This window comes from Anastrepha obliqua, chromosome 5 (assembly GCF_027943255.1).
Source record: "Anastrepha obliqua isolate idAnaObli1 chromosome 5, idAnaObli1_1.0, whole genome shotgun sequence".
In the NCBI taxonomy this organism is placed as follows: domain Eukaryota; kingdom Metazoa; phylum Arthropoda; class Insecta; order Diptera; family Tephritidae; genus Anastrepha; species Anastrepha obliqua.
This window is the reverse complement of record NC_072896.1, coordinates 55,233,073-55,359,263: the sequence shown is the minus strand read 5'-3', so window position 1 is coordinate 55,359,263 and position 126,191 is coordinate 55,233,073. Positions and strand designations below refer to the sequence as shown.

The following is a 126,191-nucleotide window of genomic DNA, read 5'->3' as shown; positions in this document are numbered from 1 at the left end:
ACCATGCGGCCTGTCGGAGAGGCCGCCGCTGTTCTCTACGGCTTCGCTAAGCCTTTGCTTTATCAGTTTCTCAAAGGGTTTACCTGCGCTATCTAGCACACATAACATAAGAATATCCAATAATATGCATTGATGCGTCTAAACAAAATGAGGTAATTAAAGAGGCTGCTACTGATATTAAAATTGAATTTAAATGGAAAGAAAATTTTCCAGCAAATACAACTGTTCATTGTTTAATTACACTGGTCTGCGAAATCTCGCTTTTTTATAGTTTCAAAAATCGCTATGGGTGTTTCCTGAAGGTTTTTTATGCTGAAAACGAATATGACCTTGAAAATGCTCCCGCATGTCAGGATTTTTGGCAATTTGAGGTTAAATAGTCAAAAAATGCAGACTTTGGCCATTTTTAAAAATTTTTTTGAGCAAGGTAAAGTTTTTTTTTAATTTTCCACAACGGCATAGCAAAGTACTACTCTTCAGCTTTAAAATCCATTTTTAAAAATATTTTTGCGATTAATATAAAAAAGTTATTCTATTTTGAATTGGAGACTTTTAGATATGCAAATTCAACCTTTCTAACTCTCTAACGCCCCTGTAAAGGGCGAATTGAAAATAGTATAACTTTTTTATTTATATTAATCGCAGAAATATTTTTAAAAATGGATTTTAAAGCTGAAGAGTAGTACTTTGCGATGCCGTTGTGGAAAATTAAAAAAAAAATTTACCTTGCTCAAAAAAAATCATATAAATGGTCAAAATCTGAATTTTCTGACTATTTAGACACAAATCCTGACGTGCTGGATCATTTTCAAGGTCATATTCGTTTTCAGCACAAAAAACCTTGAAGAAACACCTATAGCCGTTTTAGAAACTGTACCTCGCAGGGCTGTGTTATTAGTGATGATAGTTATTCGTATAATCCATTAACAAATCAAGTAATACATGTTTGACTTGTTTTTTTAATGTTTTAATATTTTAATTAACTAAAAATTAATTGAAATAAATATGTAATATAATTAATTATATTAATAATTAAAAAATCTATCTAAAATTTACAAGTTTCTAAACGATTCGCAAAACAAATATATGGAAGGTCATTTAAAAGTTACCAAATTAGATCATAAAACTAAATTAACTATGAAAAACTTTGATAGTCATAAGCCAATAAAAAGATTAAATGAATTATTTCCAAATATTATAAGAGCAATTAATATATTATCAAAGATTTATTATTCTGATATAATAAATTGTTCAAAAACTTGCTATCAAGAAAAATATAAATTTTTAGAAGATATGATAATCCAATTTAATAAATTGAGTATTAAAAATGATTTAGAATCTAAAGACATAAAATGTTTATCAATTCAATCTCTACTAACGCCTGAAAATGTTAAACCATATTCTGTAATAATATTTGATGATATCTCTATAGAATTTTTCAAATTAAATGCCAAAATTAGCGAATAACGCAAGTTAAGTTGAATTTGGAGCATTTTTTCAATTATATATTACAAAGGAAGCAAGATAAAATAACTGTTTATTTGAAATAAGGATATCATCAGTTTAACAGTTGAAATCGGTATTATTCTGGAACTTCTGAAATGACTGTCAACCTGAGAAATTAGGCACTCGGTGAAGTCTTGAGTTAACTGGAATAGTTTTTGGAACTCCCCTGAAGTTAAATTAATGGCTTATCCACATCTCGAAGCAAACATCGATCCACTGTTTAAGGGCTTCTACCTCAACTCCACGCGATAAGTCATAAGCCAAAGACATATTCGCGTTTTTTAATAAGTTTTTGTTAATGTAATTTCAAAGTTTTAACTCAAACTATTAACTCTTATGTAACTCTCATTTAATGCGACAATCGACATGTAGTAGTAGTAGGGGAATTCTTTATTTAATTTATAAAAAAATATGGTTAACAATTGATTTGATTCATACATTAATTCATTTAATATATTAAAGTAAATAAAGAAATATATAAAAAATATTTTTGTGACAATAACGAAGTTGTCTGTCACAGCTCTTAAATTAATTAATAATTGAACTCTGCTGTAAGAAAATCTCTATAGTGACAGGCTGAGTATATGCAACCAGTTAGTGTTCCCAATTTTGGCCATTTAGTATATATGTATCAGAGAACTGCAAGCGGTTGTATTTTTCTGACTTGCGATCCACTCACAAAAAAAGCGGTATCAATATGTACGACCAACGCAAACTAAGCGGTATTTGCGCTGAGCAGAACCGCAACAGAGCAGTAAATGTTCTATGTATATCGTTTGTACATCCGAGTATTTCTTTGTTCAGTCTTTGCTTCGTTTATAACTACCGCTTGTGCGATCACTTCGGCTATGCGGTGCTGCATATGACCGCTACCGAATGACAAAAATACTGAAAACAGCGCCGGCACAAATAGATCATAACACACAAGCAAAAGAGTACCGCTAAAAAATATCTATGCCATCGCGCGTTCACTCAGTACATAAATGATTAGCACTCGAAGGAGTCTACTTTCTTATTTATGTTTTTTTATCTTTGTTTTCGTCGGCAGTGCATTAACAAGGGGCACGAATCACTCTACTTGCAGATATGTACATACATATATGTATTAATGTGTGCATGTGATTATATGTTTATTTTTAAAAGATTTATAATGGCGGAGAATTCAAATTTTATTGCTGAGAAAATTTCTTTATATCTTTATACATAAGTATCTTTAGAAGTTAGTTAAAAGAAAAATTATTATTTGTTTTTGTACGATAAGTAATTTGTAAAAGAATGAATTAGGTTTTCAATTTTTATTTTAAAGTTCATTTTATTTTCTGTCATAATTAATAGTAATATACAATATACAATAATATAATAAAATAATATCACTGCTTCAAAAAAAAAAACTTTTCATTTAAAAATACTGCTACATATGTATAAAAATCCTTTTTTTCCGTGCGCTGCTATGAATTATACTGCAGACAATCTCACTATTTGCAAGGGATGACGACGCGGTGTTTGCGGTGTTTTTCTCATTTGACAGATTTCACACGTCACACCGCTTAGCCGAAGTTGAATATACGATTGCTTTCAAATCTAACACCCGAATATACGAGATATTCATACACTCAACAATCGCGGTAATAGCGGTATTGATCAGCACACACACCGCTCTTTTGCTTTCCGCTCAAATGCGTGCATTTTTCTGAAAATGTACTGTGAAGATCGAACAAAAAGAGAGCAGGTTTTGCCTTTGACCGTCACGGAGATGACTGCTTGAGCTCAAATCACTTGGCGTTTGAGTATGAGTAGTGGTCTTGAAATTTTATTTGTGGAATTTTTGCGTTTCAGTTATAGAAAAACAGAGTATTGAAGCGGTGTGCAAGCAGTAACATTACACCGCTGCAGTTCTCTGATATGTATGTATATTACTTCAGCGTCGTTTAGCTTCTCTGCATTTAAGTATCTTTGTCTGATTTCCTTCAGCACAGGGCACCTTCCTAAGAAGTGATACATGTCTTCTTCTTCGTTTGAGTTACTTAGTCTGCAAATTTTTACCGCGTTTCCATAAGCTATTGCATTTTTTTTTTAGTTTTAACAAACCTAACCAAACCAAGCTAACCGCATATCTTCTCTAAAGTATAATTCTCCTTTTGAGTGCTCTACAGTTAGTAACAGAAGTAAGTATACACTGGATACGTTTTCAAATTTCCCTCAATCGATTCCTTCAAACAACCTAGGTTATAACAAAATTGTATTTTATTTACATTAATGAAATACAAAAATTTTTATAATAAACTTTATAAAAATTCATGTCTCAAAAGTAAGTATACAGTTCATCATATTATTAATTTGTGAAAACAAAAACATAATTAAAATCAAATCCTAGTATTTGGTAGGTTAACTATTAGACTTTACAATCGCTTTAAGTCGTGATGGCATTGATTTCACCAAATTTTCAGTTACAGCTGGTGGTATTTTCTTCCATTCCTCTTGAAGGACGCTTTTCAGTTGTTCCTTATTTCTAATCGGATGTTTACGTATTTGTTGCTTTAAATGTTCCCATAAATGTTCGATTGGGTCGGTGTCGGGGGGCGTGGCAGTGTTTTCGCACATTGTATAACAGCCACTCTCATACAATGTTGGATGTGTGCTTGGGGTCATTATCCTGCTGGAAGATAAACATTCCTCCAAGGCCCAATTTCGTAGCGCTTTCTTTTAAAATATTTTTCAAAACATTTAAATAACCATATCGGTCCATAATATTTTCGATAAATACCAAGTTTCCAACCCTGTTTGCAGCCATACATCCCCAAACCATCGCAGAGCCCCCTGCATGCTTCACAGTGCCGGTCATATTGTTTGGATCCAATTTCGCGTTAACTTTTCTCCAAACTTTTTCACGGCCATCAGATCCACAGATACTGAACTTACACTCATCAGAAAATATGACTTGGTTCCAAAACGTTTGGCCATATTTTTCATGATCTTTGGCAAATGAAATCCGTTTACTCCGATTGACACTACTCACGAAGGGTTTTTTCCCAACATTGCTCCCATGATAACTAGCACTATGAAAACCCGGCGAATAGTTTGGGTGCTATATTGTTTTCTAGTCTCATTTTCAACTTCAGATTTGAATTTGGGGGCACTTATTTTGGGGTTTGTCCTGATTTTCCGTACGACTAAGCTTTTTTCTCTGGGACTTAAGAGCGGCGGACGGCCACAACGCTCTTTATTAGTGGTGCTTCCGGCACTTTTATATTTATTCACAACCTTTTGAACTGTAGCAAAACTTCTATCTATCAAACGACGATTTATGTTCCTTGTGTTATAATCAGTTTTTTTAAATCATCAGAAAGCTCTTTTCCTCTTGGTGCCATTACTAAAAATGTCGCAAAAATTAATAGAAAACGTACTTCCCTAAATTTTTATACTCATTTTAATTATTTCCTTTTGATGGTTTTAACTTTTTTAATCAATGCGTAAAAATAAATGTTATGCTAACTGAACAATGTTTGCTGTATACTAACTTTTGTGACATAAATTTGGCTGGCCTCAAAGAGAAAGCAAAGCGTGGATAACGGTATCTAAAAGTTACAGCTAAATTAAGGCGCATATGAAAGCTTGCCCCAGTACACAATTACCATGTGTAAAATATTTTGATAACATATTAAGGAAAGCGTTAGCGTCAAACAATTCCATAAATCAGGCTCCTGTATACTTATTTATGTTACTAACTGTAAGTGCTTATATGTATATTCGTGTTTATATATTCAAAGAGCTGATAATATTGTACATTGTGCAGCGGCACCGCTGTCGTAGTCATATCGACTGAATGGATACAGAAGCTTCTGTTCCCAAAGTATTAGATGATGCAGTACCATCTGGTGATAACAGAGGAAGAGGAAGGCCTCCTCTGTGTTGGAAAGATCAGGTCGAGAAGGACTTGGTTTCATTTGATGTATGCAACTGGCGCCAGTTAGCACGAGAAAAAAAACGACTGAACGGAATCGACGAAACCAAAATTGCACATAATTAGCTGTTACAGCATTCACAATTTAGCGGCCTAACATTTGCTTTTTCGCCCTTTATCAAAGAAAAACTGTAAAATGTACCGAATTTTCTTTTTGACCTGAATGAAACGAACAAAAAAAAAGGTATTTTTTTATCAGTACATTGGCTTGTATGACACATGTTTTTGTTATACTTTGCACTTAATCGTTTTTTATTGTAAATTGCAATCACCAAATCGACGCAAGTCAGACTGCAAGCAATGGCGCAAAAAAGACCTTATTCCACAAAAACTCAGTTTGTTTTAGCCAAATGCACAAAATGAACGTCTCTTTTGCATCAAACCTTAACTTTGTTCTCAAAATTTGCATCTGATTGATAATTTTTGCTGACATTATCGAACGCCTACTTAATAAATTAGAAAGAACCATTACAATATTTTGTGTTATCGAACGCAATTATAATTTTAAATGTTTACATTTTTTTCACACTGCACGAATATGTTCGCTCATTAATGTCGCTGTTCTGAAAGCCTACTTTTAGGCGCTCAATGTTGTACAGTACACCTTTTTGTGCGGAAGGTGTAATTGTGACAATTCTTACAACAGCGAAAAGGCGGTTCCTTAAAATTGTAAGAATATTTAATATGACTTCGTATGGTATGAAAGCAGGTTTGTTTCTAGTTTAGTTTCATTGGCTGTCGAATGCGGAACTCAAAATGTTAGCAAAAAAATCAGCAGCAGTGCAACCGCAAAATAAAACTGATCCCATATATTATATAATTTTTGATGATTATTTAAAACCGAAAAAAACTCAAGAATTCTCACAATTTAATGGAGTGCATTCACAGGACGTCGACTTAAAGTCAAGTATACGTGAACGATGGCGTCTTCTGAAGGAGAAACAAACAATGAAACGAGTATTAAAAGTGAAGCCAGTGAATAGTGTAAAAGCAAGTGAAACGGAAGCTCAGCAAAAAACAGGAAGTACTAAGTCCCTTACGAGTAAAGTGAAGAATAAAGTAGTCAATTATTGGCATACAGACAATTGTAGGCCAAAGACTGATTTCGAAATCTACTGTGAGGTGACAAGTTTACACGGTTTTAGCAACTTCTTGGGCGCCTCAACATGGCAACGCATTTTTTGGTATTTCATTTTGTGCGTTATGATTGTGATGTCTATAACGCTTTTGATGCAGTCAGTAAATTTGAATGCCGATGATCCAACTATTTTATATGTGGAAACTACAACAGCCACTGTTTGGGGTTCATCCTTCCCAGCTGTTGCGCTATGTAATTTTAATCGCATTTCGGAGAAGAATCTTAATGAACTGCTAAATAAAGAGTGAGTATGAGATGCAAAGGAGATGACGAGTCGATGAGCAATGTTGAAGCTGATTTGTATAAAATAGCAGTTCGAAAAGAAATCTAAATTCAACTGAGATTTTATTTTTTTTATTAAGACTAAAATGTAGAGTAGAATGGGGTAAGATAGGTATGGGGGCACAATAGGTAGGTGGGGTTTTCGTCGCACTGTTTTTGCAGAGGTCACTCGTCTTATGTGAATTGAATACGTGGTGGGGAACAACGTTCGCGACTGTCATTTCGGCCGTCACCATTGATTAGTTATCCTAGTTCTGGCGTTGTTTAGTTTTTTGTGAGCTTTTCTCCGACATAGCATTTTTTTTTATTCTACGGTGCAGTGCATTTAATGTATGTAAATATTTGTCAGGTGAGTTTTATTTTACGTAGAAAATAATGCTGAACACGAATAATGTGTTAGTTTTTTGATATTTTTGTTTTTAAAAAATATATCGACACTAACATAAAACATGTGCTTGGGGGCACTATAGGTCAGCCGTCTGGGGGCATTATAGACCACTACTTTTAATTGAATAAAATAAATTTTAATTGTTTTTGCAGCAAAATGGTGCGTAATTATGTGCGAAAAACGCGGAAACGAAGTGAAGAGGACGTAAAAAACGTAATCGCGGCAGTTCGAGAATGGCTGAAGCACTTCAAAAATTATGCGATTCGATCCAGTACTGAAAAAACTTTGCTCATCATGGATAACCACGAATCTCACATGGCAATTGCTGGATTAGACTTTTGTAAGAATAATAATATTGAAGTATTAACTCTACCTCCGCACACCAGCGATCGTTTGCAGCCTCTCGATAGAGGAGTATTTGGGCCGCTCAAAACTTATTTTGACCATTCCTGCAAGGCGTGGATGTTAAATCATTCCGGCATTCCTATTACCATCGACCGAATAGCTGAACTGGTAGCTAAACCCTTGTTGAAAGGTGCTTCCAGCATGAATATCACCGCTGGATTCAGATCAACTGGCATTTGGCCATTTAATAGCGACATTTTTTCGGAAGATGATTTCACGCCAGCATTCGTAACTGATCGTCCGTACGAGGACGAACCAGATCAAGAGGCTGGTCCATCGAATGCCCATGAAGAGCCTGTTTTATCGAATGCCGATCAAGAGCCAGATCGATCGAATCTCGACCTATTAGTTCCAACTGAGGACATTCGGCCGTTTCCTAAAGCTCCACTGCGCAAACCATCAAATCGAGGCCGGAAGCGACGTAAAGCTGCACTTCTCACAGATGCAGTGATGCTAGAGTCATTACGCGCTGAGCAAGTAGCTGCAGCTCAGAAGAAATCGGACGCGGAAGCAAAAAAACAATTTGCCGCCGAAAGAAAAAAAGAAAGAGAGGCTGCAAAGAGGCAGAAGCTCATACAAAACCGCCAAAAATTTACCAAAGAAGAGAAGAAAAATGAATTAAAGAAAAATTCCTAACTTTTATAACATGTGTAGTGTTCATACTCTATAAATAAAAGTTAAAACGTTAATTTCCAAGCCATGTACATTGTTCTTTTCCCCTCACATATAGTGACCTATCGTGCCCCCCGATTTTGAAAATATCGAAAAAAAGTACCTTTGTCTTATTGAATGCAGCTTCCAAAATATTTAGCCAAACATAAGTCAGTATAACCAAAATGTTAGCAGATAAATAACCTTTCAAAATCTTGCTTATTTTTCAAAATCAATGCAAAAACACCGTAGCAGGACCGCTCCAAAAAAAAAGAACCTATCTTACCCCATTCTACTCTAATTAGGAATAGAAATACTTGAATTTAATCCTTTTGCATCACCGCTCGAAACGCGCGATGTACTCAAAATACCTTGCGTCGGCAAGACGTTTACTGTTTGTTCTAATGAAAAAGAATGTTACAGCACTACCAAAATTATTTATTTTCCAAATAACAAAAACATTTATTTATTATTATTCCGTTCTAGGTGATAAGAGAGAGTTTTTGATCGAGGATTATTCCGTCGAGTTATGCAAAAGGGTTAAATAAATATATATATTAAAAACCGGAACGGAAAATAATCATTATTTTTAAATTTCAATTTTTTCAATAAAAAAATAATCAAATGCTTTCAAATATTGTAGAACAGTTTCGAATATACATACGAGGGTCGCTTGAAAAGTCCGTGCAAAAATAAAAACTACTTAATTGTTTGTGGCAAACTTTTGTTCATTTTCGACATAATCTCCTTTTAGGCTTATATACTTCGTACAACGCTGTTCTAGTTAAGTGAACCCATCCAAATAATAGGATTTGTCCATGTCTGAAAAATAGCCACTCGTTTCTGCAATCATTTCCTCGTTTGAATAAAATCTTTTTTCCGCCAGTCATTGTTTCAAATTCGGGCACAAATAGTCGTTCGAGGTATCCCAGAGAGCCAAGTCTGAAGAAAAGAATGAATGTGAAACAGAGTTGGAATCCTATTTTCAGTAATTTTGCGCCCACAACTGCTGAGCTGGCACGTTGTCGCCTTGGAAAAGGAAAATCACTCGACTTTCTCTACTTAAAGGAATGTCTAACACCCAGCAATAGATCGTTCTCGCTGAAACTGGATGTGTGTTCTTCCAAGAGATGCTACTACTTAAACATAGCCTCGATACGCGCTAGTAGTGCCATCTCTCCGACTTTGCACGGACTTTTCAAACGATATTTAATACTCTTTGTGCATCTTTTACGTTTTGAAAATTGTTCTGCGATTTCTATAAATACTATTATTAAGCATGACATTTCGATTTTTTATTAATCGCTCACAGAATACAATCATACACCGAGTTATGTATATTTTTTTTAACAAAAATAAAATTTGAAAAAATAATTTTTTGCTCTGCGATTATGATTATTTTGTAAGTAGTATTTGTTTGATCAAAAATATTCATTATTTTTTTATGAAAAACGTATTTATTTCACAAAAAAATTATGACTATATTTTATAAAAATGATGCCTATTTTTTATAAAATATATTGATTATTTTTCGAGTTTATCGAAAATATAACTCATTTCTAAAGCGATATTTTTTGTTTTAGAAATGAAAATTATTTTTTGAGTTCAAAACTCCACACCTGACCTGTACCATGGTGAAAAGAGTTTTAGAGGTGTACTACCTAGCAGACCGTTATTCGGCCATCGGAGCGAATCTGACAGATATGCCGACGTCATGCGCTTTGTGTTGCACTAAGCTAAAGCAAAACTTTGTGAAATTCAAAGCGAATGAGGTAGAATCCAAAGTTCCCTTCAAAAATTAGTTTTTTTCATCATACCTAACGAGCAAACCTGGTATCTATCATCCTTGCACCTGATCTATACTCACCAGAATTGGCCTCAACTCACCTTACCTTAACTCATGGCATTTTATAAGGATGATAGAGCCAGCTTTGACCAAACTGCTGTCACGTCATCGTGTCACGTGGCAGCCGAATTCTCACTTCTCATTTCACACGTATTCACACACTCTTCCAATCAGTCGCCATTCAGGTGGAGTAACATGAAAGAACTATGTTGCTTTTTATTTTTCATATATTACCAATACAATCTCAATTTTTTCGTAAACAAACCACTGTCATGACCTCGCTGTCTGACAGTCGGTCTGATCTTGGCCACACCATCCGAATTCTTTTCCCCATGGCATCTTAGCTCAGCGAAGTAAATCCCAAATAAATTAAATACTTAAATTTATAACACATAGGCTTAAAAGTTCCGGGCCTAACAAAGAAAACGCGTTTTGTTTTGTTCAAAACTTGCTTTACTCATTAAAGTAATTTCCATCAAGAACAACGCAATCATTCCAGCGCCGCTCTAACATTTTAATACCACTTTTGTAGAACGATTTATCTTTTGTCTCAAAAAAAAAAAAAGGCTTCAGTTTCAGTGATAACCTCTTCATTCGGACGAAATTTCTTACCAGCCAGTAGTCGATGGTAGGCAAATCTGGCGGATACGGTGGATGTGGGAGCAATTTGTAGACACGGTGATTGGCCTTGAAAGTGAGCAAAGGCGGTACACACTTTGAACAGAGCTCTCTCATAGTCAAATGCTCATGCAATATAAAGTCACGACGTCCTTTTGATATTTTTACGATGTCAGTTAACTTACGCAACTTCACTTTTCGATCATTTAAAACGATTTAGTGGATTTTTTTTTATGTTTTCTGGTGTTACCGCTTCACTTGGCCGTCAACTGCGTTGATTATCGGATAATCGGTGCCTCTACGACTACGTTTGAAGTCAGCAAACCATCGTTTTGTTGTTGTTTCTGATGGAGCGGAGACTCCATAACACTTTTCAAGCCATTGCTTTGTTTGAACGGTATTTCTACCCATCAAGAAGCAGTGTAAAATTAAAGCACGAAATTCTTTTTGATCCAAAATAAAATTTGATGAAAGTAACAAAAGTAGCGTCACTCTTAGCACAATAACTCACGAACTAATGAATAGAATATCAGGAAATTTAAATAGCTGTTTTTTTTTCTTAAAGTTAGTACTAACTGGAAAAGAGGTGAATGCAATAAAACTAGTGCTTTCTATGTGTTGGGCCCGTGACTTTTCAGTCCATGTGCTATATTTCTTCTTCCCTATATCCAGTAATTTTAATTAATATTTTTTTAAGTATTCACATAAAATACCTAAACCATTTTAGGAAATATACCATTAAAAATTATAACTTACTAGTATCTAAAATATTAAATAAATTTCCCTTTTTCTCTCAGCTTTAGCCCTGAAGCAGCTGAGCAATTACGTCCGCATGTTCGATCCTTTCTATACAGCACATTGCCCGTAGATGCCAAGTCTACTGACCATCGTTTAATGCAAACGATTTTGAACAACGAAAACTATACAGTCTACGAATTTTTAAGAAAAATTTCTCCAGATTGTGAGAGTCAACTACTGAGGTGCAAATTACATGGTCAGATCCGTCGGTGTAATCGTCTTTTTCAACGCGTACCTACTCAGCATGGCTTTTGCTGTTTATTCAATTATGAGGCGGTCATCAACAAATATAAATCAAAGGAAAATTTGAAAAAACACACGAATATGTATGGCCAAAAATGGGGTCTAACAGTGCTGATCGATCCGCAGGCAGACGACTACTACGCCTCAGAACATAAATTGGCTGGCTATGAGATATTTGCTCTAGCGCCTTTCGAATATGTTGCGCTGAATTCGCAACATCAGAAGGCATTCGTTCGCGATAATATCCATATCCATCTCACACCATTGGTCACTTATGCCACAAAATATGTCGGAGGGTACGCTTTGAAGCAGCGTCGTTGCTATATGCCTGATGAATATAAATTGATCACATTTTCGAAATACACACAAACAAATTGCTTTGCCGAGTGTCGCAGCAAAAAAATGTTGCAGCTTTGTGGATGTGTGCCACCATTATGGCCACGTGCGGCCAATTGGGCCATTTGCACATTGACGAACGCGAGCTGTGTCGTCGCTAATGCTGGTAAGTATGGGAAGGAAATATTGCAGTAGGTTCTTAAATTATATCTTATAAATATTTCCAAGCTCATTTCAAAACTCACAATCGTTTCTGCAGATAAATTCACGGAAATGTTATTAAATAGCAGTATGGACTATAAAACCAATCCCAATGCCGAAGAATACATTTGCGACTGTTATCCGAGGTGTAGCTTCACGAGATACAAAACACAATTCGATACAATTACTTTGGATAGGAATTATTCTATGAATGAACTGGAGTTCTAGTAAGTCCAAAACTTATTAAAAATTCATTATTATTTTTGTTATTGGAGGATTGGAATTAGTAGCAACAAAATAGTTTGTTATTAGACCAACTTGAAATCGAAATAAAACAATCAGAGAATCGAAAGAAAATATCTTTTTTGCCATAAGTGAAACTAGACGGCCGCCGTAGCCGAATTGGTTGGTGCAAGATTAATATTCGCAGGTGCACAGATCCCAAGCCACGGGCACAAAACATTAATTGATAGAAAAAGTTTTTTCTAATGGCGGTCGGTCCTCTGCAGACAATGGCAAACATCTGAGTGTATTTTCTATGAAAAAAGCGTAATGATTTCCTTCTTGCATCACCTGCCTTACAGAGGCGATGTAAAACTGTATTTATGGAAAAAAAATCAAGATCACAAATTGGAGGAGGAGCATCACCAAACATCCAAAAAGGGTGTAAGCGCCAAACACTTATATTTTTAATGATTTCAGACCTCAGATTCTCTAAGGCTGAACCAAATTGACTGATCAATAGTGATGACACATAGGCCCGTAACTAATTCCAGAATAACTAACATACAAAGGTTCTGGTCCACCTCTGAGCTTCATGAATAATTTTTTAATTTTTTTTCCAAACTTTGTTGATTATAAATTTAGACTTCCACTTTACTTAACCCGACTCGCTTTAAGTTTCAAATTAAGTACGAGGGCGGGGCAATAAGTACCCGTGTTTGATGACAGAGAACGTTTCTGAGGGAAGTTGGCTTAGCATCGTGTGCGGACATCTATCAAACGGCGGCAAAACAAATTTCAGACTGATTGATAGGTTAGTTTGAATTTGTCAGCTATTCGAGTAAGCAGTAGAAGAGTAGTATCGTTCGGTAATTCGCTTTTTGTTTTTGGATGGGGAAAAATGCGAGAAAATAAAAGCAAAGTTGGATGCTGTATATGGGGCCCCTTTGCAGTCTGTACAGTTAGGTATTGGTTCAATAAATTTAATCGTGGGCGAACATCTGTTTTTGGCGAGGGGTGAACAGGACTTCCGACAGACGTAGTTACCGAAGAAATCATTCAAAAAGTACACGACATGATTCGCGCTGGTCGACGAACGAAAGTGCGCGAAATAACAGAGGCCATAGGTGTGTCGACCGGAACGGTAATTAATATCTTACATGATAATATGGCGATGAAAAAATTGTCGGCCCGATGGGTGCACAAACAACAACAAGCGGAAGCGGCTGTTAATTTCGAAGGAGTGTTTGGAGGTCCAATGGAATTTTTTCAAGTTGTCACCGTTGATGAAAGCTGAACTCAGCATTGCACACCAGAAGCTAAGCAACAATCCAACCAATGGATTTCTCCCGTTGAGTCTGCTCCAAAGAATACGTAGGCACTTCCATCGGCAGAAAGGCCATAGCGACGATTTATTTGGGTGCGAACGGCGTCGTCCTCATTGGTTTTTCAGAAAAAGGAAGAACGATCACTGGACAATACTACAGTGAGTTATTGGACCGCTTTCACAAAAATTTAAGAAGACACTGCCTCATTTGGCGAAAAGGAGGTACTGTTCCACCACGATAACGCACCGGCACTTGCATTCGGAGTTGTCTCCACCAATCTACATGAATCGCGTTATGAATTGCTGCCGCACCCCCTGTATTACCCTGCGACTTTTTTTTGTTCCTTACATGAAGAAATGACTCGCGGGAAAAAAAATTAGTTCAAACGAGGAAGCCATCGCCGAGACAGAGGCGTATTTCGGAAAGTCCGACAAATCCTAGTTTTGGGTGAAGTGTGTCTTTCTAAAATTAAAAAAAAAAAAATGAGGTTCTCATTTCTAACACAGATACTTATTGAACCCCTCTCATAATATTATGTTTGAGACATAAATTTATTATTCTAAATAGTAGTGAATTTACTATCAATTAAATGACTGTGGCGGCTATGCTGAACAGCTCTCATCAAAATGAGGTTCCGCGATCTAAGCACGGTAATATCGCAGACTTTGGTCGGGTTTGGCGTGGTCCACACGTGGAGCTTTCCTCATGGTGGTGGGTGAATTTGACTGTAAACGCCCCCGCTTCTCCTCCTCCTCCTAGGGTTATCCTATTTTCTCTGCTTCTCCAAATACACAATTGCGATCGCGACTAAAGTACGGAGCGGCTACAAAAATCAAGTCGCTAACCACTAACGGTTGGGATAAATACCTACAAAGCACAAATACAAAAAAGACCGAACGATGACTATTTACGGTTGTGTTAACCGCTATGTGTGCAATACCTGAACCTGCTATCCCTGTAGCAAAACATTGAGAAGAAAGTGCAGATACATATGATTCACCTCATTCAGCACTGCAATAATAACTTGAATTGATGTCAAGTTGCACCGCGCGGATGCCTAATGGACTATGTATGTCCAGAAAGGGCACCTACACAATTCAAGAGTTGAGAGAAAACAAAATTTGTTGGCGACCTTGCAAGTTGGTATGTTTTCCCAGTACTCGCTGAATTGACACGAAGTGCCCCACTCTAGGAGCAAACCATAGTTAGTCAAAGAAATCCTAATCTACTCATTTTGCATGGAAATCGGTCCTGGCTAACTAACTCATTCGCCATTCCAGGAGCAAACTGCAGTCAAGGGAACTCCAATGCGCTCATTTTGCGGGGAAATCAGCCCTGGCTAACTAAGCCAGAGTTTTTCAACAATGCATTCGGATGCTGTCGGAAAAGGAGGCAGGCATTCTCCGACTAATTTTGATTGCACCTTAATTGCCTGCGGGCTGTTGGAGTAAAAGTTTACTTCCTTGACAGTTGTTACACAAGTGATCAAACAATTAACTACTTCTTTGATTGCGGTTATATCTGCTTGGAATATATAGCAACTTCTACATTCCGCGTCGAGCCATCCCAGTTAAAACTCACCAGGTCCTAGCAAATGCTACAAGCCGCCCACTTTTCCGTTGAGGGGGTATGAATAGCGAATATCCCGCTGCGGCCAGCGTGGCTGTTCATCGGGTGATCTCAAAATTTTGCTACTAATATGCTTTTAGCCCAGTCTGATTGTGGCTCTTGCAATGTCCACAGCTACTTATTTAGGATTGCGTTAAGCGTTATAGGAGGAGTGGTCCAAAGCACTCCAATTATTCCCATGATTGTAGATTCAAGATTTTTTCCACCTTCTTAACTGACATTATTTTCTTCAGCGAGTTGCGCCAGATGAGGACGCCATACAACATAATTGGTTCCGGAATAGTATTTTAGAATCAAAAGAAGACCCTAGGTAAGAGGATTCATCTTTCACAGATGGCGCCTCTACAGCCATATAAGACAGGATTGATCTCAGTTGCATCAACCAAACAGGCGGCACTAATGGAGCACCCAATATTGACGATGGTTGACCCGTCAATGTGGCAGTTATATTCATACGTGGGTGCAATCGCCTGACATCCACTTCAGAGTGGATTCAGAGATTTATTGATTAACTCCTGGACGACATTATTAAAAGCACCCACTATGTCGAGGAAGGCGCCCACTGGGAACTCTTTCCGAGATAGCGATGACTCTATTTCTTTAAAAAGGTTGTAAAAGGCCGATTTTATTGATTTGCGTCTACAATAAGCGCATTGGACATGCGACAATTGCCCCCGAGAAATTTCAAGCAGAATAATCAGCCTTTCAAACGCCGTCAACAAGAAAACACAAGGCGTTAGGAATCTGCTTAAACATTTTATTATTCAATAGGTTAGAAAGTACTGGCTCTCTCTTCGATAAATTTATGCCCCCTATTATGAGTTACATTCGATCTTCGATATTCGCTGGTTGTCGAAGATCGAAAATCGAATGTCAATTTGGTATTATGAGCGGTGCAACCCTATCGAAATTTTCGTTGTTTACCGAATTTAGAGTCGAATGCAATTTTGCTTTCGATTGTGTTGCGTATTGAGGGAAAACTTGTTAAAGTGTAAGTTGTTTGCGATTATTTATGGTTTTATAGTAACCAAATAATAAATATATACTAATTTTGTTAATTTTATGCAGGTCGAAAGTCGTGAGTACCAAACAACAATTAGAAAGGCGAATCCACAATTCGCAAAAGGGATTTGCACCAAAGTTCAGGCAGCAAAAAAATGAGAGGAATTTACAACGGAGCTGAATTGCTTGGGACCACCAGTGAGAACGGCAGCAAAATGGATTAAGCTTAATAATGATTTTTTTTGTGATGTTTATAGAAATACATTTTTATTTTCCGTTGGCATGGGCTGAAATACGTAGGGGAACTGAAATACATATTTCTCGAATGACGAATAATTGAATAAAGAAAATTTATAACAAAAATAAAACAGAAACTGTGGCGTAAAGGTTTCTATTTAATACTTTTTAGATTTTTCTATAATATTCTCAAAATTTCATTTCTTATGTTTTCTACTTCTCCGTTATTTGACTCCACTTCAATATCTTCAGCATCATCGTACACAATGGGTTGAGCAAGTCTTAGTATACCTTCATACCAATACTCAATTGGTACGATCCCTGAGCACAAAATCGCAGAACTGTGGCTAGCTTTAACATATTTGGAATGGATTTGGCTCGGGTGCACTGCTTCAACTGGTTTTCTGTACTGGACAGTAGGTTCATAAACGCCTCTTTAGATAATCTAAAGTTCTTTAAAAATCTGTAAGGAAATTTCTGTAATATTAAGTACGTCAACACATTTTGAAAATTCTAAATTTACTCAGTGGAAGCCATTTCTAGGGGGTTGGATGCGCCCCTCAACTGTTTTCTACTTCAAGCTGGTTCCACTAATATTTCATCGTCCGATGAATCGTCGAACCACAACTCCGTTGTACTCATTTTCATAAAAAATACTTTTTTTAACTTTTAAAAATAATATTAGCAAAGAATTTCAACACAATCGGTTTTTCTTTTATTTTTGATTTGCTGTATCAGCTGAGAAAAACTTATCTATTGTAAATGCGTCGAGCGATCGAAATTCACAATAGTCCTATTCTTCAACGAATGAGCACCATAATACCAAATGAAAATTCGTTCGATCAGCACTTTCGACTACACTCGAAGATTGAATGTTGCTCATAATAGGGGCCTGTATTTCAATCCCTGCCTTTTCGAGAGTTTTTATGTTTAATAGAGTAGCACACTTAATTATAAAGTGAGTTCTACGGTCGCCACAGCCGAATGTGTACTATTCCTTTCGGAAATGCCTGCATTCAAATCTCCGGGCACGAAACGCCAAATGATCGAAAAGTTTTTTCTAATATCGATCACCCCTTGGCAGGAAATGGCTAACTTCCGAGTGTATTTTTACCATGAAAAAGTTCCTCATAAAAAACCATCTGCTGCTCTGTCCATTTGTGGAACAACATCAAAACGCACACCACCCGATAAAGGGTGTGACCGCATTTCTATATTTTTACATTAGCTTGATGTATGAGTATAGTACATGTATCTACTTCTATCTCCTAAATTTTGATATACTATTTATCTGCTATAAATTTTTCTATAGCCGCGGTATTGAATTGAAAGATCATATAGTGGTACATCTCTTCTACGCGAATATGTCTGGTGACCGCTTTCGACTGGATGTCTACAATAGTTGGCTTACGTATTTCGGTGAGTAAAAGTAATAAAAAACTTATATCAAGTTTCCCCATAAAGCAGCCTATTTTAGCACGCTTTTTATCACCCCTATAGCGGCAACTGTCGTGTGGGGAAAATAAGATTTAATTACGGCGGATTACATATGAAAACTGCGGAAATCCACTACGGAATCCACTACCTTAGCTCACCTTCTCGCCATAATATGATTAGTGAAACAATTTGGAGTGATTGAGACAGTTTCTAACTTAGAGGAGCGATCTATACTCACGCACCTTGGGCTTATCAAAAAATAACATTAACTACTGCGAGAGTGTTGACCAAAATTCTTTCACTTGTATTCGTATCCTCACCACTTGAAATTTTAATGACGCTAATGGCGCGCGTGGAGCTTGCTTAGCTGAAAAAGATATGGAATTCTACATCGATTTCCATATATACAAAGCTGCGTATTTTCCACTCAAATGTCCTTTTGATGGCCGAGAACAACAGATAGCTTTAGGCAAATTGTGAGCAGTTACCCATCCAGACTGGAATAAAGCAGAGGAAGTGGAGGTGGATTTGGAAGAAAACACTCGAACTGAGGAACTTAAGACTGTAGGGAAATCTTTCAAAGAAGTCAAAGTAGTAGGGGCTCTATCTCCCATCTCTGTTAAAACAAAAAAAAAAAACTGCTTACAAATGCAAGGCGAAGCAAAGTAATAAGTTATTGGATGATGAATTTTACGCCACCGTAGCCGAATGGATTGGTGTGTGACTACCATTCGGAATTCACAGAGAGAACGTAGGTTCGCAACTCGGCGAAACACCAAAATTAGGAAAAACATTTTTCTAATAGCGGTCGACCGTCGGCAGGCAATGGCAAACCTGCGAGTGTATTTCTGCCATGAAAAAGCTCCTCATAAAAATATCTGCCGTTCGGAGTCGGCTTGAAACTGTAGGTCCCTCCATTTGTGGAACAAAATCAATACCAAACGTCAAATAAGAGGAGGAGCTCGGTCGCGCAAATTATATATATATGTATATATGTATATAATAAGTGGATATTAATGTCAGCCTTGAAATCCAACAGAGAAATCTTTCTTGCCTATGGCGAAGAAGTTTGGACCATAACAATATCCTACGAGGCGTCCCTTGGAGTGTTTGAGAGAAAGTTTCTGCGGAAGTTTTTTGGACCTTACACGTTAGCAACTGCGAGTATCGCAAGGGATCGAACAATGAGCTGTATGAGCATTACGACAGCAAAGACATTGCGAATAAAGATGCAGCGGCTTCGTTGGCTGCGTCATGCCATCCGAACGGATACAAACGCTCCAACTCTGAAAGTATTCGATGCAGTACCACCTGGTTGCTGTAGAGGGAAAGGAAGGCCGCCTCTGCATTGGAAAGTTCGGGTGGAGAAGGACTTGGCTTCACTTGGTGTGTAAAGCTGGCACCGATTAGCACCAGAAAAAAACGACTGGCGCACTTTGTTAAACTCGGCCAAAATCGCTTATGCGGTTATCGCGCCAATCAAACAGAAGAAGAATAAGTAGTCTAGCTGTAAAAGTAAAATGTAGATGTATGACAATTGCCCTTTGAGGAATGCTGCGTTTAGCCGAATCATGACGCCAAATGCAGTTTTGAAATAAAAAATAGTCGCAGGATGCCAAACTAGGCGAATATGGCGAATGGCGCAACGAAATTAATCGCCAAAAAAAAAAAAAAAAAACACGCTAGCCGAAGGCCTTCCTTTGAGCTGCTAGTCCTAGATTATTAAAATTTAAAATTTGAAATTTGTATACTTTTTAAAAGAAATAATAGTTTGCTTATTGTCAGACATTCTCTCGCAACTCTTATGCGGTAAGTTGGCACATTATCAAATATTGGAATGAATTGACGAAGGTCTAAATACTCGATCAAAGTGCGACAATTAATGATTTTTACATACGATTTCTTATTAATAAAAAAAGCATGAACTTTTACTATGTTTTGTGAAGCCCTGGTATTTCAATGCTTGTGACACTCATCACTTTTGTTTTGAAACGACTAGCAATGAAAAAAAGGTTGAAGGGGAGATTCACCAATTCTTGTTTGGCACTACGCCTAAATATCATCCAATAGGACAAAGAGTGTTATAATAACATTTAGAGCAAAAAAAAATATTTTTTATAATTTTGCAATAGGCAGCCTTAGTGGAATACTCGTACTTGAACCTTAATTTTAATTCAGATACTTAAATTTGTATTTAACTTAATTACTCAATTAAAACTATTTATTTTAACAGGCATTTTTGGTGGAATAACCAGTTTGTACATGGGTTATAGCTTCATTTCCGGGTTTGAAATAATTTTCTTTATTTTCGTGCGGCCAATGTGCAATTGGCTCACGCGAAGGACAAATCAACATCAAACCGAACAGAAAAGGAATAACATTGGGCGGAGAAATAACAAAATATAAAAAATTGTACGAAGAAATGAAAGAAGTGACAGGAATATTTCTGCTTTCCCTGCACCGTTATTTCTTTGAAAATGAAGGCAATAGCACACTTAGACAAACCTCAATGCAGCCTATTTGGATCACTAACTGTCATCTTGCTATCAAAAAAATATACGTATATAGATATGTATGTGCTACATTAATTGGTGCTTGTAACAGTAATTGGCAGCCACACAAATTGCCACTGCTCATGACTGCAAACATACAAGACAGCTTACTTTTATGGTCTACAATTAAATTGACATGGCAAAATATGTACTCACTTTTTGAGGAATTAACGAGAAAATAAAAGATTTGTTATGCCGCCAATTCAGTTATCATTACACCGGCGCGCATTGCAGTCAAAATCTGTCTCATTCTATAAATATTTTATTAAATTGAAAAAAAATGTCCGCTTTCAAGCGTTCATTATTCAGTCAGCAGCATACTCGTATTTTTGATATACAACAACACTATTTAAAGCATAAAAAACTGGTTGAATCACGTGAAGCCACGCCCAAAAATAATCACACTAAGGAACGAAAACGCAAAGTGTCACGCCTCCGCCAGTTGGCCGTCTTTTCGGCCGTACGCCATTGGTTTGCAGAAAATCTCCGCAATTACTGCAATAGCACATCGCTGCATGGCTTCAATTATGTCACCCTCAAAGGTTCCACGGCGAATGAGCGTCGCTTTTGGATAGCCACTGTTATTGTATCGATTATCATCTCGATTGTTTTGGTGACTGTTTCATGGTTTTCGAATCGAGAGAACCCGACCGTGACGGTGATTGAGAGTGCGCATTATCCCACTTGGAATATACCATTTCCGGCAGTAACCATTTGCAATTTCAATAAGATATCCAAGATGAAAGCATTGATTTTGGCTAAAATACTGTAAGTGGAAAATTTAAGATGAAAATATGCATTTAATATTTTTTACATATTCCTTTATACATTTATTTATTTAGGACAAATTAGCTTATGAAAATTAATCCTAAAGCTACTTTAGATGAAGTTATATCAACTAGGCCTTAACTTTGTTATACGTATTCATATATTATACGTTATAATTACGTTATATATACAATACTTATAGTACCTCTAGCGGCCGCCGTAGCCGAATGGGTTGGTGCGTCACTATCATTCGGAATTCAGAGAGAGAACGTCGGTTCGAATCTCGGTGAAAGATCAAAATTAAGAAAAAGTTTTTTCTAATAGCGGCCCGCTTCGCTGGGAACACTAAAATAGAATAGTTATGGCTTAGAACAGAAAAGATATGGTTTTCATATTATTTATTTCTTTATTCTTTATTCAAGCGCTTTGGCATAAACAATATTTTTTGATTTTCTATTTGTTTTTGAGTAAATATAAAATATAAATTGAAAATCAGGAAAACAGAAGATTGTTTTTAAATTTCAAATCAACGCAAATGAATAACTAAGAAACAATCGTCTTTTTTCCTGATCATCCATGAATTTTTCATTTCAATTTATATGTTTTATTAAGCATTGGAGCTTTTTTAACCATTATCCATTTATATTTTTCAAAAAAAAAAAAAACGAAAAAAAATTTTTTTCCACGAACACATAATTTCATTTGAACGTTCGGATTTCACATTAAAATCTCAAATTTCGTAAGAAATTATTCACTGTTCCAAAATCCACTCCAAAAAAATTCACAAAAAATGTTTACACTTTGCTCTTACGTCTTCTCCTTATGGCATCCAAATCAGAAAGAAATATTAACACATTGTAACTCACACTGTCAATTTGACAGTTCAGTTCCGCCCCAAGCGTTAAAAAAGTAAACGACATTATGGCTGGTTCAAAAGAACGCTGTACGCGTTGCCAGTGTTCCGAATTACAACCAAACTTTGCGAAACCCATTTTCAATACTTACTTAACAATGTGTGTAAGTTTGGTTTACTTCGGTGCAAAGACACGGCGGGTTGACGTTTTGACATATATTTCGAGACCCTAGTCATCAAAAGGTATGAAAATTACCCCGTATTAAAGCACTTATCAACAGCTTTCATTTGATACCCATATTGCACATACACAACCAAAGGTTACCCGGGTCCACGTTTTGACCTACACCTCGAGACCCTAGTCACGGAGCGGCACTAAAGCATTTACCAACAGCTTCAATTTGATATCCATATTGTACAAACACATTCTAGGGTCCACGTTTTGGTATCTATCTCGAGACCCTAGTAACGGAGCGGCATGAAAAATACTCTGAACTAAAGCATTCACCAACAGCTTCCATTTGATACCCATATTGTACATACACATCCGACGGTTACCCGGGTCCACGTTTTGACCTATATCTCGAACCCTATCCACCAATAGGTATCCAAACTATACGGAAACCATCTTCAATACACGGCCGGTTAGCGAACACACACAAAAAGTTGACTTTATTTTATATATAAGATATATATTTCATAGTACCTCTGTATTAATATCTTCTTTTTTATTTGCAAATTCTTAATACAGAATACTGTGATCGCTTACATCACAGTAATAAATTGTTCATTAATTTTAATACAAAATATAAAATAAATAAAAATGATAAATAGTTCTATCTTCTTTTTTACATTTAACAAAACTATAAAATATTAGATTTTTTTCCTTGTTCATTCCTCTCGGGAGCATAGGACCTCGACAAGACTTGTCTTGGTTTCGTTAATCTATTTGATTTCTGACAGGGTACGTGCTCAGCCTGCCGCTATCAGTCCTAAGTAGTGGTAATGCCCACCTGTCGTTGCTTAGGCAAATTGCCTTCTTACTGCTTGGAGCGTCATCTGTGTGTCAAATTTTTCTGGTAGAAGGATCGTACAGATGGTTGAGGACTTCGCCAAAGTGGTGTGTCTCCGCTATTACTGCGGCTGCCTGCTTGCTGACGCCGCTTGATGCAATGTGTAACTGTGTGTTTTTCTTTGTTTTTGCTTCTTTTAGCAGCCACAATGCAAATAATGCGCTGACTATTGTGCGGGAGTAAGGATGTAAAGGATAAGGTTTTTTTTTTGGGGTTGAGGAATAAGTTTTTTTTTAGAAACAGAGAAAGTAGATAAATTTGGAAAAGTGCGAGGACCGTGGGACTCGAACCCACATCTTCTGTGATGGCAGGCTAGTGAACTTATGCTAGACTACCGAGGCCGCATATTAGATATATATTATGGTTGTTGTTGTTGTTGTAGCAGCATAAACATTCCCATTCTTACATACGGGGAATGCTGCTGGAGTGACAATACTTGGCCGGATATAAATCCGGGTCGTTTCGGTAACGTAGAACCGACTGCCGTGATATATTATGGTAATTGTCTCTGCTTCGGGCTGCTTCAACCAACTGCCCAATAGTCCTTAATCCTGTCCACTCTCTTTCTTTTACTTCCTTCCAATTCCTCTATCCCCATTCCCGGTTAGCCGATTCTGCCCTTCCGATTCCGAAGCCAAATAAGCCAACAGAACTTATTAATAGCTATAGACCTATTTTCCTTCTTTCATGTCTTGGAAAAATATTTGAAAAAATGCAAACACAACGTCTAATTTGGTTTATCTCTAAAAACACCCTTATTAGCTATAACCAAGTAGCCTTTAAAAGAAAACGTGGTGTTCTGGACTGTCTACTCCCTGTTCACATTTTATTACTGATGCACTTTCAAGCAAGAACCACATTACTATTTTATCCACCGATTTCGAAAAGGCTTTCGACGGTATCGGAGCTCCTGTTGTTTTAGAGCAATTTTCCACTTGGTGTATAGGACCAAAGCTATATAATTTTGTAAAATCTTTTTTATCTGGACGTAAATTTCAAGTCAAAGTTATTGGCGAATTTTTATACCCCTTTTCCCTTGAAAATGGACTTCCACAAGGCTCACCACTATCGGTTGCACTCTTTACAATACCTCTGAAAAGCTAAATAAAATATCAAGTAAATTCAAATCAATTAACTTCCGTATTTATGCTGAAATGCTATTTTTTATACTAAGTCCAAAGGTCCTTCAACAGTCGAAAGGAATTTCATCAACTTGCTAAATTATATGAATGTTTGGGGGAAATATACATATATACCGAAAGCATAATTGTCAACGTATAAATCTTAGCGTAAACAATTCGCCATTAGAGAACGTGGCCAATCTTAAAATACTTAGTGCAATTTTTGATGATAAGTACACTTTTAAACCCCACTGTTCCACATTAAGAACTAACCTTTTTACCAGGCTGAATATTATTAAATATTTGACATCAAGACATCTACATCAAAACACACTTATCACCATTACCCGATCCCTCGTATTATTTAAAATCGATTTCTGTCTACCCATTTACGGCTGGTGTGCCAAACAGCATCTAAGCCTTCTCAATGCCCCTTATCATTCAGCGGTCAGGCGTAGCCTTAACGCCTTCCCAACGTCTCCTATCAAGTGTATTTTAGCTGAAGCTGGTCTTCCATCTGAAAGATATCAAATAATCACTCTTAAAATTATAGCCAAATTTTCAAGTACAGTAGGTTCTGTTTTTATGCGGCTTTTTTTTATGCGGTTTTGAAATAGTGCGGTTTTTTTTAAATTACAAAATGCATGTCGACCTATCGGGAATTGTACATATAAACAAGATTCTAAGCCAGCTAAGCAAAAACTCATCACAGATTACATCAGAAATGCTAACCCTACAAGTATGGAACCGCCTGCATAACTATGTATCTAGATCAGAAGTGTACATTTCCTCAAGTGACGAAAGTGATTTTACGCCAAATCCTAAACGAACGCGCAACATGTGGGTATTGTCTGATTTTATTTCTGACTTAAATTTATTTTTCGATTCTGACGTTTCTTAAATAAAGATATAATTTTCAAAAATACAATATTTTGTTTATGCGATTTTATTTAATTATTTCAGATTCATGCGGTCTATGGAACGTATCTATAGTTATAATATGGGACTAGTGCCCTTTTTTATGCGATTTTATTACATTACTTCAGATTTATGCGGGTTTAGCACTTTTGAAACGTATTTATAGTTTTACTATAGAACTAGTAGCTTTTTTTATGCTGTTTCTTGCGGAACGTATCTACCGCATAAAAACAGAACCTACTGTACTACAAATAAACTTTTTTTCAACACATTTAAATCCGCTTCTCGGCATAATCGGTCTTTCAAAATTTGGTCGGTCATCCGTCGTTGCATCTACAACTGCAACAAACTCGGTATTTCTTTACCGGCATCTTGCTCGAAATTTAGTAGTCAGTGTCCCTGAAAACTCCTTCCTGCATCAATAAATGTAGACCTTTATGCTCTCCGTAAACTTAACACAAATGCGGTAGTTTTTATACAACGTTTTATGGAAATAATTCATTCGCAGTTCCTAATGGGTTGGGTAACGATTTTCACCGATGGTTCACGTACTAACCATAGTACAACTTTTAGCCTAATAACGATTGGCTGACTCCGAACAGCTATATTTTTTTCTGCCGAGGCATTGGCTATCCTCCAAGCGTTAGAGTATGCAACAAATAATAAGGTCAAATTCTTAATATGTACAGATAGCTTGTCAGTCTGTCTAGCGCTAAAAAATATATTTAATGGTAATCGCATCGTTTGTCGAATGAGGGCTAAATTAATAAAATATCCTCACAAAATAAAGCTTCTATAGACACCTAGCCACATAGGCATCTCTGGAAATGTAAAAGCTGATGCAGCAGCCAAATATACGTATTCCAACCCGTCCATCACTTTCGACACATTCTCCTCGAATGACATCTTTGAAACTATGTATCAACCTCCATTCTCCCCACTTGAAAAAGGTTGAATGGTCTCAATGTAATCATCCATACACCCTTATAAACCCTGATTGTAAAAATTCCTATTCCCTATATTTGACAATGTGATTAAAGTACATAATTATATGAAATGTATTAATATATCAGACCATATTGAAATTGTACAGTTAGAAATAAGTCATTTATGTACGAGTATGTATATGTTTGGCAGCTTGGTGGGAGATTTTTTTTTTCTGGAATCCACTACAATTTGAGTTTTAGGTATTTTGGTATAAGTTTATTTCTTACATCTGAGATATGCACGATATAGAGAATATAGAAGGTGGCGCTTTCCGAGCAACATCAATAAATGCCGTCTACTCACATTCGCTTATTCTTTCTCTTCTTTGTAGGCAGACTGTATGCATAAGTACTAGGCCGGGTCGATTGGTGGGGAGGCAAAAAAATCGCCCATTGCTCTGTGAAGATCCTATTCTAGGGATCAAAATAAGAAACTTTGCCGAAGGAACCACACCTCTAAAACGTATTCTGATGTCCTCCAATTTGGGTCGAACTTTTTAGTTTCTTTTCTCATGTAAAGGCCAAAAATGGTGATATTTTGAAATGATTGTATGGGGAACCCCCCAAGAGAGTTCTAGGGGGCTCGCCACTGGCATGGGTGGATCGGCCGTCCAAAGTTAGTGGGGGTCGGTCATACATTTGGACTCGATTGGAGTACTCTAAATGGGTCAAAGTGGGATTTTTCGTTCGACCCAAATTGGGGGACATCAGAATTCGTTTTAGAGGTATGGTTCCTTCGGCAAAGTTTCTTATTTTGATCCCTAGAATACGATTTTCACAGAGCAATGAGCGATTTTTCAAACGACCCACCTAATAAGTACACATATACTCTATGGATTTATCTTTTACACTCATTCCTTGCTCAATTTTCAGTAAACGTCCCTCAACCGTGTCTGAAGAGAAACTTTTAAGTCTTTTTCGCTTAACAATGTTCTTCAACTTTGCCTTAAATCACTCAAAAGAAGATCTGCGCATTTTCAAAGATATTCTTACCATTAACAATATCACTATGTCGCAATTAACTGAACAACTGAAACCCGATTGTATGGAAATGATGTCGAAATGTATATGGAAGGCCACTAGTATGCGTTGTGACAGTGTCTTTCAGCCCGTTAAAGCCATAGAGGGTGTCTGCTGCTCATTTAACTATTATGCGCGGGCAACCAATAACTTTCCAAGGTAAGTATTTCCTACTCATATAACGGCACACTTTTTTTCATCTTTCTCTATTTTTCATTTCAACATAATTTTCATTTTTCATTTTCATATTCGTATTTCGTTTCAGAAAAATCGCTTATCAAATTCCGAAGCGTCCATATCGTGTTACTGGCTGCGGCTATGCCACCGGCCTCTCTGTTGTACTCAATCCCATGGCAAGTGACTATTTCGGCACTTATCTGAGCAGTTATGGCTTTCGTCTGCTAATTCATGATGCGTACAATTTTCCCGACGAAAATTCTGATTCAAAAGTTGTTAGTTCCGGGCATGAAACTTTCGTGCGCATAAATCCCGAATCGACATATGCGACGAATGATATTAGAAAAATTGATGTCAAAATGCGTGGTTGTTTATTTTCCGACGAAAGGGAGTTGTCTTGGATGCAACGTTATTCATTCGTCAATTGCATGTCCGAGTGTCGTACAACTATTCTCTATAATCGTTGTGGATGCATACCTTTGGATTTGCCGAATAATGGCAGCTTTTCAACCTGTGACTTGAATGAAATGCAATGTGTTGTGAAGACGAGAGGTAAGAAGGAGTTAATGTAATAGAATTTTGAGTTGCGTATCTCAGTTAAATAGTTTTGAAAAGACCCTCCCCTCATTGGGATACCACTAATTTGGGGGCAAGTCTCGGATAAACGATCAAATACTGTGTATGGCTGACATTCCAAGTCTGCTAGCTATCCAATGAAGTAAGAGCTTAGACAGCGATATTACGTTCTGGCGAGAGCGGCCATCTGAAGGAAACTTCAAACGTTTCCCATGTGCTCCCATTAGCCAATTCCTGGTGATGATACCAACCCCGGTACTAAAATGGAAGGTGCGTCTAAATTTAAGAGAAACTTAGTTCTGTGCCCATGCCATCTCCATCTCCCTTTATAGTTATCTCACAAGTGGGCTCCGTGATTCACCTACAGTTGGTTTGCGCGATGTTGACCGACCTGATCTAGAACTTTTATTATTTATAATTGGCGCGTACACTCGTTTTGGGTGTTTGGCGGAGCTCCTCCTCCTATTTGTGGTGTGCGTCTTGATGTTCCACAAATGGAGAGACCTACAGTTTCAAGCCGACTCCGAACGGCAGATATTTTTATGAGGAGCTTTTTCATGGCAGAAATACTATCGGAGGTTTGTCATTGCCTGCCGAGGGGCGACCGCTATTAGAAAAATGTTTTTCTTAATTTTGGTGTTTCACCGAGATTCGAACCAACGTTCTCTTTGTGAATTCCGAATGGTAGTTACGTACCAATCCATTCGGCTACGGCGCCCGCATATTGGGTAGAATCGACTGATTTCAGATTAGTTTCTCTCCTAGCCAGCTCACCTACAATGAAATTTACAGAAACGTCTCTGTAACCAGAAACCCAAACAATTTTCGTGATGCTCTGTTTAGCCAGCTCATTAAGAAAAGCTATACATTCAATTGCTACTCTGAAATAAGTATTATTGCCCTGTAGAGATTTTATGGCATCTTGACCGTCAGAATAGATAGTGAACGGTTGTACTGCAACAGACGAGTGAGATACGAGTGAAATACGCTTCAGTGGTCAGGTAGCCGTAGACTTAAGTTCAGCTGCATCACTACTGAGTGGAACATATGTATTAGGCCGGGTCGATTTGTGGGGAGGCAAAAAAATCGCCCATTGTTCTGTGAAAATCATATTCTAGGGATCAAAATAAGAAACTTTGCCGAAGGAACCATACGTCTAAAACGAATTCTGATGTCCCCCAATTTGGGTCGAACTTTTTAGTTTCTTTTCTCATGTAAAGGCCAAAAATGGTGATATTTTGAAATGATTGTATGGGGAACCCCCCAGGGGAGTTCCAGGGGGTGTGCCACTGGCATGGGTGGATCGGCCGTCCAAAGTTAGTGGGGGTCGGTCATACATTTGGACTCGATTGGAGCACTCTAAATGGGTCAAAGTGGGATTTTTCGTTCGACCCAAATTGGGGGACATCAGAATTCGTTTTAGACGTATGGTTCCTTCGGCAAAGTTTCTTATTTTGATCCCTAGAATACGATTTTCACAGAGCAATGAGCGATTTTTAAATCGACCCGCCCTAATATGTATACTTCACATTTTTCCGAAGGTCATCCTAGGTTAAGATTTTTAACGCCAACTTGGATTTCCTTAGTGACTTTCATTTTTACATAACAACATAAAATTCGAGTTTTGCACCTCAATTACAGAAATTGGACCGAAATTAAATTTATTTTTTAAAGATAATCCCTTTCAAATGTTGTCCGCAACTGGGCCGTAATTCGGCCATCCGTAAACACTAATTTTGTATGACTCGCTGTAGGACTTCAGTCGGTATCTCGTGAATAACTTAAGTAATATTGGCTTCCAATGCCTCAATCGATTAAGCCAAAAATGAAACTCATCGCTAAGTACCATAAGTTGGTCTGAACACTTTGCACAAAGCGTCGATTTTCGAAATATATATAATTGCACGATTTTTAAAAGTTGCTGAGGCGTAAGTCTTTCCATGATGAAATGTCAACGAGTACTAAAAAAATTATATATTTAGTTTGACACTGGTCACGCGTGATCTGTCAGAAAAACCCTATTAGAAAGAGTACCTCCAATCTGATCACCCTTTACAACGAGAAAACTTTGAGCTGCAATACGAACAAATCAGAAAGGCCTTTATTTCAATTCATCATCAATTCCTAAGGTTTCAAGCTGGAGTATAGGGTCACACCTAACTTCTGCCATTCGGGTCTGTTTTGCTGCAATCCCTTAACTTCATTTCAGCTAAGGCGCAGAATCCGTTTGGTTTCTATTATGTGTTGTGGTTTCAGTAAACTAAAGAGTTTAAGGTAAACAGCTAATTAACCTACTTTACTCGATACCGGTGCAGATCCTCCAGTTTTCTGAATGGGGCAGCATTTCCTCTGTGTAGGTTATGCCGCCTGTGCTCAGTGGTTAGAGCCTCACTTGCTCAGCCAAGTAGTACCGCCTGAAGATGAGGTTGACAGTTAAGTGGGATAGGCTGTATATTCGTGTCAGCACCTCGTTGACCAATAATTAAAAAAATTAACAATTTTTTGCAGTACAAAATGTATTTAAATGCTCAATCGATAGAGTTTTTTTTTTGTTTTTGCAATTTTATTAGAATGCTCTAAGCAATAAAACATACATACGATTAAATTTCAGATATTTTCTCATTGGCTTTACCTACAAACAATAAAACACTAACGGTTATGCAAAAAACTGACGGATTTCCATGTGGCTGCTTGCCGGATTGTGAGTTTAATAACTATCCCTCAGAAATAACTATGGGACAACTAGATTCGAAATTGATTTCTGCTAGACGGCGTGAAAAGTAAGTAAAATTATGTTAAGAAATAATTTGAAATAAAAAAATAAATTTAACTAAGTAATGAAACCAGTTTGGGAAAGTTTATTTGAGTGTAAGAAAACTTTTGCGTTGTGTTAAGCGCGTAAAAAATGCGAAACGAATGAAGTGCTTCATTTAGAGGGCAATACGTATATTTTTAGCGGAAAGGGTGTTGAAGTTGGGATGTTCTCTTAACAACATACAGGGCACTTATCACTGCCAAGGGTATGAGAAAATAACGTCATACGAACGTATGTGAAGTTTCATCTCAATCTGTCAACTTATTCTATGTTTACAAGCCATTTAGTATCGACGTGTCACAGTATTTTCTACAATGGAAAAATCAAGTTCGTGGAGTGATTGAACTTTTATTTTTGCAAGGTTTAAAAGCAAAGGAAATTTATGAAGGATTGTTGAAAATTTATAAAGACTTCTTGCGATCAAATAGTGCAGTAAAAAGACGCTTTGTCAAGGACGTCCAATAACAGCAACAGCTACAAGAATCGTAGAAAAAATATAAGAAGTCGTGGAGTGACTGAAAGAGATTTAATAGAAGCTCTAGGCATCTCATGGGGTAGTATAAGCAATATTTTGGCTAAAGTATGGGGTTTCAGAAAGCTGGAATGGAACAAAAACACAATAGAATGTGACTTTCTTAGCAACATTTAGAGCGTTTTCGAAATAATAAAGTGGATTTTGTTCATCACTGCAGATGAGACTTGGGTCTATCGCCATGATCCTAAATTAAAACAAGGCACTAAAGAATGGTGTGAACTTGATTCTTTGACTCCGAAACGAATCGGGCAAGAAGGTGCTAGCACCCGTTTTTTGGGATACGAAAGAAATTTTGTTTGTCGATTACTTGCAAACTGGTAAAACTATAAATTCTGAATATTATTGTAACCTTTTAGACCAGCTGAGGGTTCTTGGCGCGGAGCTATTCAATCTGAATTCCAAGAAGTTGACAGCTCTCTAAACATGGAACCAGCCAAAGGCTTTAGAGAGGAATCGGCAGCAATGAAAATCTTTTGTTGTAGCGCTAAAAGTCCTCGATACGGCGTGAAAGTAATAAATAATAATAATAAAAACCGACATTTCTGGTACCTTTATTAGCTATTTCTGATATTTTATATTTATATTTATTTCACATCATAATCACAAAAATGTATATAAATATAGGAGGTTGAATTAGTTTTAAAGGTAACACACAGATGGCGCTATTTATCACTTTATCGCGTTGGCAATACTGAATATATATTCATGACAAAGCCTCATCCCTAGGCTTTGTTTATCAGTATCTGTCATTTCGCTGAAGTATAAACAACGCAGTGTTTTCGTGCTCCGAGTATGTCAACTTTCGTGCCGTCGAAACGCAATTTGCGGAAAGCTTTGCTTTTCTGCTTCAATTTGAAAAAAAAAAAATACAGCCCAAGCCCGTGAATTGCTGCAGGAGGCCTACCCAGACCATACTCCGTCGATTTCAACATGTGAGTACTGGTTTCGACTATTCAAAAGTGGTGATTTTCACACCGAAGACAAGGAGCGTCTTGGCCAGCCCAAAAAACGAGGACTCGTGCCAAACCCAAGAAGAGCTTGCTGAATCATTGGGCGTTGATAAATCAACCGTTTGCAAGCGTCTAAAAGCGATGGGAATGATCCAAAAGCAAGGACATTGAGTCCCGTACGAGTTGAAGCTGCGCGACGTCGAACGGCGATTTTTTACGTGCGAACTGCTGATCGAGCGACAAAATCGGAAGGGTTTTTTGCATCGGGTGGTGACTGGCGACGAAAAATGGATCCACTACGATAACCCAAAACGCAAAAAATCATGGAGTTTGCCCGGCCACGCATCAACGTCGACGGCTAAGCAGAATATTCACGGCAAGAAAATCATGCTCTGCATTTGGTGGGATCAGGTCGGCGTCGTATATTTTGAGCTGCTCCAACCGGGCGAAACAATCACGGGGGATCGTTACCGACTGCAATTGATGCGTTTAAGCCGGGCATTGAAAGAAAAACGGCCGGAAACGGTAAAAAGGCACGACAAGGTTATTTTGCAACATGACAACGCTCGGCCGCATGTTGCTCAACCTGTCAAAAAATACCTTGGAACGCTTGGTTGGGAAGTGTTACCCCACCCGCCGTATAGTCCAGACATAGCTCCCTCCGATTATCATTTGTTCCGGCATATGAGTCTCGATTTGGCGGACCAGCGGTTCTCCTCGTACGAGGCTACCAAAATATGGGTTGAGTCATGGATAGCCAAGCAGCGGCCAGAATTTTGGAGAAACGGCATCCGGAAATTGCCCGAAAGATGGGCGAAAGTTGTAGCTAGCGATGGTCAATACTTCGAATAAAATATTTTGTACCGTTTTTTCACAATAAAGCCCCAAATCTTCGAAAAAAACCTTTAAAACTAATTCAACCTCCATAATATTTTAGAATAGTAAGCACAATTCAACAGCTAAACATTTTTGATATTCTTCCGCAGCAAATCCGTCAGTGCTAATGAGCAAATAATCTTACACGTTTTCTTCAACGATTTGATGTCTAAACGCTATCGCAAGGATATATTCCAAGACTGGCTGTCATCCCTGGGTAAATATTTAATGATAATTTCTTAAAAGATTTGCGCAAGATATCGAGCATTCACAGAAAGGACTCAAAAGCCTTGAAAATCTGTTGATGTTCGAAAGTAGCTTTTATGCAACTCTGCAACTTATTTTAATAATTTTTACAATAATTAACTGAATTATGATTAATTAAATTTTTTATTTGTCTCCCATTTCAGCTTCTTTCGGTGGACTTTTAGGATTAATTATGGGTTTTAGCTTAGTGACTGCTTTCGAGTTTCTATACTTTCTTACATTCAGACCGAGCTTTAATTATTGTAATGATGGTTGAGAGTTAATTAAGAAATAAAAACTTGTAAAATATTAGCCTTCATATATTAGGGTGCTTCTTATTAACCAATAATTTTTCTTTTTTTTTTAATTTTTGCCACTTTTTATGCTTTATTCGATTCTAAGATAAAAATCAACGTTAAGCATTTTTTCGCATTTTCAAAGTAATATTTTGCAGTCACTACCAGAAAATGAAAAAATTGTAAACATTATTATTTTTAGGATTTTTCCGAGTATGAAATAAACACGAAGGTTAATATGACATAAAACAAACTTTTATTTTAAGGAAGGATAAGAAGTACTACTGCTAATAGCGGAGCTTTCTTTGTATCATATTAGCGACGTGAAACGCAATGCCCGGTAAAACCGAATTCAAGTGCGCTCTTTATCACAGCTGACAGGGGCGTGCCAATACTTGTGTGGACATACATACATGGATACACTTAGGGAAATTATGATGATGCCAGTCATGAAATACTATTTCCCGTCTATATGCAACAAAAAATCTTGGTTTTGCTACACTTTATTAAAACTTTTTGACAGTTGCTTCCGTATAACGGCAACCTATTAGAACTTTTAGCATATTTTATTCCTAGCACAAGCGATTAAGTGGCCCCGGTAGGGTATTTTCAATAATTTTTTTTTAAATAAAAAAATTAAAAAAGGTATTTAAGTTGTTTAGGCTTTTTATCTAACTTCTTTTACATACAAAAATGGAAAATTTTTTTTTTTTTATTTTAATAATTTAAAAAATGGCACTGAAGTTGACTCTCCCGAAAAATTGGACCTGAACGGTGTTGTCCATTTTTGCTCTTCTATTCATCAGACACACAAAAATATTAATCAGTATGACTGTAGCTATGTCCCGTACTAGAATAAAAATAAAAAATTGACAAAATGACACGGTTTTGAATTTGACACTTTAAAAATCGGGGGGGTTTTCAGTTTTTTAATAAAAAAATACGAAATCATTCAAATAATAATATGATTATAGTACGGGCGATAGCCATTGATGTTGTGAACAATACATTAAATTTTCAGACGATTCGGTGGAATAGTTTTTTTTTGACAACGCTTCGGCCTGGTAGTTTGAGATAGTTGAGTTTAAAGTTTTACATAGGAGTGGCCGCGTGACGAATCTGACTCTACCTGCTAAATCGGCTGTAGAATAGAGAATACTGAGAATATCCTTCCAAAAATTTGACAGTAAATTCTTAAAAGTCTATACTTTCGAAATATAAGAAAATATCTATTTTTTCTAAATTCTAGACCAACGGTACCCCTTAACAATGTTGCCGTGCGAAACAGTTGTAGAGTCATTTGTTGTTTTTAACACTCTAATACCCAAGACTGCGTTTTGGCGGGGTCCACAAAAATAAATAGACACAAAAATGCAGTGCTTCATTACTTAAAATTAGGTAAAATTTATGGAGAAAACTGGAGAAGAAAATTTGTGGCAGAAAATCAATACTTTCTCAACGAGACTTAAGAAAAATACGTCGGATTGCCGTGAATAAAATGCACAGCCTGCTCAAATGCAATTGAGCACTCACTTAACTTCAACGTTTCTGTGACACGTATTTAACTCATTTTAAAAGCAGACAGACCTTGAGTACATTAATCTCACTCCGAAAATGCGCCATTAAGAAGCATGGCTTAAATTAACAGAAAAATACCAGTTTTGGGACGAAGAGTGGCAAAGGGTAATATTTTTTGACGAGAAGTAGTTTTGTCTTGATGGTCCCGAAAATCATAAATAATATTGGCACGACAGCGGAAAGCTAAAGAAACGCGATGAATCGAAACTTCGGCGGCGATTCGCTAATGATTTGGGCTGCTATTGGGTATTGTGGGAACCCTCCATTTGCGTAAATTCTACAAAAATTAGTGCCAAAAAGTACATATGTAGAGCTGTTGGACGAGGTACTTATTGATTTCGGATATAAAGTAAGTGAATCCGAATGGATATTTCAACAGGATAACGCAGCAGTTCACAGCGCGAAAGAACTAGGGATTTTTTAAGTCTCATGGTTTCCTATTATTAGATTGGCCAGCTTGTAGTCCAAACCTTTATTCGGGATAAATAGAAATCTTTTGAGCATCCTATTAAAACAAGTTTTCAACAATGGACGAATTAAATACCATGACGACTGCAGCAAGTCATAACTAACATCCACAAAATATTAAAATTTTGGCGTTAATTTTAATCGGTTAATTTTTATAAAATTTATACATTTCTTGTTTTTGGTCCTATCATTATTTCGTTCCCCAAAATATTTAGGTCAATTGTTATTGTTTAAAAACACTCTAATTGGTTTTTAGCTACATCAAAAAACTAAGATAAGCTGTATTTTATGAGGAATAACCAAGATTTTTAACTCTAGAAAGAAATACAGTATAAAATTAGTATAGTTCCTTGCTGTGGTAGCTGAAAGTAGGCAAACGACCACAAGGAGTTAATATGTTTTTACTTTTACTTGTTCTAAGTATAAATATATGTCCTTTTGTTATTATTTAAACTTTAAATATTCAATTTTAAAATATACGCCTGCAAGGAAAATTTTTTGGGTTACACCTAAACCTAAAAAAAGAAATAAACGCAAAAATAAAAAAAATTAAATTTAAAAATTAAATAAATTTAAAAAATATAAAATTATACGTTCTTCATTTTAATAGCAGTTGTCACAGAGACGTTACCTTTGTGTGCTCTCTACATATTTACATATGTTTTTATTGCAAAAACCCAAGCTCTTTTTGTTCTCTAATTCGAGAACAAAATGTTGCTAACAGAAGGCTGAAAGTTACGTAAATGTTAATTATTAGTCGAATCGACTAACATGAGCTTCATAACTACAAAACAACAACACTCTCTGCAATGATGTTACTGCATACAACAAGATAACATCGGCAATTAAAATTACACGATGTTTGAAACCTTTCGGCAAAGTGAGCGGAACGGGTACTATGCTATACATATAAACTATGTTAGCCCAACAGCTAACAAAAGTACTCTAAAGTGAAATTAGCCCTATACCCGATGTGCGTTGAGTAGCTCGAAATTACTTTTTGTATTTAGAGTTTGCTCTAGCTCTAAAAAAATGGAAACAGCGCATTTTGTGAACAAATCTGTGAAAATATAAAAACTTTAAATTTTTGATGCTGCCTGCATATGTTCGTATAAACGCGCTCTTCATTTTAGCTTTACTACCTTCTCTCTCAAGGCATTGCTCACAACAACTTCTAACTCATTTTGCTCGTCGAACTAACGGAAATTTAGATTACATGCAAAATTAAAGTTTTGGTGTTGTTGTTATACTTAAACCGTCGCTTTTTAAATACCATACTAAAAATAAGAACACATTCATATAAACACACTTGAATAAGAAAGCCAAAACATTGAAGTGAATAAAAAAAATAACAATAAAAAAAATAACAATTGACAATTGATAAACTTTTTTAACAGTTCAAGTGCAAAATTATTTTATCAATATGCTTTTTAAGATTTTTATCAATATGCCAAAGGAATATTACCTGAATGATTCAGAAAAGGTTGAAATCAACCTGCACCAAGAGAAGGGCTAATCAAATCGATAGATTAGACGAAAAATCGGAAGATAAGAGGCAGTGGTGAGCTCTTTTAAAAAAGGCAAGAATTATGGCGTCAGAAAGAAGACGAAATGCAATAAAAAACTAACCAACCGCCAAGCAAACCAAATTAAAAAGGAAGCCCCGAAAAGTTTTTTAAATTCGAAACAAATAAAAGAGAAGCTGGATTTTTCAGTGACAACCCGACCCGTCGCAAAATTTTAGCAGCACAGAGTGTGTAAGATGAAAAAAAAAAACGGTGACAAGCCTGTGTTGAAAACGTATCACAGACAAGCGCGTTTAGACTTCACCCAAACTCAGTGGGAAAATGTCCATTGAAAAAAAAATGCAACCCATGGCCCAGACTCGTACAGTTGATTGGTACGATTCGCGTAACAACGGCGAACGTTTGTCAAAAATAATCTTTGGTGGGCGGCATTTTCATCATGAGGTAAAGCAAATATTTGCTTTGAGTCAAACAAAATGAGTTCTAAAATATACAGTAAATTGTTGGACGCTGCTCTTACCTCATTTTTGGATGATAAAATGGATGAAGACGTCATTTACCAACAAAATAATGCTGCCATTCACGTTTCCAAAGAATCGTTTAAATGGTTTGAAGAGCACACACCGCTTATGAATTGGTCTGCATGCAAACTCGATTTGAATCCTCTGCGAATGCATGAGGACACAAAAAGTGAAGGATGCCAGTATAAGACTGTACTAGAGCTCAAATTGATGATTGAGAAGCGTGGAAAGATTGGAACCGTACTTTGCTGCAAAATTTAGTGAAGTCAATGCCAAAACGTGTTTTTGAAGTTACTAATAAAAATGAAGAACCAATTAATTATTAAAAGTTCGGTAAATATGTCTATTTAAAAACTAAGTTGATCCGTTTATACGAATATTTTCTTATTTTTATGATAGTATGTTGTTTAAAATGCAACGATTTAAGTTTAACAACAAACATCCCATTCTTTGGGAGACACTTACACAACTTGGCGGCAGCTTTGCTGCATGTCAAATGTTCACACTGTTTTAATAATTCACACTGTTTTATACTATCGTACTTTAAATTAAAATAGAACTATTAGGTACAGGTGTAAACATTATAACAATAAATATGTATTACTAATTTACTGAAGGAAATTTCTTATGATGTGGCAAGAATTCTGCAGAGCCGCTTTTTGAAGGTCATAGATAGGTGCTTCCCCAATTTGTGCTTCTTGAGGTTTTCCGTCAGATTTATGTGAACGAGTCCGTGGGTCGATATGATCAGTGGCTATATAACAACCTTTCTGAGTTTCCACTGCCGCTTGATGTCAAACCTCAATTCGGAGGTTGATTTTCTCTGTGCACTGGGTATCTTTGTGCAAGTCGCAAGTTGCAACATCGTTGTGCCGTTTAAGGTAGGAAGAGTTTGTTAATAGAGTACACCCAGCGAATTGGTTTGGAGTTTCGCCGTGGCCGCCACATCTACGACATATGTCTTCCGGAGCATTGGGCTCTCTGATGACGTACTTTACATAATTTCACGTGGGTACTATTCCATCTTACATAGCAAATATAGCACTTTAATTTAGCCATAAGTGCGACAGTTTCGCGTCGGGGGCTTTCGTGGGCTGTATGCGAATTCGTGACCATTGTTCAACTTTGTCCATTTTTGTTGTAGTGTTCTTATAATTTATTATTTTTTATTTACATTTTTTTTATTTATATTTTTTTATTCATTATTCATTATTTTTTATTTATTATTTACCATATTTTATTTATTATCTATATGTTTTTATTTATTATTTTGTTATTTTTATTCATTATTTTTTATTTATATTTTTTATTGATTATTTTTTACTTTTTATTTATTCTTACTGAATAGAGAAATTCTAAATAAAAAGTAATTTTGAGAGACGGAAATCTCTATTTTAACCATTACGAGTGATGATTTCTTACAGTTTTTTTTCCTTGTGAAAGTATGTGAAAATTTTGCTTTTGAAGCAGACTACATCTCATTTAAAATATATAAATATTATATATATTATATATATTACATATATTATATATATATATATAACGCATAGGTATTAGGCAATTTAGTGGAATATTCGGCTCGCCTTTGTACTACAACAGCACTTTTGTGCACCCCCTGTGTAATTTGCTAATGAGAAGGAGCATACTACGACGGGCACATTAGGAAAGTGATATTAATTGAATATAAACAAGTAGTTGCATGACACCTAGAATTGAAAGTGTATCATTAAAAGCAATAATCTACTATTTCTCTTTTCCTACGCCATTACTTGTTTGGAAATAGCGACAGCAGCACGCCTAGTAAAGTCTGAATGCGTTCAAGCTCGATCATTAGCTGCCCCTTGAAGCCAAAAATATGTGAATACACTTTAATTTTAATTGATGGCGCACTTCCTTAACCTTTTCAGACACACACACACTCATTTGTGCTTTCATATAAAATCCATTTATTAATTTTTATTGTCTATAATTAAATTAACTCAGCAAAGTACTAAGTTTAATGAAATCCTATAGAAACACACTAATTATTATCCTATACGCTCAGTTATCATTACACCGGTGCGCATTGCGGTCAAAATTTGTCTTTTGCTACAAAAATTTTATTAAAGCGAAAAAAAATGCCCACCTTTAACAATTCACTATTCAGTCAGCGGCGTAATCGTGTTTTTGATGTGCAAAAACATCATTCAAAGCATAAAAAATTGGTTGAATCAACTAAAGCCACGCCCAACAATAATCACACTAAGGAACGGAAACGCAAAGTGTCACGCCTCCGCCAGTTGGCCGTATTTTCGGCAGTACGCTATTGGTTTGCAGAAAATCTCCGCAATTACTGCAATAGCACATCGCTGCATGGCTTCAATTATATCACCCTCAAAGGTTCCACGGTGAATGAGCGTCGCTTTTGGATACCCACTGTTATTGTATCGATTATCATCTCAATTGTTTTGGTGACTGTTTCATGGTTTTCGAATCGAGAGGACCTTACTGTGACGGTGATTGAGAGTGCGCATTACCCCACTTGGAATATACCATTTCCGGCAGTAACCATTTGCAGTTTAAATAAGATATCGAAAACAAGTGCAATGAATTTGGCTAAAACCTTGTAAGTGGAAAATTTGTGATCATCAAAATGCAAACAGTAGTTTTTTTTCGTGCAAACAAATATTTTCTAAAACTAACACTGCCAGCTATGAAATGCTAGTGCTTCCTCACAAAGTGAACTGTGCTTTACATAAAATTGGTTATTTTTGATTTATTGGATTTTTTTAATTTTTCAAAAAACAAAAAAACAAAATGTTAGTCTAAAATAATGAATGCACTTTTCCGAAAGAAAAATCGTTTTTCAAAAGTGCATTTTGATGAACTGAAAGTATTTCCGCGACAAACTATTAAAAAGCATTTTGCTGTGCTACATACGTTCATTTCTGTTCGTAAAACTCGAGAACGGCTGTATCGATTTTTGGAAATTTTGTTTTCGCATTGGCTTCCCATTGTCTTAGGCAAAAAATAAAAAAAATATTAAATTATTATGTTATAGAATCTAGCATACACATCCACCTAACAGCGTTGCTCACCTGCAAATCCCAAATGTGAGCGCTTTACTGCTGTTAATGCTTACGGCACACAGCAATAGCAGAGAATGTTAATGCAATGAGAAGGAGCAAATGTTAAAAGAGCTTTTTTCGAGTTCTAATTTATAGATTCATAATAAGGTCATTTCAAATTCAACTTTCCTGAAGAGGTCGGAATTGCAGATATTTACCACGCGAGTGACGCGAGTGGAGGGTTTCTATATTTACTTACCACGCTAGGCCAAGAATTCAGATATTTTCTGCGTTTACCATACTACTGAGGACGTTCATAAGATTTTTCGGCACACTACTAAGGAAATCGAAGCGAATAAATTTGCGATTAAGAAGGCCGCGCGGTAGTTAGTTTGTGGTGCAGAAGCTAAAGTCGGCGGAGTTATTCGTTTTGTGTTTTTGCACGTATTTAATTCAGGTTCAAGTCCTGAAGTCATATTTTTTTTCTTGCACATTTTTTTTTTTACAATTCAAACCAGGAAAGTTTGGTAAAATTTTTGAGTTTATTTTAATTAAAATTTCTTTAAAATACTGTTTTTTGTATTTTATAAATGGAAATTTCTTTTCGGTATAAAATAGTTCATACTGGATATGACCTGATTTTTATATAAATCAATCAAAACAGAAAATATGTACATATATCTATAATCTATTTCATCAAATCCAAATTATATTGATGAGAAAATATCATTCTAATATCCGTCCAGAAAGCCAAACGCGCATACACAGATGCATATGCATATACATAATTACGCATACAAACTTTCAACTAACGCAGAATATGTGCATATAAAACTGCGTATCGAATAAATGAGTGATTTAGAAGAGATCATTAATAATTGTAGATTAGCGCAATCGTGAAAGACGTGTTGTATATGCAATACATCGTCTCATGTTTGACTCAGGTTCAAATCCTGTGCACAGTTTTTTATTCGATATTTTTATTTCATTTTTTATATTTGGTTTAATTGAAATTGATTTAAAATAGTGTATTCAGGTTTTTCTAATACCAGTTATTTAGAAATTTATTTTCTATATAACATTATTCATTTGAATTGATTTATATGTAAAACAGCCATAAAGTCAATCATATGAATATGCATTCCTTTATTTAATTTCTTCAGTCAAATCTGAACTACTTACATACACATATTGATGAGAAAATATTCTAATATCCATCCAGGAAGCCTAACGCGCATACTCACATATGTGTTTAAATATATGTACAAACTACCACCATTCTAACAAACCCAGAACACAAGCTTCTGCGCACACTTGACACATGGGATATGTATACCCTATGAGCAAAAAGAACCGGGAAGGTGATGTTGACTGCTTCCTTCGATTGCCAAGGCATAGTCCTCCATCGGGCCAGACAGTCAATAGAGAATATTATTTATCCGTTTTGAAACCTTAGAGAGATGCTGTGTGTTGCAAACCGCCGGAAATGTGAGCAAACAATTCTCAGATTTTGCATGGTGATAACGCGCCATCGCACTGATCAAAGAGAATACAAATCGGCCTGCCGGGAGTGTTTGGAGGACTGGGTTAAGCGTTGGCACATGTGTGTTCCTTCAGACGGGTCATATTTTGAAGGAGATAATATAAATTTTCCTTAAATTTAACTCTGTTTTGTTTAATTTAAACATTCCCGGTACTTTCTGATCATAAGGTACATATATGCGGCTTTGCGGACAGCAATGTGTGATTCGCTGGAAGTCGCATTAACTCGCGACTGTCGCACAGTTAGAAGACATATTTACATACATATAAGGGTGCATACATACATACGGAGCCGCGGTCACTCGACATGACAAAAATTTAAGATTTATCAAATATTGGCAAATAATTCCACGCGAAATATTCCAATATTGACTATTTTCGAATGGTCGCGAAAATTGGCATATAGGCGGCTCGTTTTATGAATGAAATTGAAATATGAGCTCTAACTTATGAATGAACTTTTTGTTTTGTTCTAAATTGTTCAGCGCCGTCGCTGATAGAATCATGGCCGCTGCGACTGCGTCTACGAATGTATTTTGTTTTGTAGTCGCTATGCTTAGATTTTAGCTTTGGGTGACATGCGCATGTGAGGTATGTGTTTTTGTTGTGCTCTAGAACATTTTAGAATGTGCGGTGGCAAAGCGGCCATGGCGTTGCGCTTGCTGTTGCTTTTGCGTCTATCAAAGTACATATCGTGTTTTTGTAAGTACAATATTAGGAATATCGACTGGTGAAAGACAAAAGTACACGGAAGCAAGAAGGGAGCGCTGTGCTCGCGCATATATGTACATATGCATGAATGTATGAACGTGCATGGATGTAGTAACATATGAATACAATTATTTTGTAGGAAGTTTAGAAGGTAAGTAGGTATATATGTATGTATATATGCTAGGACATAATACATACATAGAGCAGAATTGTTTTTGCACTTGTTAGGAAGAAACTCGCTAGTGCGTATGTGTATTTGTCTTGTAAGAATGTGATGTGCTGTGACTTGTGTACATACAGAAGTCAAGGTTATTTAGGCATACATGCATATGTACATATGTATGAAAGGAAGATGATGTTCTTGCGCTTGTGCATTATTGTTTTTCATATACAAATGTACATACCTACATATGTATGTAAATGCTGTCGAATACATAAACTATAAATTGACATACAATATAAAATAAGTGTTGATTTATCTTAAACCGTTTTTTTTTCTTAATGCAAATACCTCCTATTGACATGTACATACATATTATGTATGTATATTGTCATATACCATCATTTATGTACATATAGAGTATACGTTCATTTATGAATGTATGTAATGAAAAACTTCATGAATTACTTTCAGAACTTTATTAAAATTAATTCGCGTCGCGCGCATGCACAAAACCTTGGTTCACAACGCAGGCGCAGAAATAAACGCACTGCGTATTTATCCTCCCCATGTGACTCGGCATCAATTCTCGGCGCCAATTTTGTTTTTTTTTTTAAATGTGTTTTTTTTAATGTAATCGTAAAAAATTTTTAATAAATTTTATGTATCCGCTTATCATTTCAAAAGTAACAAAATGGTCAAAAAATAAGCAGTCGAAGAAATAAATGCACCGACTATTTTTCCTCGCCACATGTTAGACTCGATTTCAATTCCCAGTGCAAACCTTTTTTTATTAATTTTTTTTTTTTTAATTCGTTTTTTTTTATGTACTTAAAAAAAATTATGTAATAAATTTTACGTATTCGCTTATTTTTTCAAAAAATACGAAAATAGTAAAAATTTAATTAGTTTAATGTATTTATCCTCCCCACGTGACTCGCCATCAATTCTCGGTGTAAATTTTGTTTTTTCGTTTTTAAATTTTTTTTTTAATGTAATCGTAAAAAAATTTGTAATAAATTTTATGTATCCGCTTATCATTTCAAAAGTAACAAAATGGTCAAAAAATAAGCAGTCGAAGAAATAAACGCACCGCCTATTTTTCCTCGCAACTTGTTAGACTCGAGTTCAATTCCCGGTGCAAACTTTTTTTTATAAATTTTATTTTTTAAAATCGTTTTTTTTTTTTTTTAATGTAATTGAAAAAAAAATTATGTAATAAATTTTACGTATTCGCTTATTATTTCAAAAATACGAAAATAGTACAAATTTAATTGGTTTAATGTCGAGGTGAGAAATGTGTTGTGTGTTGAGGTGAAAGATGTGTGGTGTTTCTAATTTTTGTGTGGGCAAAAGTCAGTGAGGTGTCTATAAACTCGGTGTGCTAAATGACCTTATTACAAATCTTTCAGATCTCAATTGTACTAAAAAAAGCTTACAGTAACATTTGCACCTTCTCATTGCATTAACATTCTCTGGCAATAGTTATGTACGTACACATTTAAATGCTAATCCCAATGTTAGTGTAAACTCTTATGTTAAATTACACTTACTTACATATATTATATGTATACGAGGAGTCAATTACGTAAAACGGTGAAATGAAGGGGTTGATTTATTTATATATATTGTATATAGATATATATGTATTTATTACAATAATAAAATCATGAACTGAACTTGTATACTATAACAAATAAAATAAGTAGAGAAAATTACAAGTTGTAGATGAATATCCATAAAACAACTGGAAAGAATAAGAAAACAGTAGTAATCAATACTTACAGTGTAATATCATGTATGAGTTACTGCAAAATGAATGCAACACACTCTTCTTGCTGCGAATTGAAACTGGAGCAGAGTTTCAGATACGCATACCATTCAAGAATAATAGAATAGAATGTTACGCCTTCAACGTTCGGTTATATTTTTTGGGCAAGTTAATTTATAGAAAGATTTATAATTTTCGCGAATAGCGTCGTACGTGAATCATATTTGGCACCTGTGAACTAGAAAGCTTCAGTATACAAACAACTAAGCAAAGAAGCAATGGAAGCAAATGGTCAAAGTAAATATTTCCATCACTCAAAATCATTTTTTTAATTAATAAAAATTGAATTTAACTGAATCAGTAAAAAGGGGAATCAAAATCAAAATACGATGATTAATTTTGCACCACCATTCCACTGCTGATAGCATTTATGTACATACAAACATTTATTTACTTATACTCACACGCGCATTCATTCTTCGATTTTCAGTAAACGCCCCTCAAATGTATCTGAAGAGAAACTTTTAAGCCTTTTTCGCATAACAATGCCCTTCAGCTTCGTCGTAGATTTCACAATTGAAGATTACCGCACTCTCGAAGAAGTTCTCACTGCTAACAATATAACTCTGTCTAAATTAACTCTACAACTCACACCCGATTGTAGGGAAATGATAACGAAATGTATGTGGCAGGGTAGTGGCACACGTTGCGATCTTTTCTTTCAGCCAATTCAGGCTATGGAGAGTGCCTGCTGCTCATTTAACTATTACGCACGTCCAACTACTAATTTTCGAAGGTGTGTATACTTTTCACTCGTTCTTACATACTTTTTTACTTCTTCCTCTATTTCCAACATTATTATTTTTCACTTCAGAAAAATCGCATATCAAATTCCGAAAGACCCCTATCGCGTTAGCGGCTGTGGTTATTCCACCGGACTCACACTTGAACTCAATCCCATGGTGAATGATTATTTCGGCACTTATCTAAGCAGTTACGGCTTTCGTTTGTTACTTCATAGACCGTACAGTTTACCGGATGAAAATTCCAGTAAAAAAGTAGTTAGTTCGGGGCATGAAACTTTCGTGCGCATAAGTCCCGAATCGACATATGCGTCGAATGACGTTAAGAAAGTGAATAGTAAATTGCGCAACTGTTTATTGCCCCACGAAAGAAAATTGTTGTTGATGAAACGTTATACATTTATCAATTGCATGGCCGAGTGTCGTCTAAGCATTCTCTATAATCGTTGTGGTTGCATACCTATGGGTTTACCGAATAATGGCAGCTTTCGGATTTGTGTCTTGAGTCAAATGCACTGCATTATGAAGACGAGAGGTAAGCAGAGTTGCAATAGAATTTTTATACAAGTTCACCAACCCCATTAAATAACTTTGCTATATACAATAAATAAATTGGACTCAAGCAATTTATTAGTTTTAATTATCTTGATTTTTAGATATTTTCACATTGGCTATACCAACAATCAATCGAACACTAATGAAGTTGCAGAAAACTCACGAATTTCCATGTGGCTGCTTACCGGACTGCGAATTTGCTTCGTACCCATCAGAATTAACTAGAGGACGATTAGATTCGAGATATGTTTCTACAAAGCGCTATGGAAAGTAAGTTTTGAAAGAGGAAATGTGAAAAAATATTTAAATAAAAAACGGTCTAACAAGTTTTGCCGAAACGATACTTTTAAGTTCTGAAATATAACTATTAATAAATTAGAAAATAGTTAGACCAAAGCCTCTTTCACATACATACATATATTAACGCTGCTATTTAAAGAAGGTCGAGGAGCGAGGAACGGTGCACGAGCGTGTGGCCATAAGTTGCATTAAATCAATATGCTATAACATTTCGTTTATCAGCGCCTAAGCATTAACGGAGGAGAAGAATGATGCAAAAATGTCAACCTTTGCATTACTTGAACTACTTGAACTGGAAAATATACGATTTTTTAGCTGAATATATATTATAGCATATATGTACCTATATGTAGAGTAGAATGGGGTAAGATAGGTATGGGGGCACAATAGGTAGGTGGGATTTTCGTCGCACTGTTTTTGCAGAGGTCACTCGTCTTATGTGAATTGAATACGTGGTGGGGAACAACGTTCGCGACTGTCATTTCGGCCGTCACCATTGATTAGTTATCCTAGTTCTGGCGTCGTTTAGTTTTTTGTGATCATTTCTCCGACATAGCACTTTTTTTATTCTACGTTGCAGTGCATTTAATGTATGTAAATATTTGTCAGGTGAGTTTTATTTTACGTAGAAAATAATTCTGAACACGAATAATGTGTTAGTTTTTTGATATTTTTGTTTTTAAAAAAAATATCGACACTAACATAAAACATGAGCTTGGGGGCACTATAGGTCAGCCGTCTAGGGGCATTATAGGTCACTACTTTTAATTGAATAAAATAAATTTTAATTGCTTTTGCAGCAAAATGGTGCGTAATTATGTGCGAAAAACGCCGAAACGAAGTGAAGAGGACGTAAAAAATGCAATCGCGGCAGTCCGAGATGGCGCTAGTGTTCGATCAGCCTCTAAACAATTTAAAATTCCGTTCGAAACATTACGTGCTCGCGTGATGAATTAAAGAAAAATTCCTAACTTTTATAACATGTGCAGTGTTCATACTCTATAAATAAAAGTTAAAACGTTAATTTCCAAGCCATGTACTCTCCTCACATATAGTGACCTATCGTGCCCCCCGATTTTGAAAATATCGAAAAAAAGTACCTTTGTCTTATTGAATGCAGCTTCCAAAATATTTAGCCAAACATAAGTCAGTATAACCAAAATGTTAGCAGATAAATAACCTTTCAAAATCTTGCTTATTTTTCAAAATCAATGCAAAAACACCGTAGCAAGAGCTCTCAAAAAAAAAAAATGACCTATCTTACCCCATTCTACTCTATATATTATAATAAAGAATTTGTATGTATTTTAGGGTTGCATGTACAATTCAAGAGCTAAACATTTTCAATACTTTTCCACAGCGAATTGGTCAATGCTAATGAACAGACAATCTTACACGTCTTCTTCAGCGATTTGATGTCTAAACGCTATCGCAAGGATGTATATCAAGATTGGTTGTCGTCACTTGGTAAATATTTAATGATCACATCTTAGGGGCATACAGCTTGGTTGAAAAGTATTTAATTAAAATAAATGTAATTTAGATAATTAAAAAAGTCTAAATCATTATAGCCTCCAATTATAAAAACAGAATCAGAATCAGAATCATGTTTTATTTTAAGTATATGAATATACAGAAAATAGCAGGAAAAAAGAACAGCACTAGCTCAAGGCCATCAGCTGGTTTTACAATAAACTAGGATTAATTACAATATTTGCTACTCTTATATTTAAAATAAGGAATATATGTGCAATACAAGTAAATAAAATATGTCTAAGTATAGATATATTAAATTAAATGAGCTATGTTACACAGTACAAGAAAGTTAGATATAGTATTTACATTTGATAATGTTGTATTAACTAGAAGAAGTGAAGGGAGAGCTGTGCCAAAAATCCTTCGCCTGGTATTGGTAAACTGGGTGCATTCGTCTAGGATATGCTTTACTGATGTTCTAGATGTCCCACCAAAACAGCAGGATGCATCTCCAGAGTTTAACGAGTAACTGTGAGTGATCTGCGTGTGACCTAAACGATGTCGTGAGAACAACAAATTGTCTGCATGTTTAGATGAATGTACTCATTCCATCCCAATAGAGCCTTGTTATGTAGGTACTGCTTTATTAGACGTTTTAAGTCAGTTTTTTCCAGAACGTCAAAATACATAGCCGGTTCCTTATGAACACTTTTCGCGACATAATCAGCGAACTCATTGCCTTTAATTCCGCTGTGACCTGGTATCCCCATCAATTTAATTTTGTTTGTTTGCTTGACAAGTAAATCTCGAACATGAGTTACTACAACACTGTTATTGTTGAAATTTCGTACGGCATCAATGGCAGATTGACTGTCGGTACAAATGCAAAATTTACCTTTCTTTTTGGAGGCTATTAGAACGGCTTGATATATAGCAAAGATTTCACTACTAAATGTCGACCAGTGATTGTGTAGCAAACCTTTTCTCAGAACTTGTAGATCCTCAGATATAACCGCGAAAGAGGTTGAGAAGTTCGTTTTGGAACCATCGGTAAATATGAATTTGAAAGATTTTTGATTTAACTCTCGTTTGTGCTGAAGGAATATTTGTTGGTAGATAAGACCACAAGTGTTTTCCTTTCGATAATCTTGAAATCAATTAACAAATGAGGAGTTCGAAAGAAGCCAAGGTGGGCACTTACTGCGGATTTGACGAGTAGGTTTAAAATGGATACTCATTTTTCTGGCCCAGACAACCACATGATATAACGCCGACAGCCTCTTTAGAAAACATTTTCCATTTGCTGCATTGATTGTGATTTTATAGAGGTGATCATTTTTGCAAAATAACACTTGTACATAAGGCCAGCAGTCATACATTCCACCCGCTCACTTAAACTAGGAAGTCCGGATTCAGCCAAGATGTTACAAATAGAAGTAGTGGGGAAGGCACGTAGGCTTCTACGCACAGCAGCATGATATGGAGCACACAGAAGGTTTAAGTTGCTTTTGGCACAGCTTCCCTAAATTGGTAAAGCATAGTCAATTACAGATAAAGGTAGCGAGTTAACAATGTAACAGAGTGTAGAAGTATGTACAAAGGATTTTTTGATGAAAAGTATTTTACAATGCTAAGACGATTAATTAATTTATTTCTAATGTAATTGCAATGAAATTTAAAAGTGTATTTACAATCAAAGAAAATTCCTAATATTTTTAAATGGCTCACGCTACTTATAGGTATATTATGGTGATATAGTTTTATACCCGAACAGCACTTCCTCCGACAAATATGTAGGATATTGGATTTTTCGCATGATATAATCGCTCCAGATTCGAGCGACCATGCAGCAATGTCCTCAAGGATTTTGTTAAAGATGGTTCTAACCGACACTATCGAGTTTAGTAAATATTAAAACATCATTCGCGTAAATACAATGGCCAATTTTGTGCTTATCTATGATTTAACCCATTTCGTCAAATGCGATAACAAATAAAACTACCGAAAGAGGCGAACCTTGAGGAATCCCGTTTTCTGAGCTGTATCTGTCGGAATAAGAGCCGTTTATCTTAACCATAAATCTTCGGTTTGTTAGGAAGCTTTTCACAAAGTTGTATGTTTTAGGACCAACCACCCATTTCCTGAGTTGCCTTTGAACAATGAGTATTCCGATGCCATCGAAGGCTTTTTCGAAGTCAAGGGAAAATGCTGTAATATGTTTCTTATTAGACAGGGCACATGAAGAGAAATGGTCGAAAGATAAAAGAGCATCGTTCTTTTTTAAAGGCAACCTGACTGGGGTTTAAAAATTTATGTTTGGACGCAAACCACATTAGTCGGTTAGCAACTATTTTCTCTAAAATCTTGCTGGTGCATGGCAATAAGGAAATTGGGCGAAAGTTGGACGGCTTATCTGCTGATTTGTTATGCTTAGGAATAGGTGATATACAAGCAAATTTCCAACTTTGAGGCATGATACCAGAAGTGAAAATGGAGTTGTATAGTTTTAATAACCTAGTTTTAATATAATCAGGTAGATTTTTAACCATAGAGTAAGTAATGCGGTTATAACCAGGAGCGGAGCCTCTGGCCTGGTTAACAAAATGGTCAAACTCTTGAATGGTGATGGGATTGTCAATCTCTCTTGCAGAGCGAGTGAGATTTTGTGGTTCACAATATATTTCATTTAAAATTCTGGATTTTTGTGCACCAAAGTCGAGAAAAAAATTTGTGTTATCTGAGTACTCAGACCAATGTTTAGCGAAAGAATTTCCAATTTCTTTGGGGCAAAAAATGAGCTTGTTATTTATAGTAAGTTGCTACAGGACCCTGACAGCTTTTTGATAATTTTCCATATTTGTTTTGGAGAGGATGACGGATTGATATTGCTAGAGATGCTAATAAAGCATTCTTTTTTTGCCCTTTTTGCAAAAAGTTTAAACTTCGCATTTGCTGGCTTATATAACATAAGGTTTTGGTTGGAGCGTATGCGTTTAAAATTATACCATGCATTTTGCTTTATTGTACGTAACTCGGCAAGATCCTTGCTCCACCAGGGGACACATTTTTTATGAAAGTAGGGACGGGATCGAGAAATGGATGACGTAGCTGCGCTGAAGATAATCTTTTTAATAGAACTAGCTTCCTTATTGACATTACTACTAAAAGGATGGATTTGACTTTGTTCGTGGCACTGAAACCTGTATTTTGCCCAATCCGGTTTTAAATCTTGATCCGGTTTTGGTCTTGGACCGGTCTTACTTCTCCTTTCACAATTTAAGTAGGAAAACAATTGGATAGTGGTCACTACCACAGACTATCTAGAATTCTCCAAGAAAGGAGTGGGTAAATGCTAGTGGAGGATATCGTAACATCAACATGCGTGAATGAATTATGTGTGGAAAAGTGTGTCGGGGATTTATCGTTTAAGACAATTAAATCTTGGGTGAAAATCTCCAATTGCTTTACCCCTCTTGTTTTGTATGGAAGAGCCCCAAAGTGGACTCCAGGCATTGACATCTATACAAAGAATTAGAGGATAAGGTAGTGAAGTCAAAATTGATTTAAACTCGCCAATATCGAAATCTTTACCAGGTGGAAAATAAACAGATATCACCGTTAAGGTTATATTGGTCATCTTTTATGCCAAATACCTTTTTTGATAAGGATACCAGTCTCGTGCTTATTCGTGTTATTTGTGTTATGGAAATAGACAGTGTAAGGAGAAGGAGGAGAGGGATTAATGGAGACTGCAAGGTGGGTTTCTTGTAAAGCTACAATATCGGGTTTAAAATCTGAGAGAAGTAGAAGAAGCTCATGGTAATTGTTAAAAAAGCCGTTTATATTCCATTGCAAGAAAGTTAACATAGTGATTGGTAAAAAATGAATTTATAGAGAGAATTATTTGTAACTAGAAATTTACTATTTTGAGCATCATTCATCAGAAGAATTATCCATATTAGATAACTGAGTAAGTAGCTGTTGTAATGAAGCTGTTGTCAGTTATAGCTTTGGCATTATTAAGAGAACAACTAGAACTACAATGATATATATCCGACAAGGCGGTGGTGTCATTACTCATTTTTGAATTTGCAAGAGAAGCATTATCTTCTTTATGTTGTTGATTAGCTAAGTTGTTGCTTGTACAAAAAGATTTTTGATCGTTGGTGACTTTTGAATTTGGAGAGTTATTTAATTTAGTAATATGTGATTTAATGTAGTTGTTGTCTTTGTTTTTTATTGTTTTAGAAGTAGAGTCACTTTGTGCAAGATGAGCACGCGAGGTTTCTGCTAATGAAAATGCAGTACTTTGAGAGTTCGTTTGTTTGTTATTCGATGATTGTAAGTGGTTGATTTCTTTATTTAATGTTGTTTTTGGAGTAGAGGTATTTTGGATAGTAGTGGCATTTGGAGTTTCTGTTACTGAGAGGACAGCGGCTTAGGATGTTGAAGAATTAAGTGGGGGTAAAGTAATTTGTGTAGGATAGATATTTCTATCCTCCATCATGGAGCATTTATTTTTTGTTTTTATAGCTAAGATGTCTTTAGCTTGTTTAAATTGTTTGCCTTCATTTGAGGATGAAGGATGTTGTTCCGAACAGTTTGCACACATAATACGAGTGCAATCGTCTGGTTGATGCGGAGGTAGTGCGCACCCAACACATATTGGTTGATTCTTGCACCATTTTGTGGTGTGACCAAGCAGTTGACACAGTTTGCACCACATGGGATTAGGAATGTACTCCCTAACTTTTACAGAATGCCATGACACATCAATTTTGGTAGGTAATTTATAGGAAGTGGGAGTTAGTTTTCCATTGAACATTTTATTGAATTTATAAATAGAAGTTACACCTTGGCTGCTAAGTTCATTTACAATTTCTTTATCAGACACTTTATTAAGATAAGGGGCATAGATTGTGCCCTTGGTGATGTTAAGTGAAGAATGAAATGAAAATGTGACACGACACACCCCTTGTAATTGCGTGGTAGACAAAAATTTTTGTGCTGTTTTCTTGTCCTTTACCAGTAGCAGAAGGCTACCCTCTCTGAGTTCGGAGATCGATATTACCTCTTTACTGATAAGTTGAATTGCCTTATAAACGACAAAACATGAGTAGTTTGAAATTTTTTTGTTTTTATCACTGCAGGATAAGACCAGAAACTTAGGATCTGCCACAGTAACACTTGGTAATTCAGGGAGAAGGTTAAGTGATGAACCATGACCTAATTTCTTTTTCTTGCGTGGGGTAGCGAGCAGAGCAAAGCGATTCTCTCGGTTATCAGTTGCCCCGGGAGGCATTATCGCAATTAGGAAAAGAGAAAACTCATCAAATCGGAATAAAACTAAGATTTATATTTTAATAGAAATAAATAACGCAATGCTTTTAGCTAATCAAAGAAGAGAAAAATATAACGGAACAACCCGCACTGAATAACACAACGATAGCGCACCTAAGACGACCAAACACCTTGAATGCTAGACGCTGACTTATAAAAACAAAACATAATAAAATCAAAGTCATCCTAACTTCATAAAAAATAGTTTGAGCTCGCAATCCTCCTAATAAAACATAATTAGAATAAGAAGATCACCCAGCCACTACAACTGCATATACACCCTATCTAGTACAGCATAAAGAAAATAAATTTCCCAAATGGAAAGAAAATGATTTAACAACAAAAAATAAAAAATACATAACCAAACAAGCAAAGAAACAAATCATGAAAAAATAAGAGAAAAATAATAAGAAATATAATTTGCTTAGTAAATAACTTAACTAAGTAATTAACAAAAAAGTTGAAGAATTCCTATACAACCAATTTTATTAGGACCTTTGTTGAAATGCAACGCTGAATCAATTCACATATTCATGCAACTCTGTACAATGCCAAATACTAAAATTTTAAATGTAGCATCAATTGAAATTTCTTTACTTGCGTTTTCTTCTTCAAAGAGTACAAATTTTCTTCTTCAAAGAGTACAGCAAATAAATTGAGTTACGCAGTTTTAACGAAACGTATGTGTGTGTGTTTTCTTATTTGGAACTGTACCGTCAGAGAGCAGGAATCTGTTAAGCAACCTTTACGAGTTGGAATATAACCCAAAACTTTACATTTCAAAAGAGGGAAAAAGGCTACTCTCACTAAAACAGAAATTACCAAAATAATCTATAAACAAAACGTTCTTAGTAAACTCTTAAACTCATCTATGCTTACTTGGAAATTTAGAAGGAATACACTTTAATCAATTTTATTTTTGAATTTAATGTGAACTCTATTATTTCGTTATATCCGGTTCTTTCTATTGAGAAAAAATACACTGACTCGTCAACTACAAAAGGCTTATAAAGAAAGAAGACCACTAATTCGAATCTACTCAGATCGAAATTAAATTTGTTGTGTTCAAATGAAAGAGGAGATATTAAATTGACATATAAATTTAGATTCTCCTATCGGTTAAAGGGTAGCGTTTCCAATACTTTTCAACCACTCTGTATTTTTATGGCAATACTCGAACGTATTATGTGATTCTGTAACATATTTTAAAATTATTTACAAGATTTAACAGAATTGGGATAAATTGAACTTATCTCTCTCTCTCTCTTTTCTCTTATTTCAGGCTCTTTTGGCGGTCTTTTAGGATTGATAATGGGTTTTAGCATAGTGGCTGCTTTCGAATTTATTTACTTTCTTACTTTTAGACCACTTTTGAATTTATTAAATTGAAAGTTGAAATTTAAATAAAAACAAAAATTAAATTTTAATTTAAAAAATCTAATTTTAGATTAACAAAAAATGTATTTAAATAAATTAAAAAAAATTGAATTTTTTAAAAACACACCTATGCATATATGCCATTCATGTAACTACATACAGGGTGCCCGGTAGCAGAAGTAGGTTTTAAATTTAAAGTTTCTCTCTAGTCGCTGACTATATGGGCGAGAAGGGGATTGTGCTGGCTTCGTTATTTAATTCTTAATTCTGCCACCGAACACATTTTACTTCCCAAATTACTAAATATAAAAAAATGCAAAAAAAAATATTTTCACTTGCTCTTTTATCATTTTATCATTACTAGGCATCTTGATCTTAAAAACCGAGGAACGAGAATTTTTTCCTGATTCGATTTTTAGAAAGCCAATGAATAATCGAAAAGATTTGCCCAATAGCAGTCGCCACTAGGGTGGTGGTGTCAGGCCTCTGAGTATACCTATTTTCGCCGAACAGCGGCGGAGGCGGCAAAAAAGGGTAGGCCTCTCAATTTGTGGAACAAGAGACCTTTTCATGACTGAAATACGCTTGAAGGTGTGCCATAGCCTGTGAAGCCCCTATTTATAAAAAATCTTTTTCTATTATTTGATGCTTCATGCCTTTAGTGAACTCTCGAAATCGCGCCAATTGAATGATAGTCACTCACAATCACAATATACCCATGATATGGAAGGTAGAAACTTCAACATATCGAATATTTGCTAGAAGCACGCCCACCAAAAAAATTAATATAATATATTAACAAAATCGACCTTAAAATTTTAAATAGGTATTTTACTTCTTCTCAAGTAAAAATACGATACTCGCCGTCGTTTTTGCAATTTCGTTAATCATTATAGTGGATTGGCCAAACCTTCCCCATATCGCGATTTCTCAGCTGAAGCAAAACATCAAAGTTATTTCTTATTGTTTGGTGTTATTTTTAGCTCCTCTTCTTCTTACATAAAACAGTTGTCTATTCAATTGACAGTTTTCACAAACTCACCCGAACCATTTTCCTGGGCGACTTGGGGCTAGTGAGCAACACAAATTATCTATCTCAACCCGAAAAACGACAAAAGAAGCAGAAAATGGGTAGTCTCGGACACTTGCGAACGACCTGGGGCGAGCTAAGAAACACACAGAATATTAGCAAATATGGCTGATGTCGAAATTTCGGAATATTTTGAATGTAATACCAGTATCGCGGGATTCATTTCGAAAAATAATTTGAAAATTAAAATAATTAAAAATTAAATATCCAGACGCATGTTTTGCTTCTTAAAGTAAGTTGACTAATACAGAAATGTTCTGGGAAGATAGTTCCCCAATCATATTGAATTTAAAAAAATAAACTTTAACTTTGAATGTCACAAAATATTTCATTTCATTTATTGCCCAAAATCATTTTAACATAGGAGTTTACAAAGTTATGATAAAATTAGATTGTTTAGCATTATCCTAACATGCATTTGAATTTGTATTTATCTAGGAGTTTAAAACTTATTTTTCTTTTGAATATACAATAGGTTATGATTATTAATATTTTTATTTATTTTATTAGGCTATAAAGGCTTAAAAAGGAGATAACGTATATTAAACTTCTATAATTTATTTGGCTATAAATTGATCAATGTTATAAACTAAATTTTCATTGTTGAAGTTGTAAGTATTGTATCGCCTATGATAATACATTGCTTTACTATTTTTATGTAACACATTATTATTTTTTAGTATTTTTAAATATATTGGTGATAAATGTTTTTCTGTTAGAGGTACTGATATTTCCCTTGCCTTTTATAGATATTTGTTTATCAGTTCATTTTCTATGAATGTCAGTTTACCAACAAATCTTACTGACGATTTCGTTAAGAAAAAGTCTATGCGTGATATTTTACATTTTTCATATAAACTTTTATTAGAAACTCTTTTCCGAAAAGTACCACTTCTGTAAGGTTGGCGGTTAAGACCGCTACAAATTCTTAAAACATATCGTTCAAATCGTTTTAGTCTCTCCATTTGGTTCGACGAAATGTTGAACCGTATCGGATGAGCATAAGATATGATTGGTCTAATTATTTGTTTGTAAATATTTATTTTAATGCAGTTCGATAGTCCACCCTGCCTTCTTACTAATATACAATAGTTAAAGAACATTTTTTGGCTTTTGTCAAAATGAGATCTACATGTCTTACGAAGGTGAATTTGCTATCCAAAATTATGCTCAAGTATTTAATTTGTTCTTTGTATTTTATGTTGAATCCATTTATTTTAATTTGAAGCTCATATTTACGAGCATTTAGATATAAGTTTTTAGGTATTCCTTTAACAATAGTTGTTTCGCTTTTATTGAAGTTTATTTTTAGCTTCCATTTGTGAAAGTATGTATTTAATAATGAATTAAGGTATGAGTTAGAGAAAGAATGGAAATTTTGTTCAACCTAAAATCCCAAACGCCTATCTAAAAAGCACTGCACGGGCTAAGACGTACTATAGAAAAATAAATTGCACACAACTGGCTCCATTTCTATATAATATATTAGAAGGAGCTTTCTAGTGCAGGCGCTAAAGGACATTGAGTATGCAAAATGTGAGGACCGGCAAAAATGCTGAAATTCTTCTACCTGAGACCCTACACAAGAAAACAAACATGTTGCCGGCAGCTGTGATGGTCCCTTCCCTTTCCCCGCCCTTCCCCTTGTCCAAGCGTTATTGCGTCATAGCACTCGTATTAGTCAGTAGAAAATATTTCGTGGCGCGTGACGGCTCATTTTTTCGTAATCACATAATTATATTAGTTACGTTTTCTTATAATTCAGTGTTTTATTAGTGTTTTGTTTAAATAAACACATGGACAATGTCTTTAGAAGTGATAAATATAAAGAAACGAAAACTATACGAAATTTCGTGTTTGTTTTGTGATAAAACGGTTAATTTAGTGATGAATCCAAAACCACAATCATTTATAAATATTCAGAGAGCAGCAGATCGGAGAAAAGATGACATTAGTGAGAAAATTAAAAATAATGCTACTTGGCATCGAACTTGTATGGCAAGTTACATTATCGAAGAGAAGATAAGACGTCGAGAATTGGCACTACAAAAGCAGGAGAATGTTTCTATTTCTATCTGCTCTGCAGAAGCTAGTGTGTCAGGTACTCAAGGCCCTCGAAGGTCATCAAGAACAAATTTAAAATTTAATAAAGATCTAAAATGTTTAATCTGTGGTAAACAAACAAGAAATAAAAACAAAACACTTTATTTGTGCTCCGAAATGTCAGCAGTGGAACAAATCTTAATTACTGCCCGAAAAAGACAAGATGATCTTTTTACACAAATTGACACTTGCGAACATCCAGCCGATTTATTTGCAATATTTACAATTCATTTACCGAGTAATTGGCAAATTTTTATGCAAGCTTTGTTCAGTGCTAAAAATAAGCAATTGAGTGAAAATTACAATCGACGAGCGTTATCAGTGTTTCATGATATATACTTCACGATTACTGACAAACCGACTCCAAAGCTTTAGCTCAATCTATTCAATCTATTCATCATCGAAAAATTTAATCAATATGAGGAATTAATTTTGTCATTGCATTAATTACGAAGCATTAAAAAACATCGATAAAGAAGTACTAACGTCAGTTGTGTGTGAAGATATCGACAGAAAATTACAATACTTATTCCTAAAAATATAGTTCGAGATTCGTCGTTATTTCTTCTAAGCTATAGATAATAATGATTTTAATGAAGAAACATTAAGCGGAAAAGACTCGACTCATGTTACAGCAATGGTGATCTATCAGCAAAAAAAACCTACGGAAAATGAAGTACATTTAATAAAAGTGAAGCCTACAGCAGAGTTGAACGAATTTGATTTAAATAGTATGCAGCCTGCAATACCGAATTATATGGACCGTAGCTATTTATTGAAAAATAGTCAAAATAATGTACAATTTGATAATTTGGGTCTTGTGTAGACTACAATATAAAAAAATATATTAGTTTAAAAGCTGCATCGTTGGATTTTGTGTAAAATGGTCTAAGGCATTTAGGAAATCCATACCTAACAGTCGAACAGTTAATGGAATTAGAAACAATTTCCACCTATCTTTTCTCAAAAAAAAACATTAACTGTTGATGAACTTCGCTATAAATTAATTTTTCAAAATATCGGCTTCGGCTTAAATTTATTAAAAGTAATTTGCACATCAGATGCTTTACATTTACATTTGTTAAGAGCTTCAGCACAAACATATATATGGATAAATTCTGACCAAACAGTACTACAGCCTATTGATTACACCTTATTAGGCTATGAAAAAAAAGATGAAGCGACCATTACCGGAATTGTTAATTCAACCCTGCAAATGTACATCTAATTGTCAAACAAAGGCGTGTTCTTGCAAAAAGTTACAACTAAATTGTATTCCGTTGTGCAAATGTATTAATAATAACTGCCAAAATAAAAAAGATTAATTATTTGTATTTTTTTGTATGACTTATGCTAAAATGTTCTTTTTCCTATTAAATCATTTTTTATCAAAAATATGTGTTTTATTTTTTACTTTTTTTTATTGACTAACTAAAATTATTTTCAATCATAAGAAATAATTGAATTTTATCACTAAATCAATCATTGAAATGGTTTCAAAGCACTTGTTCAGTCCATTTACTTGAATACTAAGGGGGTGGGTAAAAAAAAAATGGACCATCAAATCTCCCGGCAACATCCAGAATCATAATCTGCAAGCTTTTCTGAGTTCAAAACTATTTATAGAATGCGGTGCTCACATTTTGCACACTCAACTCCATACAGCCCTCGCTCTATTCAACAATATTAGCACTATTTCTATTCTGAGTGCCCTCACAAAGTTAGGCTCAGAAGCAGTCCTTAATAAATGGATTATTTCAATGCTAAAAACCACAAAAATTCTCACAGAAATTGATAGTAACACTACAAGAACACCTGTCAACCTTGCTATTCCTGTTAGTTGTCCAGGAAAGGGAATTAGAGCAGTAGCGTACCAGAAATTATGGAGGAAGCATTGGATTCGCTCAGTGATTGGACTTTAAGCTGTGGTCTGAATGTAAATCCCAGAAAAACTGAACTTTTATTCTTCACTACTTAGTCCAAGGTACCCAGCTACAATTTCCCCAACTTAATGATATTAGGCTGAAATTATCAGTACCAGTCAAATATCAATGCGTAATTCTCGACACTAAACGTAGTTGGAAAAATTAGTATCGACCATAGAGCTAAAAAAGCAAGCATAGCGCCATGTAGCTGCATAAGAATACTAGATTAGAAGTGAGGTCTTCAATCAAAAATCTCACACTGGTCTTACACTGCAATTGTGAGGTAATTTTTACATATGGAGGATTCGTTTTGTGGCCTTCACTATCTAAAATCTACAACCAAACCAAGCTCGGGAGGATACAAGGATCAACTTGTACTATAGTAATGAGAGCTTTATGTTTGAGTCTAGTTGATGCACTCAACTTACTCATCAATTTACTACCAATAAATAGACCTTCACTTTAAACACACATCAGCAAAGTGCAATCAGGCTCAAAGAAATAGTGAGAGCGACTATCCAATTCTTGTCTGCCTGAATATAATATAATATATCCCGTTGGTATCCAAGTTCAAGCCATTGCTGCTCAGAGCGCTATCACGTTGAAGGAGGTTGACCTCTGGCGGCAATTTTCTATAAGAAGTGGTAGTAATATGGGGTAGATATCTCCTTCCTTCTCTGTACTTTGACGTATTGGATATGTCGGTATGTTAGCGTATTCCCATCAATCAAATGTATGCTGAATACCGAATTTTTCTTTGAGAAATGCAAACCCAGCAATTTAAACGTCAATTTGTTAACGCTAATGAACTATTGGAAGTAATAATTGGACATTTACGTACATATTAAAAATTATACTCTGCAAAAATACATCTGGAGCTAAATTGATTCAAAGGACGTAAACTTTAGTGTCCAACATTCGTTAAAAAATGGATCGCTTTTCAATATATTTACGGCAAACATATCGCAATCTTTTAAAGGAATTTCTTAACGAAAGTGGAATGCATGGCTTAAAACTACTTCTATACACCTCGACCATACGCTATGCCAAGTGAGTGTTTTTGTTTGTGGTACATTAAAAAAATAAAAAAAAATTAAATAAAAAATAAAACAAAATTTAAAATAAAATTTAAAAAAATGCATGTATATATAAAAGGAACAAACAAAATTTTAAATTGTTCCTTGTTTATTGTTGTGGATAGTAAGTACCATTCTTAGCCCCAAACATAAATCTTCGAGGTTTATCGCGAGAATTCAGTTCAAGTGCACGATATATTCCGTACTTTTGCGGAGATGAAGAGAAATGTTGTAAGTGCGATCGTTGTAAAGGCCAAGATTTTGAAAGAGAGAATCTCGGGTTCCGCAGCTCTGTGAGCCAGAGAACAGTTCAGCCGTGGCACTAAGCGTTCTTCCTTATCTAGATCCTGGTTTTTTGCTTTGATTAAAGAGAGTTCCACTATCTGAGTCTCTGCTTCTGCTAACTGAAGCTGATGGGTAAATGAAGCTGATTCGTCGGGACCCAAAGTACGGTAGTTTATAGTATCGGGTGTTTTTTAAGAGATTAAGAACTTTAAATGATAATACAAATAGAAATATTGATGGAAAGTTTTTTCATTATAATTTGGTAGATAATTTTACGGCATTAGTTTTTGAATATGATATTCGGCATATGTTCGCCGCGACTACGATTGACATTGTCCATTCGATCAGTCCAATTTTCCTCTACTTTTTCCAATAAATCTGGCCATATGGCGTCAATGGTGGCATGAATATTGCCATAAATTAATTGTTAAGCGCGCTGTGTGGCAAGTTGCGCGGTCTTGTTGGAACCAAATGTCGTCGATGTTTAGCTGATTGATTTTTGGAAACGAAAACTACAGCTTCTTCCTCATTTCGAAAGAAATAAGAAACGATGATGGGGGCAGCTTGTGAACCGCATGTAAAATGTCCCTAAAAAAACACCCGACACTAGTGTCTATAAAAGTATTCATCATGCTACGTGAATGCCAATTAATTGAATAACTACTTGGTCATACCAGAAGCACTAACACTCGACTATAGGACACGTTGGGCTTATAGACAAGGTGGCGCCAAATTAATCATTCAATTTCGTTTTTACTTTTTTAGCCAAGATGCACTCAAGTCCATTTTATTCGAAAATCTAGAAAGTAAAAGGGTTGATAGTCAAGGAGAAAAGTAGAGAAGTGGTAGAGAGAAAAAGATAGAATAGAATAAAGACAGATACAGAGATAGCTAGTTCTGTGAAATAAAATATAAAATAAAAATAACGAAAATTGCTCTCAGCAAATTTTGAGGTCAAACGAGAGGCTCAAGTCCAGTTCCTCATCACACCTATCAAGACATTTCGTTCAAGCAGCTTAATTTTGACATTCCATTGCCGTTTCCATTCCATTTTAATTTTTATTTATTCGACCTGCCTTGAAATCTACACTAAGTTGCCGATCCATTTGGTAATATTTTTCGATTTTATTTGTCTGTAGGTTTTAATAAATAACTAATAATTACTTTATTTTTAAATAAGATAAACCGTATATACGTTTTTAACATTTAGCTAGATAATGAGTTATAATACCTATTATTTTTATTATATCTTTCAGGTACATCTGGCTTATTTTTCTCACCAGCATTATTGTCGGCACTTATGTAATAATTATTAATTTAATTATTCAATATTTGGATCAACCAACTGAAGTACTTTTGTCCACGAAGCTGGTGCATGTTTCCAATAGCCCATTTCCAGCGGTCGCTATTTGTAGTGCAAACAAGATAAGTCGACATAAGTTAATGCTATATGCGGCGAAGGTGTAAGTACATAAATTGAATTCTCAATATTGCCTACCTTGATTTTGTTCTCAACAAAGCGGCTGAGTATCAAATAAGTTCTTATATTGTCATTATCATTCAATACAAATGTGCTGAGCAAACTGCTCATTTTTATTCTAGCATCGGGAAAAATTGCCATTGTCCTGTTATATCTCTTTTACTCTTGTGAGAATTTCAAGTGAAAAATTTATTTGGATATTTGCGGAGGCTTGTCTCTGTCCTATAGAAAAAGAATTGTGTACGGTGCTTTAATGATGTGCGCAATTACCAAGCCTCTGGATAAGCTGGGGGTCGATACAGACCTGATCAGGTTCATCTACGGAGAACGGCAGAAACCCTCTCCGACGGCAGATGGGCTCCGGAATGTCATTGTCAATGACTTACTGGAGGAGCTGTTGAGAAGAAGCGGCAGGATGTTTGCTTACGCAGACGACATGACACTTGTTGTTAGAGGAAAGTTTTTGGATACTTTGTACAAGTTAATCCCGCTGGCAATTGACGCGACCCATCCGTAAATCCTCTCAAGACGAGGTAATATAAAATACTCAGAGCTAAATTCGCCTCAATAGCGAGCACTCCGTTGGTGGTTTCTCTCAATGTGAAATACATAGGTCTAACCATTAAGAATTTTTTCTAATAGTGGTCGCCCCTCGGCAGGCAATCGCAAAGCTCCGAGTGTATTTCTGCCATTAAAAAGCTCCTCATAAAAAAATATCTGCGGTTCTGAGTCGGCTTGAAACTGTACGTCCCTCCATTTGTGGTATACGCACCAATTATATATATATAACCATTGAGAGAAAGCTAATGTGGAACCCCAATTTCGAGGAGAGTATAAAAAAGTAGCAGTTTCCTTGTGTGGATGTAAAGAGACTATTAGCAAAAGATGGGATCTCTCGCCTAGAGTTTTATTTTTGCTTTATATAACTGCCCTTAACTCAATGATAAATGTGGGGTCTGTTGACATCATTATCAATTTCGGGTTAACGCATCACTGCAGTGTGTTCCAATCGGAGGTAACCGCAATCAAAGAAGCAGCTTACTGGCTGCTTGCTTGTTTAGAAGTGTAAGGGAAGTAAATATCTGCTCCGATAGTCGAGCAACAATTAGTGCCCTGAGCTCGTTGATGGCGCGCTCGAATCTGATTGTGAAATAGGAAACCTGTGGTTCGCTACTGGAAAGGTGGGCTTCGCTACACCGGTCTGGGAGTCTAAAAGAACAATTTAGGGAAACCCGTTCCAAGTACACTCCCGATCCAGTGCCATCAGTGTCCATCTTTGAGCCGTCATTATACTAAATATGGTGACCACTGGCATCAGATATGACCCTAGTCTGCCAATCCTTTCTGTCGGGTATTCGTACTTTATAGTCTTTGTTGAGATCTATCTTGGAAACCAGATAGTCTGATAGTTCCACAGATATTAGATCTGATACGCGAACGTGCGTGTTTTCCTTTAGCATGCCCGCTGCTTTAATCTTGGAAGCAGATTTGGCCGCTAACAATGGATGGAATATGTAAGATCACTTCCAGCGCCGCCTGAGGAGTCAATCGGAGCGCACCTGTTATTCCCACACAGGCTAGTCGTTGAACTTTTATGAGATTTTTTAGGTAAGATTGTGTCTGCTACACGAAAGCTCCATAACTCAAAATGGATCTGATGATCGTATTGTACGTCTAATGGATGCCATATAGTAAATACTAAAAAGAAACTACTTGCTTCTAGAAAAAAGTATCAAGTCTTTGCTTGTGCACAGTTACCGGGAAATCATTCGGCGCCGGCATGTTTTTATTGGACCAACTGGTTTGACAAAAAGTTTTGTGCATCTAAAGAAAACAACCCTTATTTCATATTTCGGATGTAATGAAGTGTTAAAGAGTGAGTCTAAGTACTGTAACGGATCCTTTTGTACAAATCTAGAGTAATTAGACTAGAAATATATGTACCTTCTATTAGCCTGGGGAAAAAGAAATCCTAATTTTTGCGCAATGGGCTAAGATGCTGGCCAACTTCGAATATTTGTGTGATTTTATCGACTTTATCGACATTATCGACATTTTCTAGGTTAGGTTAGGTTAGGTTCGATTAAAGGGCTGCCCTTGTGAGCGGCCCACTTAGTCAAAAAATTAAAATTTGTCCGTTGTGATACCATACAGGGGGACGGGAGGGGAACAGGAAAAGTGGAAGAACTAGACAGATTCCAGGGCTTGGATTAGAGGATATGACGACCACCTAGTGTCGATTTACGTTCGCTTCAAGCTGCTGATGAATTTCATCAGATGTGTGACATTTAAGCCCGCAAAATCCGCTGGTGTAGCGAAAAAGTGAGAACCCAGATGTTTAAACCTTGGCCCGACGAGAGCACGGCAGCTGAGAAGCCGGTGTTGAGATTGATGCAATGCCAGTCCGAGCCGCATGGACACATAACGGACAGCGTCCGGTGAGAATACCTATCAAATTCGATAGCTATGGCTTTGTTATCCTTAGAAGTTCTCTCGAGCGCCCCTGATCTACCCGCGGCCAAAAGGACCTCGCGACTTTGCCCGTTTGCGCACTAGCCCAGCGCTCGCTGAGTTGACGCGAGGCCAATCTTTCCAGTAGCAGACAACAGGTTCTTATGGGAACTCCAATCCCCTTATATTGTGATGAAGCCGTCTCAAGGGTTCCCTGTCTGGCCAACTCATCGGCCCAGCATTTTCACTCTATGCCGCTGTGATCGGGAACCCAAATGAGCCTAATATCGAAGTATTCCGATGTAATCGAGAGAGAAGTCAGGCATTCCCCGACTAATTTCGAATGCACAAGCAAGGCTGTAATCACTGTATTTCACTGTAATCACAGAAGCGAGCAGCAATCCACAGCTTTCTTAATTGCGGCTGTCTCTACTTGGAAAAAATTAAAGAGGTCCGGAAGCCTAAATTTGAGCTTGATGAGGAGCTCCTTTGCAGAGTACTCCCCCACCAACTCTTCCGTCCAACTTTGAGCCTTCCGTAAACATGTTTGCCATGCCCTGTTTTCAAATATTGCATACCGCCCACTCCTCCCTTGAAGAAATATGAATGGAAAAAGTTCCGCTCGGACACCATAAACACCATTCAAAATTTCAGTGGGCTGACTTGCATTTTCGCATATATCAAAGAAAAACAGTAAAATGTACCGAATTTTCTCTTTGTTGACTTCTATTATTAACACCCAAACAAAAAACAGCATAAGAATTTTTTAGTTCGAAATATCATCGTGATAACGAGTATAAACTTTAAATTGTTTGATCGATACTTTACGAGATATCGATCACTACAGCCATCTACCAGGAAAATAATGGATCTATTTTTCCCCAAATTAATATTTTCAAAATTTCTTATCTGGTTGCTGGAAAAATTGAAATAACGTAATAAAATTTATAAACCACTTTCAAAATCCACCTTCCCTTTACTCGTTTTACCACGTTTAATTTGCACTTTAAATATATTTTAATAATTCCGGTTTTGATTTCTTCATTTATTTGTATTTTTTGGATTTGATTTTACTTTTTTGTCGATTTTTTAAATAACATTTTTAACATATTTTTCTAATCAAAATAGCCTAAAGACTTGACTTCGTTCACCATAGCTACTATACCGTCCAATGTCTCCTCTGCGGTGGGTATTATCTGCTCAGCGGGCAGTTCCATGCCATTACCGTTGAAGGCTCCATTCGGACGCAGCTCAAAGCAAAAAGCCATACGGATACCCGCGTTAACATAGGCATAATCCACACTCGAACCGGCGGCCGGGTAGATAGCATCGTAAATATTACCGCCGGTATAGACAGTTCCATAACGGTTACCTATCGCCTTTGTGGTAGCATTGTACACTTGTTCATAGTCTTTGACGTTATCGGGCAGCGCAGAGGTGTTGCCATACGGATAAAGCAAATATTGCGAAAATGAATGGAATGAGATGTACAATTTGATTTTATTCTTTAACGAGTCAATATAATTGGAAAGTGATAGCACTTCGATTTCTGAATTTGCAGCACTGCCGGCAAATGTGTCCGAACAAGGATTACTGCTGGCGCCCACCGAATTCCAAGAAGCATTCCAATTACGATTAGGATCTGCACCAAAGCAGGTGTCATATGGCTGACGCGTCTTACGCCACATGCGATCTGTCGAATGCGTATACATATAACCATCGGGATTGGCATGCGGAAATATATACCAATCGTAATTCTCAGCCAACTCCTTAATTTGCTCATCTGTAGAGGTCAACAGTTCATTGATGATATAAGTGGCTGTAGCGGGTGCAATCCATTCACGCGCGTGTATACCAGCTTCCAAGAATATGCCAGGTTTCTGTTTTTTTCCATTCTGTATCGAGATCTTAATGCCCAATATGGAACGCTTCTCATAGCTCTTACCACCTTCAATCAAGGTGGCATTAGCAGCATGCGAATTAGCCAACGACACCAGCCATGAATAAGTGTTGCTCAATGTTTGATAGCTCGTCCAACGACGAGAGGTGGTGGCACGTGTTTCAATCTGTTCGTAATCCTTGTCCAAAGCTGTTTGTAAATTTTGTTCCACCAACTCGTACTCAATCTTATTTGTATCCAATATCAGCAGAAAATCGTGCAACTTATGTGGCGCAACCACAACCTTTACAGCTCTGTTTACTCTGTGAATGCCGTCTAAGAAGAGCAATGAATCGCTGGTGTCCTCCATGCGTTTCAGTAGCGCCAATTCTTCGTTATTGGATGCATTCAACTTGTAGACTCGGTAATTATCATAGCGTACACGTTCGCCACTGCTTAATGCCGTTAGGCACAGTGCAAAAATTATACCGATTTTCAGCAACATTTTATGCGACGGTTTGAAAGACCATTAGCAAATACTTTTGCCTTAATGAAGAAGGAAGCATTTATAGTCTTATTAGTGGTGAAATTAATTACTAAGATAAGGTCTAAATTTATATACTTGTACGTATTTGCAAACATAAATGTTTTCAGGTTACATATTGTATTGCAATGCTATATGAGCTAAAATATTTGTGTATGTTTGATAAGCCAAATTTATTGCACCGATAAAGCTTTAAGTACACGTTAATCAAATAGTATTTATTCTTCATACTGAAGTTGAAAATCGTCATAGCAATCAAATGCATTGCTAACTGAAACTATACATATGTACATAGATTCCAGCGATACCCAAGAAGCAATAATTCCTTTAATATTAGATTTGTTAGAAGCTAGCAGGCTATGGTGATTAGGTTTGATAGATCAGATAACTGCTTCAAAAAGGTCGAACACAGGCATTCGTGAATCATTTTTCATTCATCAGTTTCAATTTGAGATTAGAGCCAAACACCAGACTTTGCAGGCCTTGTGAGAGCACACGCACGACAGAGAACGTTAACGTTCTCTGCGCACGAACTCCTTTAAGTACTTGGCAGCACTGTCAACGCCTGGGCTGATGAGCAGCTGATAGTCGAAATGGCGAGCTGCCAGAAATAACTGACGAAAATAGTTTACGTTCATAGAAAAATATCGCGATTTAAATATTTATAATAATTTGCTTTGAAATAAATTCAGTTGAAACGTAGTAATTTTAATTAAAGTGGGTTTTTGGAATTTTTCAAAGCCTGTTTATCCGTTTTGGCTTCTACTTTTATTTCGTCTTGCTTACTTATACGAGGGGTGCCTTTTATATGTCGGGATTAGAGAACAAAAACAATTTTTAATCATCGAAAATCACTCTATTGTTTTTCGAAATATTCTCCATGAAGATCTATACACTTTTGCATGCGTTTGAACCAATTGTCGAAGCACTTTTGCCACTCTGAATGATGTACCTCCAAAATATGCATTTTGAATGCCGCAACCGCTTCTTCAGGTGTCGAAAAACGTTGACCTCTCAGTTTGTTTTTTACGTACGGGAATAAAAAGAAGTCATTCGGTGCCACGTCAGGACTATATGGCGGATGACGCATTAATTCGATGTTTTGGGTGCTCTAAACTGCAGTTGTTTGAGCCGATGTGTGAGAGGTCGCATTGTCCTGGTGAAAAGTGATCCGTCTTTGGCAATTGGTTTACCTAATTTCTTGGAAGACAACTGGCAAACAAATGGTTGTGTACCACTCAGAATTTACTGTTCTGCGTTGTTCTACGAGTAGTGGTACGGTTGCGACATGTCCAGTTTTTCCGAAAAAACAGGCGACCATTTGCTTGGAAGTGCTTCGTGCGCGAACAACTTTTGTTGGATTTGGCTCATCTTGAAACACCCATACAGTCGACTGCTGTTTACTTTCGGGTTCATACGCGTAAATCCATGAGTCATCACCTGTCACGATGTCATAGACGTGTTTCGAAGCCCCGTGATTGTATTTTTTGAGCATTTCCTTCGACCAATCGACACGAGCCTTTTTTTGAGTGGTTGACAAATTGTGTGGGATTCAGCGCGAACAAATTTTTTTGACAGTCAAATGTTTATGCAATATTGAATGTATGCTGGTCCCACTAATGCCTAAGATTGTCTCAATCTCACGATAGGTCACATGACGATCTTGCAATACGCGCACAGCATCAATGGTTTTCGTAACAACAACTGATTTTGGACGACATTCACGACATTTTGTTAAAAAATGCCCCATTCAAAGTTTATTCCATTGTCGCAATACTGACGAATGTTATAAAAAATGTACATTTTAACAGCGCTCTCACGAGAAAAAGAGTTACGGATCTAATTATCGATGTTTCTCACTTTCCAAGCTCTGGAAACTAGTAACTACACGCGATATTTTTCTATGCGCAGGTGGGTGGAAAAGAGTTGAAAGCATCACTTAGTAATATTGTACAAATCCATAAGTAACCAAGAATGATAGAAACAAGACTGCGCCCATCAGAGAGTGTGTGACGTCACGTTTGCCAAGTTGTGCAGTCTTGCCAACCATTTGCTCTTCACAATAAATTTAGTGAATTTTTATACCCAAAATACGAAAATTTTTAAGTTTGGTGTTTGTTTTTTTTTGTTTTGTTCTTAATTTAAAGCTATCGAAACTGTATGTTAAAAACATTGTATTATTAAACAAAAGAATGTTAAAAAAGGTCACTCCGAGAAGATTTTAGTGCTAATGCAAATTTGTTGATTCTTATAAAGTTTGATATTTTGAAAGTGCACATTTAATTTTTTGCTCCTTTTAAGTTAATGCAACCCAACTCTTCTTAACATAGAAAACCTTTTTACGCATTTTAAAATGTAATCATAGTAAAAATAAGCAAACAAATACCAGATAATACTGAAGAACCCATAACGACATTTTTACAAAAAGAGTACCTTATCTTAAAACTCTTATAAAAAACTCACATTTTAAAGACAAATTATCACGCATACAAAGTTCTTTAAGTAATTCAATAAAAATTTGGTATTTTATTTTCTTGAAATGGGCATTTCAGTGCGTTTTGATATCCAAAGTCAGGCAACACTGCAGTAGCGAGACAGAGATTTGACTGCTGAAAGCAGAAGAACACCAACAACAACTGCAATCGCGGGCAATACGACCAGATGTTAAAAAAAGTAAAGCTAAATAAAACTGAGTGAATTACTGAACTAATTTAAAAAAATGTAAATTTTACAAATTTATAAACATTACTTTTAATTAGAACAGGCTAGAAAAATGTCATGAAGAAAGAACTAAAACTCCGAGACTAAATAACAACAAAAAAATGCTAAATCAAGTTACGAAAATGGTAATCTAGACATACTGGTGCTAAAACGACGTAACTCATTGTCAAATGCGCTGAGAGCAAAGTAACGGAACCACGATAGGCGCCATCACTCTCAGCTGGTCGTCAAAAAATGCCCACAGCTGAGGTCACCTGATTCCAAACCGCTCTTTTATTTAGCATGGTTGCGTTAAAATGATTAAGGGGACAGATACCTGTAAACGGCCACATTTTCCCTGATTTTCATTAAAATTATTTAAAATGAAGAAGTCAATATATTTTTTCAAAATTGGCATACAGTTTATTTATACATTAAAATAATATACAATAATTTTTTTTTTTATTTTAATGATTTAAAACGGCGGATGTACACTCAATTCTTTCAGGCAGGTCGCAGCGGAGCTTCTCAATCGGCGGGCATTGTAGCATCGGCGTCAGTGACCTGAATAGAAAAAAAAGAAAGTGTGTGGTAGTTCACGGAACCCGCACGATTGAAGTGAAACTTCTTTTATCAACAAATCAATAATTTAACTATTATTTCAATATAATGCATGCAGAAGTCATGGAAAGCATGGAATAGAATTTTATTAAACAGAATTATTTATTTATTTTAATATAAAAAGAAATGAATTTATTGTACTCAATTACATTTGGTTCTCGGCATTGTCATTATCATTATTGGATTCGTTTTCCAAAAATGAAACAAGGGCTTTATGGTAACTGAAATACGTAAAAAATGATCTACATTCTAATCTATCAAGGTATCGATGAAATACTGCATCAATGGTAGTTCCGCATCTTGTTGTTGGTACTACAAATTATCACTTATCGTACAACCGGAGGATTCACTGTCACGGTGTTCAACAGTAGCTCTTAATTTTTTACGCTCCAAATACTCACGTTGCCGTTCAGCACCTGTTTTCGGTTTCCGTTTTTGTTGATTTGATGCCATATTTAACAGAAATCAATCAACAAAACAAAATATGTTTGTAAGATTTGCTCAAAACTACACACACACTCTATGACGCGTCTCGCGTTACTAATATAATATTGTGTTTGGGATAACTGTCAACTGTTTCCACCGAAATGCGTTCGCAAAGTGTATGGTCTTTGGTATGGTAAACAGATTTATGATACATTATTTTGCGGCGACAGCACAGCGCGATAGCCCAGCGGCTAGCAATGTGGGCTTCCGATCCGAAATCCTTGGTTCGAATCACAAGAAAATTTTTTTTTTTTTTTTTTATGCATTTATTTCATTTTGTTTTATGATATGTTTATGAGCAGATTTTTTTCATGGCAGAAATACACTCGGAGGTTTGCCATTGCCTGCCGAGGGGCGACCGCTATTAGAAAAATGTTTTCATTAATTTTGCTTTCACCGAGATTCGAACCAACGACCTCTCTGTGAATTCCGAATGGTGATCACGCACCAACCCACTCGGCTACGGCGGCCGTCAATCAAATGTCATATTTACAAATTACATTCGATAAGAATGCAATAATAAACGACCGCATTACATTCACGACGACACGCCACGCCAGTCTTTTAACAGATGGCGCTGGCATAGCGTGAGTTTTACGTAGTTTAGCGTAGTTTTACTCCTCACAGCGTTTCATCCACGCCACGCTTTTAACAGATGGCGCTGGCGTAGCGTCACATATCGATGAAACGCTATGGTTTTACTCCTCACAGCGTTTCATCCTTCGAGACAAAAGAAGTTTCACTTCAAAAAAAATTTGTTTGTTTATTAATGCCATAATTTCTATATGAATTAAACAAAAATGGAAAAAAATCGGGGAATAAAATGCTAAAAAAAGGCATTTTGGGGCAAATTTTCCTACTATTTTTTCTTCGAAAAAGATGTGTTCAAAATTTCAGAGAGATCGGTCAATAACTTTTCGAGTTATCGTGTAGCCAATTCGAAAAATATAGTTTTGAGAAAAACGCGTCTAAAGTCGGCAACTTAACTATACCTTTCTCAGCGCTCGAACGCAAAGAATAGAGTCGTCACGGTTGACGATCTATAATATAATAAATACTTAAATTTACGTTCTAGGATTATATTAACAGTTTATGAAAAAAACAAATTTTTTCGAAATTTTACTGGTAAATTTCATAGAAAATCATATCAAAAAGTTTAAAGAATTTCGTACAAATTTAGATATTTCTCAATAAAAAAGCATTATTTAAGTACCTGTCAAAAAATAGGAGGAGAAAGAATGTTTTTACTAGTCATTTTGTACAATGCTTAATTAACTGCAGACGAATCAAAATGAATATGTCATTTTAATGCTTCATCTTTCACTCGAACTCACTATAAACTTGTGTGGTGATCTCTCAACTCATTATTTCTTTACAACCAATGTGTGGCTGACGTGCCAGTGAATTTTTTCACAATGGAAAGAACCGTGTATCGTGCAATGAAATGCTACTTAATTTCCAACTGTGCATAAACGGGAGTTTACACGTTTGTATGATGAGCGTATGGTTGGTTAGTCAATTCCTACATCCTGTCGTTGGATATATGTATGTATAAGTAGTTTCTAGACAATTTATCTTTAGTATACGTCGAAGTCAATGATTTGTAAATATTGTATGCGTTGTATTAGTCGTGGTGCAGTAGTGTATAGTAAAATGGATATGACGTTGGAATTAAATATTCTGAATTTAATGCCACGCGACAGGAATGAGGAGCTCAAGGCAAGTAAACACTTAAAGAAATGTACGCAAGTTTCACATTCGCTGGAAGTTTCTCATCATGATTTAGAGCGTTTTAAGCAAAATGGAAAATATGTTGTGCACCGATTTATAACAATGGATAAGACGAGGATCTAGAACCATCCTAAACTGAAACAAGAACGTTTACAAACACACCGAAACAGGTGAAGTCAGCACGATCGGCATCAGTTCTTTTGGGACGCAAAGTGAATTTGGTTAATTGATTAACTCGAGAAAGGTAAAATTTGGGTCTTGGGTCAGGTGAATGAAAAAATTTATGAGAGAAAACCCTCATATAGAAAATAAACAATTTAAATTGAGTAAATTGAAGTATGAAATGTTTGAACACCCAACGTATTCACCGGATTGGTATCTCTTTCAGCAGAGATTGTTGTCTCTTCAGAAACTTCTTCTTCAATTACAGCGAGTCATTCAAAATTAATGTTTACGGATGGTCGAATTACGGCACAGTTGCGGCCAACATTTGAAAGGGATTACCTTTAAAAAATAAATGTCATGAACAGGTCTACACAAAAATATTAAAGATTGCACAATCAATTTGAGTTTTCGTTCTTTTACTTCATTCTAAAATCCGATACCTCTAAATTGATCACCCTATACTTGGCAATATTCATTTTTTTGGATATAAAACGCCCTTATGTTTTTGTTTGTTTTGCCTTTGACACTAATGGCTGCCCTCCGAAATTACGAACCTTTCTCCTCTACTTTTTCTTCCATTTATCTTGCCAATACATTTGGGAACACTCTGGTCTATCCAAATATATAATATATATTATACATTTTTGTTTTTGATCGGAAAAGAGTACTCTTCGCATTCCTTTTTCGGTAATTTTCTTCAAATGTCAATCTGGCCTGTTTGTGTATTGTGTCGACCTAGGTTTAGGTACTCGTTTTGCCTATTTAAGACAAGAATCAGCTTGCAAAATTTATTGCATACGCCGGGTATTAACTTCCAAATTAAGAGTGTGTTTAGTTTCAGCATTTATTTATTTATAGTTAAACGTTTGATCCGAACATCTCTAGCGCTAGGTTTTGGTTTTCTACCACTTCTCTTGGTAATCCCGTATTTTTTTTTTTCAAAGCGAAGCAATGAAAATGGAAAATCACAGTTTTGCTTCTTTTAAGGGGTTAGGGGTAGTCAGAGGCCCGAAAAATTGATGATTTTCAATAATGTTTTTTTGCTGGTTAATTGCTTTATTTTACAAAAATAAAATCAAAAAATAAATCAAGTCCTTGCGGTGATCATCACAAATCCTTGGAGATTCATCTAAAACACCGCGTTACACACATTCTGTCCTATGAACCATGTATACTTTTTCGGAAAGGGGATAAAAAATAAAAATACACGTGTATCGGCTATTTTCATGTACACGTCACAATTTTTTTTTTTTTGTATTTTATAACTTTATACGAGCAATTCTTGTATGCATATCTGTATAGCCACACGAACTCAGGATTAGCTTAACAGATTTGAATGATATTGGGCACACAGATAGTGTATCACATTTCTAGACTTTTCACCTGACAATGTTTCACAGGGTTGCTACCTGTTCGAAATTAAAAAAAAAAAATTGCATGAGATATGCCGATGTTGGTATCAAAAGAAAGGTATTTCACTCCGCATTACAATAGAGATATAAAGCCCCGAATTTTTTTATTAATTTTATTATACATATTAAAATTAAAAATTGTTACATTAAAAATTTTCCTTCAAGTTATGCCGAAAATTTAGAAAAAAAATTCTGACGTGTACATGAAAATCGCCGATACACGTGTATTTTTATTTTTTCTCCCCTTTTCGAAAAAGTATATTTGGTTCATAGGACAGAAAAAAAGTTCGTTTTTGTAACGCAATGAAATCAATCGGACAAGAGAAATTATTGTAGTTTTATTAATAGATAAACTTGTGCCTGATTGAAGCTTTTTTTTCAAAATTAACACTATGACGACCTCAGAAAATAATTTTCAGATTTTCTAGAAAAAAACCGACAATTAATTGTTAAAAAAATCGAAATTTTTGAATAAAATTCCTTCTATTAAGCACGAGTTTTTATGTTTTTCAAAAGCAGTATAAATTTTATTGAAATCTACCAAGTGGTTTTTAAGTTACAGTGATCACCAGTTCAAAAACACAGTTTTAAAAAAAATGCATTTAAAGTTTTGCTATCTGCTCCGGGGCGCCCGAGCGCTCTTTGTTAATTGTTGAATAACTTGAAAAGTATTTTTCGGATTCACTTCAAATTTTCACACAATGTTTTTACGATATTATGCTTTAAGAAAATGCAAAAAAAAAAATCCAATTTTTTGAAAATTCTGACTACCCCTAACCTCTTCATTTTGAAGCAATCTCTCGCATTGTACGGCCTCTATCCCCATGCTAATTGGGACATTTTTTATTATTGCTTTGGTTGATATCATCCTAATCTTCTTGGTCTTATACTTTTTTCGTGCGGTGTAGACTTCTTTGAGGTGTTCAAACTTATTATTACACAATCTTAGGATTGTTTACATAATTATCAGTACTGGAAACCTATAAACCAATAATAAAAGGTTACCGTATTGCTACTGTCAGATATTTTACACACTTTCTGGTGGCAAAAGTAGTGCAGTGATAAGGCTGAGTTACAGGTGCACATGTATATACGAGTAATACACACATCTGCTATGGTGCTAAATACTCATATGTATATGTAAGTCACAAGTAGCTGTTGGTGAACAGAAGTATGTGGATAGTTCAAATCAGTTAAACAAATTTTTTTAACATACTTTTGCACAACAACAAGTGGTTTCAAGTAGGAGGAAAGCGATATGCATACATACATATAAAGGCATCGCTACTCTATAAGCTCGGTAGTAAATTTAATCAAAGTTAAAACATTTTTTAAATTTTCTAAGAAACACCAATTTTACGCCATATTTCATTAATATAAATCATCGAAATTTTCTGAGCGAAAAACTGGATTAAGTGCATTTTGCAGGTTTCTATTGGTTTCATGAAAGATGAAAGATGTACAATTTGTCAAGAAAGTGTTTTAAAAATCAGACATATTTCTTGAGGAAATATATGTATATTTTTTCATGTTTTTCTTTGAATCTCTCAATACCGTTTAAAAATTACTAAAAAAAAAAAAACAAAAAAACACAATGTACCTTTCGAACATAGTTGTCAAGAAAGTCTTTTTACATTTACAGTTAATAGGTTAAAGATATATAGGGTTTTTCAGTAAGAGCGCTTCAACTTTTGAACTTTTTTGAATAAAACACAAACGGTTTGACTTTTTTAACTAATTTTTTTTTTATTATCGAGTTTGAACATATACATTTAAGTATGAAATTCGATTTCTTTTGCATGACCACCGCGTGCACGTTTTACGAAGTCCAATCGTTGAACCCAATTTTCGACCACTCTTTTGCATAAATCGGCCGAAATTCCAGCAATTTCGCGTTCAATATTGGCTCTGAGCTCACAAATCGTCGCCGGCTTGTTACTGTAGACCAATGACTTCACATAACCCCAAAGAAAATAGTCTAGAGGCGTCAAATCACACGAGCGCGGCGGCCATTCGACCGGTCCATTTCTGGAAATAATGCGCTCATCGAACTTACTCTTCAACAAATCAATTGTAGCGTGTGCTGTGTGGCTTGTGGCCCCGTCCTGTTGAAACCACATGTCGTCTAAGCCCATACCATTCAATCGCGGCCAAAAATAATCGTTTATCATGTCGCGGTTTCGATTTCCATTCACAGTAACGTGGCGATCGTTCTCGTCAACGAAAAAATATGGGCCAATTACGCCGCCGGCATGTAAACCGCACCAAACAATGATTTTTTCGGGATACAACGGTGCCTCATGGATCACGTGAGGATTGCTTTCTGCCCAGTAATGCATATTTTGCTTGTTGACAAAGCCATTGAGCCAAAAGTGAGCTTCATCACTGAAGATGATTTTTTGGGAAAACAGCAACAGCAACAGAACGATTATTTTCATAAAAAATTTGCACGATTTGTAATCGTTGCTCAAGTGTGTAGCGTTCCATGATGAAATACTAATGAAGTTTACAAATGACAAGCGAAAAATAAAAAATATTGCGTCGTTCGCCCTCCCTATCGGAAAAAAGTTGAAGCGCACCTATTGAATAACCCTATATGTTTTAAAAAACGAAATGTAAATGAGTACTTTGAATGTCTGAATTGGATATGCATCCCCAACTCATTAATGAAAGTTTGACATATTTCACTGATGGTACAGGGTGGGCCATATACCGTTTGCTTTTTGAACCACCTATTTTTTTGAGAATGGTAACACAAATGACATATCAAATGTGTTTATAATTTACTTAAAGGTTTGACATTTACGATATGGGACGCTATATGCTTGAACAAAATTCTGAAATATTGAAAACCTATTTCCAAAGTGGTGAGTTTCTTCTTCTTTTCTGATTTTCACATCGGTGGCTACGTCAATAAGCAAAATTGTCGGAATTGGGGCTCAGAAAATCCACACGTTACTGTAGAGAAGCAAATGCATCCACAACGAGTCGCTGTTTGGTGCGGTTTTTGGTCTGGCGGCGTCATCGGGCCATTTTTTTTCGAACATGAGCGAGGAGCCGCGGTTACAGTAAATGGCGAGCGTTACCGTGACATGCTCAACGAGTTGTTTCCAAAAATTAAAGAGGATGACATGGACGACATTTGGTATCAACAGGACGGTGCAATTTGTCACACTGCCAAAGTTACACTCGAACTTTTGGCTACCGTTTTTGAATTCCGATATCAATTGGCCGCCTCTGTGTGATTTAAGCCCGTTGGACTATTTTTTGTGGGAAGCCGTTAAGGGCGAATGCTATGCGAACCATCCAGAGACGATTGATGCTTTAAAACACGAAATCGAAGTTGCCATTCATGAAATTGGAGCCCAAACAATCGAAAATCTGCTTAAAAATTGGGTTGATCGAATGGCCTACTGTAAAGCCAGTCGTGGCAGTCATTTGAACGATATTATTTTTCATTCATAAATGACAATTCTCAATCTTCAAAATAAAAAAAAAGTTTGAAAAAATATTGATTAGTTTTTTTTTTTTTATTGCCGATTCAAAAGCAAATTTTACATGGCCCACCCTATATAATATTCCGCCTTTAAAGTGTTTTTAACTTTAAAGTACCTCCACACTCTATTGGGTCCGTCGACAGCATGAGTTTAGTGTCAGCGCAGAATAACATATCTGCCTAGTAGCTATCTGTCAGAGCTAGGTATGTGCTAGCAAAGTTTTGGTTGCAACCAGGTAATTGCGGATTTCACTCATAGATGACTTCAGTTGAATTTTTCTGTTTGCAGATGTAGTAAAAATGTAAAACACATTTTGTTATTTGATAGTTGGTAATTCAGCTGTCAAGCAGTAAAAACAGTTTTTGGATCGGTTGCGTAGTTTTCGTTTGGCGTTCGTTGAAAAATGGAAAATCAAAAGGAACATTTTCGTCATATTTTTCTTTTTTATTTATTTCCGCAAAGGAAAACTGCTTTGTAAGCTCATAAAAAGTTATGTGCTGTTTATGGCGACGAAGCCTTAAAAGAACGGCAGTGTCAAAATTGGTTTGCCAAATTTCTTTCTGGTGATTTTTCACTCAAAGATGAAAAACGCTCTGGTCGTCCAGTTGAAATTGATGATGCCCTAATCAAAGCAATAATCGATTAGGATCGTCACAGTACAACACGTGAGATTGCAGAGAAGTTTCATTTATCACGTTCATACATTGAAAATCACTTAAAACAACTTGGCTATGTTCACAAACTCTATACATGGGTTCCTCACGAACTGAAAGAAACGCATTTAACGCAACGCATTAACAGCTGCGATTTGCTAAAGAAACGTAATGAAAATGATCAATTTTTAAAACGACTGATAACTGGCGATGGAAAATGGGTTGTTTACAACAACATCAAGCGAAAAAGATCGTGAAGCTGTCCAAGTGAATCAACTCAAACAACATCAAAAGCTGATATTCCTCAAAAGAAGGTTTTGTTATCAGTTTGATGGGATTACAAAGGAATTGTGTACTTTGAACTCTTACCACTCAACCGAACGATCAATTTTGATGTCTACATTGAACAACTAATGAAATTAAACACTGCAGTTGAAGAAAAGCGGCCCGGAATGACAAATCGAAAAGGTATTGTTTTCCATCATGGCAATGAAAGGCCACACACATCTTTGGCCACTCGGCAAAAATTATGGGAGCTTGGTTGGGATGTTTTGCCACATCCGCCATATAGTCCTGACCTTGCAGCATGTGATTACTTTTTGTTTCGATCTTTACAAAACTCCTTGAATGGTAAAAATTTCAATAATGATGATGATGATGTCAAATCGTAACTGATTCAGTTTTTTGCTAATAAAAACCAGAAGTTTTATGAACATGAGATTTTGAATCTGCCTGAAAGATGGCAAAAGGTCATTGATCAAAATGGGCAATACATTACAGAATAAAGTTATTTAGTTCCATGAAAAAATTGTCTTTGATTTTCTAAAAAAGAAATCCGCAATTACTTAGTTGCCAACCCAATATAATCGCTGTGCAGAGAGCAAAGGCTTCTTTCGAGCAACTCGAGAAATATAATTGTGCTTTTGAAAAACTTGGTGTACTGCTTTATTGGAAATTTCAATGCCACACTCATCTTTTAACTCATTAGCAAGATTTCTAGTCGAAATTTGCGAGTTTGCGGCTACTTTAGTGAATAAAATTCGTTCGGCGCTTAGCCTTTTACTTGCAGATTTTGGCTGCAGCCAATTTTTATTTTTTGCACGATTTATTGTGTTACAAATATTTTGTCGCGTTAAATAACTGATTACTGTTGGACACGTTTTTCTATTGTGTAATTATAGCAGACCAAATGTGTCATCTCAAACCATGTACTTTTTCCAAGCATTTTAACGTTCTTTATGATTTACGAAGGGTTTGATACAATATTTTGATGAACAATTATCTCTTACGATAACTTTATGACTGATTAATGACCAATGTGTGTGTAACAACTCAGTGAGATAACGGTATATCAAACCATCTTTGCAAACGATGCCGAAAATAGATATGCAAAAACATTTCTTGACAGCTGAGCGTAGCATTTGTTTTGTTTTTGTATCGTTGTTTTTTTTTTTTGCTTTGGTATATAAAAAAAGTTTACCGTTACGAAGCAGTGGCAACTACGTTAGTCAATGAAATAATTTTTAAGTGCTCTCCAAATTCATCAAGAAGTAATGGTTTCAGTTAAATAAGTGCGAATAACTTGAATTTTAATGTCTCAAAACTTTTTCTTGACAAATTGTATGTAGTCGGGCGATGTCATGATAGAATACGCGACCCTTTCGGTTGATAATTTCTGACTACTTTCATTTAATTGAATTGCTGACCATTTTCTCATTATTTGTTGGTATTTGAAAAGCGTTTGCTCTCTTCGTCCTCAATCCCCAGCATAAGCTCCGGTAATAATAATATTCGCATACGCGATTGCTTACCAATCGTTATTGCCTGGTATTCTTTTACCCAAAATCTTGCAAGTAGGGGGAAATTGAGAACGCCTTTTCACTTGCCAGTAAGGAAAATAGCTGCTCACAAGCATTTGTTCATATAATAAAGAATTAAAAAGCGGTATTTTGAAAAGTAGGCAGCTACATCTAGATCGCTGTATAATTTCCAGTTTTCCATTTTTTACTCTTTTTGAATTGCGCGCTATAAGAAATTGCCAGTTATTACAAGTTTTGTCAAGAATGACAGATTTCATGATTTTAACATCCGTGAGAGTATTTCTAGTTTTGACATAACAATTGAAAAAGTTTGCGACGTTGTAGGGGAACTTTGCTCGTGAATACCAGCAAAATTGAAAAACAATACAACAATAAAATGAATACAAAAATTCAATTATTAAGACAGCAAATAAGCAGATTCCAAAAGTATAATATCATATATGTACACTGAAAATGGATTAGCGGTACGCAGATATCGCCACTACTGTATTCTCTCCACCAACAATTTTTGCGTACTTGTACTTTTTGTGAATTTGCCGCTCTCAGAGCATATTCTACGAATTTTCATGCGACAGCAACAACGATGTAATCGAGCGAGTTTTGCCACTAGCGAGTACGGTTATACCTCATTAAACTTGTATAACTCACTATCTTACACATACATGCCATTTAAGACAGCTCTATTTCCGCGTTACCAAGTTATGTTCGCTTATACCAGTTGTTTCATCTATTCGCCACTTGCCAAGGCCAATCTATTAAAGGTGGTATCGGTAAATAAGTTTGCGAACACTTGGCGAAAACAAGAGGCCTAATGTCAAATTTTAAATGGAATGGAGATTCTCGTTTGCCAAGCAGTCCTGTTTTGGACTGAGTAGGCGTAAAAAATCCTCTTATTGTACATGGCTTATTGTATGGCACGGAGGCTTCGTAGATGTCAAAATTCGATGAGACGACCTTTTCGCGAGTTTGAAGGAATTATTCTGCAAAAGTTTAATGAACTCAATAATCGCATACAAGGAAAGATGATATGCACGATGCTGAGACGTTAGTGTAGTGAATAAATTTCCGGTGACTGCACTTACTAGGCCATACAGTAAGAATCTATCTAAATTATCTAGTCATAAGAGGGTTCGATGTTGTACCAGTGGATGATGGCACAGGCAGTGAACAGTCTGCTCTAACTCACTAATTAAGAAGGAGAAGAAGCGAAGGTGTAGACTGTTCCGAATGCCTGTATCGAAATCCGTTGCAGACAAAGGCAGCGGCCTCCTGAGACTCGGGTAACTTTGGCTCAATTAAATAAATAAATAAATAATTGACGCATATACTTCTTTTAGGTGTTTGTCCGAGCTGCTTCTCTGATTTATGGCGTACGTCTTGATGTTGTTCCACAAACGGCTCAATTATGGTCTGAATATTGTAGTAGGTTAAACTCCTACTCATCTAGAATCGACCCCGATAACACATCCACTCACATAACACATCTCTTCCTCTGGACTCAACCTGTTGACACAGCACGTGTTCTGGGTCTACCGTTAGATGAGGTAGACGATGACGCTCGGTGAGTACACTACACTAGCAGGGTCTAGTAAGGTGCTATAACAACAACAATAACTACTGCTCAAGGCTAAGATTTTCAAATAAAATAGTCGAAAGATATCAGACTGGTCTAGCTGGACTAGCTTTCATACAAATTCAATGATTAATTTCTTAATCATATTCTATTGTTGTGACACCATAAAACATTCACTATAGGGGAAAATACATTCAGGTCGTTTCAATGTTTAAGAACCAGCTATCGTGAACAGATATGCAGTTTGAAAATCAGCGCAAACATAAACCCAAGGTAATGGAGTTCGATGTGAGTAGCGGTCGATTCTTGGCAGTAATGGTAGGCCTCTGAATTTGATTCTGCCTTGAAAAGCTTTTCATAACAAAGGTTAGATTGAAGCGGTTGTCCTGTGGGTCATACACAGATCCATATCCCATTGTGATGCCGCGTGGGGAACTTGTCCCAATCTCTTCATAACAAAAAACATATTTAAAATTGGTAGAGTTCAGCCTAAAGTACTTAAGGAATTCAGACATCTTAATGTAAAAATTTTTGCATATTTAAATTTTATTTTGTATAAAACAGTTAACACTTTGAAGTACATTTATTTTGGTATGTGGATTAAAAGTACTTTTTATTATAAGAAACTCGAAAAAATTATGAATTACAGAAATTTTTCAACCTCCATATTCTCCAAAAAAAATCATAATCCAAAGAAAACAGGCTTTCGCATGTCAGTGGGATCAACGCGACTTCCCGAACCAACTCAGCGGTATATTTTAAATAAATATATCAAAAACTAGAATGCATACGAATCAAAATATTGAAATATAGCGATTTGATTATTACAAATAATTTTTACGTATGATTGGGCTTTAGGCCGCAAAAATAATGATTGGATTTTTAAAATACAATTTTTGTTTTGTCTTACTTAGAACATCCATAAATGAATTAAATATTCGAATATTTTTAAATATTTTATTACAACATCGACAAAGTACCTATCTCCTTGATCATCGCCAACATGGAATCCATTATCTCCTCACCAGTGGGTATAATTTGTTCGGCTGGTAAACGGAATCCACTCCATAAATATGAACCCGAAGGACGCAGTTCAAAGCAATATGAGTAGGGTACCTCCAACTTGCCATAAGCCCAATCAAGGCTGGCGCCCGCAGCGGGATATATGGCATCATACACGTTACCGCCAGTATATCTTGTGCCATACCGTTTCGAAACAGCTGTCACTCCAACATCAAATACGCGCTTCAAGTCCTTATAATTGGGCGGCAGCTCACTGGTATGCCCATAAGGGAAGAGTAACAGTTGAGAATATGAATGGAATGACAAATACAAAACTAATTTTCCCCTCAATGTGCTAATGTATTCAGAGAGCGTGCGCGTTTCAATCTCTGAGAATGCCCTAGGTCCGGCATATGTATCTGAGCAAGCATTACTGCTTGCACCGACTTCATTCCAATGGAAACCCCAATTACGATTGGGATCTGCGCCAAAGCAGCCGTTGTATGGCGTACGCGTTTTACGCCACATGCGATTGGTGGTATGTGTATACACAAAGCCATCAGGGTTGGCATGGGGTACCACATACCAATCAAAACTCTCCGCTATTTTGCGTACATCCGCATTCGAGCTGGTGAGCAACTGATTAATGATGTAAGTTGTGGTAGCGGGACTAATCCACTCACGTGCATGCATGCCGCCCTCAATGAAAATACCACGTTTTGTTGCACCATCGACACTGCTGGCATACGAGATCTTTACGCCTAATATTTCACGTCCTTCATACGACCGACCCGCAACAAATACACTCACTTGCTCAGGATATTTTTCAGGTAGTGAACGCAACCAAGCGTATGTATCGTTCAGCTCATGATATTCCGTCCAAGTGTATTCACCGCGTCTTCGATTGGGATCAGCTACGAGCTCTTCCAAATCCAAACTTTTCTGTGCATTCTCGTCCACCAATTCATATGAAATATCGCTTTGCTGCAGTGTAGCTAAAAAATCGGTGACACGTTGTGGTGCAACGAGGACATTAATTTTAGTACCCAAATAATGTACTGGATCCACAAAGAGGTACGAGTCGCTAGAACCGTCAAGCGTCTTGACGGTGTCTAATTGAGCTGTCGTCTGCGGTTGCAGCTGATAGACCTGATAGTCGTCGTACCGTATGCGCTCTGCAGTCCCGTGTTGGATGGTGGCGGCCAAGCAGCTTAGAACTATCAGTACTAGTTGTTGCCACATGTTGCGTGTACCGAAGGTAAATGAACATGGAAGCCTGTAGTGAATGCTATTTTATAGGAGTATCTAAACGCCACAGGGTGTATTTGCGATGTGATAAGTACCGTGAGGCCAAAAAGTTGCTGGTTGCACGAAGCAATGAGAGTTAAAATTGTATTTTGAGCAAACACCTTTGGTGCCAATAGCGATTAGATTTGCTCACTCATGTGTAGGCAGCTGTGCAGTCGAACATTAGGGATGTTCTGATTTAGAGTTTAAAAATCTAAAATAATATAATCTCCTCCTTATGCCTTTGTGCTCAATATTTCAAGTGGATAACTTGACGTTTTATTAAAGCGGATTTACTACAAAGCAGAGCGTAATGAAATTAATGAAGTGTGTCACGTAGCTATAGCTTCTTTTTCAGTACACTGAGTTAAGCGGATTTTTCGACAAATTTTCTTCATAAATCCTAGAGAAGGCAAATATTGACCGATTTTAATAATGTTTTTCTTAAAATGCTCGTAAATGAGTTTGTGTAGCCCAAATTTCAAATTTTTGGTTTATTATAGGACTATGAATAAGTTCGTGCGGTTTTACAACAGATGGCGTAACTTGATTATTATTCCATCGATCCACATTTCCAAACATTCATTGGAGAGCTACTGTCGTAATGCACAAACGTCAGTATAAGTTTTTTATTTGAAGCGTAAACAACAATATTTTTACCACACTTGAAAATGTCGAATTTCGTGCCAAATAATGTGTTTTTGCGGGGAATTTTTTAATATGAAGAAAAAAGCAGCCGAAAGTCATCGTATCTTGGTGGAAGTTTATGGTGAGCATGCTCTAGCTGAGCGAACGTGCCAGAAGTGGTTTGCACGCTTTAAAAGTGGTGATTTTGGCTTGGAAGACGAAGAACGCGAGGGTGCGCCGCCAAAGTTCATGGATACCGAATTGGAGGAATTGCTCGATCAAGATCCGGCTCAAACGCAAGAAGAGGTTGCAAAAACTTTGGGAGTTGATCAATCAACCATTTCCAAACGTTTAAAAGCCATGGGAATGATCCGAAAGGTAGGCCATTGGGTGCCGTATGAATTGAAGCCAAGAGACGTTGAACGCCGTTTTATGGCATGCGAACAACTGCTTCAACGGCACAAAAGAAAGGGTTTTTTGCATCGAATTGTGACTGGCGATGAAAAGTGGGTCCATTACGACAATCCAAAACGTCGGGCAACGTATGGATACCCTGGCCATGCTTCAACATCGACGTCGGCGCAGAATATTCATGGCCTGAAGGTTATGCTGTGTATCTGGTGGGACCAGCTGGGTGTTGTGTATTATGAGCTACTGAAACCGAATGAAACGATTACGGGGGATGTCTACCGACGACAATTGATGCGTTTGAGCCGAGCACTGCGAGAAAAACGGCCGCAATACGCCGATAGACACGACAAAGTTATTTTGCAACATGACAATGCTCGGCCACATGTTGCACAAGTGGTCAAAACATACTTAGAAACGCTCAAATGGGATGTCCTACCCCACCCGCTGTATAGTCCAGACCTTGCGCCATCCGATTACTATCTCTTCCGATCGATGCAACATGGCCTGGCTGACCAGCACTTCCGTAATTACGATGAAGTCAAAAAATGGATCGATTCGTGGATTGCGGCAAAACCGACCGAATTTTTCACAAAGGGAATCCGTGAATTGCCAGAAAGATGGGAAAAAGTAGTAGTAAGCGATGGACAATACTTTGAATATTAAATTTGTAACCATTTTACGTCAATAAAGTTTCAAATTTCGAAAAAAAACGCACGAACTTATTCATAGTCCTACTATATCAAATCAAACCCTTGATATAATAAATCATATTTATAAAAAAAAATCAGAAATACTTCAAAAAAAAAAAAAATGTTTGTATTCAAATTCGATTCGATTTTTAAGAGAAAATGTGAATTTTGTCCAAACATTTGGCTGACTTTCGTGTTTAAAATAAGTTTCACCCTAACTCAGTCAATTTGACCCCGCAAGGACTCAGCAACCCCAAAAATGTATGTATCAATTTTTTTATAATTTTCCGCTGAATATTCTAGGTTTGCCCTTGAAAAAAATTAGTTTTTAAATTTTTAAGTAGTTGGGAGATGATTTCACCTCTTATATGGGCTGGAAATTTGCGTACTTGCCGGAACGAGTTGCCGTTGGCTACAATGCAACACCTAATTTGAATACATACAATTTTTTGTTTTTCAAGTTTTGCTGAATTTTTCATAAAGATTAAAAAAAAATGAAATTCGAGCCTAAACAATCCAAAATCATTTACGAGCATTTTAAGATAAAGATTATTAAAATTGGTCAAAAATTGAATCCTGAATCCATTTTTGAACAAAATTTGTCAAAAAATGCCCACTGTGCGTCTTAGCCGAATCGGTTGGTGTATGAATACCATTCGATGTGTCCGTCAAAAAAAAAGCTATTCATAAAAAGCGTCTGATCAGGTACTTCTTTGCTTGTTTTATATATAAAAAAATTCTATATAAATACGGACACCCCTAATACATATACAGACTTGAATAAACAGAGATAAATTTATTGCTTTACTATTCCGCTGCTGCTACAACTCCGAAATACAAAGTTTCTCGGCTATCTTTTGGTAAGCGTAATTGCACATGGTAGTTAAGGAATACGTTTAAAGAAACCGTTCATTCGTTTCATGCTACGAATAGATAATATACTTATATACTTACATATTTAAGGGGACAGATACCTGTAAAATTACGAAAAAAAACTGTTTTTTTTCATAAAATGTTAATATAATCCTTTAAGAATATGTCAAAAAAATTTTAGAACGTAAATTTAAGTATTTCTTATGTTATATTTAGATCGTCAACCGTGACGACTCTATTCTTTGCGTTCGAGCGCTGAGAAAGGTATAATTACGTTGTCGACTTTAGACGCGTTTTCTTCAAAACTATATTTTTCGAATTGGCGTGCACGACAACTCGAAAAATTATTGACCGATCTCCCTGAAATTTTGCACACATCTTTTTCAAAGCAAAAATAGTAGGAAAATTCGTCCCAAAATGCATTTTTTTAAACATTTTATTCCGCGAATTTTTTTTCCATTCATTTAGAAATTATGGTATTAAAAAAAAAAAAATTTGGTTTTTTGTATTCAGGCCACTGACGCCGATGAGAAGCCCCGCTGCGACCTTCCTGGAAGAATTGAGTGTGCATTCGCCATTTTAAATCATTTTAAATGCTTAAAATAAAATAAAAATTTATATTATTTTAATGTATAAATAAACTAAATTTTGAAGAAAATATATTGACTACTTCATTTTAAATAATTTTAATGAAAATCAGAGAAAATATGGCCGTTTACAGGTATCTGTCCCCTTAAAATACTTTCTAGATGGACAGAAAAGTGTGGTCTAGGAGTCAACCCAGGCAAAACACAACTCATCTTGTTCACTAGGAAACATAGAATCCCTCAGTTAAGTCCAATTATGCTCTTGTGATTTCGGAAGAAACCAAGTATATATATATATACAATATAATTGGCGCGTACACCCTTTTTGGGTGTTTGGCCGAGCTCCTCCTCCTATTTGTGGTGTGCGTCTTGACTTTGTTCCACAAATGGAGGGACTTACAGTTTCAAGCCGACTCCGAACGGCAGATATTTTTATGAGGAGCTTTTTCATGGCAGAAATACACTCGGAGGCTTGCCATTGCCTGCCGAGGGGCGACCGCTATTAGAAAAATGTTTTTCTTAATTTTGGTGTTTCACCGAGATTCAAACCAACGTTCTCTCTGTAAATTCCGAATGGTAATCACGCTTGGGACTAGATATAGATAGGAAATTGACTTGGAAGTCAAACATCTTAGAAAGAGTTAGGAAAGCGAACCTAGCCTTTTTTACCTATAAGACAGCCTGGGCAATAAAACCTAAGGTTGCTAATTGGCTTTATACTGCTGTCTTCAGACCCATTGTTCTATATGGAAATGTTGTCTGGTGGTGTGTTATGCAGAAAAAAACCGAATTATAATTTATTGAATAAGGTGCAGAATCAGCGGAACTAGCAATATATGACATGAAAACCACGCCATCCGTGGCTTTGGATATCATATTACATCTGTCACCCCTAGATCTCTTCTGCAAATACTCAGCGGCCTGTTCCGCTTTAAGGCTCAGAGCGAGCTCAACCATCTTAGACAGACGGATATACACAGTGATTGTGATTATCACCCTCCCATTCTCTGTTCGAAATGAATTTTTTAATGAAAATCCCTTCTAGATTGGAATGGCTTGAAGAAGATCCATCACCCAACAGCCCCGTTAAGATCTAAACGGACGCATCTAAAATGGACAACGGTGTAAAACCAGGGTTATATTGCAAAGTAAAAAGCTCAAGTGAATCCTTTAAACTACCGGATCACTGTAGTGTTTTTCAAGCAGAAACAAATGCTATTCGTCGCCTTAAAATCGTTAGAGATAAATAGAATATCATCAACAGATATCTGCATTCTATCAGACACCCAAGCTGCACTACGGGTCCTGGATGCATTCCAAATAACATCAAGGATTGTCTCACACTGTCGCCAATCTCTTAATGAGATTTCCAAACAATGTCATATTATCTTATGCGGGGTTCCAGGCCACAGAGATATACCAGGGAACTGTAGGGCTGTACCTGTATGCCAAACATAAATAATATTATGGGGGTACCTCTCACAACTTGTAAGCTTCTTGTTATGGAGACACTAATCAGTTCTGTAAATCAAATATGGATTAGTGCCAATACCTGTGAAATTGCTAGGCAAACATGGCCAATGCCAAATCTACGTCTGTCCAAGAATATTTTAAAATTGAGTAGGGAGTCTCACAGGACATTGTGTCATAAGAAATCATGCAAGGAGATTAGGCGTTTACATGCATGACTTTTTTCTTTGGGGCCACGTGAAAGAGAAGGTCTGCGCCAACAGCCCAGGGTCGATTCAAGACCTCAAACATGGAGTTCGTGATGCTATCGAGGGCATAGGGCAGCCACTTTGCAATTTGGTTATTGAAAATTTCATGAAAAGTATAATGTCCTGTAAGCATGGCCATGGTGGTCATTTGCTTGACATTATTTTCCACTGCTAACGGCATACCTCCCTCTTTATAATGAAATAAACATCCGATCATTTATATTAAAAAATAGCATTTTTCTTTGAATATCAAAATAACATCTCTTATTAATATAAAAAAACCGGTGGTCTAGAATTTTCAAAAAATCAATTTTTTTTCGATATTTCGAAAGTATAGTATCTTAAGAATATACTGTGCAATTTTCATGCGGAAATTCCCAATATTATAGCTTCTACAACCCATTAACCAGGTAGAGAGCGGTCCGCGCGCTCCTGTACCTCAAACTTTAAACTCATTTACAGTATAATTCCTCTTAACCGGCTTCGCATTAACCGGTCGACGGATTAACCGGCCTGTTTACAACAGCCGAGCGCAATGCAATATTTTCCAAGAAATTCACCGGCGAGGCGATGCGGCTGGGATTCCCCCGATATTACGGGGAGATCCCGGTGAAGTAAACTATAAACGATGTTAGATAGGATTTTGTCGTTTGCCGTTTTGATCAATTTGGTTTGTTTTTGCTGTGGGTACGGACATAACATAGTTCTTTCCTTAACAATGACTGCAAAGCGTAAACGAATTGTGGTTTCGATGGATACACGTTTAAAAGTGCTAAGGCGGATTGATAATGGTGAATCCGTAGCGAAAATATGTGCAGAATTTAATGTTGGAAAAAGCACTGTAAATGACTGGCGAAGAGATAGGCGTTCCATTGAGGAGTTTTGCTCGAAAATGGAATCTGATAGAAATCTGGGTAGCCGTTGTACGAGAAAAAAACCGATTTGCGAGGTCGTCGATGAAGCTTTGTGGATCTGGTTTCTTCAGGAACGTCGAAGAGGTACACCGATTGGCGGCCCAATTTTGAAAAAAAAAGCGTTGGCTATCCACAAGAAGATTAATATTGGAGGTGACTTTGTGGCAAGTGATGGTTGGCTTAATCGATGGAAGAAGCGACACGGAATTCATTTCGCACATGCAAGTGGAGAAAAAATGTCTGCTGTACTTCTGGTGCGACAGAATTCAAGACTAAGTTTGGTGAAATGGTTAAAACAGAGGAATTACCTCCAGAACAAGTCTATAATATGGACGAGACCGGGCTAAACATTAAAATGTTACCACAAACAACTTTTCTAGGCAGTCATGAACAGTCTGCCTCTGGTTTCAAAAAGAACAAAGAATACGTATTACAGTGGCCGTGTGTTCGAATGCAGCAGGGACTCATAAAATTCCTCTTTTCGTTATTGGCAAGTCTGCTAAACCACGGGCATTCAAAAACTTGAATCCATCTTCCCTTCCGGTTAATTATACGTCACAAAAATCAGCGTGGATGAATTCAGACTTGTTTAAAGAGTGGTTTAATTTGGAGTTTGTTCCAAAAGTTAAAAAACATTTAAAAAGTGTAAACTTGCCTATTAAAACAATTCTTGTGTTAGATAATGCTCCAACCCATCCTCATGACTGCGCTGTAGATGACATAAAATTAGTTTATATTTCTCCTAATGTGACAAGCTTAGTGCAACCAATGGACGATACAGGCGTAAACTTGTTTCTGAAATTCTGCAACATTCGGAGAGGTCTTTTAGAAGTCATCAAAAAGATCAATATCAAAGACGTTATCTATATGTTAGCTACAGCTTTTCAAGAAATGCCCTCTTCAACGTTTGTTTTGGAGTAAACTTTGGCCAAATGTTGAGCATCTAATTGTGATCTCGAATATTGCAGGGACTGAAGAAGAAGAAAACAAATCTACTTTACAAGACCTTCAAAAGTTATCGGGTAACGAATCATTACAGGCAGAAGATGTGGAAAATTGGATGATAAACTGTGGCGAACACCTTGAAAATGAATTTTTGAATGATGACAAAATCATAGATTTAGCAAACAAAGAACAAGAGGAAGATGATGAGAGTAGTGACGTTGAAGAGGAGAAAACAGTTTCTCATGAAGAAGCCAAAAATGTGATGGAAATTGCATTGAAATACATTGAGCAGCAACATGAGTCAACAGCATTAGACGTTTTGGTGATTAGAAAATGGAGCGATGTCGCATTCAGAAATTCACTGAAGGTTAAAAAACAGAAGAAAATCACAGACTTTTTCAAAAAATAATTATTACACTTATATTTTATTGATGTTATACGTTAACATACATATGTAAATATGAAATACATTATATTATATGTAAAAAATGCTTCTCCATTTTTTATATGTATGTATACAAGTACACTTCGGATTAACCGGCCAAAACGGCAACCGGCCAGGTATGCAGTCCGGAGGTGACCGGTTAAGAGGAATTGTACTGTACATCGAAACGACTTTTTTCGGCACGGCGGGGATGAAAACATAAAAACTATTCAACCGAGTCACTTGAAATTTGGATATGTTGTTCACAACATGTGTCGCTATCGTCGGAACTAGAATCATAATTTTATTTAAATAATTTCCTATTTTTTAAACTAAAAAACTAGTGAAAAAACCCGATTTTACGAACTTTTTTTTCAAAAGCGCGCCATTTTGTCAATTTTTCATTTTTTCTATTTGTTCTAGTTCCAACCATAACTGCACTCTTTCTGATTAAGAATCTTCTTGAATTTTGTGTTTCAGATGAGTTGAAGTCTCGAAATCATCTACGCCGTCCGGGTTCGATTTTTCGAGATTGTCATCTTCAGCGGCATTTTTATAATAATAAATATTGTTTCAAAAGTAAAAAAAAAATTTTTTGTATGCTCAATAAACGTACTAATAAGCGCGAGAAGTTGAAACATCGTTTTTTAAATTTTTAATGGCAAAAAAAAAAAATCGTGAAAATAGGTGAAATTTTCGTGATCTAGACCACCGGGTAATATATGTACATAAAAAATCGGCCTGATTTTTACTTGTTTTGAAATCTTACTGGGTCACACACAGGAAAAGAGAGTATTGCATAGGCTTTAAGTTTTCGCTCCTCTTGTTACACCGTACCTTATTAAAGAATTTGGTGCACAAAACTTTATCGAGATCAAAATAAAATTATTAGAAAGAGAGATAACAACTAAAGGCCACTAAGATTCCTATTTTCTTATACGTGCATGATGTACGATATGAAAAATTGCATCAATTTTTAAAATGAGAAATTTCCAAAATTAGGAGCAATTTCTTTAGAAATAAAGTATACTTTTCCTCCTAGTTATTATTTTTTCTTTCCAAAAACAAAAAAACAAAAAACAAACACTATACTTTCAGTTATAAGGCTCAGGAGGCACTCCATTCAGGACTACTCGCAAAAAATGTCAGTGAAATGGCTGAGCAACTTATGCTGCTCACTGGATTCTTCCTCTACCCCTTCGACACATACTCGAACGCAGATCCACGACTTCGTCAATTACACGACATACTCACGAGCATGTACAATGGCAGTGAATATTCAACACGAGAAATACTCTATAATTTAGCGCCGCACTGTGAAGACATCATCATACGTGGCATGGTATTCGGCAAGCCAATCAATACAACGCGTTATTTTCAGAAACGTTCAATATCAGCGGGTGCCTGTTGCCTATTCAATTATCGACGCGAGAGTTACGTAACCAATATGTGAGAGATTTTGAATTGAGTTTTTTTTTCAAAATTTAATATCTTTTTTAAACAATTCAATCTGTATTACAGCACAAGAGCCACTCTGGAAATGAATAATGTCACATTTGAATCCAATAGCATATTGAATTCGATACAATTCGTTTTGCAAAGCGATCCGAATGATTATACGCATTCCGAATTCGCTAGTTACGCATTTCAGGTAAGTACTTGGGCTTGCAAGCACCGTGCGAGTGAATACCCTCCTAACCTGCGCAGTTGCCTGTTAGCTTTATTTGTTTCCACAACAAGATTATCCCACCTCTATGACGAATACATTGGGTGAGATTTTGGTAAACCCTAGAAGCATAATGCAAATCCCAGTACAGCCAACTTTTTACGAGGCACCACGTTCTATAAGCAGCTTTTCGCCGGCGGTAAGGGAATGTTATTTCAAAGATGAGGGACAACAGTTGTTAAATAGGTAAGTGGGAAAATATGATGTCATTTTTTTGTACATATTTCTGAGTGCAGAGATAAACTTAGACAGAAATTTCCGTTGCCGAAATTGCCATTTCGACTAGAATTCAGCGCAATAGCGCAGATAATGTTGAGACATCTTGGCCAACAGCAGCCAGAAGAAAGGCACATACGCTCAATCCAACTCAGCTCTATCCTGAGTTTATTTTTATTTATTTATTCATCAATTAAAGTATAACTTAAATAGATTACTAATATTAAAGCTTAAATATAATTTATGGTAAACAATACTGTGAGATACATTAGGTACAATTCAAAAAGTGTATCTTCAGATTAAGTCTTGATTTGAAAGTCTCTCGTGAGTTAGAGAATATATCCAAATGTTTGCATAATTGGTTAGACTGTCTTATACAACGAGTGAGCGGTTCATTTCGACTAAATAATAAGGGAACTTGGTCTGGATGAGGTACTGTGATGAGTAAAGGGCACAAACGACTATCAGATCGAAGTGCAAGCCTCAGAAAGTATCCTATCCAACCTAATTGATTTAGAGGCCATTGAAGTAGTTGAAATCATATGATTTTTAGCGAAATCAGCAGCAATTTGTGTCTGTGATCGAAGGAAAGCATATTTCTTAGATTTTAATTTTAATTTTTTAGCAATTTGTCATTCAACCTAAGTGTGCCTCTAAGCTTCACACTCTACCGCATTGAACGGACTACGCTCTCTGCACAAAAATTTATTCAGAGCAAAACTAAAAAAAATTAACTTATATGCATACATATATTACATACACACATAGGTACATACGCATATGACTGTCCACCTTCCTTTCCAGATCCTATTACTCGCTTGATGAATGTCTACTCATTTGCCGCATGCGAAGTATGCAGCGATATTGTGGGTGCGTAAACCCAATGCTCGCACCGACGCTCATCAATGCAACTGCCTGCAGTTTGACACAATTGCCTTGTCTTACGCGCTGGATGCGTTTGTTCAATCAGTGGTCGTACTTCGAGTATGTCGACCAGCCGCATGGATTTGATAAATGTAAACTTTGTATGCCAACTTGTAACGGCATAAACTATAAATTTTACAACAATTACTTACCTTTGCGCGAAGCAACTGACGCTGATCCCTACACCAATGGCTTGTTGTGAGTGGCATAATTGATGGAGAATTTATCGGATTTATTTACGAGTTATTTTCACTTTTGTCATATTAATTTGTTTATAGAAAAGGCCTCAATAGCGTTAAAACAGTGGCTTTGGTTAAATTGTACTTCAAACAAAAGTATGCGGAATCGACGAGGAGAGATGTCATAGGCGATTGGGTGATGTTGTTAAGTGAGTTCATAGTCGTTTTTCATGTATATACACATACGAGGGCTGCCTTTTAAATTTTGCACCCAATAAAACATTAATGAAAATTAGTTTATTTTTTTTTTCAAAATATTTTTCTTGGAAGTCAGTACACTTCTGATTCGCTTGAACCGATTTTCAATGTACAAAAGAGAACGAAGGCTTCAACAGCTTCTTCAGGCGTTGCTCAAATATTGATCTCGCATTTTATTTTTGATGTTCGGGAACAAAAAGAAGTCATTAGGTACCAAATTAGGACTTTTGAGTGCTCAAAAACTCTCTTGATTGAGCCGATACGTGAATGCTCGTATCGTCTTGATGATTCGCATTGTTGGGGGTTGGTTTTCTTTAATACTCCGAAAGCTTCTGGCAAACCAATGGTTGCGTACCACTCAAAACTAACTGGTTTGAATTTGTCTAGTGGTACAGTTGATGTTGGAAAAAATGGTGCAACCGTCACGAGCCGATATTGACATCATCGGCCTTAACAATCGTGCAGAACTAACAGCCTCTTCCAAACTGGATAAAGCGGCAAAGCGAATGGGTCTGGTGGTGAACGAAGACAAAACGAAGTACCTCCTGTCATCAAACAAACAGACGGCGCACTCGCGTTTCGTCACCCACGTCACTGTTATGATTTCGAGGTTATAACAGACTCCGTTTATCTACGAACCAGCATTAACATCGATGTCTGCCTTGAAATCCAGCGAAAAATCTCTCTTGCCCACAAGTGCTACTTTGGACTAAGCGGCTACGTTGACTGGGTCACGTCGTCCGAATGGATACAAATGCTCCGGCTCTGAATGCGGTATCCAGTGCAGTACCAGCTGGTAGTAGTAGAGGAAGAGGAAGGCCCTTTCTAGTCTCGAGTCATTTTTAAGCAATAGTCAAATTATGCGGTCTCGAAGGAGAACAAATCTTCTTGACAACCGAATGTGCACTCAATATTAAATATATGCTGGTCCCACAAGTGCCCAAGGATGCCTCTACCTCGCTATATGTCACATGACGAACTTAGGTTATCAATTGATTGGCGCACAGCATCGATTGTTTCTGGCACAACAACCGTTCACGAAATTCATCCTGCAAGAGTCGACGGCCACATTGGAACCAGCTTTTCACACTGGCTTCAACGTCAAAAGTCGAAGTAAGTAATAGCACAAAAATTTTCACGAATTATTTCCATCTTTTAGGAGAGATGAATTTTTGAATTCACTGAGAAAATAACAAATAAAGCTTGTAAAAGAAAAGTCATATGTAAGTTTGTGCCAAAAAATGTCAATCTTTTCCATAAAAATATCTAATTATAGCTCATCATACGTGTGTTTCAAAGGCGCAAATTTAAAAGGCTACCCTCATACATATATCGCTCACTATCTAGAAGAACGTCATAACCCAAAAAAATTCTTTTAGATGTGCATAATTTTATGACGTATCTATGTCCTGCTAGGGTTTCAAGAAAACAATGATGATGATGATAAGAAATATGTCTTTATTTTTACTTAGCGAGACAAAATAAATTAAAAACTTCGAAGTAGTTTTTCTCCAAATTTTACTTTCTTTTGAGTTTTGACGTTCTTCGCACAAACGAACGATATTTATAAGTGTTTGACTTGAGTAAAAGTAAAACTAAAAGTTTCTTATTTATCTTCTAAAGGTAGGTTTGGCGGAATCTTATCGCTTTTTTACGGCTTTAGCATACTAAGTTTCATAGAAATTATATACTTCATAAGTGGAAAATGGTTTGTACTCATAAATAAGGCATGGCAGTTAGCGAAAATGCGGAAGCAACAACAAAGTGCGCTAGCTTCGGAGAAAAAACCGGTATATACGCTATATTGGAACGAGTTGCAGCCGCCATCAGTTAAGCTCAAAAAATATCCTAAGAATATAATATGGATCAACCAAACTCACGGCAGATTATAAAAAAATGACGGTAATTAATAAACTAAAATGTAAGAATTTATTCGCCATTATTTTGTTGTGTTTTCCATTTGGATTAAATTTAATTTACTTTTCGGAATTTAATTTTATAATCTTTTTTATCAGAAGACAGTTATCTAAAAATATTTGAAAAAAAAAATGTTTTGAATTGTATCCATAGACCGATTGTCGATATTCGCTTCTACGTTATCGAAACGTCCCGGATTTACATGTCACTCCGGCAGCTTTCCCCAAACAATTATGTGGAATGCCTGCCAACAATACCAGGTTTGCTGTTTAGCTACGGTGAAAAAGCAAATTGTGAGGAGAACTTTGGCTACCACGTCACTTGGTGACGAAAATTGAAAATTGAGTCGTTGCTCAGACGGCAACGAAGTGTCATTGGTTGGTTTTTTTTCGTATATCACCAACACAATCTCAGAGATGTCAGCTCATCAACCATGATGGAAAGAATAATGAGATGACGCCTATCGTGGTACCGTTACTTTGCTCTCAGCGAATTTGACAATGAGTTACCTCGTTTTAGCACCAGTATGGCCAGATTACCATTTTCGTAACTTGATTTAACATTTTTTCTTTTTTGTTATTTAGTCTCGGAGTTTTAGTTCTTTCTTCATGGCATTTTTCTACCCTGTTCTAATTAAAAGTAATGTTTATAATTTTGTAAAATATACATTTTTTAAAAACTATATTAGTTCAATAATTCACTCAGTTTCATTTAGCTTTACTTTTTTTAACATCTGGTAGCATTGCCCGCGATTGTAGTTGTTGTTGGTGTTCTTCTGCTTTCAGCAGTCAAATCTCTGTCTCGCTACTGCAGTCTTGCCTGACTTTGGATATAAAAATGCACTAAAATGCCCATTTCAAGAAAATAAAATACCAAATTTGTACTATGTCTTCAACATGCGCGTTTTTTTTTTAAATAAATGTATGGTTATGTACAATTTAATTTATGAGCTTTTGTTAAGAGAAACTGTTTTGTTAAGAGAACGACTTTTTTGCTATATTTGAGGTTATGTAACAAGATAAGGTACTCTTTTTGTAAAAATGCCGTTATAGTTTCTTCAGTAGTTTCTGGTATTTTGTTGCTTATTTTTACTATGATTACACCTCTTACTGCCCTATGTCCCACTAAGGATTGAGGACCGGAAGAAACGATTACACCAGCATGGCTTAAATTCGCATTCAGAAAAATTCAAATACTTTTTAAAATGTGTAAAAAAGTTTTCAGTGTTAAGAAGATTTGAGAGAAAACGATCTAATATTTTTTCGTAACCCCAAAAGGAGCAAAAAATTAAATTTGCACTTTCAAAATATCAAATTTTATAAGAATCAACAAATTTTCACTTTGATATATAAAAAAAGCACTAAATTTATTAACATTGCACAACTCATCCAATGTTACGTCGCGTACTCTCTGATGGGCGCAATCTTGTTTCTATCATTCTTGCTCATCAACTGATTCTGTAAAATTCGCTGAAAGCCGAATAACGGTCTGCTAAATAGCACACACCTGAAAATCTTTTCACCATGATTTTCCGATCACCAAATTCATAAAGTGAGCTCTACTGTTCATTTATCATATCTACATTTATCAGAGCTCATTTGAACGCATGCCTAAAAGACGATATGTAAAAAGCATAAGTTTACAAAGAAATAGAGTAACTTTAATGGGAATATAGACGCAACCCTATCCTTCCAAACACCGTATTTTGTAAACTTTGTGTTAAACCTCGTCCATGATCCTTAACATACTTCACTAAATTGACAGGTTCAAGTTAATTTTAGAGTGCCAAAATAAGTTTTAGAGGTCTTTAACTTCAGATTTTCCATTAAACTAATACAATGTGGCACAAAATAATCATCCTATCGGCAGATTTATACATTTTTCAAATGGCAATCATATCTGACACTTATGAACTGGACATTTTCAGTATAAAACAAACAAGCAATGGAGCGCATTAAAGTGAAAAAAAATTTCCATCACCTCAAAAGCATAAAAAAGTCATAGAAAAACAAAATTGGATGATTCATTTTGCGCCACCTTGCTTGTCGCTGAGGCAGAAATGAGCTCTTAATATAACTAAAAACATTTTACCATTCGAATAATTTTTACTTAGCACTGATTTTGGAAATAAATTTCAATGATTTTTTATCCTTGCTGGGATGGGACATTTACATGGAAGTTCATATAATGAACAGAAATGCAGCTCGTTTGAAAATATTTCGCTATTTCAAATTGTAACCATTTAAAAAATTCACTTTATACGTTATTACATATGCAAATTTTTCAATTGTTTCAGATATGAGAAATGTGATGTATGAGTGCTGCCCAAAAAAGTGCACCAAAAATTTATAAACGGAAGATAAAATTTTCAATGACACAAAAACAAAAAACATAAATCGTTAAAACACTTTTTCAATGCAAATGTCCAATTAAATAATTTTAGTATAAAAAAATCCTATATAATTATCGATATCTCGTAAAGTATCGACCAAACAATTTAAAGTTTATGCTCGGTCACATTTCACACTAAAAAGATTCTTTGCGGTTTTTTGATTGGTCCAATCAGTTGTGAGATACAGGGTGTTCACAATGGAAATCAACAAATAGAAAACTCCCTCGGTATATTTTACAGTTTTTCACCTTTGATAAAGGTGAAAATGCAAGCCAGGCCGCTAAAGTCTTGAATGGTGCTGGTGGTGCCGATAATGTAACAGCAAACTGCGAGCAATTTTGGTTTCGTCGACTCTGTTTAGGCATTTTTGATGTTAAAGAAAATGCCGATAATTTCGATGAAATCACAGAAATATTCGAAGTTAACCGGCATGTTAGTTGTCATAGCATCGCCCTGGAGCTAAAGGTCGACCATTCAACCATTTTCGAAAAAGTTTAAAGCAATAATAATGAACTCCTTAGAGAATGGAGCAATACGTTAAAAAAACGAATCGAGCAAAATCCGTACGTAAGCCCCTAAAAGAAAGTGGATTTTATAGAACGAAGCAGGTCTTCTAAAAATGGACCTCATTATCGGAGCTATATCCCTGTTAGCGGTATCGTTTTAAAGGCGGTGGCGAAAAATTCCATTCTAAATTTGACGAAGAAAATTTGTTTGCCAGCAGTCAAAGGTGTGCAGCCATTTATAAAGAAGCTAGAAGTACTACAAAGTAATAATCTTTTCAACGATGCAGTTTTCAATGCACTTTTATGTATTTATTTATTGGAAATAGCTTCCCGCACTGATCAGGCGAACCATATTAAACATATTTGGCTTCCAGCGATTGCTACCTCTTAACACAATTATTTCGTGGAAGGCGTTTTTCGTCATATGGAGAAACTATTGAAGCTGTAGAACAGTATTTCGCAGATTTCCCCGAAAATGATTACATAGATGGTATACAATTCTGGAGGATCATTGGAAAAAATGTAATATATTAAAGTTGCAGACTATTGTATTGAACAAAAATATTTATTTTTATTTAAAAATTTACATATTTTTATTTTTGCTTCACATACTTTTTGACCAACCTGCACCGGTTTGAAGTTTGCACTCCAAAAAATACAACACTGTGGATAGCTCAAATAAAAAAAAATGTTTTATCTACGGTCTGGCAGCGCGAGGTAGCGAATGTGGATAACCGTTATTTCAAAAATTGCCTTCATACAGTTAAGTACTTAGTTGAAAGAGATCAGAGAAAATAAATTTAAATTTAGTGCAAATATTCGTATTGACTTGTTTATTGTTGAAAATTAAAATACTCAGTGTTGTGTTGTTAACTATAAACTATAAATCAAAAACTATCAACTAAAAACGAAAATGAATTCATTAAGATTGGTCAACTATTTTGAAAAGCAAGCCAAGGTCAGCAGTAGATTGCGAGAGCTAATGGCGAAAGCTGCGCAATATTTATTACGAAAAGATGAGACACGCAATTTTGGTGCTGGTAAGCAACAATAATAATAGATTGTCTGCTCAGAAACAAATTCTCATATAACAAATTTTCTCATACTCAATCAACGACATACTCGAAAAACGACAACACAGCACTCTTTCAGGAGGGTTTAACTGCCACAATGGACGTGTATGAATTGGAAGGTATTTTAGAACAATTAAACTTACGATACCAACAAAAGTGTGCAACACAAGAACTTATGCACACAACTTACAAACATTCGATAGAACTTTGTGTTCAAGTGCGAAATCTCGATTGGAAAGCGCAACTGCATTGTAAGCTGGAGTTATTGCAATTGCAATGTCAAAATGAAATGCGCGAACTGAGTGAAGAGTATGAGGCCGAACGACAACGCAGAAGTGTATTAGAGCAACGACCAATAGGTGAGTGATAACGGGAATGCACGATGGAGAGAATATCATTTTTGCTAAGCACGAAGTGTATTTTTTTTCTTTTTGGTTTTGCTTATAGTTCAAAAAGCGCGGATGGTAGAGGATGAAGTGAGAAATATGCAGGCGAAAATAGAAGATGGGAGAGAACGTGCGGCTGCAGAACAAGCCATATTATTGGAGCAACTGAAAGAGTTGCAAAACGAGCGTAATGCTATAATTGTTTACTTAGTGGAAGCAAGCAAGCAAGTACCTGATTTAGAAACAGAGGTAAGAAACACATAAATATTTAAATTTTCTATATATTTTGTTGTTGCTTAAATTCTCTAGGCAACAAAAAAGTAAATGATAAAGTTTGACCATTTAATTTTTCGCATAAAATAATAAAAATTGAAAAAAATGAAAAAAATAAAACAGCTGTTCTGCTACTACCTTGTAGATAAGCCTTGGTTGAGAGTAGTTGTTTTGTTCTTTTTTTTTTGGAAGACGGTTAGATATACCCATAAATGAAATTTATTTATCATACCGCGTTCAAAATAATTATTCGATATACTTCTTTTAAAAATTATTTGTGGGTACTCCATTTGCGAACCGTATTCTCTTCGTTTTCGTCAAGATCTTCACTAAATTTTCATCGGTATTACGAAAAAATGCCTGTCGCATCGTCTTACATTTACAAGCAGTGCTCCCTACCTTTCACAGCAGTCTCGGATATCTTTTTCAAGTACTTCTGCTCCTTGAGTGAAAGTTTAAATCTTAGTCATTGATTTATGTTCCACTCTGTGCGGCTTCTTGGCGGTTCTTTTTTAACCCTCCTTTGCATATTAAAGCGGCACTTTAATCTGAGGCTGAATCCGACTAACAACAAATATAGATCAATGAACCACCTTAACAGTCCTAAATACATTTGGATAGGTATCCTAGTTCTTTATACACGCTTTCCATCAGGCGTCCTTACTGTTGTTCCGACACTAGAAACTACGTTTATCTTTTATGCAAATACTCAGGTGGGTATCTGGTACACGAGTACACGGCACAAGAATTTTTGAATATGCTGTAGTGGTTTGGCAATATTTGCACAACAAAGCTAAAAAAGTTGGGTTCCATAGTGGCATTGCTATAGCTACAACTTTTGATACTATATTCAAATGTTTTCCCTTCGCCAACCCCGTTACTTATTCTAATGCAGTGCAAAAGTGCAGTGCAGTGCGACGTCTTTTGATTTTTGAGAACCTCACCGAGGATAACCCAACAGAAGAAAGCGAAGGTACTTTCTTCTTCTTGATTGGCGCGATAACCGCTTACCCGATTTTGGCCGAGTTTAACAAAGCGCACCAGTCGTTTCTTTCTTGTGCTAACCGACACCAGTTGGACACACCACGTGAAGCCAAGTCCTTCTCCACCTGATCTTTCCAACGCAGAGGAGGCTTTCCTCTTCCTCTACTACCACCAGCTGGTACCGCATCGAATACTTTCGAACCCGGAGCATTTGTATCCATTCGGACGACATAACCCAGCCAACGTAGCCGCTGGATCTTTATTTGCCGCGATATGTCTGAGTGGTCTTAAAGCTCATACAGCTCATTGTTCCATTGCTTACTCACCAACGTGCGAAGGTCCGAAAATCTTTCGTAGAATCTTTCTTGGGAAGATTTTAAAGCCCATTTTCCACCTTTTAAATGTAATTCTGTGTGAATTTTAAAATGGAATCAATACGTGTAAGCATCAGGTACTTCTCTACGATACTTTTATAGCATCGATTTTTTTAACAAGTACAGTTATCGAGTACAACAGTATTGGGACAACGTAATGAGTTCCTAACCATAACTGAGTGCACTCGTATTTCCCACTTCTGCTTGCATTGAAAAAGGCTAATATCACCATGGAAAAAAGTTCCCGGAACATATTCAGTAAGTTCAAAATATGGTACTCTTAAGTTACAGGTTTTGAAGCTAGCTACTTTAAGCTTCTATGTGCTGGTATTGAGTTCAAGATTCCGCTTCGAAGCTAAGTGGAAGGAAATTGGGTCTCAAAGGGTATCAATGGCATCGCACTCAAGTCCGAAGTACTCCAACGATAACAGAGACAGACATTTTTAAAATGCCTTCGCACTTACTGTCGTCTGCTGCGCCGAGTGGTATGCCACTAAAGCAATTCCTCCTCTTCCTCTTCTGAATGTTTCCTCTGCCAACGAACTACAGTAGCATTTCATCGAAGACAGAGAAGATCCAAGTTCTAATAAAGACTGCCTCTCTTTTCTACTCTCCCTACGTCCAGGGTCGCCATTTTTGGAGCCAGTATCATGTTATCGACTCGTCTTCTAATTATTTTGGTAGGTTAAGGTTAGCTTGTCGGTTAACGATTTCTCTCCATGATAAGTTTTTTGGCACGCAGGACTCCATGCTTGTTTTGTTTTTTTGGTGGTTAAGTGCGTTCGCACTCACAGCGACCGTAGTCTACTGTGTCGTGTGGTGTAGCCACTAAAACACTCCCTCCTCCTCTTTTGGGGGGCCTCCCTTCCCGGAACTGAAATTGAAATTTGAAAAGGTCGAGCCAAGGAGCAACAGGAGATTTGGTGGCTCCTAAGACACTCAGGCTAACCGGAATCATAAAATGGACCAATTCTATTCACCCACGTTTGGGTCCACCATATTTGTTCAGGTTCAGGCTATAGGCTCGTCTTCTTATGTCTCTGTCTGTTAGGCTACGCTTTGTTGTACTGCGTCGAGGTCTATCTGTTTTCTAAGTAATACGCTTTCAACGACATTTAGTGATTTTCGTTTATCCTATTTTGTATAGATATTTACGAAAATACCCACGTCCAGATAGCATCTGATTAATGTAGAAGTTCACCACTCCGAACTGTCTGTGATACCATTTATCTATGTGTGGTATAAATATCGTCGTCGTCGTAGTGCGTCTGCTCTAATTCTATATTTTGCGCTATTAAACGCTCGCGTGTGCGGTTCTCTATACCGTTTGTCGTGCCTTCTCTAAGGATCTATATTTCTCTTCGTTCTCTCGGTAGACGATCTATAGTTGCCGTTGATGATCTGTACTACTGCTTCTGATACCGTGCGGTATGCTGAAGCAACACGGAGGACAGCAGTTCTTTGGGCTGTGGCAAAAATCTTGCGGCGACAATCAGTTTTCTGTCTTGACCATAAACCTTGCACTTTCGTAGTAATTAACGGATGGGTAGTAGTTTGCAGCTGATGGAATATACAAGAATACGAATATTTGTGTGCTGCCCGCTTCTTAGCTGTGTAGTTATTCGGCAGATGCTACGACTGGCTAAGATTGTTTCGCGGGTCTACCGTGAGATAATCCGTTTCTCTGGTTTACTATTATAGTATTATTAAAACATATGACCTCGAAGTTACTAAGGGCATAGCAGAGAGCAGAATTATGTGTAAAGGACGACAACCTATATAAACTAAGATACCCTGGTTAGGTATTCAATGAATATGTTTCTGTCCAATTGGCATTTAATGTGAAAGGGAAGACACACACCACCTCCTCTGCACGTTAAATAAAGGGCTCAAATGCTCAGCAGCCATTTTTTAGAATCTTCATCCATTTTTAGCGGTAATTGTTTATAGGAGAGCTATTTTAAGAGTACTCTGCAGTATCACAAAGTGCCCTGAGCGTAAGTGAGTTGCATAGAGTACGACCGTCTTAGCCCAACCTATTTAGAATGGATTTGTATTCTGAATTTCAGCTTGAAACCATGAAGGACACCGATAATCAACGTATGAAAGAATTGGTTACGCAAAAGCAGGAACTACTTGCAAAACTACATGGGAAGGTCAGTAAAAGATACGCCCGCACTCTGTTTTAATTGAAAAAAAAACTACTTTATTTTTAAATATTAGTTCCGCGATTCCACCACTCTAAGCGATGTGGAGTTGAGTCCAGAGCAACCACAATCAACCACAACAAAGCTTGAAGCACTTCCCAGCCTGGGAAATGTCAACAATGCTATTGTCTGTGATAAGCGTAAAGAAATAAGCTTCATAGAACTTTTCAAGGAATGGGAAACTGAGAGACAATTGCAGTTCCAGCAGCTTAGCTTAGTCGAAAACGCGTCAATCATTATGGATAAGATGTGGACCAGCTTGGAAGCAAACGAACTCAGCGTAGCAAACAATGATATTTCAAATATCACACCACGGTCTATATTACGACGTCCAAGCATTACAGAAGATGAGGATAACAGTGCCGTGATACCAAAGAAACGTGTACGTTTTGCAACACCAGAAATGGAGACTATGGAAGATGCATTTATGTCATCGACTACTTCACGGGCTATTGAAGGTGTGAATTGTGCCGATGAGGAGGAAAGGGAGAATCAAAATCATACCTTTGTGATCGAACAGAATAATTCTTTATTGAATGGTGCTACTGAGACCATCGAAATTTTCAGCACTGGTGAAATAGAAGAAGCGGAACAGATGCGCAAGGAAGAGCTGACGAAGCAAACGCCGAAAAAGTCAGAATTCACTAAAGCCACCAAACTTGTGAAGAAAGCGCGACTATTTGGCTCCCAAAGGTTAAATAAAACTCAAAATATCAAAACCACTGCCGGCGAAAAGCAAAAAATTGAAATTCAAGAATGTCGCATCATCAAGCCGGCAGGCACTAAATTGCCCACTGTAAGCGTTTTTTTCACATCTATGCGATATTCGTTTTTTTCCAAGCTACATTTATGTATTTCACAGAAATTACCCCTCACACTTACGCCAGAGCCAGAGCCAAAAGCACCACCTGCCAACCCGCTGATTTCATCGGCTGCCACTTTGCCAGTAACAACAAATCAGACGTTTAAGGTTCCACTCAAGCCTACAAAGCGTAAATCTCGCAAAATGCCTGATTGTCAAACATTTTTCCGGGAATATCTTGAACAATCATACGAAGAAAATTCTCAAAAGAGTACTGGTATAGATTCAATTCCAATCATTACTGCTGAGCCCTTGCAAGCGACTGCAAAGTATACACCTAAGCGTAAGAAGATAGACATGAATATTGATGCTTTTTGCTATGAGCCCCTTATGAGCCCCAATGAGAGCTGTGATGCTGCTGAAAATGATGATTTTCTACAGTTTGATATGAAATTCAAATTCGATGAAAATCAAGGATTGCTCGGCGATAGCGTTGATGACTTTTTTGGCGGACAAGTGAATGATGATAGAGATGATGATATGTTGTCATTTGACTTTAGTGATGAAAACGTTGAGGAGAACTCTAAAATGGATATGTTTTTCTAAATTTAATTGCAAATTCCAACGAATTTTTTCGTTATGTTTTTATCTTTTTTTTTCGTACAAATATGAATTTAATTTGCAGATTATAAAAAATTGCCTTTGTTCTAAAACATAATTTTTGTTTTTATCAATTTGTAAATCTTATCTTGTAAATATGAATTTTCTTAAGATTTTTTAAAACAAATAAACGAAAACATTTCGTTATATATTTCTTAGTCTGTTTCGTTGTACCCTATGATCAAAAAGTACCGGGAATGTTTAAATAAAACAAAACAGAGTTAAATTTCAGGCAAATTTATGTTATCTCCTTCAAAATATGACTCGATTCAAGCAACACACATGTGCCAACGTTGAACCCAGACCTCTCATGCACCCCTGGTAGGCCGACGAAGGGATGGCCTTCAGCTTCTTCGACGCATTCTCTTTGATCTCCTCTATCGACTGGAATCTTCTTCCACGAAGTGGTAACTTCAACTTGGGAAACAAAAAGAAGTCACACGGGACCATATCAGGTGAATACAGTGCTTGCACGATGGTATTTACTTGGTGTTTGGCCAAATAATCCAATACAATTTGGGCTCGGTGCGATGGCGCGTTATCATCATGCAAAATCCAAGAATTGTTTGCCCACATTTGCGACGTACAGCAAACGTTCAAACGCTTCAAAACAGATAAATAATATTCTTTATTGACTGCCTGGCCCGATTCGCCTTGGCAAGCGAAGAAAACAGTCAACAGTCAACATCACCTTCCCGGTACTTTTTGTAAGATTTGTGGGATGAACTTTAGCTCTTACGTCATATCAGACTTGAGAGCGCAACTGTCTATAGCTTTAATCAGCCATTGATCAGGCAGCCAATTCACACTTGATTTTTGTTTTTTTTTTTTGTATCTCACCAACACAATTTCAGTTTTTGTTAAACGAACTGCTGTCATATCCCTTATTACGTCAGCAAATCAGCTGATTCCTTCAAATTCGCTGGTCTCACTTTTGGATACTGTGCACCGCGGTGCAATACTATAAGCGATCAATTTCCGAACATTGTGTTTTCTGACGAGAAATTTTTTCAAATTGAGGAATTCGTAAACGATAGGGTTTATTTGACCGACCGTTCATACGAGAATTTGAGTCACTGATTGGCCACCAGGAGCCAGCAATCGCCACAGGTAATGGTTTGGGCCGCTCTAACCGCAGATGGGCGCTCTCCAATCGTTTTCATCGAGCCTGGCGTCAAGGTATATGCGAAATATTATCGGGAAAGTATTCTGGAGGTTGCTTTAAAGCCGTGGGCAGACACAAATTTCGGTAGCAGAGCGTGGGCGTTACAACAGGACTCGGCACCTTCTCACAAAGCTCGAGTGAACCAAGAATGGCTCAAAACCAACGTTTCAACTTCATAATGTCCACACAATAGCTTTCAAATTCACCAGACGCGAATCCGATGGAATAATATCTTTGATACATTTTGGAGTGCAAGTTCCGAACTAAAAGATTCACCAGTCTCGAGGCGTTGAAAGGAGCCATTGTCCGCGAGTGGGCCAAAATACCTGTAAATCAATTTCAGGCAGCTTGCGATTCGTTTCTGGACCGTTTCAAAGCCATAGTCAAGGCAAAAGGTGGTCATATCGAGCAAAAATAAATAAATTTTTAATTTTGTATTATTTTCACATATTTTTTACTTTGAATAGAATAAAAGTAATTTTCCAAAATAAATGTATGACCTTTTTAATTAGTTACACTTCGAGTGCCGGACCCTGTATATGTGACGGTTCGATTACCCATCAACATCTGAGACTCGCGATTCACTCCAAGCTGGAATACTAGCACGTTGCTCTTGGCATAGTGGTCTAAAAAGTTATTTTTCCCGCATGGAAATTATTTATTTGCTGATGGAAAGTACTCAACTCACCTTAACGCAATTGCCACAACGAGAAATAAAATCTTAACGAAAGCACTTGTCGCTCATAACTAGGCCTATTTATGAAAAGATATCCAGTAACTTAATTTCCGAGAATTCACTCTCAAAGTAGTAACACTTGCCAGTTTTAGGAACAGCTGATACAATTTTTGGCGGGAAAAATCATTAAAATTAAAATTATTTCCAGTTGAGCTAACTCGTATTAAATTAAATAAAAAAAAAAAAAACAAAAAGACAAATTAAGAAAATAAAATGCAAAACAACGAGCTTAGCAATTCTATTGTTGTGGCAATCACAGCTTTCATCATATTTTCTTTGCTTCCATTAATGCATGCACTCGTATATTTGTATATACATATGTACATACATTTATGTATATACAAATTAGTGAATAAACAAGAAGTACAAGCATAAAACACAAAATACCTTCAATGATTTAGATTTGTATTGCGCAAACTGCAGCAACGGTGACTAGAGGCTGTGATCCAGAAGTACATACCTCCATATCATTGGTCGATGCCTGTTTAGTAATATTAAATCCATAATCATAATAGTTAGAATCAAATGAACTTAATAAATTTTATCTTACATATATTACTTTCAATATCAAGACGCGCACCACAAATAGGAGGAGGAGCTTGGAAACATGAACACCAAAAATTGATCATTTGTAATAACAAATTATTTGCTTCATGACGAGATCTAGGTACTATTTGCTTCAAGAAAGTCAAATTTTGAGCGAACTCAAACGTAACGGGACTTGAAGCAAAAGACAACATAATTTAAAACTAAAGCTAGTTCGTGCACACATTCTTATGCATTATAAGGCAATTCAGAAAATGGCCCTTATTATGAGCAACATTCGATCTTCGACAGTAGTCGAAAGTGCTGATCGAACGAATTTTCACTTGGTATTATGGTGCTCATTCGTTGAAGAATAGGACTATTGTGAATTTCGATCGCTCGACGCATTTACAATAGATAATTTTTCTCAGCTGATACAGCAAATCAAAATAAAAGAAAAACCGATTGTGTTGAAATTCTTTGCTAACAACAATTTTAAAAGTTAAAAAAAGTATTTTTTGTGAAAATGAGTACAACGAAGTTGTGGTTCGACGATTCATCGCTCGATGAAAGATTAGTGGAACTAGCTAGAAGTAGAAAACAGTTGAGGGACGCATCCAACCCCCTTGAAATGGCTTCCACTGAGTAAGTTTAGTATTTTCAAAATGTGTTGACGTACTTAATATTACAGAAATTTCTTTACAGTTTTATCTAAAGAGGCGTTTATGAACCTACTATCCAGTACAAAAAACCAGTTGCAGCAGTGCACCCGAGCCAAATCCGTTCCAAATATGTTAAAGCTAGCCACAGTTCTGCGATTTAGTGCTCACGGATCGTACCAATTGAGTATTGGTAATGAAGGTATGCTAGGACTTGCTCAACCCACTGTGTACGATGATGCCGAAGATATTGAAGTGGAGTCAAATAACGGAGAAGTAGAAAACATAAGAAATGAAATTTTGAGAATATTATAGAAAAATCTAAAAAGTATTAAATAGAAACCTTTACGCCACAGTTTCTGTTTTATTTTTGTTATCAATTTTCTTTATTCAATTATTCGACATTCGAAAAAAATATGTATTTCAGTTCCTCTACGTATTTCAGCCCATACCTACCAAGGGAAAATAAAAATTTATTTCTATAAACATCACAAAAACAAAACCATTATTAACCTTAATCCAGCTCTGTTGTAAATTCCTCCCATTTTTTTGCTGCTTGAACTTTGGTGCAAATCCCTTCTGCGAATTGTGGATTCGCCTTTCTAATTATTGTTTGGTACTGACGACTTTCCACCTGCATAAAATTAACAAAATTAGTATATATTTATTATTTGGTTACTATAAAACCATAAATAATCGCAAACAACTTACACTTTAACAAGTTTTCCCACAATACACTACACGATCGAAAGCAAAATTGCATTCGACTCTAAATTCGGTAAACAACGAAAATTTCGATAGGGTTGCACCGCTCATAATACCAAATTGACATTCGATTTTCGATCTTCGACAACCAGCGAATATCGAAGATCGAATGTAACTCATAATAGAGGCCAATATTATGCAGCTATTTTAGAAGAAAAATTATGCGATATAGCTATTTCGCTCAGTAGTGCATTGCCCGTGAATAATCGTTATATCAATACCGAAAACTTATCTACGGCTTTTGCTATAATTTCTAAATTCGAGAAGCGCAAATTTGAAATTAAGAACTCATAGGTGATGGTTGAAATGGCAATAAAGCGCCGTTTTGATAGTAGATAAGAACCCATTCTACATGCCAACTTTTCATTTTGTCTCTTGATAAACATACTTTTATTTTACTTTTACATTAAATTCAGTATTTTATTATTATAAAACCGAATCCTAAGAAGCAGATATAAACCTTTTTTAAATCGAAATTACCAATTATTTCATGCAATTAATGTATTGATACACACATGTATACTTAATGAATTTTTCTTATAATAAATTTAAACAATTTTGTTATCTAGGCATTTCTTAATAGCCATTAATTTAATACGCCAATTCGCACTTACTGCACTTCAAGCGTCATTTACGATTAAGGAAATTATTTGAATTTTTTCTAGGCGAATCCATGTCAAAGCGATCTGGTTTATTATTGTTGTTTTATTTGTTTGTTTACATTCTGTTTGAATTTTTGCAAATTGCAAAAGCCAAATTCATATAAATTTAATTTTTATCCTACTTGCATCACCTTGTATGGACTCGCCGTGAGTATAACAGTATAGATTCGCCTGAAAATTATTGTTATGTTTCGAAGAGTAGTAATATTTCGTTTGCAACTAGATCCAATTAAATTATGAAAACAAATTAAGCTCTGCCACTTAATGATATAGCATTTGCGTATATGTATAATCGGACTTTCGACTTTGTTGATGCATAACTTCTTTTGTCATCTTCTTGTTCGCCCGTACTAATAATCATCGCCTCGGGATACAACCTCTTTGCAAGTGGGGCGCAACATAATTGTATGCTCGAATTGGGCTGTGTAACAGCCTTTGATGTCGCATAGTGGCGGGTAAGCTTCAACAACACCCTTGTCACAAAGATCCTTCAGAGCCATTTGATATTTGGTGGCGCCTGCGCGATCCAACCAACGTTTACAGAACGCCAAAGTACCGAAATGCTTGTTAATAGTGCCGAGCAGCTGTTTGGACGATTGCAAACGCAATGGCACAAATGGTGCATCGAAATTCTTCATATAATGCGAACAGTCCATGTCGTCATGCACGAGACCACGACCGGTAGAACCAAAAGTCTCAATGGCATAAAACTCATTCTCCTCCATACGTGTTGATTCCCCACCTTTCACAATAGGCACAGTCTTGCCCGCATGGATTCCTATTGATTTGTATTTATTTATTAGCAATAATATTTAGTGTCGAAGAAATATGCAATTTAGTTTCTTGTTACTTACGATATGGACTTATGGAATGTCCATTCAAATTCCGTATCGACTTTATTGGGTATGTTTTACCATCTAATTCCAATTCATACGATTCCATAACTTCCTGTATGGCGGCGCCCACATCGCATAGACGCACATCAATACCAGCCTCTTTAATACCTGTATTGGTGGCATCTTTGACCGCTTGCACAAGCTTATCGTACTTATTGTTAAAAGTCAATGTGAAGGCGCAATCGATGATGCGCCCTTTGATGTGTGTGCCAAAATCAATTTTACAAACATCATCGTACTGCAACACAGTCGTATCTCCAGCATTTGGTGTATAATGTGCGGCACAGTGATTCAAGGAACAGCCTGTAGGAAAAGCCAAACCGGCATCAAGACCATTCTCCCCAATCAAACGACGTGCTGTGTTTTCCAATTCCTCGCAAATCTGTATCATGGTCATGCCGGGTTTTATATAATTCTGCATGTACTGCCTAGTTTGCCTGTGTGCTTCAGCAGCCTGACGCAATTCCTGATATATATCCATATGCATACGATCCAAAGCGCGTTTCTCTTCCGATGTAAAGCGGTCTTTGGCAGTGCGATCATCGGGAAGATCTTTGGGTGTTGGGTGTTGTAAAATTTCACCCTCCGGAAATTGTCCATCGGGAAAGAGCTCAGCAATAGGTATGCTGGGTGGATCCGTCTGACCTTTCTTATTACCACCTTTATTTTTGTTTTTGTTCTTTTTCTTAGAAGCGGATTTTTTGTCACCATCAGCATTGTTAGCAGCTGTAACATCAGCGCTGTTAGATTCACCGTTAGTAATAACATTTACTGTCTCGGTGTCATCAGCTCCTTCGGTTGCCTTCTTCGCTGCGGCTTCAGCTATGGGTTACGAGAGTGTTAATTGCATTAATTTTAAGTGCTCTAGTTTGTAAATGTCAATGCACTTTGTTTCGATTGCCTTACCTTGTCGTAACTTTTTATTATTTGGCTTGGGCTTCTTTTGTTTTTTGACCTCTTCGCCATTATTGAGACTTGCTGGCTGCTCGATTGCTGCATTTTCAACGCCCTCCTCCGCATTCTCTACCGCCTCAACTTTTGTTACTTCCACCGACATTTTTTTGAAAAATCGTATTAATTAAATGATAATTTATATTATTTAAACGGATTTCACACAAAATCTCGTAAATTATCCCGTGCACGATGACTATTTCAGAAAAAGGAAGACAGAAACACGAGGCAGTTGTCAAAGCGACAATACAACACAGCGAGAAGAAAATGCTGGAAATAAATGAGCTGACAATTTGTTTGTACTGTCACTTAATTGATGTGAATTACACTTCGCTTTTAGGTTAGTTATAAAAATAATTTATATTTAACATAAATAAGAATGAAAAATTTTAACTTTAATAATACATTAAGTAATTAGTTTACTTCCATTATAATAGGTTCACATATAACTGGATTATGTCTTTTTTCGAGCTTAACTCTCAGTCCGTAATTAAAAAGCTAGATTACTCATACTATATTTTTCTCCCGAAATCCGAGATTATTAAATAATCTCAATTTATTTTTTAATACAATCCTGTTTTCTGTCTTATTGCTAATTATCATTGCGAATGTAACGAGAAACGTCAAAATAAAAACTAAACAAAAAGAACTCCGGTAAAGAAAAGAGATTTGTAGACACAATTCCAGTAATCTTATTGTTAGATATAATTAACTATGCATTCATATTACAGAAAAAAGGGGTTTGTCCGTAGTCGCTTATAATACCGTCACATAAAAGTAATTTACCTACTTTTGCGTGCTTAACACCCAATCCTTAATCAAAAAGCGCGATTACCTATACAAAATTTCCCTCCCGAAACCTGAGATTATAAAATAATCCTAGTTTATAACCATCCTTTTCTACATAAACCCTGCGTTATCTTTTTTTATGTCCGTTAGCATGTTCCTAGAGGTTTGCATTTTATTTAGTACTATGTCGTTTGATATTTTTTGATTCCAGCTTATTCTCAACATTTTTCTATAGCACCACATTTCGAAAGACTCTAGTCGGTGTATGCTTATGGTTTTCAATGTCCACGACTCGCATCCTTATAAGAGTTTTGACCATACATACATAGCATTTAAAAAATTTTGTCTTTAACCCGATTAGTATGCCCCGGCGTATCAGTATCTTTTTGATCTTAATGAAGGCCGCTCTAGCCATTTCTATTCTGCCTCTCATGTCATGATCATTGGTCATTCAATCATACTCCCAGATACCTGAAACTTTTTACTCTCTCTATTGTTTTGCCCCTATGGTTAGTCTCGCATAGGAATAGTCCCTGCTACTTTTATTTACAATAATAAATTTGGTTTTATCAATATTTATATTTAGCCAGAAGTCTTTGCTGTGTTTTTCCACTTTGTTTACAATAGTTTGGAGTTCCTAGAAATTGTTTGTTAGTAACGTTGTATCGTCTACGTAGCGAATGTTATTTATATATATCCCATTAACCTGAATACCTATAATATTTTCTTCATATCGTTAATAATAATTAAGCAAACCTCAAATTCTAAATATTCCACCAAAGCTTATTGTAGGAAGAAAAATCTTTGAAAGCAGTACTGACAGCTGATTGTCAATTTTGCAGGTAATCTGTTATATGTGAATGAGTAAATTAATTTTGTGGATTTATTGCTAATTAGTATAAGTGAACGTAATTTTAGGTCAGTTTTGCGTCGTATTAAATTCAATATCGAATTTCGTATGCGTATTGCTGCCATCATTTTTTGCTACCTGTGGTTTTCCTCCAACTGCCTATTAAAGTAAATGGAAAATAAATAATTGGCGCATATACTTCTGTTAGGTGTTTGGCCGAGATTCTCCTCCTATTTGTGGTGTGCTTCTGCTTATTGCTAGCAGCAAAATTCACTTCACTTTACCTTCTTTTCATATCTTTAATAATGATTAAACAAACCAAAACACTAAAATATTCGACGAATTTAATTTCCACGTTTCCACGACAGTCGGTTCTACGTTACCGAAACGACCCGGATTTATATCCGGGCAAGGACTGTCACCCCAGCAGCATTCCCCATATGTAAGTATGGGGAATGTTTATGCTGCTACAACAACAACAACAACCAATTTAATTTCTATGAAGGAAAACCTCAATTTTGGTGCAAATCTGCTTAAGTTAGAGTAATTTTGTAGATTTAGTGCTAATCACTACATATGTGAACATACTTTTAGACGATCATAATATGGACTCTCTGTAATTTTGTACTCCTCATTCTTAATGGAAAAATACAACCCTGTATTAAACATATTTAACCAGTGTGAAATGGAAGACAAAAAAACAGCTGAGTGTTTAATTTAAAATAAAGAGCAACTAAACAACTATAATATTTAACTCAGCTGTTAGATGGAAATAGATTAATCTTTTGCCAAGAAATATATTAGTTTAAGCATTTTCCTGTAAAAAAACAAGAGTTTTAGACGTCTATCACATACTCCAATATAGTACTGCAATCACAAGGAAGTTTAAATTAACACGAAATCACACAACATTAAAGGCTCTTGCTGAAAAATTTCATTCCGGTAAAGACAAATAAATTAACTGCAATGGACGAAATTTTGCTTCCAACAACTCCAGTGTCAACCACACCAACAACAACTTCAAATGCACTGAAAAACACCGAGCACGATGAAGTTGATTTAAAGTTATTCGACAAAGCCATAAACAGTAGTGAGACAGACAATCGCGCTGGTGATGGAGACAATAATGATAATAGTGATCATTCTGGCGATGAGGGTGTTACTAAAATATCCAGGCTGGACATGAAGGATGCCAAAATGGAGGGTGCAGATTTAAACGATGATACAAGATCCAAGAAACAGAAAACAAAAAAAGAAATGGAGGAAGAGGAGCGGGAGAAAATGCAGTACGAATCATAAACAATATATTGCCATATCAAGCATGCATACATCATGATTATTTTAATTTCAGAGTGCTTGTGTCCAACTTTACTGAAGAGCAGCTCGATCGCTACGAGATGTATCGGCGTGCAGCTTTCCCCAAAGCGGCTGTGAAACGTCTTATGCAAACAATAACCGGATGCTCGGTATCACAAAATGTGGTGATTGCAATGTCAGGTATTGCCAAAGTGTTCGTGGGTGAAATTGTGGAAGAAGGTAAGTAATGAAAATGTTTGAATTTTAAATCATATCAATAGATTCTGTTATTTTCGGCGTATGCAGCTCTCGATGTTATGGAAGCTGCTGGCGAGACGGGTGCTTTGCAACCGAAATACCTACGCGAAGCTGTGCGTCACTTACGACAACGTGGCCGTATGCCCATCGGGAAATTTCAAAAACCATATTTTCGCTTGAACTGAATGCTGCATTTATAACAAATAGTTATTAAGTACCTAATTTTAAAATTTAGTGGTAAGCGATAATATTAACATTTTGTAATTGCGTTTTATGAATATTTGAAAGTAATAATGAAAACTTAATTATTGGAAACGTTAGCATTTGTAGAATCGGTTCTTGTGGAATCTCTAATCTTGTTGGAATTTAGGTTCTAGCGCTCATTTTCATTTAAGGGGTTATATACTGTTAGAAGACCGAACACAAGCACATTTTCCACAATTTTTTTGAGAAATTTATTGATCTAAGAACTTGTACACATATTATGTTACCTTTTAACTGTATTTTAAGACATATAATATATATAATTGGCGCGTACACCCTTTTTGGGTGTTTGACCGACCTCCTCCTTCTGTGGTGTGCGTCTTGATGTTGTTCCACAAATGGTGGGATCTACAGTTTTAAGCCGATTCCGAACGGCAGATATTTTTATGAGGAGCTTTTTCATGGCAGAAATACACTCGGAGATTTGCCATTGCCTGCGACGCTATTCTTAATTTTGGTGTTTTCACCGAGATTCGAACTGACGTCCTCTCTGTGAATTCCGAATGGTAGTCATGCACCAACCCATTCGGCTACGGCGGCCGCCTTAGTATCAGTAAAAATATTTATTTGTAAAGAAGCTACAACTGATCTCCGGGAGCTCCTCTCATAAAAGACTTTTTGCGGTGACCACTATATCTCTGAGCTGGATCCTCTGAAATTAAAAAATCAAACAGACTTCTTTAAAGTAATTCTAAATCTAGCAATAAATCGAAGGATTAAGCAAAATAAATTTTTTTGACAAAATGTCGGTTTCTCATAAAAAAATATATATCGGTGAGAAAAAATCCTCAATTAATAACAAAATCCTCAATTAGCTACAAAATTTTTTGAATGCGGCTGACTGATTGAATGCGGAAGAATGATCAGACCGGACTAATTTGAAACAGCCAACCCACTGGCCATCTGAAATTAGCCAACTCGGATAATATTAACGCTTTCCGAAATTTTCAAATCTTAGCTGAACTAAATATATATAATTATTGCTACTTTCATCCGACATGTAATGTAAATTACCTTTAAAACATCCTTATAGGTAAAAATCTTAAGCCGAAGGTCACGACAGTCGGTTCTACGTAACCGGAACGACCCCGATTTAAATCCCGCCAAGGACTGTACTTCAGCTGCATTCCCCGTATATGCAACAAGCCGAAGTTATTTACTGGAAACTATCACTCTTACAATAAATAAATAAATAATTGATTTAAAACCAAATTTTAAATATATATATATTTTTAAATAATTTTGTGTCTTTATTTGCATATTATTGTATATAAAAATGTATTTCTATAGATAATTGTTTGCAAATCTTAATTTTTTAATCGTAAGCCTAATGTACAAAACTAAAAGCGCACCCTGTAAAACTTAAGAAATACACATCAAAATGAATCCAAATTTAAGTTTAACAGCAAAAAATTTAACTGCCCCTTAATTAACATAAAATAGTGGTTGTAACTTAGGCAACTAAATATTAACTTAACCTCACAAGTAAATCTAGTTAATGCACTCATTTGCTCAATCAAGGATACGCTGCAGTCGTAGACGGCACTACAACACCACCATCTATGAACTGGTTTACTACTTGGGGAAGTAGTAAATGTGGCGTCGGTGTTCGTGTGTAGTTGAGTGGCACAGTGGCTAGAGGCGCTGACGGTTCTGAGGGGTAGTTAATTTCCTGGGCCATCGGCCGATCACGATCAATCACTTCCTTGGCTATGAGCGTGTTGGTTTCCTTATAATCAACACCGGCTTCTGGTTTTGCGCCTAACAAAAGGTTACCCTTTTGTACGCCCATATACTGCGTCGCTTTTGCGTTGAGTGGCAGTTGGCCACATGTTTCCGAATGCACTTTACGATGCGCTTGCAAGTTAGAAACACAGGTGAAACGCTTGCCACAGCCATTGCATAGGAAACGTTTGATGCCCGTGTGCACAGTCATATGCGTGAGAAGAGACTCGCGGTAAGGATATGCTCGGGGACAAAGCTAAAAGGTGAAGTGAAAAAGTTATATGTTGGAAAAACTTAAAAACATTTCTTTAGAGTACTTACATGGCACTGGAATGGCTTGAAATCGGTGTGTCGCGTTTTTATATGCGTCTTGTATTGGGCTTTCACTTTGAATGTTTTGCCGCATTTGTCGCACTGATAGGGTGTATCATCTTTATGTAGCAGCAGATGGGTTTTTAATATACCCGCTGTGGTTAAATGCTTGCCACATATGTTGCACTGATAAAGTGGCTGGCGTCCGCAATCAGAGCGCACGTGATCGGTCAGAGAGGTGCGACCTGAGAACTTCTTACCACATTTGTCACAAACGAAATTTCGTTTCGCCGCCGATTTACTGTCTTTCTCCTGTTCATGCTTTTTCATGTGATTTTTGAGTGAATCATGACCAGTCATGTATTTTTCACAAATCGTGCAATATATCAAGTCTCGATGCTCTTTGCGCGCATGAGCAGTGGCTTCTTCTTTTGTAGCGAAAAATATGGAACAATAGCAGGGGCATTTGAAAATCAAGCTACCATCGGGACCTGTGTAAAAACGAACAAAATTATTTAGTCTGTTCGGGCTATTTTCAAAAAACAAATTCAATTCATACCATGCAGTTTAATATGATCGGTTAAACGCTTTTCCATCAAATAAATTTTTGAGCAGATGTGGCACTTGAAGACTTCACCATCATCAATGACGCCCTCTTCTGATTTGAAGGTTTCCTTAATCTCGTCCTCAGGCCTTTGATGATCGTCACGCAAATGTTTTTCAAACGGTTTGCGTATGTGATATACTTTTATGCAATACGGACATTGCCACGGCTTTTCTGCGCGTTTCAGTAACTTCAAGCGCGCTTTCAATTCCTTCTGTGACAATTTAGCCATGCGACCTGGCTTATTTCCTTCTTCGTGGGGTTCCTTGCTTAAGTTGGGCTCGTCTGTTGGCAGCGTATTTTCGTCAACATTACCTTCAATATAAACGTTTTCTCCATTTTCAACGGGAGAAATTGATGTTTTATTACTTTCAACAAGCTTGTGTGGTTTCCTTCCACGTTTAGCTTTCTTTACCGCATCATCAATAGCAGAAGGTTGAAGTTTTTTAATGCGTTTGTGCACTTTTCGTGATTCCATTAAATATTCCTGGGTGTCAGCGTTATTAGAAATTTCTTTACGTGTATGCGGCTGTTGACTTTTTATGGGACGCGGAAAAGAGAGTGCATTCCGCGATACTTTTACACTTGATTCATCCTTCAGAGAGGGATAGCGTTGGCAAACGTCTCGGAGCATTATTTTACACGCAGCAAAGGGGGAGGTTGAACGCTGTAACATTTAATAGGTTTTGATTTAAGATCGATATATTTGCTAATAAAAATACTCACATGATGCACATCTAGTATATCTTCCTCCTCTACATAATTTACTCTGTTTTCATCTTTAATCAATATCAGTTCGGTCTCGTGCAGCCCTTGATGCTCCGCTTTCATGATGCGACGCGCGACATTTCTATTGACATTATCGTTCAACAAACAGTCGAGCAGTTTATCTTTTTCATTAAAAATATTTCCTGCATCCTCTGATTTCACGCCAAGCTCAGCATCAACAAACTCGCGAGAAGCGATAAATTCAAGCTCATCATCATCAAATGCGAGCGTCTCTGTTTCGTTCTCATTATGCGTGCATTCTTCTTCTTCTTTTATGTTTGCCATTTTCATAACAGATAGCGGTACATCTTTATGCTCATCTTCGCTATCACTCTCAGCTGGATCAAAATCTGGATAATCCTCGTCCGAGGATTCCTCATCTAACTTTGTAATATCTAACCCATTTCTTAAACTTATTGCCTGCGGAATAGTAGTGATTTCGCTAGGCTCTATGGTAACTTTTATATCTATTGCCTTTTCTTTCCCTCTTTCACATTCAGCAAGTTTTTCGTAACTTTCCGCACACCCACCAGCATACCAAATGTCCTTGCCTAGCTCGTAGTCCTCCTCAGTGTCTGTAGTAGAAAGCATTCGTTTGCGATTGCTTGCACTGACCTCTGGCTTTTGACCTGGTCTGCCAGCAGTGCTTTTGCGTGCGGTTAACTTCGTTTGTCTTGGCTCACCACCTAAAATCTTTATTGGCGCTTTGCGCACTTGCTCTTTGTGGTCTGGTTTGATTATGCGATTGGAATTGCTAACCTTTATCTCCGAGGTTGGATTGAGAGTTGGCGGTACTGGAAATAAGTGTGAAATAAGCAATTGAATAATGCAAGTATATGTGGCTTTATTTATTATACTACTCTCCCTACACTTACTTCTCAGACGATGCGTACGCACTCTTTGCTTAGGAGGATCGAACTCGGGTAGTCCACATGTGTCCGGACGTGTCCGTCTATGCTTGATCAGGTTGGAATGACACGAGAAACGCGTAAGGCAACATTTACATTCCACTAGGCGGACGCCCGTGTGAATCGAGGAATGAGTAACAATACTTTCGCGATGTGCAAAACACTTGCCGCAAACCTAAAAGTAATTCTGTCGTGAGTAAATACTTTTTTAATATTAAATATTTTTGTATTTACATCACATTTGTGTGGTTTCTCGCCCGTGTGCGAACGTTCATGTTCAACTAGCCGCCCTTTCTGCAGGAAGTTTTTTCCACAATAGCTGCAGCAGAATTTTCGTTCTCCAGTATGCAACTCCTTGTGCTGTTTCAAATTGTATTTGGTCACAAAACTCATTGAACACTGATCACATTTGTACGGCTTGATGGTGCCACATTCCGTCTCCATATGACGCTTGAATGGATAGATGGTCTTATACTCGGCTCCACATTTATCGCACTTCAACATTTGCCTATCGACGCCATTGTGTACAGTGCGTATGTGCTCGCGATAGTCACTTTCGTTGGTGAATGTTACTCCTGCACAGAGCCGGCACATAATTGTTGTATGCACCTTATCGCGGTGCTTTTTCAATTCGTCCTCGGAGCAGAACCGTGCATCACAATAGCGACAAAGAAATCCACCAGGGGGCTCATGCTTTTTTACATGTTTCACGTATCCGCTTAGCGATACTAGTGCTTTATCACAAACGGGGCAGTGCAGCTTGGGTACACCGTCGGTGGTCAGTTGCACCAACATCGCCGACTTGGTTGTTGTGGCAGGTGGTTGTGCAGTAGGTGTTTCGGGATCTATCATATTGGTAAATGAGGTGATTTTTGTGCCCGCAGCACCTGCAAATACAAATTAATTTAATGTAAACAAAATTGTAAACAAAACGAGTTTGAGTGTATCAGATGTTGGCAACTCTGCTACGAGATAAAAAAAAAACAAATGCGATAAATGAATACAACATAAAAAAAGTAGTTGGTTCGTGTAAATATAGCTGGAAGAAATTAAAGCCGCTAAGGGTAAACATAAAATTCAAACCTTTTTTTATGAAAATACTAATGCACACTCATTAAATTGTATTGGCAAGATTTGCACTTACTCATACTGACTACGTTCACTAGGGCAACTGCTTTCCAAAAAAGGTGTCCCACCAGACGCCAGAATTTCACGCTTAACAAATATACTTTGAATTAATTACTCGCACAAATGCAAATCCACGCATATTCTGATTATTTGACAAATTGCAATTGCAGAGCCCTTTTATTACATCAAATTATTTTGTTCCCTGCAAAGCGAGTTCAATTCTGTTAAAAATGCGTGAACACGCAAACAAATGTAAACAGCTCCCGCACTGCAAAAAATAACATACAATTTTTCATAAGTTAATGTTTCATCGAGTGTACTACACTTTTAAAATTTTGGTATTCATTTGCTGAAAAATCTATGCTTATCAAATTTTGTACACTTAAAAAATCGACACGTCCGTCCACAGACTGTAAAAAATCAAAGATGGCAGACTGCACAAAGCAAACGTCAATTTCGTTGTGTGTATTTGTTGAGACTTGTTTTCCAATTGGGAGAGCGGTGAGAGCGCGATGATATTGCCAACCAAAATTTATGAAAGAATTCAATAGGTACATGGTGAAAATAAGCAATGATTTCGTAAATTCTGAAATTTTCAAATAATTATAATTGATTTTTTGAGACATATGCATACATATACACATGCCCCACAAAGTCTGCGTTCACCCTACAATAACTTTTTAGTGAACGAAACACACAACCTGATTTTATAATTTTTATAAATTTGTATATATTTATATGTTTAAGTTTCAAAAACAAAAATAAATTTGAAGATTCCTCACATAAGTTTTTAGATAACGGTGAATAATGGCTGTAACAAGTAAATAAAGCGACCATAAAGTCTGCGTTCAGTCTTAAAGTCTAATAAAAAAACATGATATGCTATATGCAAAAATTAAATCTTATATTTAGTTGGATATCCACGTTGCTTCAGGACTTCACTCAGCCTATTTGGCATTGACCTTACTAGTTTCTCTGTTTTCTCTGCTGTTATCATCCTCCATTCTGCCTGCATGACACTCCGCGCAAAACCTCTTTACTAGTAGTCGCTTGCGGACAAATTCTTTTTTCCAATAGATTCCATAGATACTCGATGGGGTTAAGATCTGGAGACTGTGGCGGTGTTTTAAGCTGTTTTGGGGCGTTGTACAAGAGCCAAAGCTTAACGATCTCGGCTGTGTGCTTCGGGTCGTTAATTTGTTGAAACCAAAATGTCCTTGATAAGCCGAGATTTTCTGCACTTTGCTTTAAATTCCGTTTTAGTATGTTCACGTATCCCCATTTATCCATCGTCGAATCAATAAATTCTAACTGACCCACCCCATTTGCCGCCATGCAGCCCCAAACCATAACCCCGCCACCTTCGTGCTTCACCGTGCCAACAAGATTTTGCTTTTCAAGAGCAGTTCCAGGTTTTCGCCAAACAATTTGACGGCCTTTTATTCCGAATATACAGAATTTACTTTCGTCAGAAAATATTACTTTTTTCCAGAACTCGGGAGGTTTAATTATGTACTCATTAGCAAACTGAATACGTTTACGTCTGTTCACAAGAGAAATGAAACGTTTTCTTCGGGCGACTCTACCATGGTATCCAGCTTGACGTATAGTAGATCTTTTCTGGCAGTTTCAGCGCAAATACTTTTGACGTGATAACGTCTTATAATTCGATTTAACAGGCTGCACGCACGAAAAAATGTGTCGTTACCTTGCTCATTAGTGTTACCTTGCTCATTTGTCGTTACCTTGCTCATTTGTCGTTACCTTGCTCATTGCCGTTACCTTGAATGAACTGCAAGCGAAAGCGCGGAACGAACGACAAAGCAAACAAAGCAAACGAACGGCAACGTTTGACATCTTGCTCTCTCCTACTTATATATGTATGCATATGCGCATATGTACATATATAAATTCACGTATTTGTATTTGCATATGCCTTCTTATTGATTATTATTCATTTGATTTACTTGAAGAATTTAAAATAAAACCAATTTTGTTAATAATACCTGTTGTTTTAATGTTATTATTATTTTTTGACGTGATAACGTCTTATAATTCTATGTAGCCGGCTGCACGCACCAAAAAACGCGTCGTTATCTTTTCATGCGTCGTTACCTTGCTTGAACAGCATGTTATGTTATGTTATGATATGTTATGTTATGTTGTGTTATGTTATGTTATGTTATGTTATGTTATGTTATGTTGTGTTATGTTATGTTATGTTATGTTATGTTATGTTATGTTATGTTATGTTATGTTATGTTATGTTATGTTATGTTATGTTATGTTATGTTATGTTATGTTATGTTATGTTATGTTATGTTATGTTATGTTATGTTATGTTATGTTATGTTATGTTATGTTATGTTATGTTATGTTATGTTATGTTATGTTATGTTATGTTATGTTATGTTATGTTATGTTATGTTATGTTATGTTATGTTATGTTATGTTATGTTATGTTATGTTATGTTATGTTATGTTATGTTATGTTATGTTATGTTATGTTATGTTATGTTATGTTATGTTATGTTATGTTATGTTATGTTATGTTATGTTATGTTATGTTATGTTAAAGTATATTATGTTATGTTAATGTTACCTCATTCTCTATATCCATACAAAATATCTATCAAACAAATAAAATTAAAATTTTCTTTTGAAAAATGCAACCATTCAATCAGTATTTTCTTATGACGTTATCACGTTAAACTATCGTCAGTAAACCGACTTTACAGACAACCTCTTTTTTTTTAAATGTTTGATTTATGTTTTCAACTAATTTTGAGGATGTAATCCGGGGGTAACCTTTGCCAAGTGGATTATAGAACGCTCTTCCCGGGTCGACAATTTTTTCGGACGACCTGACCTGGGCTTAGATGTAAAAATTCCAGTTTGCCGAAATATTGTTACAACTCGCTGAATAGAGGAATACGTTCTCCCAATAGATTTTCCAATATTTCGGAAACTTTTTCCGTCTTTCCACATTTTTATAATTATTTTCCTCTCAGAAACCCTTATTTCTTTTCCCTTTCCTTCCATGTTCTTTAATTATCTCCAGTTATAAATAAAATGTTCAACTAAGCTTTGTTAACATTCAGTCGAAGTAATGCGCAATCAAAAATTAATATAAACAAGGAAAAATATCTTCAAATTAACGGTATCATTAAAATAAACAGGCTAAACGCAGTCTTTTTGGTGCCAGATTTACATGCTGCTGAAATTATTTTCCCGTTATCTAAAAAGTGAAGTGAAGAAAAAATTTTGCCCTTAAAAGCTGGGAATGTAGTGAATAAACAAATTGTAAAGATTTCAATTTAACCATAATATTCTATTTTGTTTTTAATAAATTTAAGGAGGTTATTCGGGATTATTATAACGCAGACTTTGTGGGGCATGTGTATGTATATATTTGTTTAATATGTCGAACAATATCAACACGTACACCAAAAATTGGAGCTCGACCAAACACCTAAAAAGGATGTACTCGTTCGAGCTTATCATATTTACCTACACCGAATTCTCCTATTACACGAATTTGATTTAGCACAATAAAAACTATATCATTCATAAACCCAAGCATATACATACATACATACATATATCTCAAAACTAAGCTCGTTGATTTATAAAACGAGCCCACCACATCTTCCCTCATACGCCTGAGCCGTCCATAAACCTATTTTTCATGAAGAAGACAAAAATATTTGGTGGATCGTGAACTTTTGCATGCAGCTCCATATACAGGGTGGGCCATATAGCGTTTGCTTTTTGAACCACCTATTTTTTTGAGAATGGTAACACAAATGACATGCCAAATGTGTTCATAATTTACTTAAAGGTTTGACATTTACGAAATTGGACGCCATACGCTTGAACAAAATTGGAAAATATTGAAAACCTATTTTCAAAGTGGTGAG

The 126,191-nt window shown here is 36.3% G+C and overlaps 9 protein-coding genes and 1 long non-coding RNA gene across 10 annotated transcripts; 6 read left to right on the top strand and 4 right to left on the bottom strand.

Annotated features, from left to right (window-relative positions):
- The first annotated feature begins 6,223 nt into the window (after positions 1–6,223).
- LOC129248771 (pickpocket protein 11-like) lies at positions 6,224–20,634 on the top strand. The gene is made up of 6 exons (XM_054888387.1): positions 6,224–6,461; positions 6,549–6,849; positions 11,593–12,338; positions 12,432–12,600; positions 18,104–18,210; positions 20,462–20,634. The coding sequence occupies exons 1-6, from the start codon at positions 6,224–6,226 to the stop codon at positions 20,632–20,634; spliced, it is 1,734 nt and encodes a 577-aa protein (XP_054744362.1).
- A 426-nt stretch (positions 20,635–21,060) lies between these two features.
- Positions 21,061–33,971, top strand: LOC129248770 (pickpocket protein 11-like). Its single transcript, XM_054888386.1, has 6 exons — positions 21,061–21,548; positions 27,373–27,678; positions 27,785–28,248; positions 30,884–31,052; positions 33,559–33,665; positions 33,859–33,971. Exons 1-6 carry the CDS (start codon positions 21,061–21,063, stop codon positions 33,969–33,971), a joined length of 1,647 nt encoding a protein of 548 aa, XP_054744361.1.
- Positions 33,972–40,200: 6,229 nt separating this feature from the next.
- Positions 40,201–55,177, top strand: LOC129248769 (pickpocket protein 11-like). The gene is made up of 6 exons (XM_054888385.1): positions 40,201–40,688; positions 45,805–46,110; positions 46,189–46,652; positions 46,774–46,942; positions 48,333–48,439; positions 55,071–55,177. Exons 1-6 carry the CDS (start codon positions 40,201–40,203, stop codon positions 55,175–55,177), a joined length of 1,641 nt encoding a protein of 546 aa, XP_054744360.1.
- Positions 55,178–61,211: 6,034 nt separating this feature from the next.
- Positions 61,212–97,328, top strand: LOC129248768 (sodium channel protein Nach). The gene is made up of 8 exons (XM_054888384.1): positions 61,212–61,333; positions 62,901–63,107; positions 93,232–93,582; positions 93,655–93,784; positions 93,852–94,045; positions 94,880–95,197; positions 95,278–95,387; positions 97,060–97,328. The coding sequence occupies exons 1-8, from the start codon at positions 61,212–61,214 to the stop codon at positions 97,326–97,328; spliced, it is 1,701 nt and encodes a 566-aa protein (XP_054744359.1).
- Positions 66,641–67,972, bottom strand: LOC129247959 (zinc carboxypeptidase A 1-like). Its single transcript, XM_054887342.1, has one exon. It carries the CDS (start codon positions 67,957–67,959, stop codon positions 66,691–66,693), a length of 1,269 nt encoding a protein of 422 aa, XP_054743317.1. The 5' UTR covers positions 67,960–67,972; the 3' UTR covers positions 66,641–66,690.
- On the bottom strand, positions 83,617–84,902 carry LOC129247958 (zinc carboxypeptidase A 1-like). Its single transcript, XM_054887341.1, has one exon. It carries the CDS (start codon positions 84,898–84,900, stop codon positions 83,617–83,619), a length of 1,284 nt encoding a protein of 427 aa, XP_054743316.1. The 5' UTR covers positions 84,901–84,902.
- A 3,699-nt stretch (positions 97,329–101,027) lies between the features above and the next one.
- LOC129249244 (uncharacterized) lies at positions 101,028–107,068 on the top strand. Its single transcript, XM_054888937.1, has 6 exons — positions 101,028–101,291; positions 101,393–101,683; positions 101,772–101,959; positions 105,411–105,497; positions 105,565–106,344; positions 106,411–107,068. The coding sequence occupies exons 1-6, from the start codon at positions 101,165–101,167 to the stop codon at positions 106,954–106,956; spliced, it is 2,019 nt and encodes a 672-aa protein (XP_054744912.1). The 5' UTR covers positions 101,028–101,164; the 3' UTR covers positions 106,957–107,068.
- Positions 107,069–108,678: 1,610 nt separating this feature from the next.
- Positions 108,679–109,572, bottom strand: LOC129249458 (uncharacterized). Its single transcript, XR_008582656.1, has 4 exons — positions 109,462–109,572; positions 109,299–109,392; positions 108,864–109,009; positions 108,679–108,801 (listed from the first exon to the last, which is right to left on the bottom strand). It is a non-coding gene; the product is annotated as an uncharacterized LOC129249458 (long non-coding RNA).
- Positions 109,573–111,220: 1,648 nt separating this feature from the next.
- Positions 111,221–122,667, bottom strand: LOC129248767 (uncharacterized). The gene is made up of 10 exons (XM_054888383.1): positions 122,288–122,667; positions 121,378–122,030; positions 121,111–121,318; positions 120,194–121,029; positions 119,423–120,134; positions 118,873–119,354; positions 118,349–118,807; positions 113,325–113,487; positions 112,377–113,240; positions 111,221–112,300 (listed from the first exon to the last, which is right to left on the bottom strand). Exons 1-10 carry the CDS (start codon positions 122,289–122,291, stop codon positions 111,873–111,875), a joined length of 4,809 nt encoding a protein of 1,602 aa, XP_054744358.1. The 5' UTR covers positions 122,292–122,667; the 3' UTR covers positions 111,221–111,872.
- Positions 115,703–116,867, top strand: LOC129248442 (transcription initiation factor TFIID subunit 11). Its single transcript, XM_054887990.1, has 3 exons — positions 115,703–116,294; positions 116,360–116,544; positions 116,611–116,867. The coding sequence occupies exons 1-3, from the start codon at positions 115,975–115,977 to the stop codon at positions 116,745–116,747; spliced, it is 642 nt and encodes a 213-aa protein (XP_054743965.1). The 5' UTR covers positions 115,703–115,974; the 3' UTR covers positions 116,748–116,867.
- Positions 122,668–126,191: the final 3,524 nt, after the last annotated feature.

Excerpts from the sequence above, each read along its gene's own strand:
- LOC129248771 (XM_054888387.1), top strand. The coding sequence starts at position 6,224 with ATGTTAGCAAAAAAATCAGCAGCAGTGCAACCGCAAAATAAAACTGAT. Across the intron at positions 6,462-6,548 it reads AGTGAATAGTGTAAAAGCAA|ACAATTGTAGGCCAAAGACT; the intron begins GTGAAACGGAAG and ends ATTGGCATACAG. Across the intron at positions 18,211-20,461 it reads TAGTTGGCTTACGTATTTCG|GCATTTTTGGTGGAATAACC; the intron begins GTGAGTAAAAGT and ends TTATTTTAACAG.
- LOC129248770 (XM_054888386.1), top strand. The coding sequence starts at position 21,061 with ATGTCCGCTTTCAAGCGTTCATTATTCAGTCAGCAGCATACTCGTATT. Across the intron at positions 21,549-27,372 it reads TTGATTTTGGCTAAAATACT|TAAACGTCCCTCAACCGTGT; the intron begins GTAAGTGGAAAA and ends CTCAATTTTCAG. Across the intron at positions 33,666-33,858 it reads AGACTGGCTGTCATCCCTGG|CTTCTTTCGGTGGACTTTTA; the intron begins GTAAATATTTAA and ends CTCCCATTTCAG.
- LOC129248769 (XM_054888385.1), top strand. The coding sequence starts at position 40,201 with ATGCCCACCTTTAACAATTCACTATTCAGTCAGCGGCGTAATCGTGTT. Across the intron at positions 46,111-46,188 it reads CCAACTACTAATTTTCGAAG|AAAAATCGCATATCAAATTC; the intron begins GTGTGTATACTT and ends TTTTCACTTCAG. Across the intron at positions 48,440-55,070 it reads AGATTGGTTGTCGTCACTTG|GCTCTTTTGGCGGTCTTTTA; the intron begins GTAAATATTTAA and ends CTCTTATTTCAG.
- LOC129248768 (XM_054888384.1), top strand. The coding sequence starts at position 61,212 with ATGGATCGCTTTTCAATATATTTACGGCAAACATATCGCAATCTTTTA. Across the intron at positions 63,108-93,231 it reads ATGCTATATGCGGCGAAGGT|TTATAAGGCTCAGGAGGCAC; the intron begins GTAAGTACATAA and ends CTATACTTTCAG. Across the intron at positions 94,046-94,879 it reads GGACAACAGTTGTTAAATAG|ATCCTATTACTCGCTTGATG; the intron begins GTAAGTGGGAAA and ends CTTCCTTTCCAG.
- LOC129247959 (XM_054887342.1), bottom strand. The coding sequence starts at position 67,959 with ATGTTGCTGAAAATCGGTATAATTTTTGCACTGTGCCTAACGGCATTA.
- LOC129247958 (XM_054887341.1), bottom strand. The coding sequence starts at position 84,900 with ATGTGGCAACAACTAGTACTGATAGTTCTAAGCTGCTTGGCCGCCACC.
- LOC129249244 (XM_054888937.1), top strand. The coding sequence starts at position 101,165 with ATGAATTCATTAAGATTGGTCAACTATTTTGAAAAGCAAGCCAAGGTC. Across the intron at positions 101,292-101,392 it reads GACACGCAATTTTGGTGCTG|CACTCTTTCAGGAGGGTTTA; the intron begins GTAAGCAACAAT and ends ACGACAACACAG. Across the intron at positions 101,684-101,771 it reads ATTAGAGCAACGACCAATAG|TTCAAAAAGCGCGGATGGTA; the intron begins GTGAGTGATAAC and ends TTTTGCTTATAG.
- LOC129248442 (XM_054887990.1), top strand. The coding sequence starts at position 115,975 with ATGGACGAAATTTTGCTTCCAACAACTCCAGTGTCAACCACACCAACA. Across the intron at positions 116,295-116,359 it reads GAGGAGCGGGAGAAAATGCA|AGTGCTTGTGTCCAACTTTA; the intron begins GTACGAATCATA and ends TTTTAATTTCAG. Across the intron at positions 116,545-116,610 it reads GGGTGAAATTGTGGAAGAAG|CTCTCGATGTTATGGAAGCT; the intron begins GTAAGTAATGAA and ends CGGCGTATGCAG.
- LOC129248767 (XM_054888383.1), bottom strand. Across the intron at positions 121,319-121,377 it reads AGAAACCACACAAATGTGAT|GTTTGCGGCAAGTGTTTTGC; the intron begins GTAAATACAAAA and ends AATTACTTTTAG. Across the intron at positions 120,135-120,193 it reads ATATACTAGATGTGCATCAT|CGTTCAACCTCCCCCTTTGC; the intron begins GTGAGTATTTTT and ends TAAATGTTACAG.